This window comes from Strongylocentrotus purpuratus, unplaced genomic scaffold, assembly GCF_000002235.5.
Source record: "Strongylocentrotus purpuratus isolate Spur 01 unplaced genomic scaffold, Spur_5.0 spur5_scaffold_7, whole genome shotgun sequence".
Classification (NCBI taxonomy): domain Eukaryota; kingdom Metazoa; phylum Echinodermata; class Echinoidea; order Camarodonta; family Strongylocentrotidae; genus Strongylocentrotus; species Strongylocentrotus purpuratus.
The window spans coordinates 33,253,443-33,385,509 of record NW_022145613.1 but is presented as its reverse complement, the minus strand read 5'-3'; the positions used below and the strand labels follow the sequence as shown (position 1 = coordinate 33,385,509).

Below are 132,067 nucleotides of genomic sequence, written 5' to 3'. Positions count from 1 at the left end.
CCGGTATATGCTTTCTCACTACTGGAAGATGACTATACCCTTTGTAGTGGCAAAATGTCACAATTGTGTAATGTTATAGGCTCATTACAATACACTTTCTAAAGACTGTAGGAATATAATTATTTATAGGCCTAAAGTACTATTTTTAGGGCAATCTGCAATAAATGTTGAAAGGCACTAAGCGAAAGATGATTTTCATAGTGATAAATGGTACTGTTTGATAATGATAAATGGTATTATCCTTCAGGCTTGTGCTACACTTTCATAAGCCCAATTGATTGTGTTATAACTCAAAACATATAGATGTTCCAACTGAAGTGGGGATAGTTGGTTCTTTCCACTGCCTGTAGCTGGGATCTACTTGCCCAAAAGGCCCAAATACAATGACGTAGTTTTGAAAAACATGGGTTCTCCCATATCAAAGAGTGAAGTGGAAAGTGCGTGTACTTCCCAACTGCAATCGACCTATAGATTCATTAATACCGAGTAAATATATCCGTGACAAGCTAATATTTGTTTAATATCCATGATAATAAAAAGACCTGCCATAGGCAATAGCATGTCAGTCCAAGGGTCCATTGTAAATGGCAAAATTTTGGCCAAAGGACGTGCAGGGAAAGGTCATAATTTTAATGATTTAAAAAAAGGAACATAACGATTTAAAATAGGTAAACAAGTACAGTGTATACTATCAATAAACCTAATTAAATGAAGCTCTTGTAGGGAGTTAACGTAGTCTGACACTGAGAAAAATATTGGGTAAAAATATTGGCAAACGTGAAGGCAAATATGTGCCCTAAAAAACATCTGGGCAATACTATGTACCTGTACAACTCATTTTCCCTAAATTTATAGATAGATAGTCAAACTTTTCTCTTTTGGCTACCCAAGGGAAACAGAAAAAGTGGCCTCTGTAGACAGGCGGCCTTTCTAGACAGGTTCTACAACACATATGCTCTCTCTTGAGGAAGAGAAAATGCATGGCCACTATAGACAGGTGGTCTTCTATACAGAGGTAGCCACTAAGACAGGTTTATCTGTAATTAACTAATTTTAATAATAATAATAATGTTCAATTCTTATATAGCGCATATTAAAAAATTGTCTCTATGCGCTTAGATACGAGAGAGAGAGAGAGAGAGAGAAGAGAGAAAAGAGTCAAAAGACATGAAGAATATTGAGCTTTCACCGTTTAGCAATTACAATTATCAAATCAATTACAAAATTCACATGTTTTCTACATAAATTTAAATTTAAGACTGGCATGATCGAAACAGATATGTTTTTAAGTCGGATTTAAACTGATGTAGTGAAGGACAACGTTTTAGAGACTCTGGAAGATTGTTCCATAGTTTTGGTATGGCATACTGGAAAGCACGGTGCCCATATGTTTTGGTGGATGTGACTAAAGGTGTGAATGTATGTTTTGAAGATGAACGGAGATTGCGAGTTGGTAGATGACTTGAAATAATATTTTGCAAATACATGGGAATATCATTGTGTTTACATTTATATGCAATTGTTAAGAGTTTAAAGCTGATTCTATCTCTTACAGGTAACCAATGTAAATCATATAACACGGGAGTAATGTGATCTCGTTTACGTTTACGTGAGACAATTCTAGCTGCACAATTTTTGACCAAAGTTGGTCGAGCACATACTTTCCCTCAAGACTTCAAGTTGAATCATTTTTACTGTGTGTTTTAAGACTAACATGTATTCGTTAAAGAATATCTCATTCAGAATAAACAGATCAGATCTAAATCTGCAAGTGGTATACTGTACATGCTGATTCTGGTCAAAAGAAGATAATTTGTTAATTTGTTGAGTTTGTTTCTTTTTCAAACCCTAAAAAGCTTCATGACGAACCATGAGCCTGCATGACACCTGAGTGACTGACACTGCATTACCACTGCCTCAGAAAACAGGAAACATTCTTTTATATCTCAGCAATACAACATTGACGATGATGTGGAGCTTTAAATGATTGGATTTCAATAATATAAAATAATATTGTACCTGGATATCAAAGGCACGTTCCAAAAAGCAGGAGAGCAAACATTAAAGACAGACGTGAAAAGATCATATTTCTATAAACTCTTTGAGCGAAGTCAATGATTCGAGAAACAAGAAGACAAGAGAACTGGGTCAAATGCTGGAATCGCCTTCCCTCGGCTGTTTGAGAAGTATTGAAAATGTATGCGAGAGACACGATTAAAATTAATAATGCAAGCATGGAGGAACGAGCATTTGATGAAGACGTCATAAAAGCAAGTTCAGAAAGTCACTAACTGTGACATGATATGTGGCTTTAAACCTCTGGAGAGGAGCTAGCATTACATAAAGATTTCATATAAACGATCTGTATTACTCTTCAGCATTCAGCATGCAGACTGACCTGCATAATGGTCAATATTAAACTTATTTTTAATCTTGATAATCATCGCGTTAGAATATTAAAGACACTATGCTTCTTCTAGCATTCTAGCAAAGGCCCATTGCAAGAGGAATGGCGAGCAACAGCAGTTCTGACTCTGTGAAGTACATACATGGTTATTGAACTACGCCTGGAAAGAAAGCAAGCAACTTTATGGACAGTCTCTACTTCCGATTAATGTGTTGATTTGTTAAGCAAACCTCATGAAAATGTGCATCTATTTATGAAGTGATGTATGCATACAATTTGAATATACTCAATCCAATATGTTTCATAAAGTCAAGGACTTCATTTTGGGAATATTGTAATCACATAAACATGTATACAATAATGTATTACAATATAAATTGTTATAATAATGTCTACAAATTCATATTCAATCTGGAGATATGTATGAAATCACAATACAAGGAAGGAAGGAAAAAAATCAAATTCCAAAGTGAGAACAACATTACTGTACTATGCAGCATCGTGTAGCTATTCAATGTTCCTAAGTTGTACTCATTAAAGACATACATTAGGTTTCACATCTAATGTGCCTACTGTACCATCATGATCGCAAAAGTAGCAATTTTCATTAGGTACATTTTCATCATTTGTAGGGAGCTGTCAAAATGTACGAGGACGGGCATTTCCCTGAAATCTGCGTCTTGGTAGCTTTCAGTGCGGATTTCGTGGCTAGCATTGAAGTGGGGGCCCCCGACTAATATTGGATACCAGCATGCATTCATGGAGGCAAAAGAAAAAGCCCATGACTCTTCTTGAACATGTTTATCAAGCTGTAATGAAGTGTGGTGTACTGCACCCCACAGAGTAATAAATGTACTGGTGATCAATACGGGAGAGAGAGAGAAGCCATGCAATTATGCAGGGTCTACCTTGAAATAAAGATTGTGTCCAATCAATAAACCAATTTCATTTCTTGTCAATATCACCCACCAGGAGGGAGAGAGTAAGCAGGAGAGAGAGAGAGAGAGAGAGAGGAGGATGGAGGGAGGGGAAAGAGATGGAGAAAGGGAGAGGGGGTGGAGAGAGAGAGAGAGAGAGAGAGAGAGAGAGAGAGAAAAAGAGAGAATATGAGTGACAGAGTGAAAATCAAATAAGTCTACAGCATAAAGGATAGTGTCAGAGAGTGAGAGAGAGAGAGAGAGAGAGAAGAAATAAGAGATGGAGAGATAATAGTAAAATTTGAGAAATAAGAGAGAGAGAGAGAGAGAGAAGAAATAAGAGATGGAGAGATGATAATAGTAAAATTTGAAAAATAAGAGAGAGAGAGAGAGAGAGAGAAGGGGATGGATATAAGATGGAGAGAACTATAGAAAATCTTCAGTATGTAGTGTTGTACACACAATCAGCTAAGAGCCAAAAGCAAAAGGGTTCCAACCTTACTCAAACATTTTCATATTCATACAGTACACGTATACAAGTACGTGGTTTTCTGTCAGTTTATTGGTTCCCTTTTGATTCTCAGTAGACACAAAAAGAAATAGTCAAATTAAGTGCACTTTTTAAAGGTATAGTAAATGCTGTCAATAACTTTTACACTTCTTCAAATTGCTAAAAATCTTGAAATATGATAACCCTCTACTTTGGTATACACTTCCGTCTGGTTACTTTATGTATGTACTCATAGTCATACTCTTCAATAATTCCTTTTAAGTCTTGATTTATTTTCCTTTCCAAATTGAATAAGGGTACCAGTCCCCAACCCAAAGCATTCCATCTACCACACCGTAAATAACAATTTCCCACATATCCTCACCACAAATAATCTGATTATTCAAAGGAAACATCGTTACTGAGCACTGTAATGCTTGCCATACCTAATGGATGATAACAGAAGTAGGTGAGAAAAAATGACATAATCAAGTTTTAAAAACTTGAATTATCTAGTTAGAATGATGCATTGTTATGATTCATGTCTACGTTGTTGTCCCGGTACGGAAGAGCATAAAAAAAAACCTTGCCAATACAGTCCCCATGCCATTAAGATCCAGGGTAGAGTTAATTGGTAGAAATAACTTGATTTGGACAAATTTTCAGCACTGTTTGTTGAGACTGCTTTATGTAGGTCCTTCTCTGCCAAAATGCAGTGAACTTAATTTATTAACCTTTCTCACGAAGTGCGTGTACTTCTCTTCTTGTTTTCGTGTTCTGCTCCCCTTTATTATTTAATCATGATTTCTCGCTTTTATTTTAGTTCTATATAATATCTTTATTACGCTGTTGTAAATCTGCCTATACAATGAATTTTTATTCAACTGACATTTTAATCTGTATTTTCTTTACATGACCCTTCTCTGAAAGTGTTACAACCTTTCCTGACCCCTTTGACTTTTTTCAATTTTGTTATTATTTTCTCTTCCACAATATTTTTCTTCAATCCATTCCATTGCTTTTATTTACACTTTAACATATACATTCTCCCGTCTGTAACCCCCCTTCTCTGCCTTTCTATCTATTTTTCTCTCCCTTTCTCAAATCTCACTCTCCTCCTTATCACTTCTCCACCCTCCCCCGTTCCACTGTTCCCCCTCCCCTCCCCCCTCCCCCCTTTCTCCCCCCCCCCTCCCCCTCTCTCTCCCATCCCCTCTCTTTCCATCTCTCCCTCTCTCTCTCCCCTCCCCCTCTCCCCCTCTCTCTCCCACCCTCTCTTTCTCCCTCTCTCTCTCTCTCTCTCTCTCTCTCTCTCTCTTCTCCCCCTCTCCTGCTCTCTATCTCCCACATATGACTGCAGAACGCCAGCACCACTCATCGACCAAGTTGGGTTATCATGCCGAGGGGAAAAGTGCTCTTCAACACAGAATATTTACTGAGGCTTGAGAAGAGCAGCCTCGGAGCCATGAATCGCTAAAATGGATGTCTTATGATGTAGGTCGCCATCGCTTTTTTGTGTCAAGCTGACAAGCATATATACCCCCATAGCTCCTCGAGTTAATTGTCCTCATAATTGTTGTGAATGTCTGCTTTAATTGACAACCAAAAGGCGTACTGAATTCCTGCTTTTCCGTGACTGCATACTGAATGCTCTTTCATTATGCTTGTGCTTTCTAAATTCCTCAAAATGATGAAAGGGGAACAATTCATCTCATGCAGATACATGTATACAATGTAGGTATTCTCAATTATATAAATGTAAGCCCATATCAGTTGGTTATTGTTTTCCCACAGAAGTGTTGTTATTAATGTATCCAAAATACAGCAACCTTGGTAAAGCAAACTTCAACTTTCAGTTTCATTTTACTGTATAATTTTGTTTGCCAAATAATACCCTATAATTATGAATCTAAGAAACATAAACAGAATAACATATAATTACATCACAATTCTATCATAATTATGTACAATGTTGTTTTGATCTAATCTAAAGATATTTTAAAGAATAATAGATTTTGTTTCACATACCAATAAACAAAGTTTAGAAACATTGAACAAAAAGTCTATAATATCTTGACAAAGTATCACAGTTCTACTTAAAGTTGAGGGAGGGAAAATCCAAATTTCAGAAGTTTGTTAGTGGAGAGCAAATGGGAGGGGACCTCACCCAAAAACGTCACAAAGTTGCAAATTTGTGTCTGATTGATCACAACTTCAAAAATTCATAACTTTCTTATTTTTGATTTTATTTTTGATTGGATTTCACTCAAACTTTCACTGACCTGTTCCTCTGCTTTTTCGGTTTCTATCAAAACCAACACAATGTCAGGGTGGACTTCCCCTGTAAAGCTATGGTCACAAATTAGAGCAGCGACCGACCGATCAGTAGCCTGCTCGGTCGCTGCTGGAATTAGGCATCGCCCAGCGATTAGTTCGGTGCCCGGGCGGCGACCGCCCAGGCACCGAGCGTATTTTGGGCGGCGACCGCTCAGGCACCGAGCGTATTTTGGGCGGCGAGTGAAAAGTGGGCAGGCGCCGCCCAAATTTTAACTCCGCGCTAAAACTTCAGCGGCGACCGAGCGATGCCCTCACAACAAGCGGTGACTGGCCGGTCGCCGCTCGGTGGCCGGGCAGCCGCCGGGCAGAATTGGTTAAAAACTCGCCGCTCGGCCGCCGAGCAGGCTACTTTTGGATAATGTGACCATAGCATTAGACAGCAATCTTTAAACACAACTTGGCTCAGATACATTTGTAAACTGGACCTATATTTGACTGCAGCCACTAGCTTTTGGCTAGTAGTACATAAGCTTTTTTCTGACTCGCCAAAGTAGCCAATATTTCTTGTTTTCCAATTTCCAAATAAAAGTCAAACAACATCACTGCCACATACCTGCTCATTGGGGTTATAATATAATAGAAAGAGAGAGAGAGAGAGAGGGGGGGGGGGAGGGGGAGAGAAAGGGAGAGAAAGGGAGAGAGAGGGGTGTGAGAAGGATGTGAGAGGGGTGGGAGAGGGGTGGGAGAGAGAGGGGGAGAGAGACAAAGAGAAAGGGAGAGAGGGTAGAGAAGGGTGTGAGATAGGAAGAGAGGGGTGTGAGAGAGGAAGATAGAGGGAGGAGAGATAGAGGGAGGAGGGAGGAAGTCAGAGAGGAAGAGAGAGGGAGAAGTCTGCTTATACATGTACCAGAAGAAACACAGAGGGGTGCCATAGGCTCCTTCCTCCGTCACTATACCTTCACCACCACCACCAACAACCTCTCGCACCATCCATCGAGATGGACTTTGGCTTGGTCATGTGGAGGGAGATCTTTGACCCACATCTCTCACTCAACGCTCTCACAGGTCGGACAATGGCTGTTTACTGGCCCTTGCCTTAAACTGGTCAATAGTGGACGCAAACCGCCAACTTACGCTTGCTTTTGAGTGTACACGCAATCGAGAGCGCGCTGCCCTGTTTCATGTTCTTTCTCCATTGCAAGAGATGTCTAGATTTGTGGCGGTTGAATTGAGTGCAAGGTCACTACAGCGGTGATATTGCCACTATTGCAAAAGCACCAAATGTAATCAAAATGTAGTACAATAGTCTTTACTAACACACTACGTCATATAGCATTCACAAAGACTTGTTTTCAATATCTACCTTTCCAAGAACATATACATTACACAAGAATGAAGATTGGATGGAGTACACTCCGCACATCAACTCAAGTATAAGCTGAGATTGTGAGAACTACAGTACATCTCTCTCTTACAATTTCTTGGTTTGAGTAGGGCATACTCTTTGCTTTTCAATGTTAAAACAACATCCTGTTAAACAATATACTCAAGCAGTGACTCAATGTATGTATCTAAGCTCTTGGAATATGAAGTCTAACTGCCAGACGTTATTCACTATTCCCATATGTGTAATTTTTAATGTGTTCTGTCTTCACCACAATCTTGAACTTAAATGTTCTAATTTTGCAGGTCTCTAAAGGAGAAAAAAGGTATCTGAAAATGAAACAAGGTTACCTTTACCAATTTATTATATGATCAAAGACTTAGACCGACTTACCGGTAATTCCTGAATACTACATTGAAATGAATTTATTTATTTGAATTCATTCACCACTTTCATAAAGACAAGGCAAATTCAAAAAGTACAATAAAAGCTTTCTGACAAATTTAGTCAAAATAATCATTTTTTAACAAAATAAACCAAAGGAAAGTGTAAAGTGGTTGGATCATCGAAAAGTCTAAAAAAGATGATCCTAGACTAAATAGCCATTTCAAAACATCCCTTTCAAGTAGGGGCCTAGGTGCATTTATGGCTCATAAGATCATGCTAAATATTGACTCTCCCATGATCATATCACAAAAGACAGTCTAATTAATCTATTGTTGTGTCAATTTGGAAGATATTAGACGACAAGACAGATAGGTTCATGGAAGCTAGGCTATGCTGTATATGGTTATTTGCATGATTGCTATGCATTCCCTTCATACATGAACAGTGTCCATATAGGCGAGTCCTTGACATTCAAACCCTCAAGGTCAAGCCAAGACATCTCAATAATATCCAGACAAGCTAAATTATGAGACTTTTAATCTCTAATTGGTCTGCAGTAAAATGCCAGTAATCTTGGATTTACATACAGCTGTCATGTTTAGAATATAAGGCAGTTATGTACTGACATGTATACACTAACATGTACATGTGTGTATTAACATGTTTACCTTGATGTATGCGCATAGGCTATACATGAAGGCCTTATTGTTCATGCTTTTTAATGTTCATTTATAATAATGGATATATCTGTTACCTACTTGCTTAATGAATGATACTTTTAATTCAGAATTACACAAATGCATCATCCAAATTCTGCTTCATATATTTATAGAAGTGAAAATGTACAGGTTATTAAATCAATCATAATAATATCATATTATATGAATCAAGAATATGCTGTTTGCTTGAAATAGTTCTCCAACTTTTAGCTAACCTATTGACTTGTCCTAAGCATTCAGGTTCACGTCCAACAATGTTGTCATGCAAGACCACGAAACGTATACAATGTATGTAAAATTATTTTCAGGTGTACCCACTGCAACCCTCAGCCCCTCTAACCGTTCCCTTGAATTACTACACAAGTTGCTCAAATTACTTGGACACATCTTTCCAGGAGCAAGTGCGTCCGTGGAATATTCCTGTCATCGAGCGGAGAGGCATGCATATGTACAGTGTACATGCGAGCCACCAAGTTTGCAGATTTTATTCTTAAACATTCATAGCAGCAGCTGCCACATTTGACACTGTGCATATCGGGTCTCACTCTCTGGCATTCGCCTTGAAAGCAGAATCCACGAGGATCGAGGGGAAGAGGCCATGGCTGCTAAAACAACATGAATATTCATGTTGAAACTGAATCAGAAAAATGGGTTAATGAGATCCAAAACTTGGAAATTACCATGGCAACAGATCCATTAATCGCACCTATTTCGAACGAGATTGAAAGTAATACGGATAACCCAAATTCTGCGTTAATGTATTGATGACACATTCAAGGGTAAATTAGATCTGGCCACTTCCGGCCTCATGAGTTACAGCTTAACTTCATGTGACTAATAAACAATATGTGAAATCATGTATCTATGAACAGGTTTATGGGCCATCCAATCAAATGCTAAACACATGTATACATCCAAATATAGTCGAATTTAATCAATCAAATGTACATGTATCGCTATTTCACTCTGTCCATTAGAGTCCGCACAGATTAAAAATGCCAAAAATCATGCATGAGGAGAAACGTGAGGCAATGGAGTCTCCATCACTATGTGCCACTATAATTTTTTGCTCATATTGTAATAAAAATTCAAATCATATTTTGACAAGGGTACTATGGAATGACTTCTCACACCTGCATTTTATAGGCTGCGTTTAATTGTTTATGAAACTGTCAGAGATGGCATTTAATATTTTCTAGTGCTTGGGGGTAAAAAAATATTACATTCTTATACTTCATAGTATATACTGCAAGTACAGTCTAAGAAGTACACATCAAACATCTAATCAAGTTTCATATAAATACTAATAAGTGGGAAGCCTGAACCACAAAGATACTGTTAACAGTTCCTCACAACAATTTTTTTAATTTTGTATTATTTTTGTTTTTGTTTTTTCCAGAGCTCTATTGGAGCTTTTAGAACTAAACCACTGAGTTTTACCAAATTGCAGGTATGACATGCCATATCTGTATGTACATGTAGCTAGTACAACACAATATTTTTCATTTTTCTAGATTATGCTTAGAATTACATTTTTGTAGCAGGGTGAAATGGTAGAGGCCTCAGGAAAAGATGCAATGCTCATACTTTTATTACAAATTTTCAAAGTGATTACAGATTAAATAATTATTATGCCTTGTTTACAAACTACTCTCTCATTTACAGACTCAGTCCTGACAGGTCAAAAATAAATCATTTATTTTTTAAGATTAATTGATAAAAGAAAAAATTCTAGGACTAATCATGCCTAACCTTCCTGCAATACGTGGAATTGGAATGTGAAGGTATTCCCATACATTAAACCTATTGTTTAGATAAAGCTCTCAGAAACTGCATTCACTCATGCAGGACGCATACAGACGAAACGACAGTGGTCTATATTTCCTGAGGGTCCTCCGAGCTGTACTAATGGTCCACGCAGCACAATCGAGGATATATATCAACATTTGCAAGGACAATAAAATATCATACTCTGGCACACATTCTGGTGAAATAGAGCATGAATCATTGTACAGACTACTCTACGCAAACAACCATCACAACACAAAAACCTTGATATTAATGATTTTCCCGGTGCTATTGTTCTAGATGTTCTCTCTTGAGATAAATACATTTGAAACATCCTTCCCACTCCAAATCATTTTTTTGTCTATATACAGCCAGATGGCCCAATATATAAAAGGGCATCTTAAAGGTAATATATATTAGTATTACTGCCAAACTACAACAGCAACTAAGTGTATAAATCACTATCAAGAATTCTTGATAGCACAGTTTATAGGTGAATTGAGTTCATTGTGACCCATATAAAGGAACCCTGTTGATTCTGAAAATTATTCCATGGCCCATGGACTTGTTGCTTGATTTATTCATTTTTATTCAGAGGAAGAAGTTGCACCAGGTCCGAAAAGAATGCACTTTTCCAGTCTACAGATGAAAAATATGCATTGAAAACTGCGGATCAATGTTTTTTAATGTAATGATCATAAGCATACATATTTTTTTTTTCAAAGGAAATGTTTCATAAAATCTTACCCCTGTTCTCTAAAGTCACCTTTTATAAAATTTACTTCATTATCACTCCATCATCAAACTCAAATTTTCAGTTAATTTTCAGCCTACATGTAGGAATAAAATATATATAAAAGTTCACAAATTAATATGTAGTTACATGTAGTGTCATTCTTAAATAAAATTATAGCTTTTGTGTACATACTGTACATGTGCATTTAAGTGAGCACTTTAATTAAATTAAGGGCAAACGAGATAAATATATTTTATTTACAGTATAAAGAAAACATCTCAAAGCATCACATACTGATCTGCTTCTTCTTCTTCTCCTTCATAATTTCTCCTTCCTCTTTGAAATTTTCTAAATCAAGTGGGTAAATCAAAATTAGTGTGTGAAGACATTTTTGTTTAAATGTAACCAATATTTTTCCACTTTTAGAACTGAATTATTCAATCTCTATGCCACCAGGGGTGATAGTGAGCACTAAAAAAAAAATAGGTTTTTTGTTTTCCCCTCAACCATGCCCCCCTTGAGTAAAAAAAGAGAAGAGGATTCGCGGGGGAAAAATGGCATCTAACAACAATCCCCCCTTTTGAGTAAAACAAATTTGGAAAAAAATTGGGCAATATACGGAAGATTAGAGAAAATAACGGGGAAATCGGTAAAATCAGGATAAAAGAGGGAAGAAGAAGAAAAAAATCTGTTTAAAAAAAAAAAAAAAAAAAAAAAAAAAAAAAGATTTTTTTTTTTTTTTTTTTTTTTTTTTTTTTTTTTTTTTTTTTTAATCGGGAAGAAAAAAAAAATCGGGAAAAAATCGGGAAAAAAAAAAAATATCGGGAAACCGATTTAAATCGGGTTTTTATCAGGCTTGGCCACTGAAAGAATCATATACAATGTATCACACACTGAAACGTCTACAGTACGCTATGAGTAATAACAGTTTCCAGTAGAAAAAACATTGCGAACCTTGATACAGGTTTATTGTATAAAGAAAGAAGGATGTTAGGAAATAGCAAAAACACTGAAACAAAATACTGACTAGATGCACAAAGGAAATACATCAACCTTGGGATAGTGTACTATTTCACAGGAATCTGGATTTAAATCACTGAACCACGTCATATGCCTTGTACTAGTTGTAATTTGTACAGTATTCGCTATGTACAATGAACTTTCATTTCGCCTAGTGATAGAATAATCAATGAAAACAAGTATAATGTCTGCCAGGAGGATGTTAACTCACATGCTTTAACCATATAAACATGTTAATTGTGTTTTTTTTTAACTCCATGGCAGATGTACATGTATGAATCTACAAAACAGTAAATTACATTGCTCCTTTTCATCTCAATTATTGCAGGTTTGTAATACAATTAGGTGACATACATATTATAGTAAGTAACATTAACTGCTTTGTGATGTAGACAAGCACAATCCTTTACCTATTTTCTACTTAGTGAGAAAAAGAATCTGGAAGCAACAATAGTACTTAAAATATGATAAATTGTAAAAATATATAAAAAATAATAAAATAATGTTTCTTAGTATAATAGTGTCTCTGTCCATAAATTTGCTGTCAAAGTCAAGAGGAACAATTACAACATTGAACAAGAACAACAACAAAAATCCTATAATCCCAGCCTAAAATTCTTCCTGGGAGACTTATTTCAGATGATATTAGAAAGAAAATCCTTACATTACTAAGCAAGATGACATTTCTAATATCACTAAGTCTTCAAAACTTTACGAATAATGGATTTTAGCCGCAAGCTCAAAGTGATATATACATGACCAACATTGGCTAAATGTACTTAGAATATCAACAAATTGAGAAGCAGACTATACTGCACTCAAAAGTAAATTTGTATTGTACTAGTTCAAAATATAAACAATACTAAAAAGAGAAATGTATCCCAATGTCAATTATAGAACTTAACTGGGAAACTGAATATCTTCAAATACAGTATTCAATTTTGGGCTATTCCCAGTTGCATTTACTCCATCTTAAACACAAATATGATAAATTTGATGGGTTGATTGATTATCATTTCATTTTTAATACTAAATTACAATATAATGTACTTTTTGAAATAACATAAGTAAATAGAAGAAACAGTAAACATCTAAATGTGCATGACTTAAATATGGGTCACAAACCCTATGGCCATTCAAACAAAAACCAGAATTCCCTTGGAATAATATATGTATAAAAGTAGACATACACATGAAATCGTAGCTAATTTCTTTAGTTCATACAAGTCATAACTATTAATGATATCAACATTTAAAAGAGGTGCAAGAATACTTAAAACAAAAGTAAAACTATGAATTACACCTTACAATATATGTCAGCTTTGACCTCCATATTACATCTCTCCCATTTCATTTTTTAAACAGTTTTATTCATAGTTAGATTTTATTATCTAATGATTAATTTGAAGTCTAATATTAATTCTAAATTAACCATTGTCATGTTCATTAACAGCAATACAATAAATTCAACATTTTATCACCCTAAAAATTGCTACAATATAAATCTGAGGTCTATAATCAAGAGAAAATTACCAGTAGTAATTCTCTCCTTTAATTTTGCAACATTATACAATTTGGCAGAAAAAGACATACTTGTACTATCATTGTACTTATACCCTAAATATTAACAAGTACACAGTTGTGTATACAAAAATAAAGAAAGACAAAAAGTTGTTTGATAATTCAGAAGCAAACAGAATGCTGACCAACACGCCTTGTTTGTAGCCAATTAAAATATACTATATATACATGAACTATTGAAAGAAACAAGACTATGATAAACTGATTCCATGTTATGAAATGTATTATAAAATAGTAAACTTTAGACTTAACAAAATACTGACTTTATTCTGGTTTCTCTCTTCTTTTATTCTTATTGTGAATGGAAAATTTGTCATCCTTCCGGTTATTATTGTTGTTCCACTCAAATTATACTTCTACTGACAGAGATATATACATGTATATATATATATACATATATATTTTCAATAATGTCACATTCATAGTTTAGATTAGTTTAGATTCATTATTTTCCCCTGCAATATGTTCATAGCAATTCATTTATATGATAGATAAACACACATGTAATCACATGAATGTATCAATTCGAGACTTTGAGTTGTAGATGACCTTTAAATCTCTATTTAGTGCTCGACTTAGCTGACATGCAGTGTCAATCAAAATATTATGTGGACACAATGGGTAGTGATATATCACACTGAATTTACATTTGACATACCTTTGTAGCGTTGCTTGTTGGGTTTCATTCCCGCAGCAGTAAGTCCGGACGGTTTGGCTTCACCTGGGCTTCGTGTTGTGCTATTTATTCCCCCAAAATTCATGGCACTTTGCTGGGAATGAATCGGCTGAACACTGCTCGGTCCCAACGACCCAATTCCACTGGACGAGTACGAGTCTTCGTGTAAATTCTGCGACGTCGCCATTGCAGGCTTCGTCGAGAAAAAAATAGGGTTTACAAAATTGTTGAAATGTCAGTTATGCACTGTACAGTAGTCGGTACACAGTTGTCATCCGTGGTGAAACACAGATGCGATGGATTTTCTACCGGGTATGTGTCGCGAGGTCTGGCCGTGACCCCCCTACGCACACCGCTAGTTACCGACCTGCGACAGGGTCTCCGCAAACAGTTTACTTTCGTTTCGGGTTGCAATTTACTCACTGATTCCGACAGGAATGTCCTCGAATTCACTGCAGAAAAAATTGTCCATGCATTCAGGTATCTCCCAATCGGCTGCAGCTCTATAAACACAGAAATTATCTCAAGAAATACGCCAAGGACAAGGTACTATGTAGGACAGCCACACGGCTTTCCCCATAAACATACACGAATTTTATCACACATAAACCGCACGTAAGAACTTTTGCTGTTATTTCGCGTTGAAGCCATCATGCTGCATGCATTGCATAGAGGGTGATCCTGATAGTGAACGTGTCCGCTACTACAACGAGTACATTATCTTATAGGTGACCTAAAAATCAGGGTCATCTTAATAATGATCAATTTGTCTTCTCTACTCTTAAACTGTTTCTTTTTGGAGTTATAAATATATTTAAAATATATCATTCAATGATAAGTATAAACATTTGACCCATTTATATCCTATTAGCTAATCTCAATAGCGTTGCATCTTACATATATTTCCTTTACTTCCCCTAAAAATCTAATCGACTCGTCCAATATCAGTGACGTCACGTAATTTGACATCGATTGCCGTAATCCGGTAGTTTTGAATGTTGTGTCCTTACGGAGTTCACGTCGGGACACTGACCGGACTGAATAATACGGTTGAGGGACTGGAGGGATCCTGCTGGACTGTCCGGAGAGCCTGGACTACTCATTTACAAATAACGGGATGTCTGGGCCCGTTATGTTGACCGCGCCTCCGGCTCATTACACAAGCAGTCCGTTATATGCTAATGAGATCCTACTGCCCAGTAACCCATTAATCGTGTTGCTTCGTATATGTAGGAGTCGGACCTATGTCCTCATATTCTAGAACATGATTTGTATGTTTCAGACGATCTATAATGTACTGTTACTGTTATCACACCAGTTTGATATTTATTTCAATTATAAATGTTGACCTTCAACAGCAAATCCAAGATATTCATACCGATTGGGGGGGGGGGGAGCACAAATATCTGGGATGCAAAATAAAAGTAAATAAATATTATCTCATAATTTCAGAAGACTCTAAAATCACTGACAAGCAATTATACAAGCCTTTACTTATATTGCTATTTTATTACTGTTATTATTATTGTCATTAATATTAGAAGTAAGAGTAGTAGTAGTAGTAGTAGTAGTAGTAGTAGTAGCACTAGAAGCAGCAGTAGTAGTAGTAGTAGTAGTAGTAGTAGTAGTTCTAGTAGTAGCATTATTTTTATTTTTTATTTATATGTTCATCATCATCATTATTATTACTACTATTATCATTATTATTACTACTACTTCTACTACTACTACTATTATTACTACGCAAAGTAGAAGTAGTAATAGTGGTAGAAGTGGTACTATTATAACTATTATTATCATCATTAATGTTATTATTATTATCATCATTATCATTCTCAGTATTATTATTATTATTATTATTATCAACATTATTATTACTATTACTATTATTACTATTATTATCATCATTACTATTGTTTTTATTTGTTTTCTTATTCTTATTTTTGTAAATATAATTATTATTATCACAATCATCATCTTCATGATCATCATCACCATCATCATCATAATTGTAATCATTATCGTTATTGTAATCATTGCCATTAATAGTATGATTATTATAACTATTACCATCATCATTAGGATTATTGAAAAATAACTTTTTTAATTAGATTATATTTTATCATCTAATAGTCACTATCATTTTCATTTTGTTTTCTTCAAATCAAATCAAACCAAACATTCTTAAAGACCAGCAAGTACCGGATCGCAGAACATTAAAAACAGAATAAAAGACGATCAATGTACTTTCCGGTATTCATATTTCTTAATAGAAATTTGACTGCATATGTGATTGCTCAAGGCTGCTGGTACCCTTATCCCTGTTGAAGTGGATTCCCGTTATCGGCGATAGAACGTCGCCAGAACGGGGGTTTGGGGGCAAAAAGAGACATTTCTGGGGTAAGCCTCATTGCCTATATGTACACGCGTGGACATTACATGAACTATTGGTAGGATAGATTTTGATTCAGAGCAATATGTGCTGTCGTAAACATGTTGCAGACTATTTGGCGATGTGCCAACAATTTATTTCATATTATAATTTAATGATTATTCCTTGATCTTATATTGTAACGGCAAATCTTTAAAGGATTTCTTTCTATAAGCATTTGTTTCAAAGACAGGAAACCGTATTCTTTTGCAGTCGATGTTATCACTATCACTGGCGTACTGGTGGGGGGGGGGGGGGGGGGGGGGGGGGGGGGGGGGGGGGGGGGGGCTTGGGAGCAGTTGCCCCTCCCCCTCCCATAAATTCAACCTTGGTTTATTTCTAATTCGATACCAGTGATTTCCAAATGTTGCTGAAATGATATGATTTTAAGGGTTTTTTTTCTCACTTTTTAGTAAATTATACCTTTTCTTTCTCTCTGCCCCCCCCCCCCCCATTTTTTTTTTTTTTTGGGGGGGGGGGGGGGGGCTCACTAAGCCACTGGTCGTAATATTTTGATGGGATAAAGCGGATAAGCGAACAGAATTTTAGAATTTCCTTTACACCCCAAAAGGGTGTTGTCATCCGCTTTGCAGAGTTCCTATATAGCGCAGAATAATTATGTGGTGATAATTATGCAGATGATATTAATAATATCTGATAACAGGCCTTCATCATATACGCTCATATCCTGTTTATATCGTTTCATGTGTATATCTCAGTCGCATCCTGCTCGTCCCGCCCCGCCCAGTGGTCAAAAAAAGGACACGTCAACCACCCCTCCACTCGCGCTCATTAGCTTAGGGGGATCATCTTTGCCGATTAATTCAGCAATAACGCCATTTGGGGAAAATCCCCACAATCTTTTGAAAGGTTGATCTTACTTTTACTAATTTTATTTCATTTATTTATTCAAATGATATTTATACGGGTTAACAAGATCAGCTTTAAGACTCTTTCACATTTTGATACTGCAATTTCAACACTTAGAAAAGAGAGAGAGAGGAGAGAGAGAGAGAGAGAGAGAGAGAGAGAGAGAGTAATCAGGGTAATTAAAGGTATTATGAACATGTACTGAATCAACATTAAAGAGAGCAGAGTACAATAAGCATATCAATGCCTACATTGGAACTAAATAAATGAAATGTGGAAATGTCAGGGGAATCAAAATATGCCACTTAATATTTTGTAGAATAATTCCGTTGACGACATTGTTGTTGTTTTTGTTCCTGTTTTGCCTTCCATGAGCAAGTAGGGGTAATTTTCAAATTTTCAAATGTATCACGTGATCCAATTATTATCTTATCCGGGGGGGGGGGGGGGGGGGGGTACTCAGATTTGGTTTGGACGGGAGTGTGCCGCTCAAGCCCCGAAACCCCTACCCATTACAAGGGGTCGTATTGGGTCATTGTTCTTGAAAAAAAAAAATCACAATTTTGAATTTTGAAAAAACTGACCCATTTTTAAGGGTTATTTTTGTTAAAAGTGGGACCCATGTTTAGGGATTTTTTGAGAAAAAGTGACCCATTAGAGCGGCACACCCCTGTACGTCCTAATATGTGAGTACCCCCCCCCCCCCGGTCTTGTCAATCAGACTAATCCCCTCCATACAAATAATGTCTGTTATAAATTAAAAATGTCCTTATACGCCCATGCGAGATTGCGTCATTACAGAGGTGCATGTACACACGACTACATCTAAATAATATGAGCCTGCTATTTGCATAATACTTATAAATATATAATGTTTGATACTCGTGGAACCACGCAAATTATTCATGATTAGGTCAATGTCATATTTTTAAAACACCTTTTTATATAATCCAATATTGGACAGCTCGAAAAGTACGAAATATTAAAGTTGGATGTGTTGCCGAGTGGATTGCTGTCTGAATACATTATGGTCCTGTAAATGCTTTTCATCAATAATATCATTTGTACCTAAAATTTACATTAATATGACGTCCGTCTGAGCTATTATATGGACAGGAAATGCGATTAATATACACCAAAAAATACATTTTCATAACCAATTATTATCAAAAGAGTCCCTATTATGACAATAATAATTATAAACATATTCTGTTCCATTCCCCAGATAGTCGGACTGATAATTGGAAGGTCACTGCGACCACCTTTAGGGTTTCTAATAATTAGTGAGCGCTATGATATCTTTGTTGTGCTTGTCATAGAACCAGTAACAGTTCTGGATGGGAGGAGGAGGGGGACTTGGGGGCTGAAGCCCCTTCAATCCAAAAAATCGTTAAGCTCCCTCCAACAATTTTATTTGTTATCCCTGTATAGGAGTTTAAGTGATGCACATGACAATAATTATGTAGAAAATCAATCCAAAACCCACAATTCCCCCTTTGTGTGTGTGTGTTGGGGAGGGGGTGGTCTACTAGAACGGAGCCTGCATACTGCATAGGACGTCTTGTGTCCTCGTCTGTAATTAGTTAACACATCACATCGTAGACAAGTGGACACCACTAGTGGTGTCTCAGGGGACTAATCATTGCGCGACACACACACACTCTCTTTCTCTTTCTCTCTCTCTCTCTCTCTCTCTCTTCTCTCTCTCTCTCTCTCTCTCTCTCTCTCTCTCTCTCTCTCTCTCTCTCTCTCCCTCTCTCTCCATCCCAGTGACGTAGACCAATACTGCTTTAATCATGATGATATGAAACTAATACCCCCCCCCCTCCCCCGTTAGAAAAATAAAAATGCTATGGGTGTCTGTGTACAAAAATGCCCGAGACATAATTGTGTTTGTGGGTGATCTCCCGGTGCATGAACAGGCTAATTACCGAACAAAAATTAGGTCGCAAAGACTTTCGAGAAAAAAAATTGTAAGAAGAATATGAAAAGCCTTGTCCCTCACCTTTTGACATGTGGGAACATTTATTACAATGACGTTTTACGTAATCCCAACATGATTCCGTCATGAGCCGTTCAATGCGGTTCTGACGCTACTGAGATGATTTCTTGAAAGTCTTAGCGATCATGTTAAAATTAGAAGTGATACAAAGCAGCAGTAATAGTGATCATTTAGAACACGGACGAAGTTAGAGAACACAACTGGCATGTACCCCCCCCCCTAAAACTCCATTGACGTGTCCTATTCAGTTAAGCACACCCCCCCCCCCCCCCAAAAAAAAAAAAGACGCCCTTTTAAAAAATTGGAACGTAACGACACCATAAATTGTTGTCTTCTTGTGCTTTTGCTAGTCAGAAATAAATGAATAAATAAAACAATGACTAACAAAAAGTGCATTCGAGATTAATAGAAAAATACACCCCTCCCATTGTAGGCTATGAAAGAATAGCTCATTCTCTATGCTATGTGAAGTGAAAATGAATTGTGTAGCTTCAATGGACAATTTTTTTTTTACCCATCAGGTACTAACTATGGATGACCAATAAAACGTCAACCTCCAATTACTTGCATTATATCATATAAAATAAAATATCAGTAAAGATCCACACATCTCTGTTTTCTGCTATCCGTGTACCCTCTTACAGTGTCATTTCATTCCATGTCTAAATCCCCTCCAAGTTAGTTAATCTCTCTCTCTCTCTCTCTCTCTCTCTCTCTCTCTCTCTCTCTTCCAGTTATAATAATTACATATTACATCTGATTACAGACATATGCAACTTCATCGAGTAAAAGCTGGCAACATTTTGATATTCATTTGATCTCTCTGTTGTTATTTTCTATGCCACACTATCTCTCAAAAATATGAATGTGTTGAAAGTGCTAGTTCCGTCGCCACCCCCCCCCCCCCCCGCCCTCTCTCTCACTACATGTATTTTCGCTTGTTGTTAGCATTTTCGAAGAATGATTAAATCATAGAGAGGAGTTACCCTTTTAAATAATTTCACACGTGATTCTAAATATCTATCAGGCTCATCTTCTCTCTCTCTCTCTCTCTCTCTCTCTCTCTCTCTCTCTCTCTCTCTCTCTCTCTCTCTCTCTCTCTCTCTCTCTCTCCCCCCCCCCCCCCCCCCCCCCCCCCCTCTCTCTCTCTACCTCGCTGACCTGGACTTTGACAGGCCATCGCCAAGGGAATACTAAGAAAGTAATTAGCTTACGGTATGAAGGGTCTACTTAATTACCCCATTACATCGAAAACACCTCGTTATCAATTTACCCTTGACCCGCTCTCCTCAGTATCAAAATGCATATACTTGGCTCTCTTAATTGAATTATCATGTGTTTTCTTGTGAATCTGTGTTCTGTAAGAAGTATAAAAACAGAGAGAACCGCTTCAAATTAACAAGTTTAAAGATAAACTTGAGTTTTGGTAAAAAAAAAATGAATTCTCACAGAATCTAACGAAACTTACACTGAATGTTCAAGATTACAAATAAATGTCATGTGCCAAACAATTTTGGAAGAAAATGTATACTGGCTGAGTAATGAGCATAGGAAGATAAGGACATCAGGGTAGTACTAGCCCCGACACCATGTGTGTTGTCCCATATACATCTTTCTGTGTAAGTGATCGTTACTTTATCAAGACTCTGCCAAATTTATGATGATTTTGATGACTCCAGAACTTTGCATTACACACCATTACTTACATGCTATATGATCAACTTTTCTGATCCATTCCACACCTTTTCTTTCACAATGCAATCGCATTACCAGAACTCAAATTTATCTTTAATGAGATTCATCATTTTGATGATGGCTCAAAAGACGTTTCTAGGCCTATAATCTGGAAATTAGAGGAATCTGCAAGTGTGATCAGCTGAAGAAGGAAAAAAATGGAACATAAGGCGCTTCACTGAAGAAGATTTGTTTGGAGAAGAAGAAACAAAAATTACCGTCTCTTTCTCTAAAATTCTTATTATTTAAACGTTATCCTTTTGTCTGATTTCCTCTAGTTTGTTTATATATATATATAATAAGTATGATCAGTTGAGCAAAAATGGAACATATTATGGCGCTTATAAATATATGTATACATATACGTGTATATATTTATATATATTTAGTACATAATTGTGAAACTTTTTAAGGCTATAACTCTAGGTATGAATTGTATTTGTCTCAAATTGAAGTTTGTGTTTTCAGATGATCAAGAAATAACACAGGAGGTGTGCGATGTGAAATGGCGTCCGTCTGGATCCAGGGAAAAGTGCTCTTTGCCAGGTACATATACATTACCCCCCCCCCCCCCCCCCACCCCCGCGATTGGACGGTGGTATTAATTCATTTAGTCATGTTTTGCTTTGTATTTGAATAATTTTAATACAGGTCTAAAAGATGACAGATGGGTCATTTTGAAATGCATATAAAGTGTATTAAACGCAGAGAGCGGTGACCAAGATAAATTTGACAGTTTCATCCATCATTTTAGCCCACATTCTTGAACTGACCATTACACTTCCAGTCTTCATTTTCATGATATCTTAATTTCTATAGCACCTTTCGATTCGTATAGAAATTGATGTGTTATGTCAAGTAATATAAATTCATTATTTGCAGGTCATATTTCTTTCTAAACTATAATGACATCGGTCACAACCTATACAAGGTAACCTGGTTGTTACTACAATAATAAATACTGTTTCTTATGCGCTTTACCAGTTACAACCGACCAAAGCGATTAAAGTAGTATTACTGGATCCAAGTACTACTCCGCCTTATCAATACAGTGCACATTTTCCACTCCCTTGGGATTAATCTAGCTAGTCGCGTTCTATACGGGCACGCACATGCTAATCCAGTCACATTGACTTTTGCATCATACAGGGTTCCCACTTAGCATCTGGGTGGAGAGGTGCAATGTAGATAAAATGTCTCGTGCTAAAGTGGTGCCGTGCCAGCTAGGCTCGAACCCACAGCCTTTTCATTCCCAGTCAAGTGAGTAAACCACTCGACTACGACACCTCTATAGTATTGTTGTTACTATTCCTGAGTACACATTTTCAGATATTGATACACTGTCGTACATAATAGTTGGAATATTTTTTTTTTACCCCAATTTATGGAATTATTTTGACAATGATTTATTCCTAATAGATCTAGATAATAGTATACATTCTCAGATTGTATAAAATAATAATTTGCCAGTGTTTGTTTTGCGTGACTGCTGAAGCATGTGTATGCTACTATGCTGATCAACTAGAGGACCTACGCCCTTAAGTCATAACTGACAGTAATGAGGATTAATGCCCCACAAAAGGGCACTAATATGGCACATCGACACGGTTTTGATCCTGGGGCCTCACAGTTACGAGGCCATTGCTTTGCCACTGAACCATGACTGTACGCAGCGGGGCCTAGGGTAGGGGGGAATTCCCACAAATAAAAAAGAAAAAAGGAAAATGCAATAAATTAGCAATAATTCATTGAATTCCCCCTCCCCCCGGTCCCCAACATAAAAAAATCCTCTGTACGGCCATGCATTATGACTCAAGGCATGGGCACACAGAAGAAAATATTCCAACTATATGAGCGACAGTGTATGTTATACTATTACTTCCCGGAACGTATCCCGATCATTTTGGTGGCAAGTGGTGCCAAACGAATTTCTCAACAAGCAGAATATAGTTCTCAAGTTTCTTAATGAATTGCCGACGGAGATAAATTTGGAAACCTCTCGTCAAATTTCCCAATGTACCTACAAAGGATCTTAACATTTTCCCAACAAGTACAACACAGAGTTATACTTGGGGGGGGGGGCAAATTTAGAGAATGCTAGACAACAATTCAAATTGTCTCGACAGAAGTTTCTGGATGGACGGCCTTGGGGGCATCACCCCCAACATCCCCCCTTTAGCGACGCCCCTGATAACTTATTTTTAGTGTTCCTTAAAATGTACTTTCAGTACCACCGCAGCACCGTCGTAACTCGTATATAGTAATGTTTCCGTATATAGTCCAATAAAATGTACGACTACGACTTTGTAAATTCCCCCATTAACACTGTAACCTATATTACTATATCACCGATAAACAACCACTATCACTACAGATATATAGTTCGCTGGAACGAGGAGGGGGTAAAAAGAAGCACTTTACCATTACTTAAAGTGTAATGTCAATTTCACTAAATTATTGTTAGACAGATAAAAGGATCAGAGAATGGAAATTAATTAGCAAGTAATTTGAGGGGGTATACCTTCTGGTGGCCGAAAGGGGGGGGGGGCGGTCTTACATTTTTAGGCGATGAAAAGGTTGTGGCCTAGACAGTTGCACACAAAACATCAAATAGTCTATATTAGATGATTTACAGCAACCTGTGATTCCATTCCATGCACAATATTATTCATTTTAATTGTCTACTGATCAATTACCGCAAAACGTCAGAGCACTTGTGTTTCATGCGGTGGAAAGGGGCTGATTCCCCTCAAAACACATCCTCCGTAACCACCAAGTGATAATAATGACGTTTCTATAGCAAAGTGCGTTTAAAGCCGACTTAAAACGTGCTGTTCTAGTTGTCATAGCGCCCATACTCACACATTTTTAGTATCGATTGACGCCGACGATGATAAAGAATTCACCATCGTCTGCTAGCAGCGCCAAGTAATTTATTCCGATTTTGAAGTCATTTTTACCGAAAATATCTCACTTGTTGTCGCCCAATAACTATTTATATATATTTACATCGAGGGACATGTACTAATAAAACACTATTGACCATTTACACAAATTCGTTTTGCTCACTTCACAATATGAAGTCGGACACTGTTATATCGCCATTATCATTATCATTATCATTATCATGATTTCCATCGTCACGATCATCATCATCACCATCATTATCATGATTTCCCATCATCATCTTCATCGGCGTCGTCGTCGCCATCAGCATCATCATTATTCATCGTCATCCTCATCATCATTTTCATGGTCATCGTCATATCCCTCATCCCCATCCTCATTTTTATCATCGCAATTGCCATCATCATCATCCGTCATCCCATAAGTTTTATCAGAATAATTTTGCCCAGAATAACGGATCCGACGATTACCAACTGACAGTCCGGGAGATTGTGAAGTTGCTCCCGTGGGCTGTTTGATCCGTGGTCTTAAGGGCCGGTCTATTTGTGATATACAGGTATGTATATTATGTATAAATAAATATTATTGAGTGGGCCGCTCGCATCGAAAATTCCCCTACCAATTTCCATCCACGTATGCGGCCCTAGGCCTGCTGGCATTGAAGCCGTCGCATTAAAACGTCTATTACTATTCTCCAGAAAAACCTCTTTCCATGTACACATTATAGAACCATGATAACTACGATCATCCTCCCTAATACCATGTTGACATTTCAGTAATCTTGGCGTTCTATTTTCTTTCTTTTCTCTTACAAAATATCGTAAGAAGTAATAATAAGATGAAAAAAAGACGGAGACGACAGACATATTGCCATATCATGTTTTTCATTATACCACAAGTAATGAAGAAGAATATTTTTAAGATAAAATTTCATGGATAAGGGTGTCGCTACAAGGGGCGGACACGTAAGGAATTCTTCGTCTTGGCGAACGGCCCAAATCGATGACAATTGTTATTATATTTGTTTGTTTGTTTTACCTGACTGCATGTGTATGTTTGTCAGTAAACACCCACAGGACCGATGGGCTTTAATTCCTCTCCAAGGGACTTGGTAATGAGGAGTGATGCCTTACAAAAGGGCACTCTGTTTTTGTTCCGAACCCGGAGACCCCTCCCCCCCCCCCCCCCCCTCCCCCACCCCTCCGGTTACAAGACCTCTGCTCTATTGCTCTACTACTGAACCATCACGCCACCATGATTGTGTGAACCACATTCAGACAGATGATTAACAAATCAGATGATATATAAACGAAGAAATGTACCAAATCACAATAAAAAAAGAAGAATTATGACTGTAAATGACTGCTGTCAATGTAATGAAGTCCTAAGCACGACAATATGTACTAAAACACAAAGAACGGTAGATGGCGCCATGTAAGATACTAGTATAATATATCGGTTATAGTTTGCTAGTTAGTAATTCCCTTTTTTTTAAAGAATATGAAACGTGGAATCACAAATGCAGACACCGTATGGTGAAAAAGAAAAGACTGAAGTAAAGATATTACAGGATTTTTCACGATATGAAATGACATAAAAATCAACATTGTAGTCTTTGTTCTTCTTTAGGATAGGGATTTAACACTGCTTTTCTTGAAGCCCCTATAAATAACATGATCGAAACTACTTTCGAAAAATCAAGTCGGGGCCTTGTTCAATACCCTATAATTATATTGTATATCCCATCAGGCGCGTACACAGGGGGGGGGGTTGGGGGGTTAAACCCCCTTTGGTATTTTTTGTGTGTAAACCCCCCCCCCCCCCCCCCCCCCCCTTTGGATTTTTTTTTTTTTTTTTTTTTTAAATTATAAAAAAAATAAATAATAAAAAAATATTCTCATGGCTGACCTAAAAAGGTGACCTTACCCCCCCCCCCCCCAACGGAGCAAAATGTCAAATGTTCAAATTTCGAGACCAAAAGAAAAAAAGTGTCCTCTTACCCTTATCATCCCATATAGCATAAAAGTGTTCAAAATATTAGATAATGGTAATCACCAACACTCAATCTCATCTACCTTCTATGTATCCATACATACATATCATGAAAATTGAACCAATAGAGAACGCTTTGAATTTAATATTGTCATGTTGCATCAAGGCCATCAAGGACAGCTCTCACAGTTCAGGAAAAGAACGAATTAATCTTCTGATCTACGGTTGCTTCATATCTTATGCTGACGATGAACTGGTGTTCGTGTAAAGCTTGTATCCATAGGCTAAATTAATGCATATCATACTCTAAAGTTTAATGTTAAGAAAGATATCTTCTACATCAGATAGAAACGTTAGATCTGAAATTATACTCCACACTGTGTCAAAGAGAGAGAGTAGGATATCGCATAGAAGCGAGGGGCCATATTACGTTTCTCCATGCGGCGTCTGACCACGTGATACACCAGAAAGACCAGCACGGCGCCACCGTTGGTCATGAGCGCGTTCTCACAGACGGAACATTCAAATTATAGTGTAGTTATTTCTATGTTATTGTAATTCAGTTAAGTTTTAGGGGCATGAATGTTTAGACACATGCAATTGGCAGAGCGATATCCATAACTTGTTAATTGTTGCGCGTTCCCACTGAACATTGCAATTATAGTGTAGTAATTTCTATGTTATTCTAATTCGGTGGCGTTTTGGTGGCATGAATGTTTAGACACATGTAATTGACAGAGCGATATCCATGACTTGTTGATAGTAGATTAGTGCAATGGCACAAACAACACGACTGAGTTGAAAGATCTTTGGGTTACAACGATTCGCTCTGACGCGTTGTTAAGAACAAAGTCTGTTTCATGGTGGACATCACATTAACAAATAAACACGTGATTAACCTAACATTAATTGTGGATATAGGGGTCTATGTGGCCTTATCTTAATAGAACAACAGCCATCTTTGAAAATCTAACTTTTTCCTTAGCTTCCATGTAGCAAGTTCTCATTTCGTGTGTACGCAAGATCTCCTTAAAAAGCAGTAGATGGTAATGACGAAGGGAACGCATCCACATAGTTCCCACCTAGAAAAGCAATAATCATGTGATGGTTCTGTGACCAGATAAAAATAATGTAGGTCACTCGTGACGTAATAATCGCATCGCCGCGGTGCAAAAATGAATTTTGCCCAACCGCGGGTCAATAACCGGTCACTGCCGAATCGGCAAGGCACACTTACACGAACTTTCATGGCGCTGGTTGATAATGTTCGGTCTTACGCAAGTTAGATGTATAATGTAAAGATATCCAGTGGCGCTGTGGCCTTCTGTGACGGTAATGAGAAGGGGGCAGCGCCGAGGGGTAGTCGGTGCCTGGGTGATATGCTTTCGATGGATCAGGCGGCTTTAGGGGCTGCAAAGGGTGAGGCTCGAAGTCCAGCATTTGAAATTAGGTTTATTGCCTGCTAGCTGGGAGGATCGAGTAGTTTAATATTCTACCCCTCTTTCCATTTTCTTCCTCTAGTTCCTTGTGTGCTGGTTTTGGTGTGGTCGTTTCAGTGGTTGTTGCCCTACAGACCTCACCCAGAAATGGAATTTCATTTGGGGAGAAATGGGTTTGTTGAGGTGGATGGGAATAATTTGTACTGACCAATGAATAATCAATATCAGGACATTCCAATATGATTGTCCACCAGCCATTGAACTATTTGTGATGTTTGTATTCGTTTTTTAGGGGCTGAATATTGCAAGAAATATAGTTCAAGGTCATATTGTGGGGAAATAAACTTCACTTCACATCTATCTTATTAAGATGAAGGAGAAAATTAGTAAAAGTGCATTAGGAGGATAATCATTGTTTGTTTATCGTATAGATTTAATAAGAAAAAAATACTTATACCCATTATACAGTAAATATCAAATCTGGAAAAGAATGTTATGACATGAACTTCATTAAGAAAATTGCTGTTTGTTGGACACCATAATGAAACGTTTTCGTTGACCATGCGCAGTGCTTGGTAACATTACATACGCAATTTACTCCCACTTTTAATATATTTATGATAGTGATTCTTGTCAAAAGAACTATTTCAGTTACGAAAAATAAATGGAGAGAAGCTTGTTTTTATATATTTTTTTAATGAGTAATAAGAGAGAGAGAGAGAGAGAGAGAGAGATAGGGAGAGAATGTGGGTGTGTGAGTGTGCGTGCGCGTGTGTGTGTGTGTGTGATAGAGAGAGAGAGAGAGAGAGAGAGAGAAAGAGAGAGTGAGGGTGTATGTGTGTATGTGTAATAGAGAGAGTGAGAAATATATAGAGAGAGAGCCAGGGGGAGAGAGAGAGTGTGTGTGTGTGCGTGTGTGTTTGTGTGTGGTGTGTGTGTGTGTGTGTGATGGAGAGAGAGAGAGAAAGAAAGAGAGAGAGAGAGAGAGGTGGGACCGAAAGAAAATCAAATTCAGAGTTCAAGTTTGTCGAATTGTCTCTTACATATTCCTGAAGAATTACATAGATTAATTAGGACAGACTAGAATAAGAGGAAAGGAGTGATAACAAAATCGCACAAAATAATGCAAACTAATTCACATGGAATATTGCAATGGGGGTATGGTAACCCTACGTACTGGACATAGTTACACCCTTAGGTCATCGGCTGTCATTTTGGCGGCCTTGATATTGGTATTGCTATTTCTCCCGGGCATACATATTGAGATTCGGCCTTGACCCAGGGATAAAAACGGCGTCCATCCACTTGCCCCCAACATCATTATCCTCAAGTATTGACAAAAATCGATTTCCACCAAAGGGGGTGAGCTGCGACCCCCTGGCAGTGGTGCGGATAGGAGACGTGAGGGGGGACGAGTGAGAACTTGAATGACATCGGATTCTGAGAAGGGATGCTGCCGATGGGGGAATGGTAAATTCATATTCGTGTCCACTACTTCTTCTTAGGATGGGCTTATTAAAGGGATTTGACAAGAGCATGACCAAAGCAACTATATACTTCGGTTTGCTCGCTCGTCTCTCACGTAACTATTGAGTCTCAGATTCTGAAAAAAAATCCTGGATTTAGCTCATGCTTCAATGATAATTATAAACCTTTAGGTCAGTCAGGAACCCCATGACTTTTACCAGCCGATTGCTTGTCTGATTATCAAGATATTTATGATTGTAAATCGAAATCAAATTTTGCGTTTTCCTAACGGTTTTCATAACACTACAGTCTATTTGGGAAAACGTGTCTGGCAAAACCGGTCACTCAAAGATTTTTACTTCTTTGAGGCAGTTCTTGATCGTTTTGAACCGTAATTTTTTAGGGCTTCAATATTACACCATATCACAGACACTGATAACACGTAGGGCCGTACATCTCAGATTTAACATTGTTAAACGATGCCTTTAAGTATGATCTTGTTTTGTTATAGCTTCATGTTTTAATGAGTTGTTTGTAATTAAGATCGAGATTAACGCTTTTTCCCCCTTAATCTGGACCTGTCGACCTTGATCCCTAGGGGGAAATGAGCACTCTCCAATATTGCCTCCTCAACATGCTATCGATTTGGGTTCATGGTTATGGGGACAAATTGGACATCAATCTCTGTCTCTGGACTCTCTTTCTCTCTCTCTCTCTCTCTCTCTCTCTCTCTCTCTCTCCCTCTCTCTCTCTATCTATCTTTCTCTTGCTCTCTCTCCTTCTCCCATATCTCTCTCTGCGGGTCTCTGTCTATGCCTGTCTCTGTCCACCTCTCTTTCCTTTTTTTTTTGTATTTGAATCACCCTCCATTTTTTAAAATTAATCACAATTATACAAATACTTAGAGTTTACAAAATACCTCCTTCATTTTTTTCTTTTATGTCTCTGTCTCTGTATGCCTGTCTTTAATGTACACAAATGTAGAAGAAAGAATTCCATGAACAAGCGAAAAGCGAAAGCATTAAAAACAATATGCCCTTTTTATCTGTTGAGTATTGATATAGAACATCGAACCCATTTATTTTATCTGTCATTCTTCTTTTGGACGCGTGTGAAATTGTCAATATTAAAACTCTTTTCTTCCAGAAGCATCATCTTTACCAACGATTTATAGCACCTCCTCTGTCCGTGATGATGGGCTGAATTGTCTTTTCTGTATGACGTCTGAGATATACGTAGTAACACAAAAATGTAACACGGTAGTCTACCTGCTCCTAATATCATCGTCAATAATATGGGCTCAAAGTGGCGTACATTGGGAAATTATTGCAAGGGAGACAGAAAGGGAAAGGCTTTCAGGTTTAAACCTCAGCAAATTTGAAAAGATGAAACTTAACATTTTTGGGTGCACATTTTGTATACATGGTATATTCGGCATATACGCAAAATACTGTTTAAAGATGTGGGAGAGAGAGAGAGAGAGAGAGAGAGAGAGAGACGCTTCGTGGGGCGCCATCTTATATTAACATTTCATACATTTACATAACGGCAAATTTATGGGGCTCGTCAGACAAGGGCTCCTTTTAGAGTACAATCTGGCATGTATATCAAGTGCACACATAATTAATAAGCTCCATACTTGTGTTCTTATATACCCTTCCAATTTTAATTTAAAAAAGGCACCTGTGAGAAAAAGAGGACACTTTTTTTTTGGTCCCAAAAAAAATCGCAACGACTCAGCCGACCGCTGAATAAGCGGGGGGGGGGGGGGGGGGGGGGGGAGGGGGCGAGGGGGGGGGGGGGTAAGAGTAAGAGGACACTTTTTTTGGGGGGGGGAGGGGGTCTCGAAATTTGAAAATTTGACATTTTGCTCCGTTGGGGGAGGGGGGGGGGTAAGGTCAGCTTTTTTAGGTCAGCCATGGGAATATTTTTTTATTTTTTTTCTTCAAATTTTAAATAAATAATAAAAAAAAAAACATCCAAAGGGGGGGTTAGGGGGGTTATCGGGGGGTTTACACACAGAAAAATACCAAAAATATACCCTGTGTACGCGCCTGATCCCCGTCATGATGTTCATATGGCCATTTATGAGGTTACACGCTAAGGCGACGTTCAAAGTTCATTCGTTGTCAAACATTTGTTTCTTTTATACTATTATGCTTGTCATTCATTTTAATGACGCCTTTGGCTACGTGTCAGCTATTTGAGCTACCTTAAGGCCAATGGACTTTAGAACATATATTTTATAGCTCCAAAGCAAATTTATTAAAAAAAATGCTTCAAAGAGATCTAAAAGTTACGTGAACAAAAAGGTCGGTGTTATGGCAGACCAGACAAAGTATTTTTTTTTTTCTTTAATAACATTTTTGTTTAAAGGATTTTCTTCGACAACTTCAAAATATTCTTTATTTTGAAACACATTCCTACATGAAATATACAATAAACCCTATTTTAACTGTGAACATTTTCAGAAGGTAAACCATTTAACACAATTTCATCCGTAGCCCGATGAGAGATAGAAAGAAAAAGAGGAGGAAAAGGAAATATTGATGTGTGTCCCTGTTTATCTCTCCACTATCATTTAAATCATTCACAGATGTTATTCCCCATGCCTTTTGTTTCTAAAAAGGTTTTGACTGCTAACCGTTTGCCTATAATTTTCTGTACATGAAGCTCTAAATCCATTTTACGACTTTGATCCATTACTTATTTTGATTTTCTTATATTCTCTGTCTCTGTCTCTGTCTCTCTCTCTCTCTCTCTCTCTCACATATGCATAAATTCTCCCCTCTGGCTCTCACCCTCTCTTCTCTCACACACAACACACACTCTCTCTATTTGTGTTTCTCTTTTATCCCTCAAATTATCCATCATCTCCACATATTATTCAGCAAATTATGCTACTTGAATCTTATCTGTATCAACCCCAATTCTGAGTTCAAACAACCCTTTTCCCTCTGAATCTTTACTCAGAATTAAATGTATATAAGTCATATTCTTGTTTATTTGATAGTATTCAACAACATAGTCATTGAATATGTTCAACTGATGGACGATGTAACATCGAGATTTAGTTATTTCTTCACAATCCATAAAATCCTACCAAAACGGATAATTTTGTAACTGCTTGTGAGGAAAGAGATGCTTCTCAAGATAGTTCTTATGGTAATACTAATTGTGAGGATATTTAAAAGACATGCTTATGACTAGAAGTACCCTTCTTTGAGTACCCTTTACCCTTTCACAATACTCGAATCAAACAATCCTATTACACAATTGTATAGAAATCAGAATAGAAGTTTATATAAGAATTATATGTATTCACAAACTGTTGATAACGATTTCTACAAACTCGTTTAGAAAACATTCAGAAAACATTTGCATTTTCTTAAAAAGTAATTAACAATTGAATTGCAATTGGCATAAATTAATTTGTAGGATAGAAGCATGATAACATATTTCAACTGCATGAAATCAAGATTCCCATTTTTCTAAATCATTATCAACACAAATTTTGAAACTGATAAACTGCACATACATACATGTAATCTGGAAAAAATTCAAAGCAAATATCTAAAATGCAAATGTTGGAAAGTGTAGTTCTTCACATGAGCGCATGATTTAGAGGACACAGTACTCTAATAAACTATGAAAATTTATAAAATCCTAACAAGTATTCACAAAAATGTGAGAGTTGATGAGAGCATAACACTTAGCAATGATGTCATTTTGTTTACACTTTACACTTTGCAGGTCAAAATAGTTCTTATCCCTAAAAAATGATGTGACAGTATGAAAATGGATGGAGTTTGAGGATTATATGGAGATACATGTAGATGTATGCAATATAACTTTCAGAAATTATAACTACTCAAGGAATTCCATGTTCGAGGCTAAATTGAGACAATGCCAGCCTCAAAGTAGGATAACATGTATGTTATCACATCACAAAAGGTCATTACATGACGGTACATGTAGATGGAAAACTTATACTACCTTCATCAGCATCTTTGGAAGCAGAAAACTAAGGAGTTAAGAGTGCAGCACTTACAATCATATTTGTGACACTCAAACAGTGGACTGATCCTGAATGACTTTTTAGGTTGGCATACACTCTCACGTTTCTCTCTATGAGTGAGGTACATCTTGGAAACCTAGTATGTGAATTACAACCTTAAAACTGTTTGGAAGTCAAATCATGAGCAACAAGCAAATGCATTTTCATGAAAATGTTATCAAAACATTTAAAAGTTCTGAATCTCAATACATATCATTGTTACAGGTTGTTCACTGCCCTCTTGCAATCTGTGCTATTGGATTTAAACAATCTCCTACCTTCCAAATCTCATGAAATGGTTGATGCTTTCTGAATATATGGAGCTAGACGATCATATTATTATCCCTCTCAATCTGTGATGCCTACTCGACAACATTCCTATTGTAGTAGATTGTAACAACAAACTGATAGCCACATCTGACAGATGATGTATTCACATATTTCTCTTTGATTTGAGTGGATGGTTACGTACAAAACAAATGCACCGTGTATAGATCAAGAAATGAAAAAATCTAATGTAAAAGAAGAATATATAATTGACTTAAAATCACTATACATGCCATCCCAATCAGGTAGAGAAAACCAGCATCCCTAGAATACTGGTTGAAGTCGTCATCCTCCTGTGTATATGTCTCTAAACATTACCATAAAAAAATGTCACAGACATCAAAAGTCAATGTTGCATCTCAGAGAGTTAAAAGGAAAAAAATTATCCGAAATCTTTGAAGTTCTATCATACTGCAGCCTTATATAATCCACCATCCACTATTCATCAAGTTAATGCTGTCTCTTAAAGTAGATGCTGACAAAAGACGCGAGCAACTCTTCATTTTCTGATGTTTGCGTATCTCACATGCTCTCCATCTGGAATTTCTTCATTTAACTTCTTCATTCTGTTCTTGCTCTTCAAGATCTCATACCGATTCTTGTCCACACTGATCTTGGCGTAGGCGAATGAAGAAACTCCTACCACCATGATACCGACCCTGTGGGTGAAATCAAACCAAAGATAATCACAATTTTTTATATTTTTTACAAGACATATATTATTGTAGATTTGTAAAAAGCTGTTTTATTATTTATGAAAAGAAATATTGTTGTAGGTCTAGTTTCACAAATTTTACAATATAAATTGGTAATGTAATTTCTATGTGGGAACATATATACCCAGACTACCATACTAATTGCCCCTCCCACCCCAATACAAAATGAATTAATTTAAAAAAATGCTAAAGAATATATGGCCCTGCCCCTGGGCTGGGCAAGTCATTCATACTAACAAGACTAGCGGCCAAAAGGCAAATTACCATCTTCAAACTAGCGATATGTAGTCAACATGAAAATATAACATTAATCACACCAGCAAGACATAGTGCCAATGCCAGAGTTTTACTTTTAGACCCAGCCTAATCCACTACCAGCACTCTTACAAAGTAGTACATGTCATAGACCGAAAACTTCAGTCTCTCTAATCGTCGGTTGTTCCACTGAGACTACGTCTGGCTCCACTAGACCTCCGATTATAGAGACTGAAGATTGTCCTATCGGGACTGTATGGAACCAATGGTTCGGTTCGGCAGGACCGCGATGAATGAGATATGCTACGAGATTTTCACTCTTTACATCCTCACACATGCTGCAATATGACAATAATTAGAGTCTAATTAAAAATAACATATATATAGCTTATTTGACTTACGATAGCTTGCTCATTTAGATCCTAAATTAATGATTAATCCGAGAAAGTCTCGTCGTCAACATTATCCGTCTTGGTTTTAGTTGATGAATATTAATTTTTTCTTTTCGAACGTCCAATAGCTACCGTAGCTACATACGAGTCGGCCCGGCTTGACCAACGAACTCCCACGAAACGAGTGCTCTGATTGGCCATTGGCTATGTTTTGGTAGGTGGACCCGGAAATATATCGGCCGCCGGGTAATATTTCGAATGCATGAACGTACTGCTTCGCGGTTCTGAGGTACAAATTGGATAATTCATATAAGTAAGTCCGTAAATTATTTATTTAATATTAAGTTATCAAATTTTGAAAACTGTAATTAGGACAAATGACATACCGACCTAATTTACATCTGATTTAGAAATCAGAAAATTAGATCTAAATAAAGAAAATCGGGGGAGAAATGTCGGAAACGAAAAGCTGTTCCGCTGTGGCTCTAATTTACCCGCACGGTACGAGATCTCTGGGTTGCCATCTGTATTGGGGAATGACAACAAATGTCAGTTTTATTAAAGAAATGACCCAAATCAGAATTCAGATGGTTATTGCTGTCTAGATCTATACTTAGGTCTACATGTCAATGCATGCAGTCTAACCATAAATCTAAATGAAATATCCACAACAAATAACACATGCTATGCTAGTAAAAAGTAGTATTAGTAATTGACCTAGAATCTACTAGTTTACTCTGATTGCATCCATGTGACATGTAAAGTACAGTTTCATATAGTTTCATAGATATAGCTAGACTCATCATAACACAGGCCACAATACATGGGGCCCACGGCTACAGTTACACTCCACAGCAAATGTTTCTTAAAGTTCGACTCACCAACTCAGCATGATTTTGGCTGATTTACTAAGAACCATAGCTACTCTCTTGTTGCAAAATATCAGAGAGAAAAAAAATCAACTATGAAGTATATTTTGTGCTCGTTTCGCATAGGAAGCTTATTTTTAATTCCAGTGCATTGACATTACACAATTACGACTTCCGGTTATCAGCATCTTCTTCTTCTTGTTCTTCCTCCGCTTTTTCGGAGATCAGCGATCCCATGGGCCGCAAGACATATAACTAAACAGGAGCACAAGCATCATAAACGCCGTAGCAGACGACATTTATAATTTATCAAGATTATCCTTAGCTACGGAGAGCTGAGGTACGATTTTTTTATGTAATTGGAAGGGAGAATCAATACATTTTTTTAATTGCAAAATGTTTACTTTGGGGCCAGGTGTGTTGAGAGAGAGAGTTTAGAAATATTAAGTATAACAAAATAAAGCTGTACACTTCCCAGAATGCAGTTCAAATGAGTAAACTGAAACAATCCCTCTTTTTAAGGTTAAAATTGAAATGACTTACGGTGTCTTCGATAGTACAAAGCAAAAATAAAAGATACGATATGTACGCATTAATCAGCTACCATTATCAATTCTCAGGATCCGTAACAAAATAAAAAGGCAAACATAAAAATACAAGCGCCATTTACTGTCCCAGTGTGTTTCAGTTTAAGAAAATGCAATTTAGTATGGAACCGTCAGTACCTGAAATTTATTTAATGTTGTTCATTTTTTGTAACGGGTATGATCAACTTGTTAAGCCACATGTTTGTTTGTTTGTTTGTTTTGTTTTTTTAATTTTTGTTAAAGTTTTATTTTAACAGGGTCGTCTCATTCAAGTTCATTTTTGAACCTGCTCTCCCAGAGAGCCCTGCATTCACATAAAAAACATGTACAATAATAACATGAATTCAAAACATACATATAAAGGTAAAATATACATGGTATATACAATAATTAAACATAGGTAACGAAAAATACGCATTAACAATTATAAGGAAAAAGAATACAACTATCAAATTGAGAAAACTAGATGAATGAAATGTAATAAATAAAGGTCAAATGTTTCACATATTTAAGTTGATTTTTATATGTACATTGTAAATGTTTATAACCTGTTTTTGCTTTTAACTGAATTTGAAATAAAATTGGATCTATCAATCAATCAATCAATCAATCAAACATAAATCTCGGTCATTCGATTTTTTTACAGCGAATTACTCTCCAACTTAAAACTCAACTTATATCTAGAGGGGAAAAAGCAGTACGAGGCCTGATACCCAAATTACATTTCAAGAATAAACTAACAATTAGTTTTCCAGTCTAACAGGAAGGCCCCAAACGTTGAGTTTGAACGTGTAAATTGTAGATATTTAGCATTTCAATTTGCACATGAATGGCATGATTATCATTCATGGAAGAGGAGATATTATGGAAAAACAGTCGTATTAGATTAACAAATTCTACAGTACAATTTTCAAAGTGGAGCACGTGATTACAAATGGTAGCTGGACAGACTCGATTCTGTTAAATAGTACAGTTGGTATTAATCAATTATTATTTGAGCTCGAATACGCAAAATTGAAGAAATGTTTCCCTTACTTAATTACTTACTTTACTTTAATCCATCGATGTTGGTCAGACAGGGCCTGTTCATCGATCGATTGAATTCCTTTACATCAATACTTCAGTTTGCTGTGATTTTTTGTTGAGGTGTGTGTGTGTGGAGGGTGGAATAGTTCTGCATTCTGCTGCTAGTTACTTTCAGGGTCATTATACTGAAGGTGATTTTTCCCAATAGCTATCCAGTTTGTTTGTGAAGGCATGTACGGATGGGGCATTATGAACACTCCTTCAAATCTTCAAATAAGCTATTCCGTGTGTCCACTACTCTATTCGAGAAAAAGAATTTCCTGTTATGTCAAGGTGTGCAAGATCTCTTTCCACTTAAGATTCTTTCAGGATTATGGTTTTATTGCCATTCTTCATGCGATAATCATAACTTGGGGGGACCTGCCAATTTTCAACACAGTACATTTTTCTGGGTGAATTATAATCTTTATATATTTTCTCCCCATGCCTTTGCCCAGTTTATATGATTTGAGTTGCGTGCATCGCATTTCACAAAATCTTTTATGAACTTTGAAGAATTTATACTATTTTCTGAATATTATTTATTCATAATCATTGATTTTTATATAAATAGTTAATAAAATTCACATTTTCCATGATATAACTGAGATAAAAAAAAAACTATATTAATGCATCCACACAAAAACATATTACTTTTAATGTAACTTGGATGCTGGTGTGAGGAAATGAGATTTTTAAGTAGGGGGAAAATTTGAATTTTTTGTTATCAATATAAAGAGAACAATTAGTGGATAGTGAGGCAATGACGTCACAGAGATCCTGAGTGAGTTGCCAATAGGCCTATACGTCTTGTGATTTTCAAAGTTTTCAATGTTATTCAAAATTCATAGCTTTCTTATTTATTATCCGATTTTGCTCAAACTTGTTTTGATTGGTTTGTCGGATTTTTCTGCTTTCAGGCTTTTGGAAGTAAATTATATTTGGAGTGGCCTTGCCCTTTAAAGTAAACATTAGCGGAGTTGAAAATGAAAATGACCCACAATTTTTATATATTGTCAAGAACATGTTCAGAAGATAATTATATGAACTACTTTTTCTGCACAGAACCATCTAAAATATGTTTCTAAAATATAATTCTATGTTTGGCTAATCAAGTAATAATAATAATAATAATAAACCATTCTTATACAGCGCATATCACAAAAATAATGTTAATTCCCTATGCGCTCAGAAAATAGAAAAGAAGGGATAATAGCAGACATGAGGGAAGAGAAGAGAAAGAATATACACGTACATGCACAAAAAGCATTTTTGGAAGGAATTTAAAAAAAAAACACATACAGATGATGTAGGCCTATAAACATTTAAAGCCCGGGAAATAGAACCTTTTTTCTTGAAATTTGTTTTTCATAGAAAGGTTAACCACTTTTATCAAGTTAAACAAATCATTGTACCTTTTTACGCGAAATTTGAACTCATCCTGCATAGACTATGTACACAAAATCAAACTTAATTTAAATGATAGTAATCGATTTGTGATGAAACTAGATCTAGCTTCTAGTTGAAGGCACGCATTCAATATAGATAATTACAAGAAATTTAAAAAGCAGAAAAATTTAAAAATACATTATATTATACCATACAATTAATATATATACTATACAATGATTTATCCAGCCGAAAGTTTCAGTCATGTTTGCGACACAGTGCTAATTTACATGTGATTTTGCTTTCTACCGCTCCTATAAACAAACCAAATATCTGTACAGAATATCAATTGGTGAGCTGAATCACAATTTTCTTTCATTTGTCATATTTGATCAACATTATCAACTTGTATTACCAATTGAAGTGGATTACTAATCGTTAAATTAATTACTATTGCCCCATGTGTTTATTTTTGTGTTAGTTCGTGTTCGTCCTCGTGTGCTGGCTTTGGATCATACCAGCTGCATCGCGCGAAGCGCCATACTAGCCTGAATGTGTACGAGGTGGAGGACTACTGCACATGGAAAGGGTGTGTGTCATGTGTGCTTGCACACAGCTACACTGAAACTGACGAGATCAATTTTAAATCAACAATTAGGGTCTAAACATTGATTGAAACAAAAAACAAAAAACATCAGCAACATGAACAACAACAACAACAAAGTTTAAACATCAGGGCAGCGTTTCTCAAAACCGTCATAACTACAAGTTCACCGACATCCCATTTAAATGCGTGTATTAAGTTTAACACACGTTTCAATGGGATGTCGGTGAACTTGTAGTTATGACGGTTTCGAGAAACGCTGTCCAGAGAAAGACATCAAACAAACAAGACACAAACACAAATTGACAAATAAAAAAATCACTACAAGAGCAAAGCCAAAACTAAAGTAGATTCTAACTAAGGACAAAACAAAAACTAGAAAGGTGCATGACGCCTATTTGGGAGACTCTTATCATATTCATCAGTAGGGGCGCTGGTCCGAGAATGAGGATTGTCCTCGTAAACAAAGATATCCTCATAAAAGGGTGTCTGAACGATTTTTCAATTTTCAATTTGGAATCGTTTTTCACCATTTTTGTTTGATATTTGAATAAAAAATGTTATCAGAATAATACATTTCAAATTTCAAGTCTCACCGATGTTTCTATCAAAAGTTACAGCCCCTCCAAAACGCTGGTATATTCATATCATTTTGGTCAAAATCGACCAAAAAGACGTCCACGCAGAGTGATGTTGTTTTGCTAAATATATGCAAGCGTATGCATATAGTACGCATGTTGCTAAGCCAATGCGCGACTTGCAGCTTGAGCCACGCTGTCTCCGCGATATGTGCCATTGACTAGTATGGTTGGCAATTCCCGCCGTAGAACCCGGAAGTGAATACACGTTGTAGTCAATGGCAATATCGCGGAGACAACGCACGTTGTCTTCGCGATATTGCCATTGACTATAACGTGTATTCACTTCCGGGTTTATCGAGGGAATTGCCAACCATAATTTCAGTCATTATAACGTGTAATTGAATTTGGGGTTTCGTTCGTGCGCGGAGATGTTACGCGATGTAACCATGGTTTGGACTGAGCGGAGCGCACGCCCCCTAATTAGCTGATCCACCAAATAGCGAGAAGGGTATTTTTAAACTGTTATCAGTTGTGATCCCTGGGGGCTAGCGAAAATATAATCACATAGAATTGTTCCTTAGGACTGGGACTACTTATCGATCGGGGCGTCATATCTCAAAAGTGACAATCCTCAGAGTTAGCCAGGACACAATGTTTAAATTGCTGTTTTGACCAAGATATTTTTATAATTTCGGGGGCTACGCCCCTTTGGAAATATTGGAATTCTCCTGCTCTTTCATATGACACCTCATTCATTGATTATCACCTTCAGGATCACAACAGATAAAGGTTTGAATCTCGATTTGAAAAAAAAAAATTGACTTTTTTTGCATGGTCACGCAATGCACGTAGGCTGCATAGGGATGCGTGTAATCTCTATGGGAAGAATTTTAGCACACAACATCGGGTGCGCGATCAGACACCCTACTCATAAACGCGGACTAAAAGCGTCCTCATAAACAAGCATCGTCTGCATTTTCGCGGACGTTTTTATTTCATCGGCGCTCTGCGGGTTTCGGGTTACTAAACCGCCCGCTGGCAATGCCAAATTTGGATTCCCCAGGGGAAAATAACCCTAGTTGACCGTCTACTTTTATGGGTTGTCCGCCTTCCCAAGGATTTGTTGCTCATAATGTGAAGGTCTCTGTACAAAGTCAATGTAAAATGCATCAAGAAAATACTCTCGGAATCCTTTTTTTGCATTGCCAATGTGCCGATCAAAAATATGGAACATCTGTTTTTTTGCAGACGATCCTTGTTTTTGAGGACGTATTGGTCCGCGTTTACAAAGACGATCTCTTCATTTATGAAGACAATCCTTATTCTCGGACCAGTGCCCCTACTGTTCACAATAATGATTGGAGATTTATCATTTAGCCAACAAAAAGTAAGAAACAACAACTACAAAAAAAGATTGTGTTTGTCTCTCCATGGTCAGGAGTCCATTGCCATCAGATGTGTGTGTCATGGTGGGGATCATAATAAAAGCTGTTGTGAAAACAAAAGTAGATGATGAATTTTTGAAGTAGGGTCTAGACGGACAAAAGGGTTAATTTTTCATGAGGAATCTGCTTATCACGTTTTAAATATATATTTTGAGCCAAGATAATCGATTTGCGGCAAATGTAAATAAAGGAAATTGGTATCCCTAATGCCGTAATGGGAGACGTCTCCCAAATGGGCTACTAAAACCTTGACAAAAGCCTCTAACATTAGAGAGGGTCTCTCAAATAGGAAGTAGACTCTCATATTGGCCACACACCTCTACTGAAAAGAAAAATATGGAATGTTTAATTAACTGTCCTATACTTGCATAAGTTTGCAGTTTAGTTCTCAGCTAAAATTCTTTAAAATACAAATGAATGATTAAAATTAGTTGTGGATTATGTTGGATATATCTTCACATGAAATTTACTATAAAGTAATAGAGTGGTATGGTCTTGTCTTCTGTTCATTCTTGTCAGAGCTAGCTGTTACAAGATGGATCCGAACGGAAACGATAGGCAGGATTCTGATCCGGATGAAGGGATTGAGCTCTATGATGATGATAACGACATGCCTGCAGGTAACTTCATATGGTTGTGTTATGTTATGTTCTACATACTGTTTAGATGTTGTATACATGTCTATTTGAGTGTCTGCCTACTGTCATTAGATTTGAGCTAAATTTAACTGCTTCAAATTATCTTAAATTGAATCTACATGTTTTATTGAAGGTACTGCTTTGGATTGAAAGAGTTGAATGAAGTAAATTGTCAGATTTTATTGAGTGTCATTTTCAGACAGTATTACAAATGTGATCTTAGAATAACAATACCATTGCAGACAACGCTACCCACCAAAATTCTAGGTGGGGAATTATTCTAAGATTTACAGAAAATTTAATATTAACTAATAGCTATTCTATGCATTAATCCTGTTTATAGATGACCTGGTCAATGACATGGGTGATATGGATTTCTATGAATACGACGAGCAGGATGAGGAGGCAGATGATGGTGACGAAGGGAGAGGAATAGATGAAGAAGGAGCCATGGCAGCTGCAGCTGCAGCTCCCAGGGACGATGCTGTCACTTGCTTTGATACCCATTCTGGTGAGAAAGTACAAGTGCTTATTTGAAGGCCTACTGCACTACTTGCGCCCTCTATATAGCAAACAATGCCTAATCGGTGACCAATGGTCCCCCATGATCCTCTTTTTCTTATGTTAATTAAAGTGAGAGCTGATTTGATGAGATAACCACCTGTCGGTGACTTTGCAGTGTGGTCTTATCCCTCATGTAAACTAGTACAGATGGGCTTTAAACAAAAATCATCTCGTTGAATGTGGTCCTACAGTGTACTACTCGTATCAAAAGATGCATGTATTAGATTTTCTGATGATCTGTCAATGAGTTCCTTTGATTTTTTATAATATTCCACTAGAGGAGATAAGGTTTCCTTTAGAATTTTAGAAAGACATCCAATGAATTGTTGTTGTTTTTAGAGAGAGAGAGAGAGAGAGAGAGAGAGAGCACACCTTTTAATGGTCAAGGTATGTTTAAACAATAATATAGTAGGACATTACTTGTTACTATAACCGTGTTGTGCACAAACAGATGGGTTATTCAGACAGATCATTTTAAAACAGTGAATGTAACAAGATTAAATGTACTATCTTATGAATCTTTCAAAAGGTTAGTTGAGTTGTTGACAATATTATAGATGGAAAATATTGATGGCAGCTCATTCTACTTTATGCATACTTTTTTTGTACAATCAAGGGCAAATGTGACATCTGTGATTTTGGTAGGGGTCTGAATATGCAACCCCACGCTATGAACTTGGGTCGAGTGGATTTGTCACTGGACTGTGGATCACAAGGTCCGCGGTTCAAGTTCCGCCGCAGCACTTATGTCTTTTGGCAAGACATCAATCTACATTCGCCACTCTCCAACTAAGGTGTTAAATGGGTACCCGGTAGTATGCGCTTGTAAAATGATGCCTGGCTGGAATGCTCCCCAAGGAATGGAGAATGTGCATACATTGTGTGCAGTTAAGCCTGAATCCGATGACCTGGATAATAATATATATCTGTAAAGCGCTTTGAGAGGGCCTGCGGTCCTGAAAAGCGCTATATAAAAACGAACTATTATTATTATTACTCATTGTATTATGTTTTACTTATTTATTACTTAATGTTATTGTTAATTTTTCTTCTTATTAGGTGCTGTGTTCTGCTGTGACATCCATCCTGCTGGTGGATGTTTGGCTGTCACTGGAGGGGAGGATGACAAGGCCTATATCTGGAATACGACCACAGGAGAGTCAGTTTTAGAATGCACAGGTGAGACAAGATCTATCAACTATCAAATTATTTTCTAGAACTTTTAAGAGTCAGTTTGGCATGGATTATATACTATTGTATGATATAGATCAAATGACTTTGTCAAGAACCAAATTGGAGCGAAGGGCACCCTATGCCAGAAAATAGATAAGAACAAGTTACAGTATTTTGGACACATTTCTAGGAGAGGAGGTGACAATTTTGAGAGGATCATTCCCCAAAGTCTTGTTGAAGGTCAACAAAAACGTGGTAGGCAAAAAGGTTTGATGGGCTGACGGAATAAAAGAGATTACTGGCATGAACATCTACGCAGCTAATCAATGTGCCCAGGATAGAATTGATTGGAACGTCATCATCAATAGGGTCACAAAGGGTCAGTCATGACACGTAGTAGGACAACAAGGATGATATATAGGGACACTGATTTTCTGTTTTAAAAAATGGCTTTTTCCTTTTCAGAAAATTTGGAATTCCGTTTCAGATGGGCTGAAAAACGTAAATTCCAATTTGCCATTTACTTTGTACACATGAAAAAACTAAAATTCTGTTAACATAAGATTTGCATACAAACATGAACTTGTAGAGTACAAATGTTCTATTAAAGGTTCTAACATTAAAGAGTCAGTTGAAATTCAGGTATTCGACTTGCATTTCACAATCATGACCGGATCAAAAAGGAATCTTACATGGCAAACAAACAAATAATAGATACATTGGGGGGGGGGTAGATTATATTTAACATGCATTTCACACATTGCATGTTTTTATTCTTACCACTTTCAGATGAATTTTTTTTTTTCCAAAGTAAAATGTTGAATTCTTTTGGTGCATTTCAGATGGAAATTTAAAAGGAGAAAAAAATGTTACATATACATATACATAATGCACTATAACTGGTGATAAAAAACTGAAACAAAACATTAAGGACTTGTGCACCTAATTTTACCATAATTCTGTTTTCTCATTTGTGCAGTTTTGTCACAGTGCAGTTTTGTCACAGTTCAGTTTTGTCACAGCTCTGACCTTTCAACATCACCGTTGTAATACAGCGTGGTCATCATTTTTGTGTTTTCAGTTGTTAAGCTCTCTCTTTTGTCATTAAGGATATGTTTGTACTGTAAAAAGCTACGTTCCATGTCAACACTTGACTCCGGCATCCACATGGCATCCATAGCAAGATCGGGGTACCTGTGAGACATCGACTCCCAGAAATGGGCAAGATCAAGAGGGTTAGGGATTTCTGATGGGTTTAGGTTGGTGTACATTAGCCAGGCCTGTAGAGCCTCTGTAGTCAAACCAGGTATGATGTGCTGGTAGTCATCTATGTTTAGTGAAAATAGACCCGAGCTGTCTCGGATCGAAAATCGGAGCAGCCTTGTAGAAAGGCATAGCTGGATGTTGGTCGAGATGCTTGTTGATCTTGTGTGCTGCTGCCTTGAACACTTTGTTAAAGGTCTTAGAAAGCTTCCCTCTCTCTGCTGCAGGTTTTTCTTGCAGCAGCTTGTCAGTTTCACCAAATGACGTCCTCTCAGCAGCAAGGAATCCTCTGACATCTTGGAGAACATTGTAAACGGTGCAGGCCTCGTTGTGGCCTCTATCCTGGTGAGTGCTGTTGAGAGGCGGGCACTGTGTTAAACTCATGTAGAGTTTCAGTTCAGTGTAGATGTCCTTGTTTTGTAGCATCTCTAGTATGGTTTTAACAGCCACACCTTTACTTTGCTCCTGGCTGAAGAAGACTTCATAGACATGAAGATGCTGTGAATGATATTTAACCGAGTTATACCATGAATTCCATCGCGTGGAAACAGGGACAGGGGGCAACTTGCACTGGTCAGCTGGTAGATATTCTCTGACAAATTTGAGGTACCTGTTATTGCGTGCTGGCTTCTTGAAGAATGCCGACTTCACCATCTTGATGAAAGGGTCAATCCTGCTGAATTCTGGGTAATGCTGAAATGCTTCAGCACCAAGATTAATGATATGAGCCAGACATGGCACATGAATACTTCTTGACAATAAAGGCTGAAGAACTTCTCTGGCTGCCTTTTGACAATATGTAGCGCTATCTGTGACAACAGCTATAACGAGGATATATCATATATCATCTAAAGATCTTTGTAATTCCTGACTTCAACCCAACACTATACCTAACCTTATTTCTAACACACTTTTGAGGATTATTGAGGGAAACAATGTCTTGTTTGTTATTTTTGCCATGTCTGCATTAATTCTCAGTAGACACATACATGTACTACAAACCATGATTGGGCATGATAGAGAACATATCAAATTTTCCCTGACGATAATCCTATGCAATGCCCTATCACTTCCACACCCTCTCTGTATCAGAGTTGTGTAGAAATGCTTCCTATGAAATATGTATAAAAATATTGTACATCTAAGGAGAAGTTTATGTTGCACGATGGAGGCGCGATAGCTCAGTTGGTAGAGCAGTGGTCTCGTAATCCGGTGACCCGGGTTCGTAACCAAGTCGATGCGCTAGTGCCCTTTGGTAACTTGGCATTAATCCTCCTTAGAGGACCTAACGCTGTCGGTCCTCTAGGTTGCTCACTAACAAGCATTTATGCTTTCTTAGCAGTCAGGTAAAAAAAAAAAACACCACTTCAACCTACCTACCACAACCATTTGGATGATTTGGTATTTCCTTCGTTTTTTTCCCATCCTAGGGCACAACGACTCAGTGACATGTGTTTGTTTCAGCTATGATGGAGAACTGGTTGCTACGGGTGACATGAGCGGTGTTATTAAAGTGTGGAAGCTGGCAGACAAGGATGAGATCTGGACCTACGAATGCTCAGATTTAGAGGTATGTTTGATATCCATCTTAAGCAGAGAGAAAACTATCAACATTTTGTCTTTATAACAAAATGAAAAGAATTTTGTGATTCATGTCAAGAATTCAATGACTTTGATAAGTTTTAGTATCAATAATATTTTAATAATATATTTTATTTAAATGGTGCCAGATACATCATGTTATTTTTAAGTGCGTTTAGTAAATTAACCTTATACATGTTCTTGAATTGAATACAAGGATTGAATGAGCAGTGCAAATTGATCCCATCAGCACATTGTAACTTTTGTTAAAGAATACCTTCTCTTCATAATTTCCTTGCAGTGGTTGACATGGCATACTGGTGCCAACATTCTACTTGGAGGCACTGTAGAGGGCAGTGTTTGGATGTGGAAGATACCATCTGGTGACTGCAAGATGATGCAAGGACATGGATCTCATCTGACGTGTGGAAAAATCTTCCCAGATGGTACATTAACTTTTGATTTATCATTTATATAACTTTTGATATAGCAACTATTATTAAAGGGATTGGGTAACTCTGTCTCAGATTCTGAAACAAAATCCTAAATTTTGCTAATGCTGCAATGATAATAATAAACCTTTAGGTCAGTCAGGAACCCCATGACTTTTCCAAGCCAATCGCCTTTCTGATTATCAAGATATTTATGATTGGAAATCGAAATAAAACGGTTTTCATAACATTACAGTCTATTGGGGAAAACGAGTATGGCAAGACCGGTCACTCAAAGATTTTTACTTTTTTGAGGCACTTCTTGATCATTTTGAAGCTTAGGGCCTCAATATTACACCATATCACAGACACTAATAACATGTAGGGCCATGCATCTCAGATTTAACATTGTTAAACGATGCCTAATTTCTACTTTTTGTGAAGTAAATTTTATAGATTTTGATTATACTGATTATACCATCGACTGAATGACTTTTACGCCCCATGTAAATTTCGTCCTCACATTCACAATAAGTAGTATGGTGAGGATCATTAATTAGGGTGTACTCGTAGTATATTTCTGCTGGGTATAGAAAGGCAAATAATTTGTGGGGTTCATGAAAAAGGCCTTCTTTCATAGGGAAGGATTGTATCCACTTCTAAATTAGACATCTGAATTATGAGAAAATTATTAGCAACTTAAAAACAAAAATTGAAAGCCCCTGTTTATGTTTTTACCTGGAAATGATGTAACAGACAGTAGTGAATTCATCTCTTGATCTATATAGTGCACAATTTGAAATAGATTCAAGCTTATTCTTTGACTTATCTTTTTGTTGTAAATACCTTCCTATTGCTCTTTTCGTTAATTTCTCTCTTGTTCACTTTCTTCTATGTTTTTTGTTTCTTTATGTCAGGAAAGAGATGCTGTGTAGGGTATAAAGATGGATCTGTCAAGATGTGGGATTTGAAACAAACTAACACAGTATTTCATTTCAAAGGTAAGAATACTACTCTTAATTTACATTGTTGTACAAGCCTCTGCATGACTCAAACTTTAGCGTTGCATATCTTTTCTATATGTGTAATTTATAAATATTTCTCTATGGACTGACTGGCTTAAATAAATGAAAGAATTGATGACCAAAATTTTATCGTAATATTGCAAATGATATATTAATAGAACCCTTAAGTATCAAAACAAATATCCACCAGCTCTTGTCATTTTCTGAAATAATTCATCAATTTTTGAAATCTTTAAACATAGTTTTGCATGAAACTGTCAAACCTTCTTTGTCTACCAATTTGCAGTACATAATTCAAGAACCAGGCAAGATATTTGGCATATGTCGGTGAAGGAAATGCTTAAATACTTATTTTGTTTCAATCAACTCACCGGATTTTTATCAAACCATCTCACTTTTTGTTTAGATATTAATGGACATGCGGCAGACGTGACAACATTAGACTGTCACCATGACAACATCGTAGCTTTGTCAGGTTCAGTGGATGGCACAGCCAAGCTACTCAGTAGTAACACAGGAAAGGTAAGCAGACAGAAATGAGTTTAATCCGTTAATCCGCAGATTTTTTTTGTATGACTTTTAATTTTCTTTTGTAGAACAAGCAAAAAATGTGCGATGTGTAAATTCTTGGCTTTTGGACGTACATTTTTAGAATCATGGATTTTACAGCTTTTATCTGACTTTGTCTTCTCAACACATTTTCCAGAAGTTATATGTATGATGTCTTATAAAGAAACATAAACAGATTTAAATACATGCGATCATGTTAGTACATTTGGCTATTTTATTCTTGTTAGTTAAAAGAAAAAGAAAATCAATGTAGGTTCTTAGGCTGCTATCTTTGCTTGTACAAAGCTATCGCCTTTAACGACACCTTTTGTTCCAGATATGTAATGATATGCTATATTCACTTCATTTTGTTTGATTTGGAATTACAGGTTTTAGCCACATTTTCTGGTGGTGCAATCAAAGAAGACATTGGAGAAACAAACTCAGTGGAATCAGTGGGCTTTTCACCCAGGTAAATCATCCTTGACCATTTAGATGGGGAGAACTTTTGGAATTTGTCCTGCAGTACACGAGGATCAAGTTAGAAAGAGCTTGACAGCATTTGTTCACTCTATGAAGTACTAGACAGCTGATTTAGAGATAGCATGACGTTTCAACAGACCTTTTGTTTGTATTAAAGTTGGGTACAGTCAAACCTGCTTTAGTGACCACCTGTCTACAAAGACAACATTTTTTGTTTCCCTTGAAGATGGTTTCTAATTGAAACATGTACGAAAGGAATCTGTACATACAGACCACTTTACTTGTCCCCCTTTTGTGGTCTTTATAGACAGGTTTCACTGTACTTGTTTTCTCACCCTGAAAAAGGCGTGGAGCAAGAATAGCTGTGTGTCATGAATTAATTTACAAAAATATGTGAAGTGAATCTGTACTGTGTGGATTTATGTTCATTTGATAATGTAAGGCCCGCATTTAGAGGTATATTGAGCTCAGCATGTACACATGTATGCACTGCACTCTACAATTATTTAGTACTACTGCCATATCTCTGTGTACTACTTATTATGTACCGCTACAACTTCATATACGACTTGTATATCTTTTTGTGTTTCCTTGTTATTACAGTCAGCCCCTTGCTGCCTTGGGCTCCCTAAATGGCATGCTGAGTATCTGGGATATCCCTACACAGAAGCAAAGGCATCAGTGTGACCACGGGGTAAGGATTTGAATCAGCATTTTAAACATTGACTTTTCTTTCAGTTGATACGGCAACCACTCAGGTTCCTTTGGCGATGGGTTAATATGATGTGAACTATATATATATCTTCTCTTGGCACACAAACGAGGGGCAGGAACCAAGAGACATGGATAAGACCGCACACAACCCTATAAATTTAATTCATTACAATCACTCAAAAAATGTTTTGAGTGATGGGGTTGAAAAGAGAGTACATTTGGTATGATAAGTCATAAAGATTATCATTATCTATTGTGACCTGTAATTTAAAGCTACCCTTTCATTTTATTACCACCCCCTTTCTAACCATACTTTACCTCCATGCAGGCGGGCATCGTGAGACTAGCCTGGGACATTGAAAGTCCAATGATCTTCACAGCTGGTCTGGATGGAATGGTCAAGCTATGGGACAGTCGGTCATCAGAGAAGGTTGCATCCTGGATGGGTCACCAGGGAGAGATTCTGGACCTTGCGATCAGCAGGTGAGTGCTCTCTATTTACTCAATTTATCCAAAACATTTATTCCTCCTTCATTGCTTTCGAAAGCACGTTTGACACGTACAACTCATGCCACAGGAATAAACTTATATTTATCTTTAGGTGACATGTGATAAATTAGGAGCACAAGAAGACAAATCATGTCCAAGGAAGTTTTTAGAATGGAAAGATTCTCTGGGTCACATTAACAAATACTAATTTTGAAAAATTTAGCTCTATTTTCTATATATCCTTTGTTTTATATATATGTTTTCATATGGCATAGATACTCTAGATACATTTGTTAAAAATCTATATATCTTAACATTTACCCCTCTTTCCCATCCTCTCTGTTTCTTCTATTCTACCAGGGATGGTAACACCATAGTAACCGCATCAGGAGATACATCAGCAAGAGTTTTCAAGGTCCAGCAACCAGACAGATAGAACCAGACTGAGATCCTACATTCATTTTTTTTCTTGTCTTATTGTTGAAGACAGATACAACTATTTTATCGTGAACAAATAAAAAGCTACCAGTATTTTTTATCATGTCTTATCGTACTGGGGCATTTGTATGTAAAGCAAAACTATCTATTTTACTACCTAGAAGCTAGCTTATGGTATATATGTCATCTGTTTGGAAGACTTAATGCAGAACTTACTACAGTGTATTGTAAAGGTCAAGGAATTTTTGAAGATGCGCTCAAGATTGAATGTAAAGGTATATATGGAGGTATGACATTTGCACAGCTTTGGAAGTTTTATGGATGAATTTTGTCATCACAAAAATAAATATGTTTATTAAGATTGAGTAAACTGACTATCAGGATGTTTGTACGATGACAAAAGAAGACCTTGATGTAAGGGTTGTTATCGGTCAAGCCAATGTTAGTATTCTGTTGTGATGATACTTAGTCCACAAATGATCCCTTGAATATGTACAAAATGCTGCACCCTAAATGTAAAAGAGATAATTGCCCAAGTGTAGGCTTGAGACCTGGGTGGTGTTTCACAAAGCCTTTTTTCAGTGACAAATCTGCTGATAACCAATCAGAAGCAAGGATTTCAGAAGCTTATAACAACAACTGTCATTTGTCACTGATGACAAGTTTTGTGAAACACCCCCCTGGTGATGGTATCATAAAGTGACAATCCTAGTGAGCAGATGCACATCTGAAAGAACTCAATCTTCACATGTACAATACTATTAGTACCGGTAAATCATGATATGTATAACACTTTAAGGTTTACTGGTTAGTCATTCCAGAATACACAGTTAATTTATGTTGGTCAGAGGATTAGGATTTTATGCAGGAAAATTATGTACCGGTATGGTGTACATACAATGAAACTGCATTGTGTCAGGTTTTTAGGAAAAGTGGAGAGATAGTACTATACTTGATGCATACGTTTGTCCCATGTACCACTTTTTAAACATCAGATTGAGTTGGACATTTTCCTGTAAGAATACAGAGGTCATGGGTTCAAAGGAATTTGACCTTCATTGCTCCTCTCCATCCAGGTGATAAATGGGTATCCGGTAAGATGTCAATGTCACTGGTTAAGCATTTGTGCACATGTGAAATGGCAGCTGGCTAGTAATGATTCCCCTGGCCAGTGGAGCGGAGAGTGTGCAAGGTAAAGTGGAGTATCAAAATTGTTCTAAATGACGGGGGTAAATGATACATTGTAAGTGTTCATGTAAACAAAAGGTAATGATAGCTAGCGACATATGGACAGGTGATTCTGTTTATATACGGCTGGATCCTTGACAAGTTGGACTATGTCATAACGACTTCCACTGGGGGAATTAGTACTACTTTATTGACTGATTGATTGTTTCATTGATTAATTGATTGTTTGATTGCAGGAGGTACATTCACGGATGATTGACTATTCATGAAATGAGAATTAAAAAATCATCTGCTGTCTTAAAGAAGGCCACAAGTGCCAGGTAACGTTACTGACAGTCAAGGCCTTTTTGAAGGCAGACGTTGGTATCATGTGCTCAACGCAAGAAGGACATTAACTCTTATTATTTCACACAGGGTAAATACCCTTTGTCCTGTAAACAGACAGAATTATGGTTTACTTCAGAGTTAGACTTCATTGCTTATTCAAGAAATCCAATCATTGTTTTAAATCAGGAACAGAACTCAGAAATTCTTTTACAGCATATCAAGACATCTTTTAATTTGTTTATAACAGTTTTAATGTGATGCGTTATAATGACTATATTTGAAGCAAACTGATTGCCAAACAGATTTAATCATTATTAATCAGATCAACATTATTCTTGATAGTAGATGAAATTGTTGTATTTTAGTACAACATGAAGTATTAATCGAGTTTCCATTATAACATATTGAAACCTGTGTTGGTATGTTTGCAAGACTATACACTATATATGTGTTTTATCAAGACACGGCACATTGGCATGTTTAGAAAGTATGGCACCAGTTACTTGTATCCTACATTGCAACGTATTACTCTCAATCATGTTGCAATTTTGATATACATGTATTGTCACATTTCATATGTATTTTACAACATTTCAGTATTGAACAAGGAGTGGAAAGAGAAGAGAGACTTAGGAACATGTACCGTACATGTATACTATTCATATGTTTCCAGTTATAGGGGCACATCATTATTTCCCACCATTTTGCTATATATCTTTGGCGTATGGAATTGTGATAAAATGTTTTTGAGTAACTAGTATTGATTATCCATGCAAAATTTCATGAGCTGATCTGACAACATAGCTCAGTTGATATTTGGGTTGTGAGACAATTTATGTAAATTAATTTCTTGGTTCAGCAATTTATCAGGATAGCTTGGCTAAAACTGAGCTACTAAAAGTATCAAGTGATTAGTGCCCCTTGGGGGAAGGTACTGTATATATCCCATCATTGTATCTTGAATACCTGGTAAGAGATTTAACTTACATTGTTTTTATATTAAAAAGCATCCTTAAAGGCATCGTTTAACAATGTTAAATCTGAGATCAGATGCATGGCCCTACATGTTATCAGTGTCTTTGATATGGTGTAATATTGAAGCCCTAAAAATTCCTTTGAACCATTTTTTACTTCACCAGGAACGTTATTGTATCACTATCAGGATGAAAGAATTAACAGTATTCAATAAGTCCTATTCAGATCATTTTAAGTTATCTTTTATAACACATCTATTCAAAGAGACTCTTTAAGTGTCCAGGTTCAAAGAGCCTCTTTAAGTAACCAGGATGTTCCTTTGTTTCTCTCCTGGTCTCGGTGTTTCTTTGTGAGAACTATTTACAAAGGGACACTGAAGTGCTTCTTTTGTAGTATTTGTAGACATATTTAACCATTCCCTTCTCAGTACAAACCAAGTAGTAGCTTGATTGCTTTTAAAGTATAAATATCATATATCAAACGATGTACAGAAGAACCTTATTCTGACAAATTCCCTAGATTATGTTTTTAAACTGAAATCTTATTCTATGTTTTTAAGACGAGAAAAGAATACTTATACAATTAAATTCAACTGTTGTTTGTAAATGAGTCAATGAACCATTAACAAAACAAAAAAAAAGGGGGGGGGGGGGCTCATTCCACCAATTTGCCAGACTATATGGCACATTTGCTGGTTCTTGCAGTCAAAGGTTTCCAATGGGCACTTTGCTCATATTTTTTTTTTTTTTTTTTAAATTTGTTTTCTTCATTTCTTATAGTCACTGCATATTACCAGTAGGACTTGTAAAATGACAATTCTGCCTCCTAAGCTACATCTATCAAGGATTCCATTTTCTTTTCTGAACATATTTTTATGAATGTCTTACTTTGTCATGCTCTTTGTATTACACACAGAGGAAATAAATAATATTTGAATACAATGCAGCCAACTGTTAAAATGTGTTCATTTTGTTGCCTTCTGTAAATATTGATTATATAATTCTGTTCCTGTATCTATCCATTAAATTTTCTTTGTAAATGAACATGTATCACAGTAAAATTGCATATTCTACTCTTTCCTCCTTTCCTTTCATTATTGCTTTTTTTTCCATCCATTAAAAAGAACTACTATGTCAGGGCAAAAACAAAATTAAATGACCGTGACATATAACTTCCTTACTTCAGTCATGAAATCACTTTATTGGATGATCATTATCTCTCCCTTTAGGATATAGTCTTTCGAGGAACTTTTACCATTATAGCCATTCCCCAATACTGACGAACACATTTACAAGGGTCTGTTGTCAAAGTCGGCTTCCTCTCACTTTTTTTTCTCTTCTCTCTCATACTTTTCTACCTCCTTTTTATTCCTCTCTTCACATCACTTCTGTTCACAAATCTCTGTTTGCTTTTCATGATTTTCTGTCTACTTTTCATGATTCTCTGTCTACTTTTCACGATTCTCTGTCTACTTTTCATGATTCTCTGTCTACTATTTCTCTCGTCTTACATAAACCTCTTGTACAGTATATCAAATTACATATTTCAAATACAAGCAATACATAACCTCTTGTAACATGCATGTAACTTTTTAATACTTTCCTCAAACACTCCCGTTGTTTTTTAAAGGCAGAAATGCATGCAGCAGCAAGTGACAAAGTAAAATACCATCATAATACATAGTATTCAGATGTAACCTTGATGTGTACTGATCCCCCAAATGAAAATTTTATATTGTTCTATAAAAAAAAGGAAACGGGTTAATTCACACTGCATGGTCCAAGTACTTCATTACACACATACAGTGATTCAGAGTGAAGAAAATAGGAACTTGTGGAGATTATAAGGGTACATACCTTTAAAAAGTTGTAACTAGGCCTACACCAATACTGATGTTTTGTTTCTAATGCTGATATAATACGCCCACGCATCACAACTGCAAGAGTACAAGGTGAATTCCTGTATTAAAAGGCTTTAATAATTTTCAAAATTATTATTTTAAAAAAGAGATGACCCCCCCCCCCCATCTTTTTTAAATTGTTTGTAGAAGCCAAAGATAAAGGTTTTTTAATTGCTACAAAATAAGATTCATGTAAATTCATGTAAACGGCATACACCCCCTAGCTAAGACTAAAACATCAAGAATTAGTCAGCCAAGGAATGACGCATTAGAGCAAAGTTTTACTGTAGGGGAAGTATTACTGTATATGATCATATTCATTCATCTATTTCAAAATGTCTTTAATAAAAAACCATGATGGAGAAATTTAAAGTAAACATTCTCAACTCAAACCCATATAAATAAAATGTCATAAAATACTCATGTTAGTATGGCATGAAAGCTACAGAGTTAGAGAGCTTCATAAAGCAATACCTACCGGTATAATATAACATACCTTTACCCTGCATATAATACTGTAGTATACCAGTTAATGCAATAAACAAACCCCATAAGGTATTATCATCCATTAAAAGACACATGAAACATGCAACTGAAATAATGCTTAAATCATAAACCACACAAGCGCTAAACCTCACCAATGAACTTCTCTTTACATACGAGGGAGAAAAAAGGGGGGATTTAAGATTTAAGGTCTGAAATTTCCTTTTTCAGATGTGATTTTAGACCCTCCTTCGGGGTTAACCAGATTAGTAGAATACAGACCTATGGATTTAACATGCTATATATTCGCCCAGTTCTCCACCCAAAATTCTTTATGCTCTACAAGAATAGTATAACTGAAGGTATATCATAATAGTTGAGATTAAATATGAAAACAACTCCAAACTAATAAATAGGTAAAGCACAGCAAGTATAAAACTATAAGGTAAACAGGTATCAAATCATGCTCTATGAAAACTGAATAAATAAGGCATGGTAAAATAACTAAAAAACATATGATAGGGTATACACTCTACACAGTAGAGGACCTGGGACTGAGAGTAATATACTTTTTAAATAAAATGTCATCATAAGGGGCCTTTCTTTCCCTACCAGATACAACAAAATGATATGTTTTGGATTGCATATTTGAGAGCCATATTTCTTGTAGAGGGGATAGAAAATTTGAACTGAATTTTCTGAGTAAATTGTTAATTTTACTAACATTTTTTCCAATGGTGTGAGGAGATGCGATGGTTCAGTGGTAGAGCAGGAGTCTCATTATCGAGAGGGCTCAGGTTCAAAACCAAGTCCATGCTCTAGTGCCCTCTGGTAAACCACTAATCCTAATTACCAAGTCCCTTTGAGAGGACTTAAAGCCATCGGGTCCCTGGTTGCTTACACTAGCATACACTAGCTTTCTCAGTAGTCGGGTAAAAAAAAACCATCAAACAAAACGAATGGAACCTATACTTTTAAGTTTTAAGACCCTGTACCCTAGAAAATTCACGGTATATTAGCTTTCAAATGTGAGGGAGAGAAATTGGCCGAGATAAAAGGTTCCTTTTAACATTACTCTTGTGTATACTTTTGATTTTTACAATGTGGAGCCAATTTCTCCATGTATATCCATGTGGACAAATCAAGCAAATTAAATACATGTCCAACTTGCGAAAAAAGCAACTAATAATCAAAGCATGCACTTCTACACTACTAACCTCAAATCTAAACCCCACATGCATTCCTACGACCAATACGATCATATCTTTTTGAAGTACTGAATTTAAACTTGCTACGTTTTTTCCCCCGCATGTTTGCAAGTTGAGTGATCTGCTACTGCAAAACAGCAAGGGGAGTATTTTTTAAACAATAGTACCTCTGAAATTGATAGTATTCATTGTTTTTATTGAATTGACCCCTGGTATTCCTTTCTCAAGCAATCAGACTTTGCATGATCACCAAGCGTCTTGTGGACCGACAAGAAGAATTGTCTGTTTATGTGTTAGTAGCTTTTGCATCTCAAGAATCCACTTGAAGTTTATTTCACTTCTTGTTCTTTGAATGGGACTAAAATTGCTTTGCCTTTTATGTTCATGTGGAATTCAATAGTGTAAAGCATTAAACCAACACCAGTGTCAAATTTATATTTTTAATGCCATCTTTGTTTAACATGGTACTGTCTCATACTTTAATGTACGAGAAACCCATCACTATGCTACGATGAGAGGAATTGTTCCAGTAGCCGCTGGTAAAGCACTCTCCACCATGGACCTTGGTAGCAGCGTATGGATTCTGTCTTGCAGTACCTTGCGCTTGGCCATGCCATCGCACACAGAACACTGCTTCCTGGAAGCAAGAGTGGAGTCTGAGTTCATGTTTGAATTCCTGGGGTTCAGCATTCCTTGAGGTCTTGACAAGTGAGGGCAGTTCGGGTTCGGAAGATGTTCCGACGGGGGTGGAGCCGAGATGCGTTCGCCGTGAGTCTTGGAGAGGTTGATCGGGTGAGAGCGACTGTCCACTGGACTGTCCAGATCGCTCTTGTTCGAGAGTATCTCAGAGGAAGTGTCGTAGTAAGCAACAAGAAGAGCGCGGTAGAAAGTAATCAGAGCCTGGCCAACATCATCAACTTTAGTCCGTAACCATAAGTCATCATCGATCCGTCTGGTGCGACATTGCTGGCAGCTCAAAGGCTCAAGACGTGTGTTATCCGGGAGATGGCAAGGAGAGGTACCGCTGTCGGACATGCTTTGAGAGTCGTCGAAGTGACCTTGGACGTTGTTGCAGCAACATTGCCTGCAACTTGGACAAGGGGTCGTCTCGATGGAAGTTGATGCTTGGTCGGGTGTGGCGTTAGCAACATTGAGCGGTGGCAGCATAATCTCGCTCTGGTGAGAGGCCACCTGGGTCGCCTTGAGAGGGCGCAATCCATGAAACACGTGACTGTAGTTGTCCGAAGCCGGGGGCATCGCCGGGATTGCAGATTGGTGCTGCATGAGCAGAACCGACCAACACAGGATGGCACTGCACAAGGAGTACGCAGCCAGACACAAACCAATCATCTGTACAAAAGGAGAGATAGGATATACACATTATATAAGCATAAATTTACTATCAAATTGACTTTTTACAACATTTTTAAACAGTGAATTTCTAAGACTGTATCCCAGACAGAAAACAGAATTGTTACTGGAATAAATTAATTTTAGCTGTTTTTAGGAACTTTTTGAAAATAAAATTTGAACACAACATTCTCAGAGATGCCAACCCTATAGGATGGCTGTCAGTAACATTTACCATATTTGTCTGTAACAAATGGGGGTCTTCCCATAACGCAAGACACCGCAGCATAATTTTCGTGCAAAACGTACACAAACACCCAATCACTCTTACTGCATTTCGAACCTACCATTTTTAAGTCCAAAATAAAGATGTGCACAAAAACATTTTTTAAAATCTATTTCCAGTCAAAGGATCTCCTCCTTGGGTACTCGCTCTTTTGAGTGAATCCATGATAATATTCAGGAAGAAAACACCTCGTTCAAGCATCGAATAGCAAATTCGAATCCACAGTCAAATGGCAGAACTCGTATCCTACACACGCACACGTACACTCACCAGTACCACAGACACACCAGCCCAGGGCGCTAGGCCCGGCGTTCGTGAACAACAACACACTGTATACCGCACTTGCAATGCGCCCGCTGAATCACCTAAGTCTTCGCTAATACACTATGAATGGGTATTGCGGGCGCTGCGCGCGCGATCATCTACCCCCATGCTCCCCCCAAAAGGCACGACTGCATGTAGCATACGTAGCGGTCGTGTTGTTTCTGAATTAAACAAGATGGCGGCGGACGGACCATGTGCGCGAAAGTGCCTATCCAGTGTAGTCAAACTCAGTGAACTTATGAGTTCGTATATGCGTGCGACATGCAGCGCTGTGTACGGAGGCTATGTGTAAGGCGGCATTTTGTTTATCGTTTCCCCGTAACCTTTTGATTGTTTACTGTAACGCCGTAACAAGAGCATTAAAACCGTAACAAATACGGCGAAACCGTAACAGTTGGCATCTCTGCATTCTCATTATTGATAAGTGCATTCAATTAAAAACGTGTGGTATTGTTACAACTAACTTGCAAAACTAGCTAAACAGATCCTGTATATCTTCTTCTTCTTCATGACTACTGCTTTCCTCAATGTGACCACTCGTAGATATCTCTTTTGATCTAAACATACCTTCAAAGACTGGTCCAGCAGCTCAGAAATGGTAGTATACCAGTCTCTATGCTCCATCAGGACATTGAAATCCGAGTAGGAAAACCAGCCTCTCCGACGTCCTTCGTTCAAGGCGATCCTATTCAGAAAGACACGACAATCACAAAATGAATTCCATTTCAAGGTACACATACTTGCTTGGAAAGTAATCTCTTCATTTGTCACTCCTTGGCATCTTACATTTCAACTGCAAGTTCTTTGAGCGATTCATGTTGGTCTTGATAAACGATGGCCCATTGAGTGTCAACGAGCATAAGAATGCTGCTAGCAACTGCACAGAAACTCTGAAGCATGATGGCAATTATGTGCCTACATTAGTTTATCATCATCCCCACTCTGTTAAATGATATCATTTATGCCTGTCCTATTTGCACAAATCTAGAAAACGAGCCTGAAACTCATTTTCATATCCTTCCAGCAGTTTAGATCTTCAAATTAATATGTGGGTCATCTTCGCTCATTTTACTACTACCTCACTTTTCATCAGCAAAACTTGATGGAAAATCACTCATACACTGGTCTTGCATGCATTTTTGTCAGTTCCAAATTGTGTAAAAAAAACAATTTCTTGTAAATTACTGATCATAAAATTAGGAAAATTGTTCTCACAATTGTAAAAATAATTTGACATAAAAAAAAAGCTGCAATATTTTTTTTTTGTGTGGAAATTTTCAACAATTTCTTGACTTCTGATTCAAGCTCTAATTTGCTCCAATCATATCTCAAGGGTATATGAATAATAAGGAGCAACCAAGTATTGATAACCTCTTATGATACTTACCATGTTTCCATTTGTTGCAAGAACTCATAGAATTCATCTGGTTTGATGTACAGGTCCCATTCCTGCAAATATTCAAAGAAAACAAATGCTTACTTTATACAATTTTTTGTACATGACAACATATATTATTCAATTAAAAATGCATGGAAATCAAAAGTCATTTACCCTTGTTCTTGTCATATCCATTTCAACAACAGATTGCTATTTGATAAATGTTCATAAAATAATCGGCATATTTACATATTAATTCTAAGGTCAATAAAAATAAAGACCCATATGTCAGCTACAGATGAATCTTTAAGATTTGTGCTTTTTCTGAAAGTAACTTTGAAGGTAATTTATGTTAAAATAGGTTGCCATAAATATATTTGTAGGCATAAATGTATATGTTATTAGATTAATATAACATGATTTAAAAAAAAATCACCTACAGAGATTGCAAGAGGCGACCTTTTTACTTCAAACAAGTGAATGGTCATCATTTTTTAAAAGATGTATCATTAACACCTTTATACATTTTCCCCCTACACTCAATATTACTAGACATACAGCAAGAAAATAGAAAATATCTTCCAAAGAAAAATGACAATCATACTTACAATTGCTTCCAGAAAGTCTCGTTCCAGTTCATTAACCCTTTTGACATCAATCTTAGCTGTAAAATAATGAAAGAAAAATGATAAAGAAAAACACACACACTCAAAAAAATTGAAAACAAAATTATTTCCATACTGAAATGGACATACTACAACAGATATCTTAAAGCACAGACGAGAAAAATGACAAAGACATGTCTTCAAATTTAAAAATACAATATTATAATCTATATAACTTGCCATGTATTTGGTAATACATGAAATTTAATGAAGCCATCGATTACAATTAAGGTGCAAAATTGTCCATGATTCTTGTTAAAATTGGGCATGAAATGAAACTTTTCTTCCCTAAGTTTGCAGAAGGCCACATCTGATCAACAAGGTAATAGCTCCAGGCTACAGAATGTAAGCATACATTAACCTATCGTCATTGAGAACCAGGTGGTTGTAAATTGAGCAATTTCAGCTTTCCATCTGCATGTTATTTTATTGTAATAAACTGAATCAATTCAATTCAATTTTGGGATGAAGTCAATGGGAATACAGTAGTCAAGAGGTAATAACCTACCGCTGTCCGCCCATTCATCGCTGAATATCTCTTCGTCTTCACCTTCATCATAGAGAAACTTAGTGGCCAGCATCTGGGGGTAAGACAAACAAATATGACAGTAGCATGAAATAACAAAGGATGTTTACAAACCAGAAATGACAGATGATAAGCAAAGGAATTCTGTGAATCGCTAGTGATTTTGTAGATGTTTTTCATTGTTTAAAAGAATCATGTAAGAATAACATGCTACAAATTAAACTTCTTGGCATTCTAAATCTTATTTTGCGGGTGCAGATTTCAGATCAATTTTGGTTATTCTTAAAGACAGATTTCAAAGAACAAACATCGAAACTTGACACTTACAGGCATCCAGGACACTGGGCTCCTAAAATTTGATCCCAGACATGCCCCCCCCCCCCCCCATCACACAATTTTAACAAGGAGTCCCTTCACTCAGCTCCTTAAATTGTCTGTTTGTACCCAATGCGCAAACAAAACAATGTGTGGAGCCCTGCTAAACACTGTCAAATAATGAAATATAATAAAATGGATTCGATCATCATCTGTAACTGCTTGGTATTAAAGCAAACTTACCATGGAAACCAGGAAGAGTTCAGTGGAAGTCACTTTCTGGAGGTAGGAAGATTTTTGTCGTTTGAGGCGGCGAGCATACATCATACCCAGCATGGAAGACGAAGGGTTAATCTGTCCATTTCTACACAAAGAAAGAAGAAATGATAAATTCTCATTATATTTATAAATAAAGAAATAGTTCTTAATTTCTCTACAAAGGAAACTGAGAAACAAAGAAAACTCTTACATTTTTTGACAATTTGATGGGTGCACAGAAATAAGAAGAATGTACATTTGTATGTTATTATTTGCTTCTCTTTTTCTTCCTCACTGTACCTGTGACAAAGCAAACCATGATGAAAAAGAACCTACTATCCAAAATGATACATAGCTTTTGTTTGGCCAACTAAAACCTTCATGAAGATGAACTGAACTGAATTCTGTGTAAATACATGTGTTGGTACATGTATGTGAATGTCTCTTTGTCATGTATTAATGCACTATATGCACATGCACATTTTTGTACAGGTGTGATATAATGTGCTTTAATTAAGTAAATGTTTTGAGTCAGTCATGGACCCACCTATCATTTGATTTTCAAAAAATTAAATACAGAGTAAAAGAAAGTGAGCTAAAATGTGCCCCATTTTATGATCAAAATGACAATTTGTGCCAAAAAAAAACATGATAGAAGAATAAAATGTGTATTTTCCTCTTTAAAAATCAATGTCCATACACTATACATGTTTGTAGATGTACTTGTCCATACACTATAGATGTACTATCAGTTTACAATAGTGGATGTACCCTGAAGTCTCTTATGTGGATGAAGAGCAAGTGACATCGATATTACAGTGACTCGTTTCTTATCTCATTCACAATCAAGAACTCAAACACGATCCCATATCTTATTACAATACACAGAAGACAGGGCATTTCCTTTTCAGCATTGCTACATTATGTTGTGTATGTTTATGTATGATAAGCCTAACCCTTTTTCACACACACATGTTCGCTTACCGGTTAAACTTGGCGACATGGCGACGTGTGAACGTCCCCAAGTTCTTTTCAGCAGCATTCTGGAACAGATCCACGGCAACATCTGAAACGAAATGTGACGAGTAAGACAAGCATAAATTTTATAATCTAAAATATATCATTTATTTAATTATTATTAGTAGTGATATCTGATCTACCCCTCCCCTAATGTTGACTTGCAATCATATAGTTCACATGTAAAGCCCACAGCGCATAAGAAGTTTACATAAAATGAGTACACTAGTTATCAAACAACCCACAAAAGTGAGGAAGGCATGTACGTTTTTATTGCGGAAGCGTTCTTTGAAATAGAAAACCAAGAAGTCTATTTCAACATTTATAAGAAAGCATATCTAAAACATAATCTGTTAAAAGACCGCGCGCATTGAGAGTATATTTAAACAAAATTCCTTTAGGAATGTTTATAGACTGTTTTCCAGATTTACATCAACAAAAACACGAAACCCATCATTATGAAGTACAATGACCATATAATTGCTTTCAACATTAATAATACAAATTGCAAATCCAAGGCGCTTCCCATCCACAGGCATTATAATATTTTTGTCTTTCTCATTTTCCATATTTTGATTCCACAGTGCATGGATAGCTTCAGGCCAGGGATGTTTACTGTTTAGTTCGTGTTGAGGGAGTTTCGGGTGTTAAGGGGTTAATCAAACTCACCGGCTACAGGCAATGAGATCCCCTCGGTAGACTTTCCAAGGTACAAGGTGTTTCTGAACCTCTTCTCCAAGGCAGTATGCACTGGTGATTGCTGGAAAGAAAATAACCACAGGTGACATTCAAGCGGTGCATGTAAGTACATAACGAGAAGAATAATGACTATCCATTCCGGATTGGGTTGAACTAAAACAAAAGCTGCTTTCGTAAATACTTGCTCCCTATTGAATATACATCAATAATTCCTAATTTCCGACATGAGTTCTTTAAAAGCCAACACTTTTGAGAAACAAACAAACAAGACAAAATAAACCTTTGTTGAATCGAATCATAATAATTATTTTCCTCATTGTGGTATAGTTGTATAAATGTGCTCAGGTGCACCACAGGATTGAGTTGTCTTCTAAGGAATATTAAATTAATTAAATTATGTATATGTCTTCCTTTGTGGGAGTACCTTTATAACAAACAAATACATAAATGAATAATTAATAAACTAATACATGAGTGCATAAATAAATAAAAACATAAGAATTAAAGAAGAAAAAAACCAAGAAAGAAACAAGAAGATGGGACAGGTTTAATGTCACATAGCCTAATCTTAAACAACCTAAATAGTCTATATCCGACAGCTCAGCTCTGACTGTTTCTAAAATTGAGCCTCTTCACTGCAAAGTTGACGTTTGACTTAGCTTTCAAAACCCAGATTAAACCAGAGAGGATTGATAACATTTACAGAGTGCCCAGTCGAAAGTCAGATTATCCAAGAGGCTCAATTACGAAAGTGGCCGGACAAGCCGGATTATTACCAATCACACAATGTATGCAATTGAAGCAACAGACAGAAAAAAAATCCATCTGCTTGGAGGAGTATTCTATAAATATTTTTGTGTTTCTCTGGTCCGGATGAATGTTCATAAAAAGAAAGAACATGAAGAAAGAATCTTCTAATCTGAGTCTGACCATCTTTCACACCACAGATCATGAACGCTGCACAATTACTTTACAAATAAAAGAATTAATAAGGTGCGAAATACAAGGTTCCTCATCAAATACCCAGACGTTGCATGTTCTGACAGTGACAGGTTGTGTATCAGAAAAGTTGATTTAAAATGAAAACAGCAATTTGAAGAAGTGTAACTTTTAGTCTAGATCTACAATATTTCATAAATCTTTGAAGAGATTATGTTAAACAATATTATAAATCAGGAGTATTTCTGATGGTAGACTAAGTGTTATTTGATGTAAAGTTTTTGTTAAATCCAAAGGTAAAATCCACCTTATTCCATTTAGGCGTCCGGAAAAACAACCCCCCCCCCCCCCCCTTTAGGCCATGTAAAATTGATTACATGTTGATCGTCCGGATTTTTTGAAAAAGAGGAGGAGGGTGTACCATGTTATTTGATATTTGATATTTCAAAATGGCCGCTCAAAATGGCCGCTCGGTACATTTTCCCCGACAGTCGAGGCTATTTTTTTTCAAGATGGCCGCCGACAATTTTTTTTTTTTTTAATCAGAAATAGAGCCATTTTAGCAGTGTTTTTCATGTTTTTTTTCTTTCAAAAAAAAAAAAAAATCAAAAAAAAAAAATCAAAAAAAACAAAAACAAAAACAAAAACAAATAACAAAAAATAGGAGGCGGCCCCCAAAAAGGAAGCGGGCGGGGACGATCAACATGAAATCAATTTTACATGGCCTTAATCATATTTAATAATGTCATGCTTTGGACAAAGACGAAGCCAGAAACCAAGTCATGGCAAACAAAGGACTGAATAATTCATATCACAACATACATATATGACAAAGGACTTTGTGCACCTGAATGACATACATATCCATGCAGAGTGTACACAGCCTGTCGCAATAACTTTTATTTGTGAGATCATTTTGAGTCATCACTGCAATTGCGAACTCTCAACCTTTCACATCAATGCCGCCACAATGCTTAGTCAGTGCGACATCGTGGTACAGCATAACAACGGGAAAGAAAAAAAAACGCGCGACGAAAAGGGCGATCTGTCATGCAGACGGTAGTTTAATACAGATATTACAAAGTAAACAAGCAATACAAGCGATTATGGTGCATTTAATACGAACCTCGAAGTCGTCATAATTCTCGACATCTTCTTCCAAACGACGTAGACTCTCTAAAAACTCCATTTTAGACATGTTACGCCGTTAGATCATTTCCGCCCTGGCGTCCCTCCTGTGTTTTTTCTGTATAACAGACTGAATCGAAATTAAGCTGCTGCCCTCTACGAGAAAAAATGCTTCCCTAATATAGCTGAACGAACAAGGTGATTATGATCATAGATGACGGGTTATAATCCTCTTTCTTCATCTTCGAAGCTTCAACTTTATTAGTATCTCTTGTCTTTTACATACTATTCTCATTTCATTTGCTTTTATCACAGGGTGCTCACTATGTATGATAAAGGTGTTCAAGTTACACACGATTATTAAAAAAAATGCAGTTTTTGAAAAACAAGATATTTTTATCATGAAATTCAATTTCGCAACCTTTTGCTTTGTCTTGAAAAAAAGTACAGAATCAACCCTCGCCAATATTAACCCAAAAGATTAAAGTTTAATTAAAAGAAAACTGGAACAGTGATAAAGGAACAGCAATATAGGCGAGGGGGGGGGGGTGGTCTTGATTCTTCTCATCTGCCTACTCACTTCCGTCGCATCTGGTGCATAAGTTCAAGTTAAAAACACTATGCGAGGGAACGCAGCAATCGAGTGGGAAAATTCGATTCTTGAATGTTGTTTCAGACCATTTGATAGCCTATCAAACAATGTTGTATTATAAAATTGCTACATGCATTATTAGTTGTCTTGCAAGGGGCTCACTGCTGGTTCAAAATTAATTTTGCTCGTCTTGAAGGGCACGGGGGGGGGGGGATTCCCCTCTATCCTGAATTCTTCCGGCATCTATGAATAATATGGAACTATTCTGAAGTTGTTCGTGCGTGTGATGTAATGTTACATATTTTCAGTTCCCAAGTAATATTTTCTTCGACAACATCGACCCCCATTAAATGTTTGTTGGGCATTTTTAACCGGGAGATTTCGTTATTCGACTCTTTGAACTGGCAACAATAGGCCAAAAATTGCAGTATTGCAAAGTCGTAACAATTGTTGATTATCACAAAAGACTGCAATTAAAATCTTTTCCAGCGTTTGTCGATTTAAAATGATGAAAACTCAGTGGAGACTGTCTGTCGAATGAAGGACAAAGACTGTCATGTCAAACACGATGCTATTTGCCTTGCCTCAGGCCAGAGATGAATAGGCGCCATCTTTTGGTTTAAAAATAACGATGAAGTGATAAAAATGTATCCGCAACAACTGCTTTGGCGATCTGCAGTTGTGTATCTACATTAGGTGCTGGTTTAAAAGAGCATGTGTAAAGACTACGGGAGAACAAGTACATGTAATGATTACGCATTTCTATGTCACAATTTGTTTGGTCACGAAAGCTTACAATTTGATTGTTTGTTCGCCATTTCACAGATTACTCGCGAATTCACGAATTATCGCACTGTAGGCCTAAAAAAGTGAGATTTTGTACGCCTGCAAATATTCGTACGGCACTCACGAATATCAATGCCCCACTGTTCTACTTATAGCTAGTCGCGCCCTCTATATAGCAAACAATGCCTAATCGGTGACCATTGGTCCCCTATGCTCCTCTTCTTCTTAAGTTAATTGAGAGCTTATTTGATGAGATATCCCCCATGCGGGGAGGTATAATCCCTCCTGGCCAGACTAGTGCGGCGGGGCTTTAATTCAAACTATAATAATCATAGGTGTGAAAAATTTGTGTAATTATCAGCGACAGAAATCTTCATTATGACATTCTTTATGTTCTTCAGGAAGGGAAGAAGGCTGATGTTATCGTTGCATTTTTATTTAGGCTTTCTTTACTCTCTGTGTCTATGTTGGTGTGTGGGTGTGATTCTCTCTCTCGATCTGTCTATCTGTCAATTTATATATATATATATATATATATATATATATATATATATATATATCTCTCTCTCACTCTCACTCTCTCCGTCTCTCTCTCTTATTCTTCTTTTCTTTTATTTAATTCCGTGTCTTTCCTTTTCTTTGGGGGCATTCAATTGGATGGATAGGAAAATACCTCGAGCGCCCGCCCCGGCACTACCCAAGTGCCTCTACCCTTATTCCCAATTTCATGCGTCTCTCAAGCCACACTAGTTTTTAAACAATAATTCATACCATTGAAAGGTCGTTCGCAAGTTCAGTACAACTGTTTCCGGCTGTTAATAACAGACCAATGCCCCCAAATGGCGTCATTGCCAACGTACCATTTCAAACATTTTCAACTCCCCCCAATGGCGTCATTGCCAACGTACCATTTCAAACACTTTCCCCTCTATCCTTAACCGAAATCATCCTCTTCAATTTTCCTGAGTAGGTTTGACACTAGATTAGGTAAGAATAAACAGCTATTCCCCCTCTGGGAGAGAAACGTATGATACGCATTGGTCCAGTTCTCTGCTCTATCTCACGGCTTCTCATGTGCCACTAAAGCAGACAGAGCAGCTTAGACTATGGCCAGCCAGCCGGATGATATCAACTCGGAATACGAAAAAAATAAAAACCCACTGGGAAATATCCTAAATTGATTGGCGAGTAAGATACTGTGACATTAAAATCTGCTCACCTCATGACATTGCTGATGATTATATCTCCATGGCAACGAGGTAGTTTACACGCATCTTCATTCTTCTGGACCGCGCTGACGCAAAGGGTTAATCTAAGGCGTATATGGAAGCCAGATTTGTTTAAACGTCATCACTCGTCTCTAAACCGCATCACTACGTCGCCACTTCTGGCACAAAGACCTGGAACATTTTAAATATTTCATTATCTTCAAACAAGCTTAAAGTTCTGTAAGCCTGCCTTTTGCACTCATTTTTCTCTCTGTCTTTCCATGCATTCTTTCGTGGGCTTCCCTTTTCTTTAGACATTGACGCGACCTAATTCATGACTTCATTTAATTTAAAAGCAAAAAGGCAATTGTCCTTTTAAAAAACGTTGGTTGTCTTGGGTTCAGCTTGGTTATGACACATCCCCTGGGTAGCATGGAGTGTAAGAAAGGGGAAGAGGCTAGAGGGTATTGTCAGTTTAACACTTAAATCTTGTACTTGAAAACATTAAAAGAAATCAAACCAATATTTGACTGTCGATATTATTTTTTGGTATCACAATAGCTTAAATCAAGGACAAGGAGTACAACAGCGCCTTTGAAACATTGGAATGATTCTTCAATCATTTTTAGATTCTAAGGTTATTTTTCTTTGCTTTTTCAGCCTTGTATCTTTGATACATATTTAATTATTCTTTTTCCTTTTATATTACATCCTTTATTTCCTCGTTCTTTCGTTTGAGGCACCGTTGCTCTTTCTTGTTTTTGTTTTTGTTTTTTTTATCTTACCAGCCTTCTATTTTAAATAGTATTGTATTTTTACTTCATTGTCACCATAAGGGGATTAACATGTATTGAAAAATTAGATTGTTTGTCACTATTTATGTGTTTTTAATCACTAACTAACTAGGAGAACCTTATTTTATCACGTCCTTCTTTCCCCCGTTCATTCATGTGAGGCACCGGTGCCCTCCCTTGATTGTCTTTTATTGTTCTTGTCATCTATTTTAAATAGTATTGTATTTTTACTTCATTGTCATCATAAGGGGATTAACATGTATTGAAAAATTAGATTGTTTGTCACTATTTATGTGTTTTTAATCACTAACTAACTAGGAGAACCTTATTTTATCACGTCCTTCTTTCCCCCGTTCTTTCATGTGAGGCACCGGTGCCCCCCCTTGATTGTCTTTTATTGTTCTTGTCATCTATTTTAAATAGTATTGTATTTTTACTTCATTGTCATCATAAGGGGATTAACATGTTTTGAAAAATTAGATTGTTTGTCACTATTTATGTGATTTTAACCACTAACTAACCAGGAGAACCTTATTATATCACGTCCTTTATTTCCCCGTTCTTTCATGTGAGGCACCGGTGCCCTCCCTTGATTGTCTTTTATTGTTCTTGTCATCTATTTTAAATAGTATTGTATTTTTACTTCATTGTCATCATAAGGGGATTAACATGTTTTGAAAAATTAGATTGTTTGTCACTATTTATGTGATTTTAACCACTAACTAACCAGGAGAACCTTATTATATCACGTCCTTTATTTCCCCGTTCTTTCATGTGAGGCACCGGTGCCCTCCCTTGATTGTCTTTTATTGTTCTTGTCCTCTATTTCAAATAGTATTGTATTTTATTTTACTTCATTGTCATCATAAGGGGATTAATGTTTTAAAAAATGAGAGTGCTTGTCACTATATGTCTGTTTTTAAATTTAACCAATAACTAACAAGGAAAACCTTATTTTTTAAACAGAAACTAGTGGTTATCCTCTGTCACTAGTTGGTAGTATATTTTACCTCCTTTGTCTGTATACGTTTTTAAAACTCAGACTGGATATATCAAATAAACAAATACATGTAAATAAACATTTTTTTTTGTCCTATGGAATCTACTGTCCTGCATGAGATCCTGTAACCAATGTGATTTATTTTTAGATTCAAGTACGTTAATCGAATTAAAAGAACCCTTATGTTTTCAGATAATGACGATAAATACGATAAATGAAAATATACACTGTTGCTCATAACGGTGGAATATTTTTTTTTATCCCAATTTATGGAATTATTTTAAAAATAATTTAAAAATACTAGATTTAGATAATAGTATACAGTCTCAGATTTTATTGAATAATAATTTGCCAATATGTGTTTTGCGTGACTGCTAAAGCATGTATATTATGCTACTATGTTTATCAACTACATAAAAAAATTCTCTGGACGGCCATGCATTATGGCTCAAGGCATGGGCACACAGAAGATTTTTTTATGTTGGGGACCGGGGTAGAATGCAATAAATTATTGAAAATTTATTGCATTTTCTGTTTTTTTTTCTTCAATTTATGGAAACTGCCCCCTACCATACACTCTTATTTCCACGGAGTCAAATTTCACTCTGAATGGCGTCAGCTGGGAGTCAATTACTCTATTCCTAGTTAAAGTGACACGGAAAAGGAGTCATCTTGACTCTGAATTGAGTCAATTCTCAGCTGATGCCACACAATCCGAGTCAAATTGATTCGGAATCCGTGTCACTTTAACTAGGAATAGAGTTGACTCCCAGCTGACGCCATTTAGAGTGAAATTTGACTCCGTGGAAATAAGAGTGTAGCCCCCGCTGCGTACAGTCATGGTTCAGTGACAAAGCAATGGCCTCGTAACTGTGAGGCCCCAGGGTCAACACCGTGTCGATGTGCTATATCAGAGCCCTTTTGTGAGGCATTAATCCTCATTACTGTCCTTTATGACTTAAGGGCATAGGTCCCCTAGTTGATAAACATAGTAGCATAATATACATGCTTTAGCAGTCACGCAAAACACATATTGGCAAATTATTATTCAATAAAATCTGAGACTGTATACTATTATCTAAATCTAGTATTTTTAAATTATTTTTAAAATAATTCCATAAATTGGGATAAAAAAAAATATTCCACCGTTATGAGCAACAGTGTATATACCTAACCTTTTTCCAAAATAGTATTATTTAAAACACTCTTACGTACCTTTCTTTAAAGAAATCGTTATTCAAAACAATTTATAACAAAATATATTTGTTTTCTTTCATGTAATGCTGTTTCAGTAAAAACTTATCTGAATCATCATCTATCCTTAAGTTTCCTGAAACTCATCACGTATCTTCAATAACAGAAGTTTATTCATTGTCAGGCTATTGTTTAAAGCCCGTTATTTTCATCATTATCTCATCCATCAATCCGCTTAGAGGCCGTGTCCTACCGTTCAATAACCCATTGACATTGAAGATGCAAACATCAGTTCTAGAAAAGACCCTTCTGGTTATTCGAAGAGAAAATATCTGTTCAATGACACATCGTACCGTTGATTCTAATCGTGAATTTTGTCTGATAATATTCCTGAAAACAATAGTTATTAGCATCCAGCCTCAAGCAAGTCTTGGAGGTTTTTTTTCATGGTAAAATAACAAATTGTTTCGCAATCAATGTTGCCTATCAAATATATGATAAGGTTATGAAATGGATTAACCCAAATTTCAGCCATTTAACATTTAAGGAAGGAAGATAGGAGAGGGCGGGAAGGGGAAGGGGGGAGGGATCATTTCGTTCATCGTCTTAACCGGTTTACTATTTCTTTATCCCTCTAATCTCTTTCCCCTCTCTCCTCCTCTCTCTTGTAATATGGTATATACATAATTATATACCTCTTTTAATCAACCTCTCTTTCTCCCTCTCGCTATATAACTTTTTAACTCTTCTCCCTCTATCTCTTCCACCCATCCCCTCTTTCTCTCAATCTCGATGTCCACCTTTCTGTCTCCATTCGTCATCTTCTTTTCCAAGGAGTAAACATAAGATGAACTTAATTTGCTCAATTTATAGTTCGTGTGGTTTATACCCAATATCCTTGGAAGAAGGTGCCCTATACATTATTTGCTGTGCAATCTTGATTTAAAAAAAGAGGAAATATTTATCAATCAAATTCCAATTTAAATTAAAAGTTAAAGTCAATTTATTAAGAAAATAAAAAATGTAAAAAAACTACTTTCGTGTAGAGACTAACATACATTTAAAAGAAAAAAAAAAGTAAAACTATCATTCATATCACCTTTTATACCAGTAGGTTATGTTGGCAAAAAGGGTAGTCTTAAGCAACTTTGAACATTCACGAAAATTGGATACTTATTCATAAAGATTTATTCTTGGTAATACGTCGATGACAATAACCAACTATAAAGTCATAAACAGGACAGCCTTTTATAAGCATGAACGTTGGGGTACAGATACGTCAATTATGACAACTTTAAACAGTTCATTTTTCAAAAATCAAACTTTTTCTTTATTTTTCTCTTATGTCACAAGGAAAAGGGCTCTTTTTACAAGATGTTATAATCACATTTTATAGAGCAAGCTGATACATTTACTAGAATTTACAATGAAATCAACAATACATCACATAAATGAACTCTGTGTTTGAGGATACAAGTATGTAATATTAAAGGCGATCTCGAGCGTTTTTATTCTTGAAATAACAACCATATTCTATAAAGCATTTGACATTTCTAAAGCGTGCGGAAAACTTGTTGGATGAAGTCAGTGAACAAGCATACAGCGTGTATCATAAAATAATATGTAATAAACTAGACTAACTGGCTTTCAGCAACAATTATTGACACTAACCCTCCAATTGCATGGTGTCATGAAGCAACAGATGATATAAGCGGCTCCCAAGAATGATGTTGTTTTTCTTTTCCCATTTTGAGTCGTGAATCTCACGTTCTCTCGTTTTCAGATGACTGTTTATTAAACATTGCAAATAGATATATTTAATTCGATTATTTGATATTTGTTTGTATCTCCTGTTCCTCCTTGGATACGAGTCTTGATATTTATACAGAGTGCCATAAGATCGACTTTTTGTCCTTCAAATTCAAATCCAATAAAGTACATGTACATGTATGTTGTTCACTACTATCATATAACATGTTTAAATCTACAAACACATCTTTTTTATTTATTTATTTATTCATATATAATTTTATAACCCTCTAATGCAATGCAAAATGCAATAATTTGTTTGTTATTACTATAATTGTTATTTATCATTATTATTTTCATTATTATTCATAATTTATTATTATTATTATTATCATCATCATTATTATTATCATTTTTGTTGTTGTTGTTGGGGGAGGGGGTCTGTTTGCAAGTATCAAGTACTCAGATAATAGAAAAAAAAAAGAAACACAATATTACTATACACACGCAACCACACTTAACATGAGTTAACAATACTTTGGCACTGCAAGTATACAGAGAAAATCTTTCTTTTGTTAGTTGAAATTTGTTTCGTTGAAGATCTAGGAAATTACCATGCACTTATTCATAAAAAGGGTAGTTTAATCTCTTTGACTTTGTTTTCATTCCGTTGTCCTAAAAAGAAAAAAATTGCACAAAACGATTTTTTAGAATCTAAGCTACTAACCAGTTAATTGCAAAAAGAAAGATGGTCAATTAGTTCTCACAATATTTACATTTTTGTACGATTATTTAAGTATAAGCGTTCTCCGCTTTGCTCACCATACTGTGTAAAGGATTGTATTCATGAGAAATTTCTCATTTTAGCAGAAAAGGCGATTCAAATTACATTCTCTAGGTATCGCACATTATGATAAATTACTTCTCACAACTAAAATGTATCTACATTATTTTATATTCATAGAAGTACATAATTTTCTCCTCCGTCTTGCGTGGTTAAATCATATCTCACCTCGTTAAATAGGATTTATTACTTGAACATCCAGCTAGAATTCATCGACATTAACGTATTGGAGTTAAGCCCGTTTACGTTAAAACCCAAATGCTATAAAATACATCCATACTTTCTTTCCCTAATAATGGCAAAAGAAAAGATGGATAATAAATACACTTTTAATACATTCGTCAGATAGGGTATTATTTATGATCTGGCGACTTCCCTGGCTTAAATTTCTTTTTACATCACATTTGAATCTGAGTGTATATTGCTCTTTTATGAGCACTCGTTGAAAGGTTTTACGAGCGTAAAACTGATAAGTCTACTAAATCATCAGGGAAGTGATTAAAACGAATGTCAAACACCTAAACGAGGATCAAAATACTTTTTAATGATAAATTATAGTTGCTGGATTTCATTTACAGTGACGAAGTTTAGTTTAGTCGATGTATAAAAATCGTGGGTGTGAGAGGGATCATTTGAGACAGCGAATATAAGTAGTGGAAATTTGAAACTTACGAGAAAATCACGATGGATTACATAAAATATTGGACAAAAAACATTTTGAATTAACAGGGCGAAAAAGAGCTATAAAAGAAAATCAACTGCACCCATATACTTGGTTAATACGTGTACCGAAATATTAAATGGTCAAACCTTCTCATGGTTTCGGTTGTGTACTATTATGAACTAGACACCAATAGTTTAATTACCACGTTTGCAAGATGTATCCATTTTCATTTTACTCCTGACGTTAATGTGTAGAGGTGTGAGTATTGAAATCGAAGTACTAAAGATTGCGTTAAGGCATAAACATTTCAAGGAAAAGAATACCATGTTACAATTAAACTGAAGTCATGAACAAAACATTACAAATATTAAGTAATTCCAAGCTCGAGAAACCATGTCAAGTATTCTTGCTCATTCCGAAACCATTTCATTCTAAAACTTTTTTCATTTTACTCCAAAACATGATGTCTTGTGCCTCGAAATGTGATCGGTGAGGGAGTGTCCCATTTTAATTTCAAACGATTCTTCTGTTCCTTTTATTAAAAAGATCGTTTATTTTTGAAAAAAATCTTTTTCAATTTCCTGCCGTGGTTTCTGAAATTTAAAAAAAAAAAAAAAAAAAAAAAAATCATATTTTTCGGTAATCATTGGAATTACTTTCAAAGAATTTTCTTTTTCTGGTGAATGGGTGAATAGTTTTTTCATGTTGTTATGCTACGAAATCTTCATACTCTGTAACATCACCACTCCTTTTGCCAAAGAACCCTCCCCAGCCATACAAATCTGCTTTATCCCTTTTGCCAAACCACATGCCCCAGTTGTAGTCGTCAGGTCTTCTCTGGCGTTGCATTGTGGGATCCTCTAGTTGCCGATCAATGTATTTATCATTTGGAACGCGTTTTCCGAAAAACATCCCGTGTCCGTAATCGCGTTTGTCATCTTCAAGTTCTGTTGATCCCACCGCTGCCGCCACGTCCGGTGAAAAATCCCGTTCACTGTCGTTGGCTAAATTGGAGAGGTCATCCTTTGGCGCGAGGTCGAGAACCCAATCTTCTGTCTTGGACTTGGGCGGCCATGCGGGCAGGACCTCACTGTTGTGTGAATTGACGTTTGGAGTAACCTGATGATGACCCTTGGGCCCTCTTAGAGGACCCCTAGAACCCGTACCTCTGGATCGGTTGACGATGTGGTCTTTGAGCATGCGTAGGAACGATGTGACCCCAGGGAGATTCTTATGTGATTGTTCTGTTGACCTGGTCGGAAATGACGTCACTGGTGCTAGCAGCATGAAAAACAGGGAGAGCAGGGCAAGAAACCATCGTGTTCCCATTGCGGCGCCCTACCAGAAAATAAAAGAAAATGGGAATCAACGTTTAATGAAAGGCTATACAATTACCTTTATTATTATCATTTAACAAAATTAAATCCGATTACATGGTATATAACATTACTCAATTCCAATGCCTTCGTAATATTCTCGCGTACTGTTTTTATGGTTTTATAGAAAGCGAAATCGAGCAGGGAATTCCGGCTCCATGTGTCGGATGCCCCTTTTTGTGGTCAAAATCTGTCTTGGGTAAAAGACCATTTAAAAAATGTCAACTACATAAATCCATATAGGCCTTTAGAATGTTTTGAGGATAAAATGACATACATATAAAATCTACACAAGATAGTCATGAACAAATAGGAGTCTGCAACAAATGAAAATGGTAAATCGGACAAGAATTTGAAATATGAGCTCTGAACCTTTTTTTTTAACAGTAGAAGAGACATGAGCGCACACGCAGATAGCGGTGTGGTGTCCAGTTAAAAAGTAAAATTTGATATACTCTTACTCGTACCCATCCTTCGAACGTACCTAGTATATAATGTACTTTTTGCAAAAGCATAGGTGTCCCCTTTGCAGGATTTGGATAAAACTAAAAAGCTAAAGAACACGCCATTGTGACGATAACACAACAGTTAAGAACTGGGAATATCGTGTGAAAACAATAAATTAAATTCTTCCAAGTTTTCTAACGTTTTTTTGTGTTCATGAAATTAAAATTAGAACCATCACATAGATAACTTAAGATGGACAAATATACTTCCGGAGATAAAAAAAAATAGCTATGGATGAAAGAAGAACGAATATGATAATAGAATAGATCATTTAATGCAAGAACGTTAAAAAAAGAACGAAGAAGGAGCGAGTGAAATCCAAGCAGAAAAGTTACGACAAACCTAGGCAAATAAAAAAGGATAAAGCTACAAATATTCGATGAAAATTCATGCGCCATCAAAATTATTCTGGAAGGTATTCACGCCGTTGAGCAATCACAACCTTTGAATTTCATGAGCCGCATAATAATTAATTATATCGCTTGTCAAGTGCGTCAAGTTTACAAAAATAAAACATTTCTCTATTTTCTTACAAAATTTGTTTCCAATCTTCCCTTTCTGTGGCTAATCTCATGCGAGTACTTTTCATCCCCAAGGCTATCTATTTTTATTTTTTTATCAACTTTCAAATAAAGCATGGATCCGCCTAAAACGGAAAAGGAGAAAATTCTGGTGAGTGACCTTCAATTATTATGGAATTATTCCAGACTTCACCACCTAATTTAATTTAATTTAATTTGCGCTTTTATATAGCCGTTAATGTTTTCAGTTTGTGCGCTCAAATTGACCTAATTTCTAATATGGCTCTACGATATGTAAATAAAAAATAAATCCCGTACTGTATTTACGGATGAGATATCAAACGGTTTATCTTACGAAAGCTTATGGGATTCTTTGGCTTTATTTCCTGATAATTACTCTAATTATTATTACACAAATTTTTTTTTCAAGTTAGTAGACACTAATCAATTGTACATGTTTAGTAAACGGGTATTCACAAAAACGGTGGGAATCTTTTGGCCATTGCACAAATTTGGGTAGACAACAAGTCAAGTATAACATTTTTTAAAGATTATTCAAGTTTTAGGAGTGACTAAATATATTTCCTTGGGGTGAAATTTGACAACTTATCCACTCTCTGAGTTATAGCTTTGACCTATGAAATCTCCCGTAGTGTAACAAAAAAAAAATGTCAGTTTTACGACGTGATATCCATGATATCATCTCCGTAAACTGACTGCTGGATAGAGGAGATTTTGCATGTTAAGGCCCTATGTATGTGTGTGTGTGTGTGTGTGCATACACCAGGCGCGGATCCAGGATTTCTTAGGGGGGGGGGCCCAAATTTGAAATTTTGCGAGCCAAATATTGGTACGTAATGGTGACCAACAGTGACATAATGCGGGGGGGGGGTCGGTGCAGGGAGGGGCGAGTTTCCCCCTCCCTCCTCCGCGAAACGCGGAAGCTTTGACGTTTTATTAAATTATTAGAGAAAGAAGACGATTCGTTGTACCGTTCTCGAAAAAAATTCTCGTCTGAATTAAGTTTTTCACCTCCCGCGCGAAGCGCGGAAAATTTTACGATTTATTTAACTATTAGAGAAAGAAGACGGTTCGTTGTAGAGTTTTCGACTCTTAATCCTCGTCTGAATTCAGGTTCCCCCCCCCCTCTGCGCGAAGCGCGAAAGCTTTTAAGTTTATTTCAATCATTAGAGAAAGAAGACGATTCGTTGTACCGTTTTCGAAAATAATCCTCGTCTGAATTTAGATTGTCCCCCTCCCGCGCGAAGCGCGGAAGCTTTTACGTTTCATTAAATCATTCGAGAAACAAGACGATGCGTTGTACAGTTCTCGACTCTTAATCCTCGTCTGAATTCAGTTTTCCTCCTTCCGCGCGAAGCGTGGAAGCTTTTACGATTCATTAAATCATTAGAGAAAGAAGACGATTCGTTGTACCGTTCTCGACTCTTAATCCTTGTCTAAATTCAGTCCCCCCCCTCCCCCTCCTGCACGAAGCGCGGAAGCTTTGACGTTTCATTAAAATATTAAAGAAAGAAGACGATTCGTTGTACCGTTTTTGAAAATAATCCTCGTCTAAATTTAGATTTTCCCCCTCCTGCGCGAAGCGCGGAAGCTTTGACGTTTCATTAAAATATTAAAGAAAGAAGACGATTCGTTGTACCGTTCTCGACTCTTAATCCTCGTCTGAATTCTGGTCCCCCCCCCCCCTCTCGCGGAAGCTTTTAATTTTCATTAAATCATGAGAGAAAGAAGACGATTAGTTGTACCGTTTTCGAAAATAATCTTCGTCTGAATTTAGATTTTCCCCTCTTCCGCGCGAAGCTCGGAAGCTTTTACGTTGCATTAAATCATTCGAGAAACAAGACGATTCGTTGTACAGTTCTCGATTCTTAATCCTCGTCTGAATTTAGTTTTCCCCCTTCCGCGCAAAGCGTGGAAGCTTTTACGAATCCTTAAATCATTAGAGAAAGAAGACGATTCGTTGTACCGTTCTCGACTCTTAATCCTTGTCTTAATTCAGTCCCCCCCCCTCCCCCTCCTGCGCGAAGCGCGGAAGCTTTGATGTTTCATCAAAATATTAAAGAAACCAGACGATTCGTTGTACAGTTCTCGATTCTTAATCCTCGTCTGAATTTAGTTTTCTCCCTTCCGCGCGAAGCGTGGAAGCTTTTACGAATCCTTAAATCATTAGAGAAAGAAGACGATTCGTTGTACCGTTCTCGATTCAGTCCCCCCCCCCCCTCCCCCTCCTGCGCGAAGCGCGGAAGCTTTGACGTTTCATCAAAATATTAAAGAAAGAAGACGATTCGTTGTACCGTTCTCGACTCTTATTCCTTATCTGAATTCAGGTCCCCCCTCCCGCGGAAGCTTTTAATTTTCATTAAATCATTAGAGAAAGAAGACGATTCGTTGTACCGTTCTCGACTCTTATTCCTTGTCTGAATTCAGGTCCCCCCTCCCGCGGAAGCTTTTAATTTTCATTAAATCATTAGAGAAAGAAGACGATTCGTTGTACCGTTGTCGAAAATAATCCACGTCGGAATTTAGTTCCCCCTCTATCCCGCGCGAAGCGCGGAAGCTTTTATGTTTCGTTAAATCATTAAAGATTCGTATTATAGTTCTCGCCTCTGGATCCTCGTTTGAATTCAGGTTCCCCCCCCCTCCCGCGCGCAAAGCGCGGAAGCTTTGACGTTTCATAAGATTAAGAGAGAAAGAAGACGATTTGCTGTACCGTTCTTGATTCTGAATTTCAAAGATATCCTTTGTCTGCTCCTTTTTCTTCCTACGCCCCCGCCTGGCTACGTGCCTGCGGTCCGATAAACATATTTTGATACCTTGTCCGACCCCGCAAGCTCAGGGGTTTAAGGCAATAACTTACGGTCAGATATGCATTCAGGTGCCCGCCTTAGGGCCCCTGGTGGGGTCGAGACGGCCCGATGAGCTTTTTTTTTGTATACCTTATTTTTTTTGTGACACTGGCAGGACACTATTGGCGTGGGGTACAGGGGGCAGAGCCCCCCCCCAAAATCAGGGGTTTTAGGCATTAAATTACCGTCAGATAAGCATCTATGGGTCCCCGTAGGGCCCTATAGGTGGAGTCCATGGGGGCAGAGCCCCCGGAAGCTTAGGGGTTTTAGGCATTTAATCCAGTTCAGATGAGCATATTTTGATGCCTCATTATTTTTTAACACGGGCAGTTAACTATTCTCTCTTTCTTGCTCTCATTCTATTTTATTTCTCTTTATTACACTTTTTCAAAAAAAGTGTAGGGGGGTGGAGGGAGCTCGAGGCTCCCGATTCCTTCCGTACCTCGGGCCCTGACATTACATGTAGGAATCTCAAGAATCATATTTCTTGCCTGGCTGTAAATTTAGGAATTTGTCATTTTCCAACAAACACATACAAACGTATAATTTACTAAAAAGTGAGAAAAAATCTCGGAAATTAAGTAATTTCAGCATTATTTGTAATCCACGGTTGTGGAATTAGAAATAAACCACGTTTGAATTTGATTTCCCCCAAGCCCCCCCCCCCCCATCAGTACGCAAGTATCTCCTCTTTTCCTTTTTTCTTTCCCTTTCCTTCCTTCTCTCTTATTTTTTGATTGGGGGGGGGGGGGGGGGGGTCAACAGCCTGGGAGGCAAGGCTCTTTCGGCCCCCCGATCTCCTTCTTTCCCCTTTTCTTTTTTCTTCCACTTTTTTCTTTCCCTTTCTCTCTTCTTTCCCTTTCCCTTCTTTTCCTTTCTTCTCTCTCTCTTTTTTTTTTTTTTTTTTTTTTTTGCGGGGGGGGGGGGGCCAAGGCCCGCTCGGCCCCCCCCCCCTGGATCCGCGCCTGGCATACACAATATATATATCCTGCCATTTAATTAATTTTATGAATTATAAGAAACGAAACTAAAAGATTGGTGATTTTGTTTGTGTTGTAAATAAAAAATACACAAATATTATTATGTATATATTTTTTTTGGAAAAAATAAAAACACATATAGGATCAATACTCTGAGAATTGCAGTTTAGGAATAGAGATTGAGATGTCATTGACCTGGTTCGACATGAGTAATTATGTCAAATTTTCAATCGCCTCGACAACTAACTGGAGTGTTGGCTGCACGAGTAGCATTAATACCGACCCTACAGAGTCAATACCACTCTTACAAGAACCACTCGAAGTGGTTGCACATGATCGAATACTTAAACACTCATTTCAAACCCCCGCAAAGCCTGCTGAAGATTGATCATCTAGATTCTGGGAATATTGTGTCCCTGCGCAGTGGTGAAGCATGAGTCTTTCAATCGAGGGGGGGGAAGGGGAGGGATGGGGGCACCGGGTTCAAGGGTGATGGCGGGGGGGGGGGGGTACTTACTAGGTAGATGAAAGGGGGGGGGGGTGGGAGATTTCTGTCATTTTCCTCTCACGTGCCTTTTACACTGATGGAGGTGTCATGGTATAGTGGTTCATTCACTTGACTCTCAATCCTAGGGTTGATGGTTCGATTCCCTGCCCGGCACAAAAGTCTTTGGCAAGACCCCTTAATCTTTATTTGTCACTCTCCACCAAAGTGTAAATGGGTATCTAGCATTTACTTGGGTATGAATTATTGGCGGGGCCCTCAAGATGAACAGCTTTGATGCTGATGAGGATTCACTTGGTAAACAAAATTATTATTATTACCATCATCATCATCATCATTATAATTATTATTGCTGTTGCTATGATTGATAAAATTGTAATTATTATTATCAGCTTGAGCAAAGCACAGTATTAAATGACCACGTTTCTGCGCCTCTGGGGCTATTTCGCACCGTCCATGGTCACTCCACGCACTCACTACCGGTCGAGTGTAATACATATAAGAAGAAATCCCAACTCCCTGTCAAACAACTCTTTAACCTCTGCATTCGGTGCCATTGGTGAACTCTTTGTATTTGATATGTGAAGTCAGTGCAAGTGACAAATACAAAGAATCATGTATGTGTGAACGATTGACGGCAGCCTTTTTCAATTTTACCTGGCCCTCTTTTAAATAAATTTGAAATATTTTACATGTCATGTTTGAATACCATTAATTTGTGTTATCCGAGCCCGCTTATGAGTTTGTGGAGTAACATTCAACGGGGCAAAAGAGCCTCAAAGAGACGTAGAAGCGAGATCTATAAGTACTGTGCTTTGCAGAAGCTGATCATCATCATCATTACTGTGAACGCTACTCCTCCTTCTTTCCGATTTTCCTATGTAGGATGAAAAAAAAAGGGGGGGGGTGGCCACCCTGCCTCTCCCCCATGTTGCTACGCCACCTTCCCTGCGGTTCGCTAGGGAAAATGACCTTCACGAAGCAAGTTTGACTTGTATATTATGCAAATCTCGTTTAACACACAAAATCAGTTGCGCTATCTTGTTTATGATCTCCCCTCGAAAAAATTGTTTCCAAGAAGTGAAAAACATTAATGATTCATTTTCTTTCGAGAGTGACCACAAGAGAATCGCAACATTAATGATAATATCGAGAACAATAAATCATTGACAGAAAACAGGGAAAGCAGGACAAAATGTTGGGGACAAAGGGCCATAGATATGAATAATACGGCAATTAATCACAAGACGGGACACAGGAATACAAAATACTTTAAAATTTTAACATCTGCATGCATTTCATCTTTTATTCATTCAATAAATTGACGAAAATGAGCGTAGGTACATGTAGGTCGGTGTATTTTTTTTCTGCTTGAAAATATCTTCATCCATGGAGAAAATAACCTACAAATCAAACTCAAATCATAAGAGAACTAAAACACCAATGCAAGTTTTGTAATACAAAATTACTGGAGTGGCTTTTCACTGCAAGATGTAAAATGAACGAAAGACATAGATGGAAAAGGGCTACACGGTAACACAACAAATCTGACATATAAACAAACCAAGTTATCAAAATCATACTCTATAGGTCTAAGTCATTAAATTCCAGAAAAATATTACACAACTGCATTAACATTTAATTCCTGTTCTTTGAACAATTTTGAACTGCATAGAAACCCATATTTGACTGAAAAGAAAAGATAACACGCGCTTACCTCACTACAGTAATATTTGATGTCAGACAAAACAACGAGTGCCAATTTCTACTCGTTTTTCTGCCGCTTGTAATGCATTTCCAATCTTCTTTTGGCATGCAGCATTTCACTCTGATTTGAATCTTTTCACGATGCTCCCGATTTTGTATAGTTCTTGTCACTGGACACTGAATTCAGTTGCCATAGAGGATGATATTAATTTTTTAAAATGTGAATAACGTTTTAACACTTAGCGTAATTGAATATCGCTACTGCTGAAAAGCATTCATAAATACGTAACAATTGAATTTGAAAGCAGATCAATAAATAATACACATGATCTTCCATGCTCTCATCAATCATTTATCCCACTCGAAGCCGGAAAATAATCTTCTTACTTTCAGGTTATACCGCTGATCCTTGTTTTTTCATGAAATACAATTTGGCCGCTTCATTTCAAAGCTATCTCAGGCGCGCGAACTTTTGATGAAACTTTCTCCCCACATCCACTTTGAGTGATGACTTTCATTCCGTTCTGTGCCAGAACAGCCCGCCTTTCTTGTTTGCCAATCGTTTCACGGGGAATATTGCCAAATATCGGGGTTTTTCTATTTCACGAGCCCTCGACAATATTTGCCAGCATGTGGTTGGGCAATTTGTCATTTTTGAAGAGAATCTTTCCGCCAAAAAGAGTCTCCTTCCTACAGGAAATGGGGAATGCTAAGGCCAAGCCGGATGAGTAATACAGCAGTGAAAGGTCGAACGTTGCCTGGTCATTCTATCACCATTCTTCGCCTTAAAGGAAGATTCATTGATTTCACTATCCAAACAAATCAAGCTTATTACGAATACGTTCTCCTGCTGACATAGCTCAGTGAATCCAGTACAGTAGAATCTCAATCGATTCCCCCCTGATGTAAAACAAACGAATGGTTGAAATGGTAACCTGCCATGACATTACATTGATCGGTAAATCCAGTTAAATGAATACATTATTTTGGGAAAATCAGACAGCAATGGTGTCTGGTTTAAATCAAAGCTATTCAAGTTATGGTACACGAATCATGTTCCGTCAAATTAATATTTCTGACATTTCTACCATTTCCATCTCTTTCTCTCTCTCTGTATATCTTATTTCATAACTTGACTCCTTTAAATGGTCAAAAAATTAGCGCAAAGTTAAATCATCCTTTGTCTTTGCTTGAGATAGACAAAAGGAAATTTCGACAACTACAAACATATCTATATCTTCCATCGTCATAATTCTACAACTCCTCCTTTTCATTCATGGAAATTATACGAATTACCATGATCGGAGCTTCATCTTATAAGTTCTGATGTGAGATTAAAAATATCTGAGGGGGAGAGGGAGAGTGCATAAAGCGAAAGCTCATGCGATAATGGCGTACACCTGGTCGAATTAGCGTCATTTTAAGTCTCTTCGTTTGTTTTACCGGGGACTATCAAAGCTGATTGTGACGTCACCAATTGCATTCTACAAAGGTCACCCGATAAGCAACTGGATTAATCAGGACTTCATTTGCATGCCGTGACGTAAGGCGCAAGTGCTATTGTTCTAAGCTCCTTTTTTATCATTCAACTACAGAGTAATTAATATAGTTTTAGTTTACAATAAATCGAAATTATGAGAATAAGTTCAAAATGTGTCAATCATACATGCATTTTAAAGATAATGATTGTGAGTGTGGAAGCTTAACTATAAAAATCCCGTCGGTACATGCCCTGGAAACTTTTCGTATTTAATGAATCACCGAAAGCTGTACCATTCTGTTCATATTCATCAGACTTCGAAAAGTAAAATGGCCTCTCTAAGTTTAATAAACTGATGAACAGATTAACGTTTTTTTTTTTTATCGATGAACTTCGCCTGGGCGCCAACTCTGTTTGTATCTGTTGCATAGTTCTGTAATTAGTTCACATTAGTGAATGTGAAAATTGAATAAAATCAATAATGATAAAATTTCTACACTAAAGTCCATTCACTGACCATACCACAAACGGTTTGTCGCTACAGGTAGTTCTTTACTCCTTCTATCATTTCCTTTTATGCGAGAAGCCGTATTCAACATTCGACCAGCTTTACTCCTTTGTTAAATTAAAGCAAATCTTTAGGGATAACAATTCATAAAGAGGATGCTGTATTTTTTAGAGGACCTATCTGGGTTGAAATTATGCCAATTTCAAACCCACATGTCATATGTATCATTCTATGATTGACATTTATTCCTTGTCTATCAGGAAATGTGCCTTTCAATTTTCCATCTTATTAAAGCAGTCTGCCCTGATTTACTTGTCTCTATCTTTCGCCTCTACCTCAGTCTTCCGCTCCTTAAAAGTAAGAGAAGGAATCAAAAGCACAAACGAAGAAAAGTAGAAAGTAAAAAGAACTAAATTAACAGAAAAGTATGAAGAATAATCACATCTGGATATGATAACAATTTCATGATGAAACGAAAACAACACTCAATGTGCTTAAATTACTATAACTGTATCTCAAAGATAAATAATGTTAGGGCGTTTCCGCCACAATAGCAATAGAAGGAATCGTTCTATATGATCATGAATTTTCTAAAAAGCTTCTAAGTTATTTTGAAAGATATTTGTGCAGCTCGTGGCTAAGCCCAATTCGTTTCTACAACAATCATGTTCTTCGAGCCATAGGATCTTTGTATTGGTTTTGATTCCAATTTAAGCTTTGGCTTGCAAATCCAATATACCAATATCTTTAGGGTAGGAAGTTTATTCCTTCTTTGGCTGAAAATGTCAAAGATAAAGGTTTTAACTTATGACTATTTTTAAAAATTAAGTTTTTCGACGATTTCTTGTGCAAACATCGGCTTACGCATGAATATAAATAAAAAATATTCCACTAAAAGATATCAAGCAACCATAAAAGAACCCTTTCGTTCAAGGAAGCTCCTTTACCAACCACCTAATTAAAAAAAAGTATCCATTTACTCATTTTGATTATTGACATTGAATTAATAGTATGTCATATTTGTTGCGTATTTTCATAAATGAATTACTGCATAACTGGTCAAGTTGAAATAAAATCTACTGAATTTTCAATATCGATATGAACTAGAACTTCCTATATGATTTATTTCAAGAATGGACCAGTAATCCTCAAATAAAGTTTGATCCAATGGAAATTAATAAAAATGCAAACAAAAAAACACAAGGTAAATACAGATGTATCGTATGTTTATTATTACTTGTATTATTGAAATGTCATGTTTACGTTACAGTTGATTGGTGTTAACGATGAACGAACGTGCCATGTGCACCATTGTTTAGTCAGAAGTACTTATGACAGGTCGTTCACACTTTGCACACATGATGATACATATACCAAGAGACTTGAATGGTTTTTGGTCACGAGGCACCGCCCACAGTCGATTATACGGAAGTATGATGAGGAGAAGGACTTCGGCTAAGATGGCGTAAACTTAAACTTCAGAAACTGTCATGATGAGGGTTAAGAAGAGGCGGAGGATGATGATGACAACGTTTATGATTATAGTGAAGGGGACAACGATCACGACTAGAACGTCGACGACGAGGATGATGAATATTGGTGTCCCTACACACACTATAATCATAGCTAATGGCAACCCCTTTATGCAGTGGCGGATCCAGGGGGGGGGGCCCGGGGGGCCCGGGCCCCCCCCTTGAGAAAAAAATCATGTAAAATCACGTGATTTTTACCTGTTTTGGGGGTTGGGCCCCCCCCCTGGCGCTCAAGGGGGGGGGGGGGGGTGCAAATCGAAATTTTTTTGAGGATCAAAAAAAAAAATGTGCTCACTACCCCCCCCCCCCCCCCCCCCCCCCCCACTGAACGAATTTTTGGCCGGCGCGTTTTTCAAATTTTCGGGAGCAAAAAAAAAAAAAAAAAAAAAAATTGTGCTCTGTACCCCCCCCCCCCCACTGAGCGACTTTTCGGCCGGCGCGATTTTCAAATTTTCGGGAGCAAAAAAAAAAAATTGGGCCCCCTCCCCTAAGAAATCCTGGATCCGCGCCTGCCTTTATGAGTCCCTCCCTCATCTAATCTGGTAATACGCGCAAAGGGCCACTGCAAAATTGTGCTGAGATGATGCTAAATATGCATATCCCCTACATGGCGAGCACAAGGAGTTCAGTGCCGTGAGTGGGACAAGACGCCATTTCATAAGGTTCCTGCTGCTACGAGTTTCCGTCTCTCCACCAACGCCAGGTGTTTGTTTACAAACGTGACAGGGGGCAGTTTCACGAAGCCTCCTCGAGGCCACAGACCCGATTCCTAATCAGTTTAACTTACCGGATGATCGAAGCGAATTTGTATCGACTGGATCAACACAGAAAGTGGGCCATGAAATGATGCAAAATATCTTCAGGTCCATTAAAAAGAGATCCGGGAGCAGGCGGTGATGGTAATAGGCCAGGACGAAGTGGCTTCCAACACGCGACCACAAAGACTTCATTAAAATTAATGTGATGGACTGAGCTCTACATAAGACGTCTCGAAACGCACTAACGCCCCAACTTATACTTATATGGCAAATCCCCGAGCAAACACGAGTATTTACGCTTGATACTTGAACAATTTGATACTTATATCAAACATTGCAGCTTTCTCGAATGATTAAACTGCGTTTGTATTATTAATTAGTCCGCGCAAATTAATTTCTTTCTATACAGGCGGTTTCAAAAGTTTCTATTCAACACTATGAAGGTAAAAACGAGGGATGTCGATGTACCATTCAAATTTTTCATTAACATTAGCTTTCATTCCGAAATTACATCGCCATTTTCATTTATTCTTCGGCGTCACCGGTGCCTGAAGGAAAGGAAAGGCGAACTCAGTCAAAATAACTGGGGGGAGGGTAACTGTGTAACTGATAAGAGAAACGCAGGCGTACCGCCGAATCGGAATTTCCCTATATCGTAAAGAGTGCAAGGCGTTCTAAAATTACATAGGTTGTGGCTTTCCTGTACACGCCACACGGGACCTCTATCCTATCCGAGGGGCGAAATTTCCCACTAATTCTAGCCTTCATCATTATGAAGAGGGCTATCTTCCTATGTCTGCTGAAAGATGAGCAGTCAATTCAACCCGAGATCATTTAGGCATGATGAGTTGGACAGGCCAACATACCACAAACGAAATATCCTGACGCAGGGTTGCAATGGCCGAGCGCAAGGTTCCGGATTTGTCCGGAAACACGCCCACCCCGGCATTGACAGAGCAAGTTGGGGTTCCGTTTATTACAGGATCTACACATCTGCACTATCTGTTTTATTGATGTTGGCTTACTCTGGCAAACTGGCGTAGCGTGGGGCCAGCTTTTGATGGGGTGTGGCACTGGCGACAGGGGCTGGGGCACCGTTCTCAGAAGGTGGATGAAAAGCGAATGAACAAGGATTTTCACATCCTTTCTTTTTTCTCTTTATCTTTTTACTTTCTATTTTTTCTTTCTCCTCATAGTTTTGACGGTGTGTGTGGGTGTGAGTGGATGTGGGGGTGTGTGTGTGTGTGTGTGTGTGTGGGGGGGGGGGATATGTCCCCGTGCCCCCTTCAGCTACTTTCATGTTGTCGCATTAAATCTTGTGAACTGAATGAGTCAATTGGGTGTACTTGCGCAAGCTGGATACAGAAATACGATACGAAGACTGTAACTTCTTTTGTATTACAATCTACCGCAAGTTGACACGGGACAGACGTTTTTATTAGTACCATAGCTAGCAGCTGGTATTTATTACACGTTTTAACAACCTGACTTGTAGCTCAACTCCCCCTCACTTCTCACACCTTCTATCTCATCTAGATATTTTTGTCTTCAACATTCTTTTACAAATTTGTTTTTGTAGACACCGCTGTTAATAATTACCTGTGTGAGTTGCATTTTATGTGAAGACACCTGCATCATATGCGGTTAGGACTATCTTGTTATTTAGTGCTGATGCCATCACGCATATGACCTGTATTTTGAAGTAGAAATTATGTTACAAAATGAAATACCTTCTGAAATGTGTCCATGTGTACCCTTTGTACGATGCGTTAAAGTCATAGAGCAATAGTTGATATCCATATGGAATGAATATGATTTACTGATTCATTTAATCTGAGTGGTATCGCTTTGCTAATCAATGTAATAACGAGATGATATATGAGTATCTTCATTATCATATTCAGTATCGAAACACATTTTTAGAAAAAAATATTTGGTAAACTAATATCGGATGTCATCCAGAACATGCCAATGCTTGTGTTTAAGGATATAACATTTGTTAATGTGTGAAAATGCGTTTTATATATTTTTACTGCAATATTCGATTATTTTGTAATACTTAATTGAACGCAGAAATAACATTCTAACAATCAAAAACAAACAAAGGCCCAAAAGAAGATACTGTAGTTAAACATTTAAACACCTACATGTAAATGCAGGAGATTACCTCAGGCGTGGTTCTAGAAGATTTTTTTTCTTGTGGGGAGGAGGGAGAGCTTGAATAAATTCTTTTGACTTGAGCCCCCACCCCTATCTAGAATCACTAAAAAATTTACTGCCTGAATACGATGATGTGAGAGTTAGGCACACATTGTTTCAAACTGTTAGTGAAGTGGTGTCAATACCCATCAAATAATTATTCAAACCACATTTCCACGGGCCCTTGTCCCTGATTAACATGATAGATTTCGTAATTGATTAAATTTCAGTCGGCTTAATCAAACATTAACCAAACATACAAGCTAACAGGATAATGGCATAATGCTGTATTAACTACTCTTTATACGACTGAGTGATTGCGCAGATGGCGCATTTATAACAACATTATTACAATTATCATACCATTATACCATTTGAGCTTAATGGTAGAAGCCGATTTAACACCTTGCTGTTGATCCTCATTAATCTCCATCTTCTAAATCTATCTACCACCAGGAAATTACCAACAAATCCACTTACGACTGATTAGCCGTGACTTATATGACTGTCTCCTTGGAAAATGTTAAATAGTCGGAATAATCATCATACTACTCATGTTTTCATGATGTTGCATCATAAGCACATTGCTAAACACGTACACATTGTATACAAAGAACATGACAGTACAGGGACAAGCCCAAGGCAACTGACATTATGGTGTTCTATCCCTTATTAAGTATTGTCGAGTTATCGACAAAAAAACAATTACATTGCGTCATTTACTTCATAATTTTTGACCTAAAACAAGCTCCAATAAGGCTACTTAATGATACAATGTTCAGATAAGCTTGCTTAAAGAGGGCAATAAGGACATTGTGCAATTTGGAAGGCCATTCTCGATGACCAGAGTCAATAAATGACCCTTTTACCAACAGGTGATTATCGACTCCGACAGCGTAACCAGACTGTAACCTAGCTTAACATTGATCCAGACATGAGTATGTCACCGCTAGAAGATCAAACAAGTGAAACCCTTAAGGATGAAGTTCAGTTATCGTCATGCGATAAGATTGTGAAAGAAAATATCTGGAAGTTATTTGAAAAGATTTATAACCTTACATGATAATCCGTATATATTGTGAGGTTTCGGAATCTTCTTATTATTAAGTAATTGCCTCAATATTGATTAAGAGCACATGTACTGCACACAGAAATGGGTATATAGGACTTCACATACATGTGACGTGACTGTTTGGACCAAACACTCCAGATAATTTTTGCCATCTTTTGAAATTTCGAGAACTTTAAGCGCAATCCTTATCGAGAGAGACTTCCATTACGAATTTTTTCCATACTAATATAAAAGACTGAAAAAGCTCACAGATTATTTTATTTCTCACCTTTACCAGTACTCAACATTTTCTTAAAGTTGCCTAAAAGGAACATCTCGTGCTAAAGTGAAACCTGGAAAGTGGATTGATTGGGGAGACATTTCTGAATAAACATTGGCATCCCCTTTTCACGATTGCTTACTCCCGTCCCTGTAGAGAGGAATCTGACTTTTTCAGGACATTCTTTAGATTCAAAGGAGGAAAGTATCCGACTCAATGTTCCAGACATGAAGAAAAAAAAGCTGGAGAAAACAAGGTCAGAGGTAAAGGTGCGGGTGGGGGGGGGGAGGGTAAGAAAATACCACGACTAAAATGTCTGAGGTAACAGAGTCAAAGGTAAATGTCCTTCAAGTAATTTTTCGGGTAGAAAAACTAGAAGAAAAAGTGCCAGAGTTCAGAATACAAAGGTAATAAACCAGAGGTTCAAATAGAAATGAGCAGTAATATTATCAATGCCACGCACCTATCTTTTATTTTCATCAATACACACATTTACAGTTTTTAAGAAAGATCACAATCACCGTTGGAGTCGCACATTCTTAACTTAGGCCAACAAATACAATTCTAGTTCACAGACATTTCATCGCGTTGGAAATATTTAAGCACGACGCAAATTGAATTCGACATTAGGAAAGTGCAGTGTATTAAAGTGTTCGTCACATTCACATTTACTTCCGGTATGACCATCTCTCCAATCGAAAATCTTTCTCCAGGGCTGGCTCAATCATCAATCAATCCATCAACCCTTCATGCATGCTTGAATCAACCAAAAATTATAAAACAAATACAAAATTGATAAAACAAAGTACATCCCGGCAATTGAATGGTGTCTTTTTTTCTTTTCCTCCCGTAAGCGTGTAATCGTATCGTTTTTTCATTTCCCCGTGATGATATTTCAGCGTATTGCTTCCCAGGTAATCAGTTTACATATTTCCGAAGGCTTTTGGTTAGCGTTGTCATGACGTCATAAATCAATTGAGTTTGGTTTGGGGATCCGTCACGAATGGAGATCCGAGGTAGGCATTATCGCCTTCCAATCGAAGGTGTGAGACCTCTCGAATCAAAACAAACAAATACCCTATATTCCAGACGCTGCACACCTTTCCGAAGCTACCTGAGGGCAGAGGTTTCTTCCTCAGTCACACTTACGAGACCAACATCAACCCTTCAACAGCCACTAACAAAACATTACATCATCCCGAATGGCTAAAAGTCGGTCGGTGTGGAGTCAGTTGGGCGGTGTGACCGCAGTTTTGGAATTGATCTTGTACCCTCCACTCGTCTTAGGTGCCTTTGGAACATGAATATGAGAACCTTTGTCCAGGGAACTTGATCTTGTAACCGAAAGGCTACTTCTTCTTGGTTATTTATCTCAAAATGAATCTAAATCAACTATTATCATTGGTGTTCAAAGGCCTATGGTTGCCTTTATGAAATACTTACATTTTCTCATGTAAAAAGCAGAATTAAATTCAATTTCAATTTCAATTTATTTTCCATCTTTAAAAAAAGAACAAATATAACATAGTATTGACACATTGTATTAAAGTAACAAGATATTGGATTGTGACCTAACTATAAAGTACTGTACAGTGTAGAGCATCATTGTAATTAATCAAACTGTTGATTTTAACTGTAATCTGTTAAGGAGTGAATCTTTATTGAATTCGGCATCAAAAGATTCACTCTGCTTTCAGTTTGAATTTCGTGACCACTTTTTCTGTTCAAAATATTGTTAAATACTACTGGTACAACACATAGAGAATAGGTGCATATTTTAATATTATCAAATTGTACTTTATTGTTTCAACTTAGACAAATGTATACTTTCAGTGTATATTAGAGAGTTGGTGTAGCATGATTAAAGTATACAATAATACAATATACATAATATCTTATGTTGAATAGCTAATCTATGAGAACAAAATTATGATTGGATATGTATTGGATAACGTGAGTACATATTACAAATATTTCACACTTTATGATTTTGACCGCATTGCCGCAAGCTACTTCTAGCTGGAGTAATCGTCAATACAGCATGTGAAGAATGAAAGTGAAAAAGTACAATAATATTATTGTACATATGGCTTGTCAGAATCCTTTGGTTTTATGACAGGAACTGCGTTTGTAGAGTCTTTGAAAGAGAGTGCAGAAGCCGGGTTCGGAAAAGCATGCATAGTTTTGAAGGGTTCGGTTTTAATTTCGTCAATGTTTCATCTAAATTATTTGCGCATCGATGGTAATTCCAATCTGTGGGATATACTCTTTTTATCACTGGCATGGAAGGTAACAGTAAATCGAAAGTGGGTGTAAAGGATCACTAGTCACTCATGCGTGTCTTTCATTTACATAATTAAACTTATGAAAGCTGTACCACATCAACTGGAAACAATGGTGTCAATTATATAAATGGGACGCCCTGTTAAATAAGCAATGAGTAGCAATCATAAAGGCATGCCAGTAGCAGTCCTCTTCTATCGACATTTTTTTTAAAAGATGTTAATAGTTTAGACAAAAGAAAAGAGTAGTGCACTTTTATTTAAGTTTCCAACCCGATAGATATCACATTTATTGTTTGATAACCGTTAAAAGAAATCATGTTACGTGTAATTTTTTTAAATGAAAAATCATGAAAATGTTTATGCAACAAGGAAAACTTGGAGAAGAAATTTGTGTATGTTTTATACCGAGTGTTTGAAAATGAAAGGTTATATACGGAAAAACTGAGGTTAAAAATTAATCGTAAAGGTTAAAAGACCTTTTCCACAGCGTGAGAAGGGTTTCAGGAAGGAATGGGAGGGGGGGGGGGGCGACCGATATAGATAGAAAGAGAGTGAGAGAGAAAGAGATCTGGGAGATTCTTTCAATTTGGGGCAGTGGGTGGGGTAGCAGTGTGCGAGAGTGGTCGTTTGTGGGTGCGGGATTATATGTGTGGGTGTGTGAGCGCGTACATAAGGGGATGGAAGTTTTCGCCACGCATTCCAATTAGCTGAACAGCTACATTCCATTACGCTTGATTTGAGCGTTTACGGAATTATCATGACAACTGAGATGTGCTAGAAAACCGGATTACTCAATAAACCCCAATCTATACGAAAAAAAAAGTTTATATAGATTTTAGAAACAAAATTAAAAAATTAAGGAATAGAGAATGGTTATTATTGTAAAAACTATGTGAATTTTTTTAGAAATTTGAGGAAACGTATATGAACTGCATATGCACAGAATGGTCGTTTACTACCTGTACCTTACTTTTAAAAAAGTGGGCAAAAGGCCTTTTCCACGTTGTAGATACATGTAGTACCGTCACTCCAACAATTCCGACAACAGACTGACAAAAGATCGAGCAAACAGTTAAAACTACCCCCAAATGACCAATAATCGGTCGAGTTAGAGTGTTGCGAAGTGAGACTGCGGTATTAGAATTAATATATTACAATATTCGATGTTGAATGACAAATGTAGATCGTAAAAAGGGATTAACATTCAGTCTGTTTGCCTGCTGATTAAAAGAAAACCCCAAAAAATAAAAATAAAAAGACATCAGCGTACGATATGACTTTCTTTCCTAACCTTCCCCAGACACATTTGTTTAGATTCCCTGATTATAATCCATGTACAGCGAGGTCAAATTCTCAAGTACTTTTGTTTCTCTTGATTAAAATATCGAAGGATATATTTTAATAAAAGTGAAATTAATTAACATTTCCCAGCAACATAAAGCCTCACCTTCTATTACCTGTAGTATGTTCATAAAAAGAGGATTTCATTCATAATTGTAATTTGCTTAATATGAAAGGGAGGTGAAGAGAATCACTCTATATTTACCCTCAGCCGTGACTCTTGCTATTGTTGTACATCCGCCTGTACGTTTAATTTGATTAGATTTGTTTAACCCAATTTTTTCAAAAGGAGCTGCCTTTCTTCAGAATTTGGTTAGTATGGTATGCTATCCTACCAAAGGGTAAAGCATAATTCCGTGTTTCGTTTTTAGGTCATTCCTTTTATCAAATGAATTCTGGGTTTGTGACTAGAATCGAGGAATAAAAAAAAAGATGGGTTGTAGCTGGATGTTTGAAGTAGGTTAAGGGTAGACCTAGATATCGGCGTGCGGCATTCCTAAAGATTGGGGCAATGTCTTTATAGGTGTAACGATAATTAAAATTACGCTGCGATCAATCTTAATTCATCGTGCCGTGTCACAAAATTATGGATTCAAAGGTTAAATTCCATTCTTATAATTGAGGAAATTTAAATTCAGCATAAATACCTGTGTTTCATTGATAATTTTCGATATTCATCCTTCCATCGAAAAGGGTAGACTACATTTTTTTTGTTAAGAACAGAAGATGAAAGACAGATATGACTATTTCGAAGAGGCACTTCCCATTCTCTTTCTTTTCTATTGTTGAACTGTATCTATATGTTGCTTCTTAAGCCCCTTCTCTCTCTCTCTAATCCAACCTTCATTTACCACATTTTCATTTTGCTCTATTCACACTTCCTATCATTCTCATCATACGTATGAAATTCCAAAATCTTTAAATGCACGTACTAAAACATCTCATGATACTGAAATAAATTTCATACTCTTTATTAGACCCTCTTGTTGGTCACATGCCTGGTTTATATTTTATATTTCTATTTTACCTCGTATTCACGCTTTTTAGAGTAGGTACGAGTACCTGATTCAGTTTCAGGAAGTTTGCACGGTAATGCCTTTCAAGAGTCCTACACAGTATTTGGTACTTTCCCTTCTTGTTACTACTTATCATTATCTATTTTAATCCCTAGGCGTTGTGGCGTGCGCCTGTAATCCAGCTAACAGTGGAAGTTACAAACTGATTCAGGCGAGGACGCAGGTTCGAAACTGAGTCACGTCTTTCGGATGGTGATGTTTAAAGGTCGGTCTCTAGACGTAAATAATACACACACACACACACACACACACACACACACTTTTCACCACCACGACTGTCCCTGTCTCTCCTCCTCTTTGAAGTGTGGTTCTATAATGCATTGCAACAATAAAAACGACTGGGAGACTTATGTATTCCTGTCTACAGCCAAATACATTTAAGCACGCAGGAAGTTTTTCCGGGCTTTATACAAACCTATTTGAAATCTTTTACGTATCCAAAGGTCTTTATGTGGATCTTATCGCGTAATCGCAAATTTCAGCGAAGTAATATAGAAAACAAAGATGTATTTGACAACACTGATCCGCAATCCAAAAATACCTTCGCATAGATCTTCAAAGAATTGTGTAAATGTCTAAAGGGGGTGGGTGTAGCGAAAGATTGCTATAAATATAGTAGTCCTCGGTTTATCAAAATGCTGAGAACCATCTACAATTTGTTTCCATATGCTAGCAGAATGTTTAATGAATGTGATGACAGATGAGTTTAGCATAAACCACATCTAACCACATTTTCTTATTCTGACTCTGTAGTTTGTAGGTTAGACCTTGAGAAATTCAAAAGCACTTTGCATGGCGAACTAACATGTAAAGTGTGCTGGAACTAAATTTAGCATTCGAGATAGGAGAAGGCTGAGCTCTAAATATAAGCAATTTGTTAGTCATGTTGGTCAACAGTATTGTATATTCTATCAATAAAATCAAATATATTTTGTTTCACCGAAACAGTCTAAACGTACTTGTGTCTACCTGTACATTAAGTCGATTGCGGCAATAGCAGCTCAACTAGATAACCAAATATGACCAGTCGATTCTGAAGAGATTTTGCTTCCCCCCACGAGTGTATAACAATAATTACCGCTAGCTTATCTACACTATCAAGGGAATCTATATTATGAGTATGCATTTCCTACTAATGCCAGTGCGATGAACAACTAATTGATCGAAAATTTAAGGTGTTATAGAAGCTTAGCAACTGCTGATTAAAACCAAATTCCTTCTGTTTTCACTCCTCATGTTAAAAGCATCCAAGGTTTTATGCTGGGTATGCACCTCCAAATTATAGTTAGAATTAAACATTTTAAATATTTAAACGGTAGCTTCCCACATCATATATCTTCAAAACCTAAAAGTGACAGCTTCGTTCCTTAATTAAGCACTAGAGTGCATAGGAATATAGGAGTGAAAAGGGGTTTTAATGGTTGACCTTCCTTTAGATTCTCTGCGGTCCGAGATGCCTTTAATCCCAATCGCCATATTATCTGGTTCTACATAGTTAATTTCTTATTCAGTTCCCAATATCTATTCAAGTCTTCTACACTCTTAAATGATACTATCATCTTGCTATCTTCATTAGATATGAAATAAGGGAAGAAGAATTCTACGAATATATATCCAGGCATCATTATATAATATCAAAAGATAGTTATTGTAAACATGAGAGTTAATTAATTAGAAGGCAACATGATTATCATTATTTCCTTCCCCACCTGCATATACCTTTGGCGCCCTCGGTTGTCTTGACAACGGGATCCTAGTCCCTAAGATGTGCGTTGATTTTTTTTTTTTTTTTTGTTTCAAAGATGTGATAAGTCAACGTGTTTAACTTTGCTTTTCCTTATATTTTATTGAACAATATGATTTTGGTACAATAAGAAAATATGAGGAGACGATCTAGAATATAAAGGTCAAGAGTTTGCGTAAACTACACTCAGATGGTATTACGAACTATCACATTAGAATACCAGTATTCCCTTTCACAGGAAATGCGCATGAACACTTTGAGGTGCAGTGACACTTTGTTATGTAATGGTATCCAAGATTCCTTGGATAGAAATTAACTTCAAGAAAATGATACGTCATACAGAAGTCCTTCGCGTGCCTTTAACCAATGTTGCACTCTCACCACGAGTACTTTTCGCAAAGATCGATCAATACTTGTTGCTTGGAGGGAAGATATGAACACCTGTCTCTGTTGTGCGATGCAGCAAACTTCCTTATTTACTATCGGTATTTCAATAGAAGAGGTCGAACTCAATATCAAGATATTGATTCATTGATAACCGATGAGAAGGGCGGGTCAACACATGAAAGGCACATGGTTCCTGGGATCATAAAAGGTCGGTTATCTTATGTAATCCTTAGAAAATGTCCTTTTATCCAATGTCCTACGCACAGATGTAAGGATTGTCAGATTTTTTCAAACATGAACAAAATTGTGACGAAATCTCCATATTTTTAATAGCGCACTAGATTTATAGATGCTTTTTTCCAGCTGGTTCTGAGTAAAGATTCGATAAATAGAGGGAGTAACACATGAACCTGATTTAGAAAAGAAAAGTGCTTTAAAGGTGGACATTAAAAGGTTGAACTATGTCAAACTCTCTAGTTATTTCTATCATTCGTTTTTGCTTTTTAAGCGTATTAAAGTCTTGTAGTGAACATATTGAATAAGTCATAAAAGTCTTTCCCCATTGTTATGGCTAAACTCCTATGTGATCAAAAATGAATTTATTATGACTCCTATATTTACTATATCAAGTTAGAATGGAAATGAATTGTTTAACGTAAAGGGTGAATAAAGATAGGCGGATATATTTATAAACAGAGTGAGGGCGAAAGAGATAAGGAGGGACTAAAGTTGTTAGGGGATGGATATACTCGTGTGAACATTATGAATTCACCAATTACAGAAACTACTTCTATATTTTTAGGTTTTTTCGCGGTATTTAAAATAGACCACTATTCTTATCTCAACTGGAATGAGCCGTGCCAATTCTATCAGGTCTAAATATCGTAATTGAATGGAGGATAATATAAGATGCCGAAAAAGGTGAGAGAGACGGGGTTAAGAAGGAGAGCGACAAAAATAGCGTCTCCTGAACAGTCAGCTCGATGCAACGACTGGAAAAGTACTCTACCGAATGACTGTCTGGTAATCTTGACATTAATCAGGGCACGGTAACCAACCTGACGTTGATAGTCCACTCCGTAAATAGTAAGGGAAAGAGAAGGAGAGAGAGAGAGAGAGAGAGAGAAGGAAAGAACCAAAGAGAATGACATAGAGAGAGAAATGGGAGAGAGACAAACAGAGAGAGAGAGAGAGAGGGGGGAGAGGTAGAGAGGGGAAGTATGGATAGAGGAAAAAGGAGGGAGGGGGAGGGGGAGGTAACTAATCTGATATTTATAGTCCACTTTTTAAAAATGGGAGAGCGACGGAGAGCCAGGGAGACAGACATAGAAGAGGGAAAGGTAGAGAAATAGAGTAGAAGGAGGAGGGAGGGAACGGCGACAAACAAAGGGAAACGATGTATTTAGAAATGAAAAGAAAAAAATGAAAGGCCAACAGAAATATACTATATAGATCAAAGGTAGATATAGAGTTGAGAGTTTAACATTGGATCGATTATAAAAACGTAAGGGGTGATCATTACAGCATTGGAAACAAAACAACAAACAATAATAATACAATGTATATAAGAAGAGTGTGATGCAAGAGGATTAGAGGATTCTTTCTTCGTTGATAAGAAATATAAAACAGAAATGGATAACTGGATAAAAAGAAAGGCACGAGCATGAAGCATAGGAACATTTTGGTCCGAATCAAAATACGTTGTATGAATGGGGACTGAGGTTTCGCGTGGTTGGAAGTGGTATGAAATTTTAATATGCTACAATTGAGTGATTAATCACGCACAGTGCCTGATATAAGATGACGGCAGGAGGATCAATCTCTATCACAGGATGCATCATAAGTGTGAAAAAGGAGCAAAGTGGTAATGGAATTGGAAAGGTGTGAAGAAAGAGGTTAAGAAGGCGAAATTTCTTGAAAGAAACCACTGAGAGGAAATGATTTAACGAAAAACCATTTGGAAAACCTAATATTGTAAACACCCGCCGCGCGGGCATGCACACGCACACACGAGGTCCCCACGCCATCACATTTATGAAGAACATATATACATATATCTACATAATATAATAACAATTTGAACAGTTAAAATTGAAGTTCTTTAAAGTATAATTATTAACTGTTACCGATTTCAATAATATATGTCAGATAGAGAATTAATGCACAAGTCCAACAAACTATATACACGTAAAAAACAAGCGTACAATCGCATTGTGCTAAAATAGCGCCTTGCTTGGGAACGGAATTATCATATTATGAATGATTACATCATAGTCAAAATCATATCATGTCAATCTCTATCTCATGTTACGGTTTTATAATGTACATAAACAAATTACTTTGTGCTATGCTTACTGAATTGCTCGGGTGACTACGCATTTTAACCGGGTGACTCTGGGTATTGGTGCTAATCATTATTTTGTATATAAATGTCCTTATTTTATCGTGTTTTAAATTACGTCGTTCTCTACTGCTCCTGTTTTTAATCTGCATTACTTATTTTTTTCCAGGAACCTATATTGTACAAGCACTGCTTTTTAGGAGGTTCCTCACATTCTACTTAATTTATTATATGAGTTGAGAATCATGGAGATATGCTCATTTATACTGCAATTGTATCGTATAATAGTTTATTCTATATGTTTGTATACATTTTCTGTAAAATGTGGAACAGTATAAACAAATTGATATGCCACTACATCTACATCTACCGTAGATCGATAGACATACAATACAATTTGTACTACAATATAAACGTAATGTGTTTTTATTATAAAAACAAAACTAGTTATATCTTAAATACATTATGCACTATATGTATATGTGTGCGTGTGTGTGTGTGTGTATGTGTTTATACCCAACCATTATTCTCTCATTTCATATATATATATATATATATATATATATATATAAACATACGTGTACATACTTAATACAGAGAGAGAGAGAGAGAGGAAATTAAAAGTAGAGTAGACCTGCGTATATAACTGGATTTTTCAATTAGTGTGTGAAGTTGGGCTGTGTGGATTTGTATGGTGTGGGTGCCTATGGAAGTAAAGAGTAGCAAATAAGTGTTTTAAAATTGGTTACTTTCAAGCGCTTCTAGGAACACTTGCCTATGGCTTAACGCAAAAAAAGTACTGAAACATTCTTTTGACAGTGTAACTATTAAAATCCCTAATTAATTTGTTAAGAATCAAAAATGGAGATTAATCACTTTTCACTATTTTCTAATAAATTATTAGAAAATAGTGAAAAGTGTTGTCAGTTCGTAGCAAAATCAGAAATGTGCGGCAGGAAACAAAATCTTCAAAATTTGAAGTGCGGATTGGGCCGAGCAGTTTACAAATCCACCATTGTCTTGTAAAAAGAAAGATACGTAATGATCCCTTGGACATAAGGCGTAGTACTCGTATTAAACGAGAAATGACTAAAAGTAACTCTGAGACATTTAAATCATACTTAAGTCGTTAAAAGCCTATCTATAAAGTATAAACTGTTAATAAAATGGTCTAGGTCGGTTTGCTTTTATGTCTGACACCTGCACTAGCGCTTTTCCTAAGGGAAGCTACATTGGGGGAAAGGTGACTGCACATTTTAACGTGGTAGGTATGACTGCGGTGAAAATTCGGAGGCCAATTTTCTCTCTGCAATTAATCAAAGAACATTTTGCATACGGAAAAGGACCCTCATTTTCACCAAAGATAATGTATAACAATAGAGTCATGCTCCAAATGACCCGAATCTGTCAGATATAATATATCAATATCAAATAGTATTCATCAAAATTTCTACCCGCATTCGACAAATGTTAACATTTTTCTTTGATTTTTGAACATTTTTGACGACTTCCAATTCGATTGTATATTTTTGTCTGATACATTTAAAATAAAGAAAAGACAGAAAAAAGGACAAACCATAATATACATCCGTATATTCTTTTTCGATGAAGTACCTCTAAACAGATTCACTTTTTCACTTTTGGTGAACGACTTAAACAAAAAGAAGATAATGCATGCTTCTTGCTATTCAAATCGGCGTTGTCTGAATTTTCCGCGTTAAAATTAGGCACTTATTAATGTCCCCTGTTGTGTAAAGCCAATATATAATTGATTAATTGCTTTAATCGATGAATTAATAGCCAAGAAGCAGAAACTGTCTATTACTGTCGAAATATATCTCATAATTTTCAACAAAGGTTGCAGGTATGAGGTTGGGTGGTCTCCTAACCCCTGCGCTTGCTTGTCAAAATTTGCCTCTTCTAAACAAACAAAAAATCAAAACCTCCGAATAAGCGGATAGGAATTATGAGACTGTTTCATCAAACATTAGATCAACACGCTACTTATAGAGATTTCCCAAGAGTTAAAACAACCCGTAAGCTACTTGTCACGGATCAGATTAGGATTAAAATTAATCTCGGAGTCATAAGGGAAATAATGATATGACCACCAGGCGAACCTAATCTTTAAGAGGAACGGGACGGGAAAGGGAGGTGTCAAAAGGGGGCCTATTTCTGTCAATTGGTACCAATTTTGGAGACATCTGCTTTTTTGTACGGTTAGAGGGTATGGTTGGCGTCAAGCGGGAAAATTAAATCACGGATAAGTCAGCCTACGGCTCGAATCCTTCTTACACCAGTCTAGCTTCATGAGAAAATTATCTAAAATATAGGAATTTCAAATAAACTTGATACTTTCAAGGATATCCTTCAGGATAACAGTCCCACGTGTATGGGTATCTGTGTCAATAAAGACCAATGTTATTATAATAAGAACAATAATCCGAAAAGCCTAATTTTGTGGCTGTGTCATCAGGGATGGATATAAGAAGAAATGATATGTCAAAAGACACTTATAGACGGGGATATAAGATTTGTTAAGTAATTACAAATAAGTACTCATTTTGATTTCGAGTCCGTGAGACCAGAGTTAGGATACTCAGGGGTATAGATTTTGACAGGCAACAAAAACAAATGTTCTATATTTGGTTTTGATATCTGAAATTTTAAAACTCGACAACAAAGAATATTATTTCATCTTCATAATTGTCTACTTAACTATGGATAAAGTGTTGACACGTTGTTATTACCTCTCAATCACATACTTAAAATAACAATTTACACTATATCAATCAATTTCATACAAAATTTTAATTATCGAAACAATAAAACTTTCCTTTTCCACATGTATGGACGCATTTGACATACCAAATGTATGGAGTAGTCATGCCATTCTTGTCTATTTTTCCTTTTTATTTTCAAGAGGAAGGAATGAAATCTCCATCGTCAAATTTGATTGAATTATGTATAAGAATAGTGAGCAAACTCACATCAATATTTTCATCAGATTTCCTTGCCATTTACGTTCACGACCCTTTATAAGAAAACGCACATTTCGTTTGTTTATCATTCGAATTTTCCAGTTTTCTTCCTTCGAACGAGACGCTTTTATATTTTTCTTTGCTGCTCTTGTTAGCTTTTATCGTAAGATATGAACAGGTAAACATGGAGAACGATATTGAGTTACTTACGATAGGTGCATGCTAAACGACACAGCCTACCAATTTCAGGGAATCCGCGAAAGGGAGAGGGGGAGAGGGAAAGTTCGAGCGACCGGAGAAAATATATGAAGAAAGGTATGAGTTAAAAAAAGAGGGAAAAATAAATACATTTTAAAAACATTAATCAAGTAATAAGCAATAAGTAAATAAACAAAAAGATGAGAAAGACAAATAAATATCGGATGGTTTTATTGAATAATGGGTACATTTCGAGAACGTGATGTTGGTTATATAGTTAAATGTCTATATATATATATATATATATATATATATGTCTCAGAAACAGGAAAAGGAACCAGATGAATAGTGGTATCATTGGTTATGCATCAGGTTTAAATCATTACCCCATTTACAAACCCAGACATGTACAGAGAATAAAGTGAGTATAATAAGTGCTTTATCAAAAGTAAAAGGCTAGTTTCAATGCCAAGCAAGGTAGAGACAGTACCATGGGGTCTTTAAAGAGAGATGTAGCGATAGAGAGAGAGAGAGATAAAGAGAGAGAGAGAGAGAAAGAGAGAGAGAGAGATCGGTAGAAAGACAGAGAGCGTAAGAATGTAAGGGATAAGATACTTACCAACATACGTATAAGGACATCGAGAACTCATAGGTCCTCTAGATTCCTCTAATTGCCCAAGAGTTTTGTTTATTCAATTTTCTGCGCCTAATTAAATCCCCGCCGTCCAAGCTGTATTCAGGTGTCCTAGAAATAAGCCCCAAATATCGCCGAGCCGAGCTTCATGTGAGGGGATGCGATATAGATCACGTTACATCCAAAAAATGATCGATACCAATTTGCTGTACTCTTAAGTTATTACCTTCGGGCCAACTTCCCTCCAATTTGCTCATAGATTTCTCCCTCTGCAATCCGAGCGCCAATGATGGGTTTTAGCGATATACCTGTCGCGCCTTTGAGCGAAAAAACCCAGGGAAGGTTTCTGAAGGCTGGGTTTATGTTAAATGTTTCAAGGGCTCCTGACTTGGCAATCTTCTTGTCAGCTCTACGAACGCTCAAGATTTTTAACTGTATTCTAGTTTCATTGTTATGATGTGATCTTATTTGTAGATTTCTTTATTTCATTTCAAGCAACCTGTGGAACCTTGTTTTCCTGATGATGTACCATGGACATTCTCTGATTAATTCATACTTCCCAGAATTAAAACCTTGAGTGTGTGTGTAATTGGGTTTTTACAGACGTGTATCAATCAGATATGATTATTTACGTCTGGGGATCGACCTTTTAACGTCACCATCCGAAAGACGTGACTCAGTTTCGAATCTGCGTCCTCTGCTGAATCAGTTTGTAACTTCCATTTTCAGCTGGATTACAAGCGCACGCCACATCATCCCGTTAGATATTTTACACAAGCGAGGAAAGAATAACAATATATGTTCTTTTCGGTTAAAGCAGTGAATGATAATTATTCACCCCTCAACATCGTTCAAAATTTCAAATATATTTTAAATATACAATCGTTGGATGACTGAAATATCTTGACTTAAGTATCCATTACCTCCAGTGTAACATCGCTACCTCTAGCTGTCTATTCTAGCTCTCTGGTGCTTTCAAATTGACAGTCTTGTAAACCTCTTAGTCAAAACGTTTCAAACAATGAACGTATCAGCCATCTTATAGACATAGTCACATGATAGGCCAATTAACACCTGACGTGTTCAAATACACCGATACCTAAATGGCCACATCACTCTCACTCAATTTCCTCGCGAGCCGTCATTCTGACATGGTTGCTATTTAAATGAAAGTCAGTTATTGATTGTTTCTCGTATTTCATCAGGTTTACACCTACTGCAGAAGTTACGTGGAATCTATGCACGAACTACAGCTTCTTCTGGCCAAAGTCAAACAAGTACTAAACTCAAAATATATATCTGAGATTTTATTCGCACTTCAAAATCGTTAAAAAAAAACACACGCATTTTTACTTGTGTACAAAGATAAGCCTTATTCTCTCTTATGATTCTCTAGGACATTAACGAATACATTTCAATTAAAAACTCAACATTCTCAAGCTTGTCAGGGGGAACATATTTGTAATCAATCAACTAGGGGTATGAAATTTCATGAAATACCCAATGGGTTAACAAGTGCTTCATGTTACCCTTCATATAAATATATCCAAATGTCGAGCACATCACTCCATTTCTGCCAGAAAGTGAGGTTCATTTAACTGTGTTGATGGGAAAAGAATGATTTCAATAGATATATGTTTGTCTGTTTGGAAGCCATCTTTACGTAAACAAACGTTTATCATGGGTGTCTGACATGCCCTCACCTTTCGCCCCTCAGGCTTCACAAACAACAATTGCAAAATCATAACTGTGAAAACCAATCCATTTTTGGATGATTATCTTCATTTTAATATGATACGAAAAGATATCTTCCAAAATTATAGAGCTTTAATAAAATAATAACAAAAAGTGTCAGACACCTAGGTGAATTTCCAGAGGAATATGGATGAGCCTTTTGCTGTCTTTATTCAATTAAATTTGATGGATGAGCATTATTATGTCTTTGTTCAATTAAATTGGACAAGTATTACTAAAGTAGCAATAAATTGTGATTTGATTTATATATTTCAGATACGGAAAATTGTCCCAGGGCCTTTTATTTGAAACTCTTAATACAAAGTTTTAACAAAAAAACAGGCAACAGAAAAGAGAAAAAGTAATATAAACCGTCTTGCCCAAAGCTCCCAGTGCAAGTTTAATTCATATGTTTGTTTAGGGCTTGTAATTGGACAAAAAACATGGTTTCATAAACCATCGTGGATAAGATGAATAAATAAATTGTAGGCTTAGATAAGTTGAAAAGCAACATGTAAATATTTAATTTGATAACCACAATGGAAAAAAGAATATAATAATAATGATAATAATGAACGTCATTTGTATAGCGCATACCACTAACACGAAGGAAGTCCAAAAACGGTAAAAAAAAGATAAAAGGATTTTTCTTTAATTCTAATCAATTTGCAGAGTTAGGATACGCAGGGGTAGAGATTTGCGTCCAATTATTCACGTCTAAATAATGTTTTTTGGCATGCTTGGGTAACAATATCTCGAAAAAGACTCACTTTACATACGCGCCCTAACAGGCCTTAGAACATAGCTACTTTTTTCGTCAATGAAGCATTCATTGATACTTCTCACTAACTTATTCCAGTATCTTCATCCCGCTGGCGTTTTGAACGTCATCCAATTTCAACCTGTCATGCGCGTATGGACCGCTTTTTGAAAAACATTGAAATATCACTAAAGCAATCAGTGATGCCTCAATGTATCTTTTCGATACCTACCTTGTTGGGATACGATTCTGACATTGGCACCTGCATTGTTTTTAAAAGTAGACTTACAGACATTGTTATTTAGTCGTTAGCCGCTGATACATAATTATGCTGTTAGGCCTAAATTACTATTCTAAAGGTCTTATTTTTATGTATATAACGGCCGGGAGCACAAATTCGAGACGGCACAAAATAATGTAAGCAATAATCTGGACTGACATGAGACCCTTTTCTGCTGGAAGAACAGCAGTACCTTGTCGTTTCCGTCAAAAGCTTTTCCATCTTACCGACTCGTAGACAAAGCTAATTGATAAGAAAGGGAAATTCCTCTGAAAGAATGTAAAAATACGAACGCAAAACTTCCTATTTGTTGACAGAATATTAAAGTACAAAATAGCGATAGGTATGGAGGAGGTGTGTTCAAATGATCATGTTTACGTTCCGAACGTCTTGGAATCATGCAAACGTTGACAAAACATGCGACCTTAAGGCAACAACATAACCATACGGGAGACAGAGCAAAATGAGCATGCACACGCACACACAAGCAGTTGTCACTTCCCTCCGACGTGTATATTTATCAGCACAAATCTAGTCACACGAACCCTGGGTACCCCTTTAGATGATAATACAGGTGGATCCGGCAAATTATGGTACGTTAGAAAGCCTACAGACATTGAATTCCCACTAGACGTAACTAAATTATGAATGTAAATGACTCGACCATTACCAAAGCGTCACTGGTACATGACATTTTGGAACGGGTGGTGGAGATACAGTCCCCCCGCTCAGCTGGCGCAGATGTGTAGCGCTTGTCCGTCACCGGCCTGTGAAAAGGCCTGCGGAAAAGTTAAAGGAAAGTTAAAAACCGTTGGCATACTTTTTAACGACCCTTATTTCATTATACCTTTAATGACAGATTGAAGATTCTTTGTTGGCTGGGAGGGGTGAAGGGATTGGGTTGGAGCGGAAATATCAAAGCGATATGATATGATGTAAATACCGTATGGCACTGTACACACTCTCTTCTGTTTACAAGTTTTATACGTTCATTTATAAGACATAGATTGTATAAATGTAAGAAATTCCATTTTAGCAAATCAAGAGAGAATTTTCTCTTTCAAGAATCCAAACCGACAAATTTCACTCCTTAATCGATGTCGCTCGGTGTAATAAAAGAAACATTATCATTTTATTAAACGTCATTCTCTTTAAGGAATTTATAGATTTAAGTATAAAGCTAGGACGGTAACGAACCGAGCAGTAGAGCTGCGATTACATATCACACGTAATCTATTGCTCGACAGAATGAAATGCATGTAAATGCTTTAAGGGCATGTCTCAACGAAGTGAGTCTCATTTTTAAAGTTATTCTTAAACAACATCAGTCGTGATTCCTCAAACGTGATAGAAACTTTGATTGACAACACGGTTAATACTGCTCAATTTTCAAAACACCAACTTTCCATTGGAAATTGTTCATTCATTTGAATCAAATGGTTGAATCCTATAATGTTAAAATAACAATTGAAATGAGATTGTATATGTTGATGAATTCGACATTTGATGGTCTGAGTGCATGCTTTGACAAGGCACGCTCTGTAGGCTACGTCCTCTCGCGGTCTCTGTATAAGTGTGGGTGAAGGAGGAGGGTGTGTGTGTGTGTGTGTGTGTGTGTGTGTGTGTGTGGGTACGCATGTGTAGAGATGTGCGGACGAGTGGAAGGATGGTTGATGAGTAGAACCAAATTTAAGTTTTGAGCTTCATCGTTTCGTATCCGATTTCTACCAAACGAATACAAGTCATGGTGAACGCGAGTAGGTACTTTCTGATTAGGTTCATACGTAACGATTTTAATCTACGGTCAAAGATGATTTTACGGGGCTTGTAAAAGGAGACGTAAATTGCACTGTAAGGAAAATTTCCAATCTCTTTACAAAGACAATATCAATTTTGATGAAGTGATGTGGTGATTTTTTTAGTGAAATGGAGACTCTAACTAATGCGTACATGTCCCATTGTTATATTACTTTACGCTTTTTGGATTCCGCCATACGCATTATTGAATTCTGATTTAACTCATGGAAAAGTGTAATAACTGATACGTGGGTTGCCCATTCATAGTTTCATTTAAAATGTAAAAGGTGCTACAAGAACACCCACGTGACTTGGTAGCTATCATCGTTTGTGAGATGATGACAGTTGAAATAGCCGCATATGAAAAGAAGTGATTCAAACAATCCGTCGTCGTTCTTTGTCGAGCCCAAAGCATGGAAAACTGTTAATATCAACTTACTGCATATTGTATGATACTTGTAGGATCCCTTCGGCGATTTGATCGTCGACAAAAGATCAAAGCTGAGCGTGCAATCAACTCTTGTGCATTTCTTCGTCAAAATCACATGAAATTTTCATACGGTTGGTTTCACGGCGGGCAGGTATACCCAGGTACCCAGAAAATTGACATATACCCAGGAATATACCTGCCACGGTGTAATAGCTGTAACAATGTCATGAATAATTTCAGTATCAACTTTATGAAATATGTATTATGTTGGTTGAATGTTTCACAACCAGCTGTAGGTTTGTGTTGAGATGATCTCAATATGAAATTTGAAAGACAAAATGCATTACACACTCGTTTGCCATGACTGAACTGAGGATTTGGAAAAAATATGTTGTTTTACCTTTATTTTATTCATTGGAAAATTGGCAGCTATACATGTATACATTTACTCTTTGGTGTATCTGCTTAAGTACGCATACAATCTTGTAGCTCCCTTCGTTTTTTTAAATAATGGTATACAAACTGTAAGAGAGAGAGATAGAGATAGAGAGTAAATAAATGAAATAAAGATAATCAAGACTGTCTCATTTACAGGCAACCTCTGCATATCACATAGCTGATACTGTCCCTTTAATCACGTTTTCTTCTGAAACACCGTGTAGAGGAGTCGAAATCTCCCGAATTGACGCCCGGTGTTGCTTCTGGCCTCTGAAGACATTTATCGGCCCGTTAACCCAGGGCAATGACTTCACAAGAAAACGCTCGCATATAGACAATAGTACAGGCTGAAGGTAACTGGCTGTTCCACTTGAAACAAGTCGACTCTACAAATTATTCCAGATTTTACAGCTGTGTAAAGGCACACGCTATCATGTAACCCTCCTTGTCAGGACCTGTCAATACTGATACACCAGATGGGGATGATAAAGGAGGCTGACTCCTTCCTCAGAAGGCAGGGAGGAGTTATCCAATGAGAACGAGCAGTGTTTTTATGTTTTAATGTCAATTTTAAAAAAAATATTTAACACGTGTGTATATGTATATATATATATATATATATATACTTAGATTTTTCACATCCTTTTTCTGGTTTTCACATGATGAAAAACTTTTAAAATGTAAATGATATGATGATACAATTCAATTACATTTACATTCACTTCCTTTTGTAGCCATTGTTGCATACCGTTTGATTTATAATATGATGAGATTTTGATAATTAGGCTGTCGCTATAGCTTTAGTTTAAACAAGTTTTAGGAGAGAAAAATTGATACCATTTCAATCCTTTTTGGGGAAGAACCAAACTTACAAAGCCACAGTAGTGCGTGAGGAGGCAAATAAACTATCCACTTAATATCGGGGAAAATCCATGGAACGTCATCATATAATTCTTGTGTCAAACAAGAAGGATAACCACGAAACATATCTCCAGATCCAATTTCATGACGAAAAACAGAAATTAAGCCATAATACATGGCTCTTACACACGGAATATGTCAATAATTTGACGTCTTTGACATCATACTTGGTCATGTGACTAGGAATTGGCTGTGTATTAAAGTCATGAAGATAACTCTTCGTTTGAATGAGAAAGAACTCACCGACAGTGTCCGTTAATCTTGTTCCGGGATATACGCCATACGAGAGGGCGCTACCCTTTAGAACGGGCACATTTTATATTCTAAGAAAGTACAGTGATATTCTCAACTGTTTTTCAAATTGTTATGGTACATACATGTATCACTGAGTGTATGCCATGCAGCTTTATTTGGCCGAGACTCCAGATAATGCGATAAATTATTCAGAGGATAATTTGCTTTTTTGGATAATCATGTCTTAAACTGTCTCTTCTTGTCAATATTCTGATAGTAGCATTTAAGCCAGTCTTGCGTACCTATCAAAAGCTCCTGCTTAACGGGATTGTACATGTTCACCCTCGTATCACTCACCCTACTTCGGTCTTGAACCATATTATGCAAGTACTAATAGTATCTGAATGCAATGACTGGAATAAAACTGGATTGAGACATGAATTGTTGGCTCTTTAAACTCAGCAAAGATAGAGTCATTGAGTTACCAACAAGAACATAACTACAAAATGTCATGATTACAAAAACCTCACGTTTTGAAAACACTTTTCTCAGAGGAGCATATAATGGTTATGTCAAGAACTAATCAAACTGAAGGCAAAATTAGCTCATGGTTTTAAGTGTGATCAGCTGTGTGAAATCATAGGATACATATTCTTCCGCTAAAGGTTGGCTGGGTAGACAAAGTCTAAACATAAGAGCATAAACCAACATAGAGGGTTTTCTTATGAGAACGTGACCTCCAGAATGTAGATTGATTGAGCCGAGGATGTGCTTTATTTGAAGATGAAAACCACATGAAACACAAAACCACACCCACCCACCCACCGATTCATCCCCTCACAATGAAACATAATTATACATATACATAAAAGATAAGCCGTGATATTTAGGTCAACGTTAACAAGATCTTATAAATCTAGGCCTGTCGTTGTATAAAGTCATATCTTGGATTTTCCCTTTCTAGATAAATCGATTTCTAAAGTAAGATATTGTTACATGTTTACAATGCATGCATACACAAGTAAAACCAGTATCTTACAAACTATAAAAAGTATCTGTCGTATAAATTCTATACACAAAGATGTATAGATTCATAACCTTATCCAATATTATTATGTATGTTTATGAGAGAAAACGGTTATATTACTGAGCTGCATCGTAGCATTATAAAAGATCTGTAGTCTTTTTTTTTTTCATTGGAAATCGATCTTCACATACATAGCCCGAAATTCAACAATTGTTTTTGATACTCTTCAAATATTTGAAATATATTTATCAAACCTTGTCTCCGCTTCTACAAAAATCAACTTGTTGCGAAAGTGGAGATGCCCTTTAAGTTCTTGTACAGCAAGAGGTGTGCTTTTAAGTTTCACATGTGCCAAATCCACTTCTTGACTCTGAAACCTCTCAGTAGAAGATTTAGTTGTTACGTATATGATGAACATCGTAGTAAGGTGATGCTATCACATCGTCAGCCTTTAAAGGTAGGCCCAATCATAAATATTAATTCAATAAATTAGAATAAAAACCCGCATCGTGTTTGCATGTATATCAAAGTTCCTGAATAAGATCGAAACCGTTAAAACAAAATAATGTCTAATTGCTTAATGGATTTGAAAATTTGATAGGCTATATTGTTTTGTGTTTCTTGTTGATCTCAGTTTTTATTTTATTTTTTTTAGATAATAATGCATTTGATTGTGTACTAGTACTTTTTCGTTATAACATAATTGTTTTCTCTATGTGTGTATATTTATCGCATTTTGCTTTTCATGAAATATATCATTTCTTTTCTTCATATTCCAACAAAATGCGAATTGGCACCTTTAAGCAAAAGGTGCTCTTTCCCTTCTCTTCAGCCTTGATATGTCACTGTAAGCTGTAAGCATCATGCGACAGGAGAGGAGCTGTTAAGTGAATCTTATACCACTGCTACAAGATCTTATCATGATGGAACGTATGAGCGACTGCGACTATAGGCAAATTTTTAAGTTGTTCTTTTTTTCAAAAGAAAAATATGTCCTTTTCTGTCTAACTCTCGACTTTCTCTTCATCTTCCTGTAGTCCACCTCCCTTTCTCTCATCCTCATCCTTATCTTTTCCCTTTCATTCTCTTCCGTTCGCCATCCTGCTCTTACATTTGCTTTCTCTCTATTTATGTGTCTAAATTGGATTTTGTCCTCCCCTCTTACACCTCTCTGTTTCTCTCCTCTTTTCACTGTCTCTCTACCGTTCATAATCTTCTCTGTACATTTTCTCTCTCTGTAGATATCACCCTATCCGCCTTCTAACTTGTCAATGGCGAATTTCTATTCACTTCTTAATCGATACACGATCAGGTGAAGAAGTGCTGTCCCAAATAATGCTTCTGAATGGATCCAGATGATTTGAAAAGATGCATGGATAACGGTTACTCTTTTATGAAATAAATAGGAATCGGGGGAAGACGCATGATATAAATGTAACTGAAGATACGAATAGCTTCAAATATACACGAGAATGAGGTTTTTAGTACATGTATATGCCAATGTGCATAGGCACTGGAAAAAATTTGTTTATGAAACCGTACAAATGTAATAAATGTATCAATAATTATGTGCGCCAAATGAAAAGACTTGTGAAATACTTGTGAAATCACATTGAGAAGCTTTCAACTTGTTCATTATCAAACAATAAATTTGCAACTGGTTCGCCAAATACAGAATGGATCGTTGTCAAAAGCAAAAATTTCACTGAGGTATATGTGAAACTGAAACAATATCAAAGATTAAAAGCACAAATTTAAAGTGCACATCGAAATAGTTAATGTAGTCATTACCGTAGAAACAGAAGTATAAAGTAACATTAGTAAATCACCTAGTCATTTGTCTAAGGTTATGGTAGAAACGGGTACTACACCAGTAGAAGGCAGTGGAAATGCAACGATTTTAAATATGTACTTGAATTTTCAAGCATATGATATGATTTTTAAGTAAAGGAAGTTAGAAGTGATCAAATTAATGTTCAGAAATTGCAGAAATCAAGAATTACCCCTAAGCGTGTAAACAGAAACAACAATGATCTAGATTTCAAGGAGACGTGTTATATTTGTTTGCATGACATCTACCATTTTATCCCTTTTCAGGTGAGTTCTCCTCCGCAGACCATCCTAACTGGCTGTAGAAAAAACAAACAACAATTGTCTGAGATTTATACCTGGGCAAACATCAGATGGACCGTTAAGGCCACCTCAAAATAATATTTATACAATCATGAAATCATATCAGACCGTTCACGCTAGTCGTGCATCGACAGTATAACAGCCTCTTTAAAATTACTTCCCCTTCACGGTTAACTCAAGTTTTATAGCCATTTTTTTTGATGGGGCGAAATAGAATTAACGTGCATGTTTCCCAGGTTGATTTAACGAATTTATCAAATTATGTAAAAGAGGTTATGCGCATACTAGCACATGTCGGGGCCGGCGGTAGAAAACTGTCTCCTGACCGAGCAGAAGCTATTACCGTCTGAAAGAAAAATTATCAGGAGTTCCTCGGAGCGAAATATAAAAATAAAGAAATATAAAGAGTGAAACTACAGTTATTCAAACACATCCCAAAGCGGAAGATTTAATAAAAAACGCTTTTGTTCTTTTTGAATAAAGCCTGTTTAGCACGAAAGAATGGTCGAAAAGTAAAAGTTAATTTTGTTGATTTGTTGGAGGGTGAGACAAGAAAAAAAAAGTGATGGTCATTTTTGTTTACGTATATGCCTCGTCATAAACCTGTTACTAATGTATCTTACTTTATGCATGTTTCTCTAAAACCCTTGTTTACTAACTACTTAATTCCTCTGCTATACATACAGGCATTCCTGTATATTAACCGTTGCTATATAACGCAAACTTTTGACTAATCAAAAGAAACATTTCTTTAAGAAGTATGTATAAATTGGTAAACAGGTCTCTTTACGATTATCCATTACGTTCTTGATCCTAAATTTTTTAATTTATTAAAGCATTTATTTTTTCAATTACAAAAGACAGGTAATCCTGATTGATATGTCTGAATCGCTTTATATTTAGCTAATATTTTATCTGAATTGTACCAGATTACTAAAGGAAGATAAACCTTATCATCCTCGAAATTTTGGATTAACATTAGAAACTAAATGGGCCCTACTACCTTTGTTTATTTTTATATATTTGTATTTTTTTATAATTTTTCTTTCTCCCTTTCTCTCTTTCTTTTTTGTGTAATCCACGCAAATACAAGCTTTGCTTTTTAGGGGATTTTTCTTTTCCTTTAAAATTCGACTTAATCGGTGAAATGCTTATACAGTTTGTGTCCGAAAATGATTATTCAACGACATTTAAGATTGTATATTTACAAACAAGTTCCATTTTCTACGATATGTCGAAAAGTCATTTGAGCTTAATTTTATGTAAGATATGACATTTGCCCATGTTTCGATTGACTTTTGGAATACAAACATTTGCATTGCATTGAATTGAATTGAATTACTAATTTTCATTCATGTTGCTTCACATTCTCAATGAAGATGGCAGTGCAGGAAGGTAGATATGCTATTTAAAGGGGAAACACAAATAATATGACAGTGCAACCATACAGTTCTGGATCTACACCTTGGTATGTGAAAAGTCTTTTTTTAAAGACCGTCAATACTACTGGGCCAGAAGGGATTAGACCACCCAGCCCGTTCACTGACAGGTGGCTATCTCATCAACTCAGCTCTCAATTAACATAAGAAAAAGAGGATCATGGGGGACCAACAGGCACCGATTGTGGAAGTTTTATATATAGAGGGAGCAAGTAGCTACAAGTAGGACAGTGGGGCTTTAAAAGCATGGATATATATGGTAGACTAAATCGATTCCGGAAAGAGTGAGACAGAGACAAAAAAGAAAGAGACAAAGATGGAGACAGAGAGAGAGAGAGAGAGAGAAAGAAGGAGAGAGAAGGAGAGGGTTTGCGAAAGAGAGAGAGAGAGAGAGAGATACATATACATTTGGTAAAAGACGCCCATGAAACAGGCAGAAGAGGAAGGAGGAAGATAATTATGTGACTGCAGAGAGAGAAAGAGAGAAGGAATGCGCCAAAGATAATTCTCTTTTTTTCGCAGACGCCCACGGTGTGTATATATTTATCCCGCAATCATTAATCGCCAAACATTGATATTAATCCGAGGTCAAATGACATTTTCCGCCCGTATCTTCTCAACTTAGGCCACTAGAAATCAATTTTAAAACGAGCAATACGTCATGGAGGAAAAATTATCAAGCCGTCGAAATCGACAAGGGAATTTGATCGACAGAGTAGCTCCCAATCGGGAGATGACAACAAGGAAACAAGTCTCAACGAAAAAAATAGGCTAGTCATTACAGATAATTATTACATACTGAAGTCGAAAATATTATGAGAGGGAATACTTGGGCTTCGTTAATACGTGACAGACGTATCGAAGAGGGATTATGTTAAAGGTAGTATCGGTCATTGCAGACTGGACACATATTTCTGAAAAAGCATACATATCATTATCAGGCAAAAATGGAAATAAATTGATGAATATTATCTGTGCAAACTCCGTCGAATAGGGTATAGTCTATGCAGTTTTACTGGTCAAAAATATGGTTAAAACAAACAATTTAGATTCGTCTTTTTATGCCGTCATTTGTTTTAAATTGAACTTCATTATATTATTTTTTCATAGTATGCAAGCAAGTTTCTACGATCTACAAATTTAGAATAATTTGGTCCAAGGCAATTTTGGGACAATATTGCAAATAATTATAAACATCCAGTCTATTCGCTCTTTGCATATTGGGTAAATATTTCGTAATCTGATAGCGGTAACCGGTTAATAGTATCGATTATGATAACCAAGATTTTCTACTAGACAATGGTAAATAACATGTGAATAGACAAACAAAAAAGCCAGGGTCATCGGGATTGAAACCATTTCCATTTTTAAAGCGATGGAAACAATCATATTCTGATGTTTGAAGAGGAAACATACTTGAACGTTTTAAAATCAATAAAATAAAATATCAATATGTATGAAAGAGTGAATCTGACTCTTTGTGACTGAATTCTGTGATGGCTGGGTTTTCTATTGACCCTTGGGTATGAGGTATTTCGTTGACTTCTTGACATATAGTTATAGTGCATTCTTTTGTCGTTCACTTGGACTCTCTTACAAGCCTTGAATCTAAGGCGATAGATACGACATCATCTGCTAGAACTTTAAATCTTGTGTACGAAATACCACAAGATTTCTAATAAATATTTAAAAGTCAAGGTTATCGAGGGCTTGGGGGAGCCCCTTTGCGAGGTACTTCAAGCCATTTCTTTCCACGGTGCTGTTGGTAAGATTGTCCAAAGAATCGAGATGAGTTTCATGGAGCGTGTAGACAGTTAACATAAACCAAAGTAAAGGTAGCAAGTATATCACATCAGGCATACTTTGAATTTTGTTCGAACCATAGATTCATCTACATTCTTCGTTTTGTCCCTACTTCGTGTTATACAAATTCATACGTTTTGCTCGTTTCACCAATAAACGATGCCAAAAGGGGCCATTCCAAAAAACGATGGGGCTTTCTGGAACGCATTTCACTTTTGTGTTCATTTAAAACAAAAAAGTAAATCAGTAGGGGTTCCACTGCTTATATTAGCCTCTTAGTTCTTCCAAGAGTGCCTGTAATCAGTATCATAGTTGCGTCGCCAAATAATTTTGAACTCATCCGCAATAGCATTAACACATTTCCGCAGCCCCTCAACCATCTTCTACAGTTCTTGTATACCAACTTGCGTGGGACCATTGTGCAGTGTTGGGAAGAGATAAGCAAACACTTACAATTAGACTTGGAATCGGGGGGTGATTAAGGTTCTGCGATGCTTATTTGATCAGCTTCACTCCATAAACAGGTGAGTGACCAGCTAATTCTACCGACAGCCTGGCTCAGGGGGTTTCCAATGTTTCCCATTTCATTATTTTAGCTAAATACCGGTATCCTTTGATTCTTAAGTGGAAGAGTGGATACTGTACGCATCAGAGAAAGTGTAATATAATGTGGCTCATGAAATGGTATTTTATATGCGTTGGCAAATTTGCGAGAGTTTAAACAACAAAACACCCAAACTAATTCAAGTTGACGAAACTTGCCTGAAACTACGAAACATACTTTGTTCAACAAACTTCTCCTTCAGGATACATTTTGCATGATTAAATATCCTACATTCTTCGGTAGAGTAATGGTTGTATGGTTCGTTTATAAAAACAAATTTCGCTCTTTTCAATTCTCTTTAATGAACTTTATAACATATTAGGATGAAACATAAACTTGATTTATTCATTCTAATTTCCATACGTGATATATTGTGAACTAGATATGAAACCCTATATGTACATAAAGCTGAAAATATCGAAGACCTTATTTATAATCCAATCTGTACATATATCTATATCATGCATACGGGATTGAGAACCAACAGGTATAGCTAAGCTGTGATGTATTTTCCTCTTAACTACATAATTACATATCGTGTGATTTGTCATTCGAATATGGTATTTTGCGACAGCGTGATATATTATTTATCTACTTAGGTAATGGACAGAATATAAAAGTAATGAATGAAAATCACAACAGCGTGGCTTATGGTTATCAATCAAATCCTGCAGTAGGATATTTCCCATACCAAACAAACTCAGCTACACTCGATGTAAAGTGTATGATAGTAATTCACGTTAAATCTGAATTTATAATTGTTACATTGGTAGCAAATTATATTATAGAGCACTTAAATGACGTTCGAAGGTATAAATCGTCTATTCCTCAAACTGGTTATCTTCATCAATAATGATAATACACAATTATTCCTGATACAATATTGCTCAAAGTGATACAGTGAGCCTACGATTTTCAGGAAATATTATTAAATGGCTAACTAGATAACACGCATTCAATTAAACCTCGCATAATATATCAGAGAAGTAAATGAGTAGCTATGGATAAACATACACTGCTTCGGTTTAATTGAGAAACTATCAATTAATTTAATGTTTCTACAGAGGCGTTTTCTCTAAACGGATGCGAAATGCAAAGTGATGTGCGTTTGGGGATACCAAACATGATAGAGGCAGAAGAGCAAAGAGGACAGGACTTTTGGTCATTTCCGAAGAGATCCTTGATGTACTCAGTGACCAATAATTATGAAGAAAAATTGACACATAATGTCAAGGACTTGTAGTCTACTCTTCATGACACTGCTTGCAAGTATAAATCTTTAAGGATCAGGTACACATTCTGTTATTCTTGTACAAGACTTTCTACAATCATGAGAGAGAAGAAGAAGAAGAAGCAAAAAATGGCAACCACCGCCTAACAGCAATCCACTCATGGGGAAAAAATTCTGGAATCTTGCAACGTTCCACAAATCCTCAGGTACATGAATCGTAACAGAGATACTAAAGTTCATGTTCAGCGCATTCTCGACATGAATACCCAAACCTATCACAGTATCTGTATCAGGAAGATCACTATGGCAGATCTATGCCGACAAGCCTATGCCATGGGCCAATGAATAGAAATCTGTGTTATCATCATATAGTTCCCAGGAGTTTTTCTGCATCCACTGTTGCATATTTCTGAATATGAGAACAGTCTTGCATGAAAGCAACATTCATGAGAATAGCTTGTCATTTTAATAGAGATGGTAGTTCATCACCATTACGGCGTGAAATGTTCCAAAGTTGTGTTGTGTACAAAGTAAACAGGACAGGACCGACAATCAACCCTTGAGGAACTCATAATCTACGTTCCATTACTCCGATGTACAAAAATGACAACTGCTTTTTATCTGTTTTTGACATGAACATGAATTGACTGACAAGTTGGCAATAGCCCTGGGCTTGAATAAGCATATTTGTGGAAAGTGACATCCAAATATGCAATGATCAATATAAAATACCCTCCACGTCAAATCTGTTTGAAATTCTTCTTTTTGCCTGTATATTGTTCTTTTCTGTATTAAAGACTTTGAACCAAAAAGTCTTCTGTGTTAAATCTCTCCATTTGATTTTTTTTTTAAACTAAAGAGCAAACATGATTTAAAAATTGAAATTAGCTCCTATAAGTTCAAACCATCTCTCAAAGTTTAACCCAACGTAAATGAAGCAATTATTATTAAAGGACTATCACAAAGTTTCGTATCACCCTCCAGCATGATCACACGTCTCAGGAGCACAACTAGGTACAGGAAGAAACTAGAAACATGAATGAAAGCGAATGAATGAAAGATGAAGGGATATAAATGTATGCATCAAGTAGTATAGATAGGGAATAGTAGTTGTAAATCTTGGAACATCAACGTAACTTCAAAGGCGCAAAGCGGCGCAGTCCCTTGAACCGTCTTCTGATTTCGCCCCCGCGAGCCTCAATCTTGACAATAAAATATGTTGGTATGTATTTTTCAGGTAAACAAGATGTGTTCTAAATGCCACTTAAAGGGAAAAGTATCAAATGTTTGAAAACAAGTTTAGGAAGAAGCCGATATAAAGGAAAAACACAAAAGATGGAATGATTTTGGAACACCTGGAAAATACCCCATAACAAAAGTACATCTAACCTCAACCGTGACCCTAAAGCGCAACACTAACCCTAACCTTGGCTTTAGTACATTACATTGCATTATGGTAGGGATTTGCTTTAGGTAAGGACAGATTTAAAATGTCACTGGAAATTTGCCACAATGCAATTTTAAATGATTTTAACATTTAAAAAAACCCCACAATAAATACATTATCGAGAGTGATCTGCATAAGTCATACTTAGCTTTGAGCTTGGAAATTTCCTCCACCTAACTTCAAAACAGCATGACAGGGAAACGTTCAGTAATAAATATCAATTCCTCGTCCGCTCAGTGGCTACGTGACTGACACATAAAGGTCTTCATTTCCCAATATTATGCAAAAGATGAGGTCGTGTTACAGGTCCTGATCCGAGGCTTTCCGATCCCCAAGCTGCATGTCATAAGTCTGACATTCTATACGACTTATTTCAACGACTATTTCACTATTTCCATTTTAATTCAAGATATCTGAACGATGTTTTGTGTCTGTAGACTTAGATTTATGGTAGGAGGTGCAAGGTGGCGTCTAGTACATGTACAATAGAGCACATCTTGTAATGGAGTGAATGTTTATCTAAAATTAAGAGAAAAAAACTTGAATAAAAGTGGAGGAGAGGAGAGGTGAGAAGGAAATAGACAGTGACAGAAACAAAAAGAGGGATGGAGAAGAACTGTATTCAATAATTGAATATGGTGATGTAACTATCCAATCTGATAAATTGTTTTAAGCTACCCATCCTATCACATAATGCCATTTGAATATTTTGTGAAAGGGTTATGTCGTTACAGCGAACATGTAAACCGATTGTTTCAATGAATTAATTCATCATCATTTGTGTAGTGTTTAGGACGTAACATCGAAGAAATTGAACAAACCTATTGTGTTGCAAAATCACTTGGCGTCAAAACATATTTATTTAATTTTCGTTTCTCACAGTCCTCGTTAGTATTTATAATTCCTGATTCATTTCTTTGTTGTGTTCAGGACACATCGCCCCGCCCACGAAAAGGAAAAAGCGAAGTATTGAAACAAATATGTTGCGTCGCTATATCGTTTGGCGTCGCGGGGAATTTCAATTCGCTTCTCCTACGCCACGACCAAAAAATTAGATGACCTTTCCCCCTGTTTATCGAATCTCCGTTTACATTATGATATACAACCTCCTTGAAAAACGGCACATTCTCTATTCCTCAACTTTTGAAAAAAAATATTTACAGCTTTTGCAAAAACTTCCTCCTCGGATAGATTCCATTCGATATCCTAGAACTGTGATGTAGTTTGTTTAGAGTTCGTGATAGGTGACTCAATTTTATTTACTCTTGACTATGGAATCTGACACCTTTTTTTTCCTAACTCAATTATTCTTTCGGTATCATTCATCATCCCGATGTTGGATAATCGATAGGGTGGTTTGTCTAAGCAAATCGGTGGAAACTGACCCCGAATCGATCGATGTTTTACAAACCGAATGTCATATTCTAACTTCAACGTCTTCGTCTGAAATTCCACATCCAACATGGACGTTCCTATGGGTATATCGAAGTATATATGTGCGTGCAACTGATTGCAAAGCTCCTATTCCTCGACCACTCTTTTTGTCTTTATCGAGGGCTTACAACAAATATTGGAAGATAATGCATACATCACGATCTGCTCTTAAGGATTCTTTGCTCATTTAGGCATTTATGGATACAAAAAGGTATGCCAATTTAAGTATCTTCATTTTTACATTTGATGTGAGGGCTAAGGAGCATCAAAACCTACAACGCTAATGGCCAGGTCAACATGATGCCTTTGAGGGACTTACTTAACATCAATGAGCAACGACTGGCACATGGTGAGAGGTAAACATGATTCTAATCATAGCCATGATAATTTCACTAATGGTGGTGTAAACAAATACTTGTTTACCGATCTACCATCGGGTCAGACGAATCTATTCTCTGCGGTTGACCGATTTGGCGTAAATGGCGTCTCTAGATGAAACGATGCCATGAGATATAGTCGATTAGATAAATGACCCCTTCTCTCTCTCGTTTTATTATTGATTTATTGCTAATAGTATAACTACTAATTGCAATATCCACATACCACCCATACTGCCTACAAGCTGTTTCTTTGTTTATACGATAACGCCATGCATCCTATACTAAATTGTACACGATTGCAGAGTTTCGAAAAATCAACCTAAGTCAATTTTAATGGCTTTGTGCAAATTGTGCGGTCATGACACTGACACATTATATAATCTGAACATGAAACTTGATTTTTTTTTTAAACGTCTTTGTGATCGAGCTATTCACTTATTCTTTTCTGATCAACACAAAAACAACCATTATGCCATTCTTTACCAAATACTGAGCATACTCGGAAATGTAAAAATAACTAAATAGCATGTAATGCTACGTCATTCTAATTTTTTTCTTGAAATCCATGCATTCTTCTTTTATTCTCACCTAATTTGGGTTTATGCTGTGGTAAATGTTGATATTTTTACATCAAGTACGGTGCGTCTAATCAAAAGATCTTGTCACGAAGTTACTTGGTTATTAAAAAGGAAATGATTTTTTGATTATGAACTGAAATGCGTTATAATTTGAGGATACAGTGCGGTTTTGCATTACATGAAATACAACTGTAATCTAGAAATACGGAGCGGTTCTTAAACTCACTTCGGTGAAAATATGCGGAATTAGTCCTCAGTGTTCAACTGATCATAAAAGATTGACGCCCAAGTGTGTGGTATGTGAGCGTCCACGCTTTGACTGTGCGAAGTTTTATTGTGAAATTATTTTTCTTTTCAAACGTACCCGATTTTAAAGAGGTTTTGGTATTTGGCTGAATTAAGATATATTTTTTCTTGAAAGATATGAAAAAAACAATCCAAGGAAGTTCTAAGAAAGCTGTCATCTTTTAAGAAGGAAATCAAAATTGTTTTCCGACATGAATATTACAAATACTATATCACGATAATACAATTGTGAAGTTTCAGGAGAGTTTCATACACAATCTTGCTTTCCACAACATTTTAACCACTTTCATCATGTTTCTTCAAAAGTTAGTTCGTACCTTAATGTTCACTGCTTATTACTTATTACTATAGGTTTGTTGAATGATTAACTGGTCTATCCAAACCGGGTAGATTGATTGGTATAATATCTAGGATTGTGCTTCATTGAATCTGACAAAGTATCGCTTCGGAACTCATTAGAAGATGGCATTCGGAGATGCTATGCCACGGCGCCATACTTTATGGGAACAGATTCTAAAACTGGTGAACGACTGAAAGAGAGGAGTAAAGTGCAATATCTAAATGCGTAAAAGTTTAAAATAAATATTTCTGACAAATGTTTTGTGTCAAATGACACCACACATGTATATACGCGTCAGGCCCAATACCTGTTGAACACGAAGCGTCAATTGCCTGACGTAGGAATGTCTCGGCGATTGTTGCGTCTTTTGACGCAGCGTATTAGTGTTACATTGTAAAAACAAAGTGAATATAAAATGCGCAGAGCAGACATTCCGTTGAATCGCTGGCGTATGCACCATTTGTGTTTACAGGCTCGATAAGCACATATAATAACGAACTTATTAACGGTGTGCAACAGGGATACGTTTTTTGTCCTATCCTACTTAATATACAACTTGCACCTAACTTCCTTTAATGCTCATTGAGAAGGTTGCAATATCATTATGCTGTCTTAGGAAGATAGACAAACGGGCTGAGTAATGGGTTGGACATGACATATCAATCACGAAGATACAAGGAAATCAATGAAATCGACGCCGAAGAAAGTCACATCGTAGTATCAAGTTCGGTCACACGACTGCGACAAACACCATCAGTTACAGAATTCGAGTGGTGACCCCGCCCTTCATGTTCGTGTGCCCTTATCTGCACGTAGACGAGGTATTCATATAATCTTGATATAAGGCCCATTGCACATAATGCTTTCTTTACATTATTACATGTGCCAATAGAGACTATGCAGGAAATCAAATACACCCATAAGTAATAAAACGCATTTTTTCCAATTGGGGTACTCATTTTTTAATTCATCCTTTGTACAAATATCACTTTCACATGGTACGTCATAGACTACGCCATTCGCTCGCCCAGTCTTACGTCAGAGAAATGACGCCTCCTGTGTTTTCAAGGGAGTCATTATAGTTACCGACTCACTGGCGACAATCATTTTGGATGATGTCACTTGCTACGAGAAGCATTCAGTACATTGGGTTTGGATTGACAAATTTCTGTTGGAAAGACACAATTTCTTCGTAAATAAATAGCGCCCTTCATCTCAACAGACGACTTCTATCAATTCGAAATGGTTTTTATAAAATTATGAAATATATGATATATTTGCCAATTTATTGTCTTCTCCACGAACATTTTATTCATTTATGTGCAAAGATTTATCTTCGTAACAAGAGTTATAACATCCCCCCAGATATTCGAATTTATCAAGATTCACATTTTTTTGCTTCAAATATCACCGAAAGGAAAGTTTAAGTCGCGTGCGCCCACTTTCGTAATGTCACAAAGGGGAAACATTCCAGTTCAAAGGCTCTAACCTCCTTCTAGATGGAGAGGTCTTCCCTTGTTCTAAACGAAATTGTGTTTTACTCCATGATTTTAATGAGACTGTTATGCAGAATCTTGAGTAGATATTGACAAATTACCCGCTATTACTGTCTAAACAGAGATTAGTCTATCTACTCCAGACTCGACACAACTGAGTTAATTGAATGATTACCCGACATTTGCTCTTGCGACAACTGCTCCGGACAGTATTTCGGGCTAGGATTAGGTTTACAATTGGGTTTTAGGAGCATGTGTCAAACAAACAATTTAACAGCAATACCCACCCCCCCCCCCCGAAGCAAACTAGAACTTCATAGCTCGCCTTACACTCGTCATCTAACATCGGGAAGCTTTCTTTCGTCTTTAGTTCATTTCATTTCATTGAGTCGATATGAAGGAAAACCTATTGAGTCCCGTTTTAATGAAATATTTTTTGTCTGTAATTTACTTTAAAGGTAAAGACCAGTTATGGTCATGCGATTGCACTGCGAAAGAAACGTTGTGGAATCGATCAGAAAAGGTTGATCATCTAGCATCTAGCATCTGCAAGGTTCTGGAATCATCAAAATGATAAGAAATTTGGCCCATTCTTCGTAAAGTTACAAGCACTAAGCTGCACTATACACAGAAAGATTTATATGGGACTACCCTATATCTCTCACAGACCATGAGAGAAACAAATTTACCAAATATATGAATTAGTAGGCGGTTTCCCGGCAAATTTTCTATCATCGTGTATTAGTCAAAACATATTCTTTCACATGATTGGTAATGAGAGCTTCCATTTCATTTTTTGGAAATTTGGGCCTTTCCAATACTGGTCTTTACCTTTAAACAAAATTAATGGACACCCAACACACACAGAATCGTAGCCAACTGCACCAATTTAGTCTGTACACTAGGTAAGCAGCCTATGTTTGAGTAATTCAAAGCAATGTTTGAAGTGTTCATTATACAGTCACTTTGGTTACGATTTTACTTTTACGTGGGACGCAAAGACTGACGCACTCTCACGTCAGCAAAATGACTCCTTGTGTCCAACAGGCATTTCGTTTTGCCATCTTTGCTACGCATGCAGACGCTTTACCGACGAAGCCAAATCGCTTCCTCTCAATTTGGGCTTGAGACAATAAATTTCGAGAGAAACTGTCTAAAATCTATTCTAAGTTGCTTATCATGCCATAGATGTTTATTTTTTTGTCAGAAAGTATTTACTGAGTAACTAAAACTCGCTGGAAAACACATTCACTGAAAAACACAGCTCATATGAATTATACCCCATGTTAGGCCCGTTGCACACGAGGAGTCATTAGGGACTTTTAGATTTGCACGTCGACCCAGTGGACTGCTACGTGTGACGTCCTTTTAAGGCACTGACAGTACCTTAGAAGGACGTCACATTGCCTTAAAAGGACGTTTCACGTAGCAGTTCACTATCTCAACATGCAAATCTAGAAGTCCCTATTTCCCTGACGTAAGACTGCGTCGGCGACCGGTGCGATCTTTGACGCACCACTTGAGGATGACATCGTACAAAAGATCAACAGTGCAAACGTTGCGTTTAATTACTGACGTAAGGGTTAACCCCATTCGTAGAATGAACGCAGGTAATAACGCAATCGGAATGAAGCCGTGTGCACACAGGCATTATAAACTTGGATAGGGACAACTCGCTTGATATCTTTACCAGTGTTTAGCTTTCTTCTTTCCTTACTGAACTACCACATTAATTTCCAACGAACTTGTCTGGCGCACATTTCATTCATTTGAAGTCTCCATCATTCGTTCATTGTGAGTGTCGCTTGGTTTCATGAGATTTTATTTCCCGCCATAAACCAAAATTTGATATTATCCTTACAACTAAATTGACACTGTACTTTATCTCAAGCACATTCAAGTAGAACAGACAGAATCCTTTTTCAAAATATTAATTCGCCCAAAAGACCATAGGAATTCAATCTATATACCAGGTAGACCATGCGTGTAAAGTGGGCGGTTTGTTGTTGATGTTGATGGTATGTAGCTACTCATTGTCCTGGTGTTAGCGGACCAAAATAGGGAGGATATACGACCAAACCAGTGAAAAGAAACACTTCGTTTTCATTAGGTACACGCTTCAACAATATATGTATGCTAAGTGACACTCAATTAGGCTCGAAAGTCCATAATTTTAAAAAAGTGGTTTATCAATGTATTCAGGTAAGTTTAAACCGGTGTGTTGACTCAGTCAGTAGAGCGCGTCCGCTTCACAACCGGGAGGTCGTAGGCTCGAACCCCGGCCGCGTCATACCAAAAAAGACGTTAAAAGACGGGAGTTGCTGCTACCTTGTTTGGCGCTCAACAATAAGGGAAAGAGCAACGTCGATCTGGCGCTGCTCAGTGGCTGCCGGGCTCACGTTCAATTGGGCAAAAAGAATTTCCATTTTCGGTTTAACTTAATAAAATTTAGAGTTGACTTTAAAAGATAATTATTATTTAAAGATTATTATATTATTATTTATTCACCTGGTTTGATCATCTCGAATCACAGAAAAGATACCGATAAAGATGTATGCTAGATTCAGGCTTCAGACCAACTTATGCTGTAAAGGTTACGATTCGTTATTGTAGAAATAGAAGCCAAGGTGGAACATTGCGACGATCCCTTCTTAACTATTTAAGAATATCCCCTTGCATTGAGAGGAAAACAAAAACATCGTCTGTTAGGAGACAGAAGGGCGTTAACTCATGCACTTGAACACAGAGTTAACGCTTTTCTGGCTGTGAACATACACTGTTCATTTGATTCCATCTTTAAGTCTGCATGTCACGGCATCCTTGTCCCCATTACGGTCAGCCCTGTCATTAATATTTATTTACATTATTGGGTCTTATCTTTTATTTATGCTTCGTTTTTCTCATGCGATACAAACAAGATGGAGCGATGGCCGGAGAAAATCGATGTACATCTGCAGGTTTATTATCGGTATGTTATTATATGTCAGGAAATTGATTTCTTATACAATGAATCCCATCAAGTCATGCGTTAAGCTTCGATGTACTTACTGTGAGGCGACATGTACTTTAGTAGCGCCGCACAAGAAAAGCCTGGTTCAACCATTTTTGACAAAAATACGAGACAGAAGATATGTTACATTTTAGACGATGGCACAGCGCAAGTCCATTTAATGAGGCCATCAGCCCAGGTACCGCAGCCAGTGGTTAAGTATCTAACTTACGACTCGCCGTCAATAAAAGGATGGCACTTTTCGAAAATTTTGTTGAGGATGTCTTATATCTACTAGGACAGCAAATGCTACGCGTAGTTAGCAATGACCTTATAGAGGTAATAAGCATTTTGCTGAAAATCTACAAATCCTGACAAACTGAATTACAACTCCGTTACCTCAATTCTCAGTTTCCAGCCTCCTTGCAACATTCCAGCAAACCGATGACATTCCTCGTTACTTTTTTCATAACCTTTCAGATGTGGTCACGTCAGCTCAGGATTAGCTGAGGCGTGAATTGTAGTGCACGCCAAGGCCTAAGATAATTCTTTCCTCTGGCAAAGGGTGAATTTTTCCAAGACAATTTCGCTTTCCTCCGCGCAGAGGATGTCATGAACACACCCGCACTAGCCCACCTACCCACACACACTAACGGGGTTTTCACTTCGACCTGGTGAAATTGTTTTACAACCTCACATGACATGTTCACGGTTCGTTATTCACAAATATAAATTCAAATTTGGAAAGGCACCCCAGGGCCTGAATTATGATAATAGCAGCTGAAATGCAGACAGGGTTATTAAAAACGTGTTTGAAGAGCTTTCAGCAGACTTTTTTAACATTGACATGTCAAATATATCATGTAGCATGGAATGTAGAAGCATTTCAAGGTACAAATGGTACAATCTTCCATTTGGCTTCAAATGTGATAAAAAAAACTAACACAGAATGTTAAAATGTTATTGAGCCTCTTTAGTTGCTCATTTTTCCGGATTGGCTACATAAGAAAAATGTAAGCTTCAGTTTATACAAATCAATGCTGTGCGCTAGAGGTCATAAGGTTCCTCAGAAGATGCGTTCCTTAAAGGTATAGACCAGTCCTGGTCATGCGATTGGATTGTGAAAGAAACGTTGTGGAATCGATCAGAAAAGTTGATCATCTAGCATATAAGTATTGGTGTGTACTGCAAGGTTCTGTATACCCATTTTTATAATGCTGAAATGACTAGGGAATATACCCCCTTCAATTTTGATAAAGACGTCGAGATATTATTAGACCTTGGGAATAACTTTTTTCACAAGTCAGGTAATAACTATAACCATTTGTATCATGAAAACTATCAGGGTAATATCAAAGTAGTTTGAGAGTGTCACTAACCGGATTGATTCAACATTTATTATGGGTAAAATCTTCATTTACATTTACATCATACATGGAATTAAGTGAGATACTTGTAGTTTTAAGGACTTAACAATTCTAATTGTATTCTTGCTTTCTGATAATGTAATGGACTGACATGTTCAACATACTTTTTAAAGTTAAGGCGTGTTCAGATAAGGCGCGGTAAGCTTCTGCCAAAAAGGACAAAGGACTTGTGCGTACTCACTGAGCTCTGTGTTAAAGGCATCGTTTAACAATGTTTAATCTGAGATGCATGGCACTACGTGTTGTCAGTGTATGTGATATGGTGTTGTTTTAAAGCCCTAAAAAATTTGCGCTTTAAAATAATCATGAAGTGCCTCAAAAAGTAAAATCTTTGAGTGACCGGTTTTACCATACGCATTTTCCTCAGTAGACTGTAGTGTTATGAAAACAGTCAGGCAAACACAAAATTTGATTTCAATTTCCAATCATAAATATCTTGATAATGATAGAGGTGATTGGCTTGTAAAAGTCATGGGGTTCCTGACTGATAAAAGGTTTATAGTTTTTATTGCAGCATGAGCTACGTCTAGGATTTTGTTTCAGAATCTGAGACAAAGTTACCCAATCCCTTTAAAAAATAGAGAATGTGAAGCGCATTACACTTCACGTCATCATAAAAGAAAACCTGCCGCAGTTTTGCCGCGTCATACTTGAACGAGCCTTTGTTGAGGGTAAAATTCAAAATGTTGCATCATAAATAAAATCACATGACATACACGTAGTTCTTAATACATAACATTAACATATTCTTGCTTTCCAAAAGCCTTCTGGACCGACGTGTTCAGCATGTATTTTCTGAAGTTCAGGGCACTGTCGTACAAAGAGTTGATATCAATCGCAACTTATTTGCGATCGATATCAATCGCAACTATTTACATAAGAGATAGGAGACTGCAAACTTGCGATTACTTGAATGATTTTACAATTGATTTGGATCAATCGCAACTCTTTGTAAGACAGGACCCAGGAGTACCTTTTAAAGCATGAAAAGCATGAAATCCACCTGTACCGCACGTTTCATTTGAGCTGGTAGACGAAGCGGATTCATGAAAAGCTGTCAAGATGACCCAAGGCTTCGACAACAAGTCATGTCAGAGGTGAATAACAAGTACTGAATTATATAAATACGCGACTGGGAGTCTCGAGCGTAGCCAAAGGGGTAAAAGACAATCACTCCCTGTTCTAAAATTAAACTCTTCATTTGTATATTCCACTCATCTTGGAAAATGAAATTAGTTTTTTGATCAATTTTTGTTCCCGTCTGAGCATATGATAGTCCTCTTCACTCATATCACATTGAAAAACTGGCTGCACCGATAACATTTCCTCAAAATGTGATTTACAATAATCACATCTTTTTCATGTGTTATATGCATGAATTTTCATAAGTATAGATTAGTGGAGGGAACGATCAAAGACAACGTGACCATGAAGTCAATTTGTCGACATTATCCTTGTCACATGTAGCTACATCACCATCTGCTAGTGTCAAGTTAATGTGCTTCTAAATGTAAATCCGAGAGAATTGTGATATAAATATTCCTTGAATGGGAGCCAAATTGGTGCTAACTTTCAGTCTAATTCAACGAATTTACACTTTTGGCTCTTAGCAGACAGTATATTCTAATAAAACTGCATACAAGTAAATCTGTATCTTGCATAATGTTGTGCTTAATTTTAATCATGGTGGATCCTAACCTAAAACCCACTTGATACAGCGAAAGAGATGTACATACCGTATATCTAAAAAAAAAAAAAAAGGGGGAGTTTAAACACGTACAATACCAACTGTAGAAGCGCGCGTACTTTAAACATTATTTCATCACCGAAAATTGAATCAATTTGAAAGTAGACAGTATTTTCAGACAAATTATACAGATAAATAGATTAGCCAATATGAGCATGGGAAAAACGCCGAAACGCTGCTAACGTTGCCCTCGAAATTTGGAAGTGGGCTATTAACTAAGGCAGGGTCGTGTTTACGACATTTTGCGTTAAGGTCTAACAACAATCGATGGCAGATCGATACATATTCTGATGGTATTGATATGAAGACGAATAAGAAAAATATTCTCAGCAGTTTACGAGGACATATTGATATTTCATTCCTGTAGTTTCGTCTGGAAAATGCTGGTAAATAACTCAAAAGGAAATTATCTGGCGTGCCAAAAATGTAATAAGGAGTTATACTAAAGAGGTTATGTTATGTCAATAATGATTCTTGAGAAATAGTATTTAGACGATGTTTATCCTTGACATTATGATGAAAAATTACATCTTGATACCTAGAATATTTACAAAAAGTTACGAAAAAGTGTCGGAACTAGGATCTCATTTCTTGGAATACGACGGAAATTAAAATAAAGGAACAGTATAGACGACTAAGAAATGTAGGATGGTAGTTGCAGTACGCTCAATATTTCAGATGAAGAAGAAGAAAAAACGGAAACCATGGCAGTGGAGATGGTTACTTAGATTTTCTTTAGGTGAAGTTTTTTTTATATTCGCTGCTGTTAAGGAAACCCTGTAACAAGCCTTATATTTTAATGTATAAAGTGGGCATTATCACATTATTTTACGTTATATTATAATATGTATGTATGATAATAACATTTCAAAGTCATTTTCTTAGAAAACTGGTGTTAAGAACAAAACGCTGAATTAAACTTTCGATAGTTTTACTGGTTTACCTTACTGTATGATTTCTGGTGATTATTTAATTGATGATACAATTCAAATAGGCTATCATAACTATCATAGAAGTGCACAAATTACATGAAGCCGCGTTCCAAACTGATTAAAAATGAACATCTTGTTTAAGTAGAAAAGTGGAGGCGCGAAAATAATAACGCATCAGATTATTCAGGTATTGCATAATCATAGGGATAAAAAAGTGACAGTGTACATACCTTGTACGTTTAAGAA

At 36.8% G+C, this 132,067-nt stretch overlaps 2 protein-coding genes and 1 long non-coding RNA gene across 3 annotated transcripts; 1 reads left to right on the top strand and 2 right to left on the bottom strand.

Moving 5' to 3' along the window:
• Nucleotides 1-32,503: 32,503 nt before the first annotated feature.
• Nucleotides 32,504-36,007, bottom strand: LOC115920034. Its single transcript, XR_004062133.1, has 2 exons — nucleotides 35,853-36,007; nucleotides 32,504-34,267 (listed from the first exon to the last, which is right to left on the bottom strand). It is a non-coding gene; the product is annotated as an uncharacterized LOC115920034 (long non-coding RNA).
• A 3,111-nt stretch (nucleotides 36,008-39,118) lies between these two features.
• On the top strand, nucleotides 39,119-54,298 carry LOC586582 (angio-associated migratory cell protein). The gene is made up of 12 exons (XM_030974680.1): nucleotides 39,119-39,233; nucleotides 42,031-42,131; nucleotides 42,493-42,660; nucleotides 43,773-43,892; nucleotides 46,580-46,719; nucleotides 47,032-47,176; nucleotides 48,079-48,162; nucleotides 48,593-48,708; nucleotides 49,125-49,207; nucleotides 49,822-49,912; nucleotides 50,261-50,415; nucleotides 50,782-54,298. The coding sequence occupies exons 2-12, from the start codon at nucleotides 42,047-42,049 to the stop codon at nucleotides 50,855-50,857; spliced, it is 1,263 nt and encodes a 420-aa protein (XP_030830540.1). The 5' UTR covers nucleotides 39,119-39,233; nucleotides 42,031-42,046; the 3' UTR covers nucleotides 50,858-54,298.
• Nucleotides 54,299-55,736: 1,438 nt separating this feature from the next.
• On the bottom strand, nucleotides 55,737-65,951 carry LOC752566 (protein CNPPD1). Its single transcript, XM_001179562.4, has 9 exons — nucleotides 65,824-65,951; nucleotides 63,729-63,819; nucleotides 63,027-63,108; nucleotides 62,028-62,148; nucleotides 61,452-61,524; nucleotides 60,887-60,942; nucleotides 60,288-60,349; nucleotides 59,468-59,585; nucleotides 55,737-58,290 (listed from the first exon to the last, which is right to left on the bottom strand). The coding sequence occupies exons 1-9, from the start codon at nucleotides 65,893-65,895 to the stop codon at nucleotides 57,442-57,444; spliced, it is 1,524 nt and encodes a 507-aa protein (XP_001179562.2). The 5' UTR covers nucleotides 65,896-65,951; the 3' UTR covers nucleotides 55,737-57,441.
• Between the last annotated feature and the right edge of the window lie 66,116 nt (nucleotides 65,952-132,067).

Coding starts and splice junctions, on each gene's coding strand:
- LOC752566 (XM_001179562.4), bottom strand. CDS start 65,895: ATGTCTAAAATGGAGTTTTTAGAGAGTCTACGTCGTTTGGAAGAAGAT. Junction 63,109..63,728: donor GATCTCATTGCCTGTAGCCG/GTGAGTTTGATT, acceptor ATTTCGTTTCAG/ATGTTGCCGTGGATCTGTTC. Junction 61,525..62,027: donor AACTCTTCCTGGTTTCCATG/GTAAGTTTGCTT, acceptor TCTTACCCCCAG/ATGCTGGCCACTAAGTTTCT.
- LOC586582 (XM_030974680.1), top strand. CDS start 42,047: ATGGATCCGAACGGAAACGATAGGCAGGATTCTGATCCGGATGAAGGG. Junction 46,720..47,031: donor ACGAATGCTCAGATTTAGAG/GTATGTTTGATA, acceptor ATTTCCTTGCAG/TGGTTGACATGGCATACTGG. Junction 49,208..49,821: donor TCAGTGGGCTTTTCACCCAG/GTAAATCATCCT, acceptor TTGTTATTACAG/TCAGCCCCTTGCTGCCTTGG.